This window comes from Vulpes vulpes, chromosome 11 (assembly GCF_048418805.1).
Source record: "Vulpes vulpes isolate BD-2025 chromosome 11, VulVul3, whole genome shotgun sequence".
In the NCBI taxonomy this organism is placed as follows: domain Eukaryota; kingdom Metazoa; phylum Chordata; class Mammalia; order Carnivora; family Canidae; genus Vulpes; species Vulpes vulpes.
Genome location: NC_132790.1, coordinates 42,880,678 through 43,023,904, shown reverse-complemented (window position 1 = coordinate 43,023,904; position 143,227 = coordinate 42,880,678). Strand labels below are relative to the sequence as shown.

Here is a 143,227-nt window from a genome sequence, read left to right as displayed (position 1 = left end):
TTTTGGATATTAACCCCTTATTGTCTCTATCATTTGCAAATATCTTTAGCAGGCTGCATTTGTTTTGTTGATCATTTCCTTTGCTTTGCAGCTTTTTATTTTGATGAAGCCCCAATAGTTTATTTTTGCTTTTGTTTCCATTGCCTGAAGAGACATATCCAGAAATGTTGCTAAGGCTGACATCCAAGAGATTATGGCCTATGTTTTCAGTTTTATGGTTTCAGGTCTCACATTTATATCTTTAATCCATTTGAGTTCATTTTGTGTATCCTTTAAGAAAGACAATTTATTGAAAAGACCGTCTTTTCCCCATATACTCTTGCTGCCTTTGTCATAGGTTAATTGATCATGCAAGTGTGAGTTTATTTCTGGGCTCTACCCTGTTTCATATATGCTACTTTTTTACCTCAAACTTCTCTCTCATCCATCATTTCAAGCCAAATATAGTCTGTTCTAGAACAAATGTTTTATAATCAGTAAATAGGGAAACAAATACAGTATATAATATGGAAGTTTTCCTGGTTCCTAATCAAGGGTGCCAGAATATCGAGAGAAAAACTCATTGGCCTTTTGAATTCAACTTTTAGGCAAGTGAAAATGAGTGCCGGTATTTGGGGCTCCTGTACCAGTAATCTAGTACTCCTCTTTTGGATATTCAGATTGGTCTCAATTTTTCACGTCTACAAAGTAAGATCCTCAACAGTCCTTACACAGCAATCTTTGTGAATCTGTGCTTTGTCAAGTATGCCCACGGGATGAATTTCCAGAAGTAGACTTGTAGCTAGGAAACCACAAACTTTAGAACAAACACCAAGCTCTGGTCAGTGACAAAGTCTGAGCAGCACTCGTGTCATGGTGCTTGCTATTTTGGACACAGGGTTTTTCAGGGGTGAACTATTACATCTGTTCCCATCCCGACATGAGAGTCAAAGAGCCTTTGGCCCCAAGTACATAAGGCAGCTAGGAACTAGAGTAGGGAGTGCAAGAGAACAAAGGTGTAGAAATAGATCAGCCACAGAGCATGGCTTTCAAAATGAGCTGGAGAAAATGAAAATCTTCATGGCCACAGATGAGCTGTCTTTATAATCTGTAAATCTGAACAATGCAGGACATTCTAAAAAGCTTTCTCCTACTGATAAACAAAAATAAAGCTGGCGTCTTAACCACTTACTGAAATCTAAAAGGCTTGACTTTTAGAAAACAGTCACTTGACGTTTCCGATCTGTACAGCACTTTAGAATTTCACCCCCATTACCATAAACAGACTGAGACCTCTGAACCACCAGAGCTGAGCATGGGCCTCCTTGTTGTCATTGTACACAGAGGGTAACAGGTTCAGAGAGGATAGCCTTGCCGAACAGATACAGCTAAGCAGAGGGAGAGCCAACATCTGAACACAGCTCTCGCCAGCCTGTGAACACTGGGTGAGGGCCTAATTAGTTTTCTCCAATTGGCCTCCCAGGTTTTGCAGCACATCTTTCCAACACCAGGTCATTTGGGGTTGCAACATTAGACAGGAAAATGCAAATCAATACAAGGCACAGGAGCTGTTGGCACAGTGGCTGAGCTGCCATTTCCTATCCCTCTGCCACCTTTACCTGTTTCCATACTAGGTGATGGCTTATTCACTACCCAGTGATTCAAAGTAATGGGGATAGGAAGACCTGAAGATCATGTCAGTCTTAAGCTGTCCCCACTTTCCCCAGCTGAAGCTTATGCGAACAGGTGGTTAGATCTGTGCGTGTGCTCTCTGCTCCAGTGCTGTCCTGTTGTACTGGCCATGACAAGAGACATGACAAAGCATTCAGAAAGTTCTCTATTTGAGAGCCATCTTATGTCTATTATAATAAAAGGAGGCAGATTTTATTTTTTATCTCTCTAAAATTTAATTTTTCTAATTCATTTTTATTATGTTTACTGAAGTATCAATCTACAGTGGATAGAAATTAAAAACACAAAGCAGTCCTCTGGCAAAAGTCCCAAGATTCATTGTTATTAGAGTGTGAGCCTTCAAATATCACGTAAGGCTCCTCGTGGGAGTAGAGCTGTACAGATGAGCTTAGGATAATTAGCTAAGGCAACTTGTGTGGGCCACCATGAAAAGATTTATAATTTAGAGTCATACCAATTTTTGAAAAATTTCCATGGATAGAAAGATGCAGTATCTTGATCAGAGGGAGATAAAAAAGCAAGAACACAAAGATGTTACAGTATTTTGTGGCTTACAAGCTCCATTTTTCTTTTAAAAGAAAAGGTGAGAAATACAGAAACCTTTTAAAGTTACCTCATAGTCATCTTATAAATGATTAAAAGGGTATCCTTTAAAAAACTGAAAGCCTTCCTCATAAGGAAAACACTACTTATGTATTATTTACAGTGGTTCCAAAAGACCTATATAAGGGAAGTTCCTCGGACACACTTTAGGACTGGGGACTATTTCCAGGAAATTCAAACATGTTATTTGCAAAATATCCTCAATCCACCAATCCGTTTCCCCTTGGAGAAGAAACACAGATAAAAGAAAAGAAAGATAATGGAATAAGTAAGACAGGACGAGACTCTCACTGGAAGAAGAATCCAGGGTTCCTGGCTGGAGGCTCCAAGAATTGCAGGGGTAGGTGGGGCAAAGTGTGAGCACATCCAGTCATCATGGGCGGAGATCATTCAAGTGAGGGAATACACTAAAAAGGGACCCAAGGGAACCCTAAAGATTCGTTTTGCCCTCTATACCTTCTGCTGGCACCTTCTAGGAAGCTCTCAAGTACCTCCTGAGAGCACACGTTAAGCAACTGGAGGAAGAGGTACCTGATTTGCTAAGACCAGTGCAAGCTCTCTGGTAGAGAGGGGAGGATGGGCCCGCCTGCAGGCATGTGGTCTGTTACCTTCTGCGGAACTGGTTGGCTGCTTACAGTGAGTGCAGGCCTGCAGGATTGCTGAGTCACAAGAGTACTTAAATATTCTTACGCAATCTTTTTAACAAATAGTGAAATGAGACAAGTTGATTAAAGACCATTCATTTAGGTTGCTAAGAGTTCAGAGAGTATCTGGAATTTTTAACCATACACTTTATTTGATGTCAACATCAAAGGAATATTTAAAAAGTTGAATTCAAACCCATAAATTAGTAACATTTCAAGTTAATTGCATAAAAAAAGTTGCTTTGTGTCTTCCCACACCATATATATCTGTACATAAGCCTCTGCATTTCAAAGCACTTGTCACTTATAAAGTGAAAGGTTTCAAAATGCCAGGTAAACATTTGCTCATTATTTTTTTTAAAAACAATACTCCTTTGGAAAATTTCTCCTTGTGCTTAAAGTTCATCTTTGCAAGTCCATTTCCGGAAAATTCTCTGGAAAAAAATAATCTAGAAACTGTTTTGGAAACAAAAATCATAGCAGGCAAGGGCTAAGTGCAGACATAAGCAGCTCCATTTTATAAACAAAGTTTCGACCTTCCATTTTATTCCACTGAACTTCTTTGAATGGTCCACGAAGATGATTCCATTTGCTATCTTGTAAAACATCACTTTTGGGAAGATCTTTACACTGGTTACGGGGAAACTGAACCATGATCTTGCTGCCACTTTCAGGGCCGTTACGAACTGTGGAACAAAACAAAAATAACACAATTTCCAAACTAGAAAACAAAGGTCCCACAATTTTCTACCAACTTGAAATCTCATTTAAAAGTGCTTGTCACCCAGCCCCCCCAAAACCCCAAAAGACTTTTTATAATAGACTAGGTTGGTATAAATATTCATGAATTACTGTTTGTACCATAAAAATACAGCAAGATGAATTCTGGCTTAGGAAAGTCAAATGTCCTATGTGTTTTCAGAAAACCAATTGATTTCTTTCTAAAACATCTGATACACACTCAATATATAAGGAAACCCAAATATTCAGAATCAGTACTAGGAGAGATGAAGGCAAGATTATTCTGAATTAAGAACCTCAGGTTTTGGGCAGCCCAGGTGGCTCAGCAGTTTGGCACCACCTCCAGCTCACGGCGTGATCCTGAAGACCCAGGATCAAGTTGCATGTTGGGCTCCCCATAGGGAGCCTACTTCTCCTCTGCCTGTGTCTCTGACTCTCTCTTTCTGTGTCTCTCATGAATAAATAAATAAATAAAATCTAAAAAATAATAAAAAAAGAACTTCAGGTTTTAACGAGGCTTCATAACTCAGAAAGAAGAAATGGGTATTTTGAAACTCTTATGGATAAGGACCTAGCAATGATCAAGCCTGCATATTCACAAGCTGTGATTCTGTAGGGGAAAATTTTCAAATTACTCTTTCAAGTATTTACAGAGCAGGTATTTGAAAAGACCACACTAAACCTGCAAATACTCCACACATAATTTTCTACTAGATAATGTGTCTGTTTACTCAAGTGCCCTACTCATTGTGGGTGCTTAAAAATCATCTCTCCTCTCTATTCCATCCCTTTACATCAGATGGATCTTTAGGATCAGATGTGACTCTTGCCTATTTGCAGCTGTACATTTTTCCCAAAGCATTTATCCATCAAAGATTTTGAACTGCAGGAGTAACAATGCTGATGGCAGTTTTCAGAGCTCTTGGGAGAATGTGTCACCAAGCAAAACATTTTTTATCATCACCAGAAAGAGAAGTAATAATCTGTTGCCTGAATAAGGACTGTGATCAAATAAATGCTCAAACTCCTATATGAACTCGCTGCAGAGAGAAATTACTCTGAAGTACACGTCTAACTAGTACAGGTGACGACTAAGGCCAGACTCCCAAAGGTCTCCTCCCATTCAAAGCAGCAGCCAGTACCTGAAATAGCATAGTCGCCACTCGGGGAAGCCACCGTGATGGCAGACGCATTGCCGATGCTCTCTATGGGCCCAAGTCCCACATGGTTACTGAAGCTGAGCACCTGCCAGCCCATAACCTTGGCGAGCTGCTGAACTGCATGCACCTGATGCTGTGACATCTGTGAATGAAAAAGGAAACTTTATGCACAACTACCATGGAGACTGACTTTGCAGCAACTTGATGGCAGGCCTGGAAACTCTTGTTGGGGTGCTCACTGCCTAGTACAGGAATCTTCCTCCGTGACTACTGTGGGGAGGATCCCGCCTTCCACTGTGGAGACTAGAAGAGCCTGATACTCATTCTCCAGGCCCATCGGCAGCGTGACCGCAGGAACAGGATCTAGAGTTGGCTGACTGGTGACTCCTACCTGGATCACAGCATGTGGAGCAGCATCAAAAGTAGCAGGGTGTGATTATCTTGCAGTTTCCCCTTCAAATCTACTCGCCACCCTTCTCTGCCCAGGGAGGATCACCCATATGGTTACATTAGTGGGCTTTGGGTGGGGTTCAGATAATGGGAGTAAGGTCGAGGCATTTATTCCCCTGCTGCCCCTCCCCTGTGAGGTTGTATCCTGTGACAGAAGGTTTGGTTTTCTCAAAGTGGCGTGTTCCACATGACTCTCCTTCAGGGTACCCATAAGCCCTCCTCTTATCTCTTTGGCTTAGGACTGCTGACCACTGAGTCCCCCAGGCCTGGTTACCTGGTTATGACTAGCATTAGGTTACCAAGCTTTCCCTGGTGTTCACCTACACCCACACTTTTGTAAATCCTTAGTGAAATGACTGAGCGTGCCCCCTAGCTCCTGTTACAATCCTGAATGATACACTGGGGCAATGTGGAGTGCAGTCTGCCCCCAGTGATGAAGGCAGTAGGGTCAGGATGGCAATAGTGGCGTTGTCCTGGCTGTGGTTCTCACCAGGAGGCTTCCTTTGATCGCTGCCCACTTGCGAGCCTTCCCATTGATTCTACCCTTCCAATATATTTCCAATATATTTTCATGCTTAGGGTGACCAAAGTCCTTTTAGGTGTAACCAACCAAGAGCTGCCAAACCTCACAAATGCATTTTATTTACGTGACGCCAAAGAAGCAAATCAGTATAAAAGATTACTGCTTTTAGGATGGAGGGCATCAGTATTTTTTTTTTTAATTTTATGTGAAATATACAGGTATATGTTGTGAAAGGTGTATTATTAGCATTTCTGAACTTACCCCCTTTCTCCCACAACTCAGTTTTTCATTAGATCATCACAACTCCATGAAGAATGTAGGAAAAATACTCTTCTTCATTTTTTAGATCAGGAAAGAAAGGTCCAAAAGTTTGTCTGCTGTTGCAAAGCAAATTTGTGGTGGAGCTGGGACTAGAACCCAGTACCTTCCATGCTGCCCCTGAATACTGAAGAACTCTTTCGTAGGGCTTAAGTAAAATAGTACACTTATCATGGAGAATGGTCATTATATTTTTGTATCTGATCTCCACTTCTCTGGTTTTCTGGGGTTAATACTTCTTCACTTTTATGTGGTCCCAAAGGGGTTGTACACTTTGGCTAACATGAGAGGAAGTTTGTAATCTCAGAGCTGGTCCTTCATCTTAAACTAACTGGAAATAAATCTAGGATAGTTTATCAACATTTTTCAATTAACCCAGAGGCTGTAAAATGTAGATATTAGATAAATGGCAGAAAAAAACTGGCTTTCTTTTTATAAATTTAATATACTTGAACTCTGTTCTTTAAACAGTGATGAACAGCAGGGACTCAGGACTTGCCATCCATAACTCTTACCTGGGACAGAAGGAAATCCTGGAGCTCCTGCTCCTGATGAGACAATGCAATCACTCTTCCATCTCTGTGTACCACTCGGATCTGCTCAATTCCGACATTTAACTGCAGCTGAATGGACCTTTATAGACACACATACTAAAAATCAGAAATGTTCAAAATTACCTTATACTGAGCCACAAACATTAAACCTTAACATCAAAGACACAGAAAATACTAATTTTGAGAACCTGTGCAAACACCTGAGGGGGAAAGGAGTCTTCTTAGGGTCAACATACCCCTCAGAATCCCACAGCCTCCCCTGGGCCACTGAGCTCTGGTCTGCTTAGAAAGATGTAGGAGAAGCACAGCCTGCCAGCCAACCATCGTCCACTGCTCCTCTTCTCTGGCAGTCCTTCCACCTTTGTTGCAGTGAGAGGAGATCTATGCTGGGCACATATGGGGCCCACCCTGACTTAGAAACCTCATTCCCTGTAGGAGCCACATGTTCTCATAACAACTCCAAAGGCACAGTTTCCTGGGGCTCCACAAAAAATACTGCCCAGTTTCAGAAGTCACCTCATCTGGGGAAATCGAAAAGCATCTCTGTCAGGCATTTTTAATCTCTTCCAGTCCAGATCTATTTTACCAGTTTGGGATCATTTTTGTGAAAAGTAATGTTGCCTAGTAACCTAGATGGCATCCTTTCTTCTCAGGTTACTAGGGGACAACAGCTAGAGAATTAACCAAGGAGCAAATTCTCATACAGAAAGGGAAAAGCAAAAAAAAAAAAAAAAAAAAAAGGAAAAGCCTTTTGTTAATTCTATGGCCTCTCTTGATATAATCAGCAAACAAGTCAGAAGAGGTACTATATTAACTTGGCTTACATCAAACAAAGAAACCCATAAAATAACATGACAATGACATTCTTCCAAACCAATCACAAATTTTTAGCATTAGTATATGACATGTACAAGAAATGTGAAATTCCTAGATGAACAATGCTTATTTTTCCACATTTGAGAGTACCTGTTTTTTAGACTTTACAGTGAACATTTAGGGATAAAACACTTTGGCAATTATCCCTATAAAATTATAATTTTGACACAGTAAAAGTTTATACATTTCTTTCAAAGAAAACCACAGAATTCAGAAGCTTCAAAAGACAAAACTCATAAACTTAACCAAATTTTAAAAATTCTGATTACTATTGGTAGGAGCATAGTTGTGGCAGCCACTCTGAAAAGCAATTTGGTAACATTAATAAAAATTTTAAAGGTCCTTATCTTTTGACCCAGCAATTACACTTGTAGGACTTCACCCTACAGATATACCTAAACATGCAAAAGTTGTTGTGCTGTTATCCAACTAAAATTTTCAGAAGCAAAAGGCTGATTAGAAGTCATGGTCAGGGATCCCTGGGTTGCTCAGTGGTTTAGCGCCTGCCTTTGGCCCAGGGCATGATCCTGGAGACCCGGGATCAAGTCCCATGTCAGGCTCCCTGCAGAGGCTTCTCCCTCTGCCTGTGTCTCTGGCTCTCTCTCGCACGCGCTCTCTCTCTCCCTCTCTGTGTGTGTCTCATGAGTAAATAAAATATTAAAAAAAACCTCATGGTACATATAATGAAAAACAATAAAGCTTAAAGAATGAAGTAAATCTGATATAGTGATAAGGAGTATTTAGTAGTATTCACCAATACTACTAAAACACCCCCACACACAAATTGGAAATGACTGTTGATAGGTATAGGGTTTCTTTTTGGGACAATGGAAATGTTCTGGAATTAGATAGTGATGACAGTTATATAACATAAGGAATATACTCAAAACCATTGAACTGTAAAATGTTTTTTATTTTTTTTAAGTAGGCTCCACACCTAACATGGGGCTTGAATTCATGCCCCTGAGATTTAGAGTTTAAGAGTCATATACTCGGGCAGCCCCGGTGGCACAGCGGTTTAGTGCCGCTTGCAGCCCAGGGTATGATCCTGGAGACCGAGGATTAAGTCCCACATCAGGCTCCTTGCATGGAGCCTGCTTCTCCCTCTGCCTGTGTCTCTGCCTCTCTCTCTCTCTCTCTGTGTGTGTGTGTTTCTCATGAATAAATAAATCTTTAAAAAAAAAAAAAAGTCATATGCTCTACTGACTACATCAGCCAGGCACCCCTCAACTACATACTTTAAAATATTGAATTTTTGGTTATGTGAATTATGTCTCAATATTTTATTTTATTTTTTAATTTATTTTTTACATCTTTTAAATTTAAATTCAATTTGCCAACACATAGTATACCACCCAGTGCTCATCCCATCAAGTTATATCTCAATGTTTTAAAGCACACAATATTGTAGGAAAAAAGCAGGATATATATGCTTGTAAATGTAGACTTTCCTGGAAGAAGGCATAGAAAAATATTTTAAGTGCTTGCTTCTGGGGGTGCCTGGGTGGCTCAAGTCCATTAAGTGCCTGACTTTGGATCAGGTCATGATCTCAGAGCCCTGCATCAGGCTCCTCACTCAGTGGGTTAGTCTTCTCCCTCTCCTCTGCCCCTTCTGTGCCCCACCCCCACCCCATGGCTCATGTTCTCTCAAATTAAAAAAAGAAAAAAAGAAATGTGATTACTCCTGAGAAGTTCCAAGAGAATTACTTTCAACTTTAAGGAGAGTAAGTTGACCCCAGCTATAAAAGATGAAGAAAGGGGCGTTCTAGGACTTTCTTTCCCTCCTGATGCTGTCAAGACCACATTATCACTAACTCTTCTTCACAGAAGTTTAGAACCACTGGGTCCTATAGCCATAATCTCACATTTGTTTGGTCTTAGTCCTAAATGTAAATAACTCAAAACTGATGATTCTTTCCTTTTCCACTCCTTTGTGCTCACTCTCTTAACATTTTATTATGGAAATTTTAAAACACAAAGTATATAGTACTATACGACTCTATATAAACAGTAGTATACACGAAAGTTAATATAATGAAAGCCAATGGCCCCATCACCCAGCTGTAACGGTTAAAATGCATGCCAAACTTGTTTTATTTTACTCAACAGCTACTCTCCCACCATGCCCCAAATCACCCCAATTATTTCTTTAGGTATAGGGGAAGAAAACCATAATCCACCTTTACCCACCATCTTTTCCAGACTTATTTCCATTGTGTATTCTTTGTCCCATCTTTTAAATCATGCTCATTGACTATTTTTCATTTTTAAAAAACAGTGAATTAAAGCCTTGATATTAGAACAATTTGGGATGCCTGAGTGGCTCAGTGGTTGAGCGTCTGCCTTTGGCCCAGGGCATGATCCTGGAGTCCGGGGATTGAGTCCCACATCAGGCTCCCCGCAGGGAGCCTGCTTCTCCCTCTGCCTATGTTTGTGCCTCTCTCTGTGTCTCTCATGAATAAAAAAATAAAATCTTAAAAAAAAAAAAAAAAAAAAAAAAGAGCGATTTAAGGGTATTATACCCCCCTACACCTAAGGGTAGTAGTGATTTTGTTTCTGGTGTGTTTTGCTCACTAGAGAGACCACTGCAGCTAGTTAGTCTGCCTAAAATAAACACTGAAGTTTGAAAAATAACAGGTACTCATGGACCTTGATAAATGTTTGCTAGTGGTTCTCTCAGACTGACCTGGGGAAGGACACTAAAACTGTATCATGCCAATTGTCAAATTTCCAAGAGGCTCAGATGGAGGCAAAAAAATGCCATTCATGGCTACTTCCTAATTTTACTAACTTTGTTTACCACGCCCCGCCCCCCGTTTTATTGAGATGTAACTGATATATATCATTGATTAGCTTAAGGTACATGAATATCATAATGATTTATATATATTGTGATTTATCATATATATTGTGAAATGACCATCACAGTATGTTCAGTTGACCCCTATCACCTCACACGCTTCCCCATTTTTCTTTTCTTCTTGTGATAAGAACTTTTAAGACCTACTCTTTTGGTACTTTCAAATATACAACATAGTATTCTTAACTATAGTCACTGTGTTGTACACTGCATCCCAGAACTTGTATGTTATAACTAGAAGTTTGTACTTTTTGAACACCTTTACCCATTCTGTCTCTGACCCTCACCCCACCTCCACCACCTCTGGCAACCAACAATTCGTTCTCTGTATATCAGCTTGTGATTTGTGAATGTAAATCAAACAGAATGCTTCTCTGTGAATGGTGGGGTCAAAAGTCATTTCACCTCCCTCTCCATCCCATTTTAAGGGCATAATCACGAACTAGGTATAGCCTCACACCATGAAAAATCTACAAAACTGAGGCTGTTTTAGGCCAATATATGGAATATAGGCTGTAATCTAAACAGCCCTATTCACTTCACAAATACCCCAGACTCACCACCACAGCCTCTAGGCAACATCTAAAGCAGATCACTCTGAGGTGTGGCAGCTTCCCCTTCAATGACCAGGTAAAAAAAAAAAAAAAATTTTTACCACAACTCAAACGAGTGACATTTACCTAACAGAGATTATTCTAGACATTCTGATCTCTTATTCTTATACTCTACAGTTAATACAATTTACCGAAATGTTATGCCACCATAGCACATAAAATCCAAAAATCTCAATGAAATCACTCAGCAATCAACATATAAAAAGCAACTAAACATTTTAAATAACTTATTTTTGATACTTACTTGCATATCTGTTCATAACCTTGTGATGTGATTAAAACCTTCACACTAGACTCATAAACATCGTTAATATTCGACCAGTGTGCCTGTATCTGAGGGTCCTCAATGCGACTTGCTAAGCTGTCAATGGTCGCAGCAGTCCTTTTTTAAAGAAGAGAGGTTGACATTTTTAAAAAGTCACCATATAAAATATTCATAAACCACTTATCAGTGTTATAGTTATGTGAAAATGAGAGGACTACTTTTCAAAAGTACTACATTTGAAAAGCAAAGAGTTTTTCCTTAAAGAAAAAAAAAAAGAAAAGTCAAAGGAGGTCAGAGGCGATGAAAGCCTCCTTGGGGCGCCCACCACAAGGATGCTCAGGGCCACACTACAATATGTGCTCACCTTCCTATGAACTCCAGTTTGTTTTCTTTCAGGAAACCTTATCAGAAGGGCACGCTTAGGGGACAAATCTCAGCTCTGAAAAGAATGCAAGTCACTCCCAGATGGCAGTGCTTGGTCCCTAGTAACATGCGACATGCCCACAGCTGAGGGCCATTACAGTCGCAGAATGACAAACCCTTTTCCTGAGAAGCCAGAGTTTCTGCACAACAAAAACCTTATACTCCAAGAAAGATAAATATGCTATGTACACATGACAGGTTATGATTCCAGTCCTTTTTATGCACCAAAGACTGGAATCAGTGCTTTGATGAGTCCTATCTTTTCATCTCATTAATGACCCTGTCGAGTACATACCACCTTCATCCCTATTTTTCAGCCTAGCAATGCTTAGTAATTTCCTTAAGGTCATACAGCTGGGAGCTGGGCACAAAACTGGCAGTCTAACTCCACAGCCAAAAACCTGGGAGTGTATCCCTAGAGCCAGTAATCCTTCTTTCCTTATCTTATCCACACTAATTAACAGCCACTGCCCAGCACCAAAGCACAAATCATGAAAGTCAACCAACTATTGGAGGTTCTTGGTTTCCAGTTACGTGATTCTAGCACTTGACTGGAAAGAGAAGGAAAAGCAGGAAGAAATGCAAACAGCCACTGAGGACAAGGGGCACTTACATAAACGGGCTTGGGATATGTTCTTTTATGCTTCTGCTCTAATACTGGTTTCTTTCGATCCCTTAACTTTCTCTTCCTTTTCTGTGATTTGTTTCCTTGACTGCTTCAAAAATCCCTACAGTGGGGATGCCTGGGTGGCTCAGTGGTTGAGCGTCTGACTTTGCCTCAGGTCATGATCCTGGGGTCCTGGGATCGAGTCTTACATCAGGCTCCAGCAGGAGCCTGCTTCTCCCTTTGCCTATGTCTCTGCCTCTCTCTCATGAAAAAAAAAAATCTAGAAAAAAAAAAATTCCTACAGCACATAGATATGTATATGAGACTGCTCATCTTAGTATTATGTTTCAACAAACTGGAAATATAAAGTATCTGGCAATTAAGAATTGGTAAAGAAATCAGAGAATATTCACATAATGGGTTATTACATAGCTAGTAAAGTATCTCTGAAAAACATTTTAACAAAAGATGAAAAAGATTTACAAGATTAAATGATAGCAGGCTATAAAATTTTATGATTGCAGATTTTTTTTTTAAAGATACACACTCTAACGCACATATATCAAAACACAGAAGCATGTTAATAGTAGGTCTTACTGTGCATGGTATTTATACGAATTAAGCTGATACACTGGAACATTATCTTTATAATGGGGTGAAAATGGGAACATTTTAAAAGCTTTGCTTCCAAGACTGTAACTAATACTCTGAAATGTGTAATGGTTCTAAAAACAGCTACTTTCATGCCCCTTTTGGTTATAATTAAAATGCACAAATGAAAGTAACAACAGTAACCTATCATATTTTATTGTTTATTGTTTTTTTGTTTTTAAGATTTTATTTATTTATTCATGAGATACAGAAAGAGAGAGAGAGAGGCAGAGACACAGGCGAGAGAGAAGCAGGTTCCATGAAGGGAGCTCGACGTGGGACTTGATCCTGGGTCTCCAGAATCATACCCTGGGCTGAAGGCGCTAAACTGCTGAGCCACCCAGGCCTGCCCTATTTTATTGTTTATAAGGAACATAACATATGTTATTTAACTTGATCCTAAGACCAGTCTCCTGTATTCTTAATTGAAAGAGAAAAAGGTGGAGGGCCACAGACATGAAAACGAAGTTAGTTAGCAAATGACTAAGCCCTGGCTTAGACACATTCTTTACCCCAAAGGCACCACGCTGTCTTCTCTAACATGCCTTCCTAATTCATTTTACTAAAAGCTTCAGAGTTAAGTTGTCACTTGAAGACTATAAACTAATGTGCTATTAAAACCATGACTTGTATTACCAGGGAAAAACTAAAACAAAAAACAAAACAAAACAAAAAACCACAAAAACTATCACCGATAGGAGAGTGAGCCCATACGTGAAAGTCTGAAGTTCTAGCAAAGCACAATTCTGAATGAAGTTACCAACAGCCTTCTTCACCAAGGACCAATAATAAAATCAAGAGCACTTCTAGCTTTTGAAAAAGATACACTGAGGTCCAATCATGCACAGTTCTTTTGTAAATGTGTACAGAAGTGAGATGAGCTTCAGAGCTACACAGACCTGGGCACAGATCCTGATCTTGCTACTCGTTAGCCTGTTTGAGCAAGCTACACATGTCTGTAGACTTCAACCTCTCATCATTGAAAATGGGCTACCACCATCTCTACCAGAGAACAAGAGCTAGATAAGTCAATACACAGGAAAGTGCCTTCCAGAGTACTGAAATGTGGGGCAGCCAAAAAACTGGGAAACTGCAAAAGAAGATTAAAATCAGTTCAGGAGCAAGTATCTGGTGGATGGGTCACTGACAAAGGTGAGCAGTCCTAGGGCATATTCCTAGTCAGGTGTCTTTCAAAACTGTACTCAGGGGACGCCTGGGTGGCTCAGCGGTTGAGTTTCTGCCTTCAGTTCCGGATGTGATCCTGGAGCCCCGGGGATCAAGTCCCACGTCAGGCTCTCTGCATGGAGCCTGCTTCTCCCTCTGCCTATGTCTCTGCCTCTGTCTCTCTCATGAATAAATAAAATCTTTAAAACAACAACAACAACAAAAACACAACAAAACTGTAGCCAGCATTAAAAACCATCTGGAAAAGTCACATGGGCCCTGGAGCTAAGTCTTCCCCAAACCTGACAGACCATCCCCAGCTACAAACGCTCACCTTGCAGCCACCCTCCTTCTCCCAGAAAAAAGTTACTGTGTGCCAAAAAGAGCATGTATGATTTTAACAATAAAGGAAAAAGGACTGCAGTTTCAAAGAAAAACAGTGACTTTGTTCATCCTTACCTGCTCCTCAGGAAAATATGCTTTGCTTGTTTAATTATTTTTTCCAGAAGCCCTTCACTGGATTGTAGTGAATTAATCTCATTTTTATCAAAAGCTTGAGGACCTGAAAGTCTCATTCTCTTGTGACCAAAAGGTGCGCTTGCTGGATGGGGCATCATGATGGAACTCAAGGTCTGTTTATGAAACTGTAACAAGAATAGCCATTTTTTATTAATTTTTAATTGAAGTATAATTGACATATAATTTACATTACTTTAAGGCACATAACATGATTTGATGTTAGTATTTATTGTAAAAGGATTCGTAACAAGTCTAGCTAATATCGGTCACCATAAAGTTACAAATTAAAAAAAAAAACTTTTAAAACAACTAATACTTATATATTAAAGGCAGGGGAGGCTGGAATACACACTTCTATTAAGTTTCTCAGGGGATTCTTTTGAAATTAGCCTAAACTGTGAACCAGCTCTCTGGAAACACAGAACTAGATAACCTGTAAGTAGAATACATCCTGAAATAACACGACTATCCTATTCACAGGCTCTGGCAAGACATCTTCCCCATCACACTATCAGAATCACTCTTCCCTCTGCACCCTGCATGCTTTTTTACACGCCTATATAGAACTTGTGGTATATTTCTACCACTACAAGCTACGCTTGGGGACAGAGACTGATAAATCTGATTATCTGTGTATTCCCCCAGCATTGAGCAAGGATCTCTCACATCACAGACAGTGAATGTCATTACCATGAGACTAATGAGGACTTTGCAGAAAGGATCTGTGCACATTCACTGCACCAAATAGCCTTACCACAATGCAAAAAGAAACATTTCTGTCTTTACCTCTCTAATTAGTAGATGCAAATTATGCTCTAAGACATAAAGATGGTCCTCTGGACTTTGCTTCTCAGTAGCAGATTTTTGGGATTTCTTATCATTTGAGGAATGGCACAAAGAAATCAGTAACTGCAAGCCTATTTATAAAAAGGAGTAAAACAGATGCAAATAACCTAAGACATGGAAAAACACAATTGTCTTCATAAAGTATAATCACAGTCCATTCTCAAAAGATCTATTCTAAACCTGAAGATCAGGCTTCATGATTAACATTTCCAGGCCAAAATGACTATTTGTGAGTAAACTACTATGTATTTTAACACTTCAAATTCTATTGACCTACAATGTGGCTGTTCACCTTCAGCTGTAGTCAAAGACAGGTGAACAGAAGCTGTATATTTAGTTTCTTCTTGCCTTGAAATTTAAAAAAAAACAAAACCCAACTCTGTTTTTGAGAAAAACAAACACAGAGTTGGTATCTGGTCTTACTGACGTTCAGAAGACAGATACTCTCTTCCTTGCTGCCATGAAAACCAGGATGCAATTTTTCACTTCTAAAAACCCATTCTTTTGACAAGACCCAAGAAGGTATGTCTCAGAACTTATATAAAAAACAAATGCACAGCTAACTACTGTTTGTTTTTTTTTTTAAGATTTATTTATTCATGAGACAGGGAGAGAGAGAGAGAGAGAGAGAGAGAGAGAGAGGGAGAGAGGGAGAAGCGGGCTCCATGCAGGGAGCCCAACGTGGGACTCGATCCCGGGTCTCCAGAATCACACCCTGCGCTGAAGGCGGCACTAAACCGCTGAGCCACTGGGGTTGCCCCTAACTACTGCTCTTGAGTAATATAATTAAAGTCCCAATGCCTCCAAAGTTAGGAATTTTATGGGTACTGAATAATCACTGTCTGACTGACATCTCATTTAGACAGTAAGACAGATCCCTGAAAATCTTCTACAAATGTTAGCATAGACACCTGAAACTACTGTTGCTGAATAAGAGCACTGCTAGTACAAATGTTTAATATATACTGTTCAAAATCCAAGAGTCACACCATTTAGGACACAGAATAGAATTAGCAATGTGGTTTGTTCTGCATGCTTTATGAGCTACCATTATGGATAGAATGCCACCTCTTTGCTCTTACTGTTCCCCCTACACAGCCAAATACATAGTTACCCCCTTTCCTGTTCCCCAAACCACAAAGTCCTACTTATAAACTCAAAAGGGCTGGTTGCTCTTACTTGGGAAGGGTTGAGAGATAATCTGGTTTTTCACCACAATGTGAGGGATCTGTGACTTAATTTGAACAGCTTCTCGGGAGAGCTGGGCAAAAATTTCTTTACACAAGAGAACATTTTGTGCTGCTTCTAATTTTGTCTGCCAATGTGGGGAACCTGAAAGAAAGGGAATATTTGGATGTATCAATTGTCTAAATATATTATGCAAGAACTGGCTTAAATCGCAATCTGAATTCGTATAATGAAAAGTTCAGAAAATACTACATTAGAGCATATCCTTTCTAAAATACAAAAATTTTCTTTTTTTTTTACACAGAGAAAATTAGTGAAGATGTTCAATCTTAAAAAAACAAAACAAAAACTGCATGGGTGTCCATTAATGTTAACAGATTATAAATAATAAATTTCCAAATGTTCTTACTCCAAAGTACCTATTTTCCTCTCTACATTTATCATCAGTTTTACTTGGGAGTGTAAACTCAGACAGAACCAGAAGCTATAGGATAGAGCATAACCACAACACCTGGTTTGGATTTGGGAAAAGGTCGTTTGAAGAGGTTGACTGTGCCCAGATCACCTATGTCTGGAGCCTGTTTTTGTATTGAAACCTACGAGACAATAAAAACATGAAAAAGTGTTAGCAAATTAGCTTCTGGGCTAAGTAATAAGAAATTAAGTATTTTAAATATTTGACAAATACCTTGATATAGGCAGACCCTTCTAAATCACTAGGAATTTGAACATCAAGGGGACAGTAATCTTCAGGTATCTTCTTATCCAGATCGATATCTGTATTCTTTATTACTTCAAATGTACCATGATGGGGAAAGAGAGATCCTAATCGGGTATTAAACACAGGAACCAGTTAACACATTATTTTAACATACATTAAGTGTATAATAATATTTCACTGAAAATTTTATCACTGAATCATAAATTAAACCCCACCAAAAATGTGTTTTGGGGGAAAGGGGTGGGGGGAGTAAGCAAAGGGAAGAAAGGAGGCAGAAATAAAGTTTTGTTAACCTCAAAAAAAAAAAAAAAAAGACTAATGGTATCATTATACCATGAACTTATACTATGAACTTCATGGGCCATCAAACTGTTTTATTCTAATGGGATTTGGCTGATAAAACTGATAAAATGGATGTACTTCTAGAAAGTACTTCCTCAGATTTATGCCTTAGCAATTAAACACTTCTGGAGCTAAGCCTCTGTAATAAGGTTGCAAATGAAGTGTTCTGAATCCAGCCAGAAGAACAAAATATCGCCTTTTTTTCAACTAGTTCCTAGATTGTTATGTGATACTTTTCTGTGTAAGAAAGTTGTTCTGGGCTGCTGAATGATGTGAAGAGCAGGTGGTTATATGTACCTGCTGTTTTGTAACATAGGAAGATGTTCAAGATCTTGCAATTAAAACAGAATGTAGGGACGCCTAAGTGGCTCAGCGGTTGAGTGCCTGCCTTCAGCCCAGGGCATGATCTCGGGGTCCTGGGATCAAGTCCCTCATTGGGCTCCCTATGAGGAGCCTGCTTCTTTCTCTGCCTGTGTCTCTGCCTCTCTCTGTGCATCTCTCATGAATAAATACAATTTTTATTTTTTAAAATTTATTTATTGAGACACACACACACAGAGACAGAGAGAGAGAGAGAGAGAGAGAGAGAGAGAGAGAGGAAGGAAGAGACACAGGCAGAGGGAGAAGCAGGCTCCATGCAGGGAACCTGACGCGGGACTCGATCCTGGATCTCCAGGATCACACCCAGGGCCGCAGGCGGAGCCAAACTGCTGCGCCACGGGGGCTGCCCAATATAATCTTTAAAAACAAACAAACAAACAAACAACAGAATGTAATCAAGTCCTTTATAATCATAAGTAATAGTCCCATAAAGGGAAAGTGGGTAAAGTACCTCCATATAACTACTTGTTGAAAAGAACTTAAAATGTCCAGAGCCAGAAAGCACTACTTCTACAGACCACCCATTAAATGTTAAAAAAAGAAAAAAGTTTGCCATCTGAATTCATCTTTGTAGTGGGATATTACCGTCAAAGTTCAGAATTCCTCAATTCACATCAATGTGGAGACGGGGGCTTCAGTATTGATTTAAACCTGCCTGCTATTAACTGTGGGACAATGATGGCTTACTTTGGCAAATGAGTCCTTTTAAAGTATCACTCTACTACTGTTATCACAATGATCACAATCAGGACTCCTTGCCTCATCCTTTGACATTCAAAACTTTTACTCTACTGAGCTGTGAAACTTGTAAACTTTTACAGTGTAGCTCCTCCTGAATATACCTTAGCAGTTTACAAGATATTACCATGATAATCTCCAGAAACCTATTACAGATCAACAACATAGAATTTATACAAAAAGATGCGAATTCAAGATCATCAAATTTTGGCATATGTCAACACAATCTATTCCTGCAGCCTTGGTTGAATGGAAAAAAAAAGGCGGCAGTGTTTTCACAGCCTTCTCTCTTCACCTAGGATGTAAAAACAGCTTAGATGACTTAAGGGAGAAAAAAGAATGAGGGAGAATGAAAATGTTTCTTTTTTTCCTTTTATGCTTAGTTTTTAAGGGTTACAGATAAGCCCCTGATTGAGACTAAATGTCAAGTATGGTTCTGGGTGTGTAAATCTATAAACTCATTCTTTAAACCTTCTGCTAAATGTATCATTATTCACCATGATCAAATGGGATTTATTCTGGGCTGCAGGGGTGGTTCAATATTTGCAAATCAATTGAAATGATACACCACATTAGAAATGCAGAAAAAGGGACGCGCGCGGGTGGCTCAGTGGTTAAGCATCTGCCTTCAGCCCAGGGCATGATCTTGGAGTCCTGGGATCGAGTCCCACGTCAGGCTCCCTGCATGGAGCCTGCTTCTCTCTCTGCCTGTGTCTCTGCCTCTCTTTCTCTGTCTTTTATGAATAAATAAAATCTTTTAAAAAAAATGCAGAAAAAGCATTTGACAGAATGAGGCATTCATTCTTGATAAAAACCCTCAGAAATAGATGGAACATACCTCAGTGTCATAAAAGCCATATACAAAAGACCCACAACTACTATCACCTGCAATAGGGAAAAACTGAGAGATTTTCCACTACCATCAGGAACAAGACAGGGATGTCCACTCTCACCATTACTGCTCTTCAACAAAAGCAAAAATGAACTATTGGAACTTCATCAAGATGAAAAACTCCTGCACCACGAAGGAAACAATCAACAAAACTAGAAGGCAACCCATGTAATATGAGAAGATACTTGCAAATGACATATCTGATAAACAGTTAGTTTCCAAAATTTATAAAGAACTTATCAAACTCAACACACAAAAAATAAATCCCGTTAAGAAATGGGCAAAAGACATGAATAGGCATTTTTCCAAAGAAGACATCCATATGGCGAAGTGACAGGAAAAAATGTTCACCATCACTTATCATCATGGAAATGCAAATCAAAACCATGATGAGATACCACCTCACACCTGTCAGGATGGCTAAAATTAACAACAAAGGGAACAACAGATGTTAGTGAAGATGTGGAGAAAAGAACCCTCTTGCAGTATTGGTGGGAATGAAAACTGGTACAGCTAGTCTGGAAAACAATATGGAGGTTCCTCAAAAAGTTAAAAATAGAGCTACCCTATAATCTAGCAATTGCACTGCTAGGTATTTACCGAAAGGGTACAAAAATACAGATTTGAAAAGGTACATGCACCATGACGTTTATAGCAGCATTATCAAGAATAGCCAAACTACGAAGAGAGCCCAAATGTCTACCAACTAATGAATGCATAAAGAAGATATGGTGCAGGCGTGCGCACGTGGGTGTGTGTGAATAGAATATTATTCAGCCATCAAAAAGAATGAAATCTTGCCATTTGCAACCACTTGTGGAACTAGAGTGCATTACGTTAAGCAAAATAAGCTGGTCAGAGAAAGACAAATACCACAGAATTTCACTCATATGAGGATTTAAGAAACAAAACAGATGAATATACAGGATGATGGAAACAAAGAGAAACAAACCATAACAGATTCTGAATGGAGGATTGATGGACTGATGAGGGAAGCGGGTGGGGGATGGGCTAAATGGTGATAGGGATAAAAGAGGGCATTTGTTGTGATGAGTGCTAGGTGTTGTATGTAAGTGATGAAATCACTGAATTCTACTCCTGAGACCAATATTGCACTGTATGTTAACTAACTAGAATCTAAATAAAAATTTGGGGAAAAAAATCCGTATAAAAATAAACATTCTGCTAATTATACCTAAAGGCACCTATATAAATAGTTTAGGTTCAATTATGTAAATATATTTATTTAAGGCTATAATAAAAGTAATTTTAGCTTACCAAGTTTTGTGCACAGAAATTAAAACTTCAAAATGTAACGTGTAACTAAGAAGCAACACACTACAGAATATATAACATTTCGATCAATCCTATAGTTTTGACAAATTATAGTTTTAAAGCATAGTTTTTTAAAGTGATCTATACCTGCACTTCTGTAGCTCAGATCTCCGAGAATTTTATCCCCCACTTTTCTGAGTTTCCAATGTTGCCGTAATCGCAAAAGCTCAGAGTTGAAGTCTCTTTGCAGCTTATTTTCTTGGTTTTCAGTAACTGATTTGGTCAGTCTTTCTGCCCCTTTTAGCAGGATCTGCGCTGCTCCAGCGAGTGACTTCTTTTTAGAAATCAACTGCAGTGTCTGAGGATTCTGTCAAAAACAAGCGTGTAGTTCTGTAATTTTAAGTGATTTCAACATTCTCTTAAGATACCTACTCAAGAGAAAATTGAGAAATTAAAGAAAAGCAGATTACATTGGTTTTTGAAAAATAACAACCTTAATAACCTATTTCTCTGGTCCACTCAAACTTATGCCAAACCACAAACACCACACTGGACTACAGATCAGAACTTATACCAACTCTGCCCAGCTTAGATGGGATTCTCCTGTCAAATTGTGCGAATGCCCACCCCCATCCACGTGTATACCCTTTTGTGGCACTCAGACTTCTCATGGAAGTCTGTAATCCCTGCTAGAATGTCATCCACATGATGGTAAAACCTACTATGTCTACAGACCCTAGAACAATGCCTGGCACATAATACTTGATTTCTGGAATAAATAAGTGACCCCAATGAGTAGAGTTGTAAAATTATTTTCTATTGTGACAAGCTACTAATGTGCCTTTGGAATAAAGACTAAAGCCACACAGCATTAAATTTTTTTTTTTTCAGCATTAAAATTGATGCACTTCACCGAAGGCTGATTTTTTAAAAACTAATGAAAAATCATACTATATATGTTATACATACATACATAAATATCCATAATCACCACGAATCTGTACTGTGGTAACCAGATACACTTCCAAAAAGCCAAGTTTAATAAAACAAAGTCTTCTGACTGTGTGAGTCAAAATCACCAAGTTTCATAAAATGTCACAGTAATCTTCTGACCATATTAGTCTCCTGAAGACTCCCATGTGGGAAGAGCACAGGAAGGTAATAAAGGCTGTGGGCTAGGAATCAGGTGTTGTTAGAGTTCTCATCTTGGCTCTTTAACCACTGGCTTTACTGCATCTGAACACGTCACACATCTCTCTTGGCCTCAGCTTTCTCTCTGTAAAACAAAGGAACCAGGCTGACTGGTCTCTAGGAAGTCTTTCAGCATAACATTTCTAGATTCTGAAACTATTACCACGAGTCATTATATTCAATTCACTTCACTTACAAATGGGTAAAAACAACCATTACTTCCTCTCCTTGCCACTAACCTGGTCACTGACCTGATGCTTGTTTTAAGCATCAGGATTAAGTGCTGATGTTGGCCTAAGTGGCCTCCCTAGTTTCAGGCTCTTCATTCACCAATTCATCCATTCTCCCTTTTGTCTTCTAATATTCAAAAATCGAACATGGCCTTCATCAAACTTCAACAATTTTACCTACCTTTCAGTAGCTTCCATAATTTGGCCTAGCTTTTCTAACCAGGCCCTAAAAAGAGGTTGAAGGGGAAAACCGAGGCTCTGAGAAAATCACTTGTTAAAGGACCCAGGGCTAGTGAGGGCAGAGACAGGATCTGAACCCAGGTCAGTCTGCCTCCAAAGCGATTTTACCATCACGTTTTTGTGTAATGTGCTACAGATCAGTGATCCAGGCCGTAAAAATCTGTTATGCTCTGAGAAACTTTAGGGGTGCCTTGGGGCTCAGTCGCTTGGGCAGCTGGCTCTTAGTTTCTGCTCAGGTTGTGATCTCAGGGTCACGAGATCGAGGCCCCATGTCAGGCTCTGCACTCAGCAGAGTCTGCTTGTCCCTCTCCCTCTGCTCCTCCCAATGCTCCTGCTCTCTCTCTCTCTCAAATAAATAAATCTCTTTAAAAAAATCTAGAAAACTTTATTACATTATTAATGAAACTTAACTCTTCCAAGGGTCACAAGGCCATTAATAAAATGATAAAGGAGATGCTGTTTTAAACCGGTTTAGTCTTTAAATCTTCATCTGGACTTAATTTTGCATGAAAGGAAAAGGAGACAATAGGCACACATCCTGAGAGGTGGTCCTGGGACTTCATAAAATGGTACCATTATTCAACTGAAGCCCACACATACCTGTTTTGGAGGAAGTGCATCCTGAGAGACGGGATCAAGAGTCATAAATTTTTTATCCCTCACAATACTGAGGACATCGTAGAGAACACACATCTCTGTTAGGGCACTTCTCAAATTGTTCCTCACTGAGTCCCAAGGCCAAAGGGAAGGTTGAAATTTCACCAATCCTAAAAAGAGAAAGAAAAAAAGAAATTCACAGGTATGAGTTACACTGACTAGAAGACAGAAATCTCATTTAAATGATATTAAGTACTGAAAGAAGAAACAATGACTTTATTTCAAATAGTTTCCTGTTTTATCCCATTCCGTCCACCTTTTCTTGAATCTCTCTTAATATTTAAGTTAGCACTCCTACAATGGCAAAATAAACACGGTTAAATCTAACATTCCATTCCAACATTATAGGAAGGTATTTCAGTATTTTTTAAGATTTATGCAAGCCTTTGAAATAACCTTTTTCTTCTAGCTTTTAAAACTTGAATAATAGAACTTCCAAAATACATTAAAGTACAAAAGTAAAAATGACCTATAAATGGCAGTATTCACATATTAAACAATGCTAACATCCCTTCCAACCTTTTAAATCATTTTGTTAAATTTCACCAATACATGCTCACTATAGAGAGTTCAAAGGGAGAGAGGAAAAAAGTAAAAGTTTTCCCTTATTCTCCACCCCTAATTCTCTCCCCTCCTCAGAGGTAATCAATAGTAACAGTTGAGGCATAAATGTCCAAATGTTTTTCAATGCACTTACATATATTTCCTTCCATTTTCTATTACTTGTGTTTTTCTCCAATTATTATGTCCTAGAGATACTTCCACACCAGCACATATAGCTCTATTTCATTCTTTCAACACTGTTTGGTATTCTGGAGCATGGATGTACAGTAAGTTTAACCATTCCAATGTAATGGATACGTATGCTGGTTTCAACCCCAGTAGTGGTAAACAACTAAACACACATCTGTGTGCGTGTACAACTTTTTCTGTAGGTTAAATTCCTAGCTGTGATTTAGTGGGTCAAAGGAGATGCACATTTAACAGTTTTGACACATCGTGAACTGCTAAGCCATCTTCCAAAAGGTTTTTCCAATTCACATTCCCAACACTGGATACTAGGTCTTTTAAGTCGCTGCTAACGTTATGCACGAGAATAGTGTTTTAATGTTTTAATTTGCCTCTCCCTACTAGTAAGATCTGAAGTCTTTTTCTGTGAGCTGTTTATACCTTTGGGCTATTTTTCAGTGAGTTGTCTTTTTCCCCCCCAGTTTGCAGGGAATCTTTGAATGTCAGAGATAACAACCATTGTGTGCCCTATATGCTGCAAAAACTTTCCAGTCTCTCATTTATTTTCTTACTTTGTGGCACCTTTTTCCATTATTACTTTAAAATGTTATGTCACTCATTAATCTCTCTTTGGCTTTATAATTTCTGTGCTCCCTATCTTGCTTAAGGTCTTTTCTGCTCCCAAAGTTCTATAACTTGCTTCCAATTTTTCTTTTATTTTCTTCATTTGTGTTTCAATCCTTGTGGAGGTAATCCGAGTGTGAAGTATGGGACAGTATTTACTTTTTACTTCCAAATGGACCCCCGGCTGTCCTAACACCAGTGGCTCGAAATGCCATCTTTAAATTCCTACTTACAGGCGGTCTGTTGCACATAGCCAAACACAGAATTGTATTTTTTAATCCCTGACCATAACGAGAATCCAAACCCCACTCATACTTTTTCTACTATTCTCTGCTAACCAACCTCCCTTCTGTTTTGTTTTCCCTGTAACCCATTTGCTACGTAGAATCCAGTAATCTTTTTAACAATCATCTGTCTACTTAAAATCCTTCCAAAATGTTCAGTTGTCCTTTAAAAAAATTTTTTTTTAATTTATTTATTCATGCGAGACACAGAGAAGGGGCAGAGACACAGGCAGAGGGAGAAGCAGGTTCCGGGCGAGGAGCCTGATGCGGGACTCGATCCCAGGACCCCAGGACCCCAGGGTCACGCCCTGAGCCGAAGGCAGACGCTCAACCACGAACCACCCAGGTGCCCCTCAGATGTTCTAATAAAAACCAAACGCTAACCTCGACCTACCGGCTCGACCCCGCCTACCTGTTAGCCCTTGCCTCGTATTCCACTCAATACAGACCTCTCTTCTCCGTAGGTGTTGTTAGCATCCTCCAACTGCAGAAGGAAGCAAAGCACCTCGACACTAAGCGGCAGGGCAGCGACAGGAACCGCAGGGCTCTTAACCGAGCGGGCCCCATTACAGACCCGGACACTCCATCAGTGGCGGTGTCTCCAAGGCCTCAACTGCAGAACCGTGCAGGAGTATCAAGAGGCGGGCAGCGCCCCAACTGTCCAGCCGTACAAAGCCCCCGGGGCGGGCACGGGTGTGTCCAGAATTCGCTCACGTCCCGCACCTCCCGGGCGGGCGCCCGGACCCGCCGCCGCCCGCAGCGGCCGCACACTCGGGCCTCACCTTCCTCGTCGTCCTGGTCCGCGCTGGAGCCGCCGCCCGCCCAGTCCTGCGCGTCGCCGTCGGCGCCCGCCGCCTCCTCCTCCTCGGAGCCCGAACCCTGGCTGAAGTCGATCCGCTGGGCCAGGCGCGCCAGGTTCTGCGACATGGACAGCGGCTGCAGGTACGTCTCGGTGCCATCCAGGCCCACCTCCTGGACCTGCTTCTCGCAGGCCGACTCGATGCTGATGCGCACGGCGCGGACCCCAGACATGCTGGCGGCGGCGGAAGCCCGAGGCGCGGAGCAGAGGCGCCTCCGCGGACCCCGGATTCCCACGCCGCGGTGCGGCGGGAGACAAAGCCGAGGGCCTCGCGACTTTCCCAGAAGGCCCCGGAGCTCCCCGCCCTGCAGGGCCGGCGCTCCCGGCTTCCGGAGGAGCGTTTCCGGCTCTCCCCGCGCAGCGGCGGAAAAGACTTCCGGGCCTGCGGGGGGCGTGGCCTGCGGCGGGCGTGGCCTGCGGCGGGGGCGGGAGGAGCGCCTCCGGGACCCACGCTCAGGGCGTGGATTGGCCGGTCCGTACTGTCCGTCTCTCTGTCCAGTGTGCTCGCCGGGTGCAGGGTGCAAAGCCGGGAAGGCCAAAGCCAAGTAGAGAAAAGGCCGCGGATGAGTCCCTCTGGGGATGCTGAGATCGGAGGATGTACCGCTAAAGAAACATGCCTGAAGAGTCATAAAATAAGGACGGAATTCGAGGAAAACAGTAGATCGTGCTTATCACTACTTAAAATTGTAGTGCAGAATTGGTTTATTACGAGTTCCCGCTAGTGGTGAACCGGACAGCGACGATCTCCGGCAAGCATAATAGACACTGGCGGGTAATAGGGGCGTAGTTTGTATTTCATGCCTGAGTAACTGAGAATAAGTCATACTTTAAAAGATTAGGAAGCAGGGAAATAGTTTCAGTCCGAGTCCCTGAAAGGATGTTATTGGTCTTAATTTCACAGAGGAGGATACGTTATTTTATATTACAAAACTCTAATTTAAGGAATTACGTATAGAATTTATCGTTGATGAGAGATAGAAACAAAAAGTTTCACCTTCAGGCTGGGACGCTGACTTAACAGCCTCCATAGCTCTGTGAGCATCAAATAGATGCTGGCTCCTACATTCTGAAAGGGTCCTGTTGACTGCCTTTACGTTTCACTCATAGTTAATATCAAGCTGATTGATAAGCACCAGGGAAATCTGGCAAAAGTAGTTTTACAAGTAGAAACTTGAAGAAGACATTTATGATCTAATATTCCCTGCACACCTCCTCCCCTTGAGCACTAAGCTTAGAACCACCAGCTTCACACAGCATAGGTGCAGGTATTTCTGCCCACAGGCCCTGTCCTCCTGCTATAACAAAAGCACCTTTTTGCACAGAAAATGTCTCAAGTATTTGTTTTTGCTTTTTAGAGAGAGAGAGTGTGTGTGTGCAAGTGAAGGGGGACGGGCAGAGAGAGGGAGAGAATCTTAAGCAGATTCTGTGCTGAGCATGGACTCTCACCAGGGCTAGATCTCAAGCCCCTGAGTCCATGACCTGAGCAAAATCAGGAGTCAGATGCTTAGCCAACTGAGCCACCCAGGCGTGCCTCAAGAATTCTTTCCTGACCATCTGTGGCCTCACACCTATCATGAATCTTTTCAAGTTTTATACTGACCAATGTAATATTTAAGCTTTTAATTACTTTCTTTAGGTATTTAGTAGGAAAAAGGATTGTGCTGGTGTCAGCCTCTACCAAAACAATGTGTGTGTGTGTGTTGGGAATGTGAATTTTCAATAGAGGGACCTATTTTTGGCAAGCCCAACAGCAATTCTTTTGCACAATCATTTTTGAGAACCACTGTATTTTTTTTTCTTTATGATAGTCACACACAGAGAGAGAGAGAGAGAGAGGCAGAGACATAGGCAGAGGGAGAAGCAGGCTCCATGCACCGGGAGCCCGATGTGGGATTCGATCCCGGGTCTCCAGAATTGTGCCCTGGGCCAAAGGCAGGCACCAAACTGCTGCGCCACCCAGGGATCCTGAGAACCACTGTATTCTTTATGCATAAGTTTGTAAAAGATTTTAACACTTTAAAATTTGATTAATCTTTATCATTGGGTCTATTTGAGCTCATCATCATGCTAAGTGTTTTCACTGTATTTCTTAAGGTGCTCATACTTCTGCACTTTGGCCCTGGCATCTGCTATCTCATCTGGGTTAGGGCACACACCCAAGAATCAGAATTTAGGCTGGGCTCAGCTGGTGGATTCTACTTCAAGATCTAAGGCTACAGATCATTCAGATAACTCTGTATCATGTGTTTCTCATTGTTCTTGGGCTAGCAGTCTGGTCAGGGTATGTTCTTATGGGGATGGCAAAAGGTACAAGAGGGAAGCTTTACATGTCTAACATATGCTTGACCATGGCCAAACCTAAAAGTCAAGGATGGGAGAAGGAACACTCTCAACCTTTTCAGTTGCAGGAACTGCAGAATTACAGAGAAAGGGGTGTGGATAAAGGGAGGAACAAAGCCTAGTGCAATAATCCCGTTACATTCCCCTCACACCATAGATAAAAAGTCCAGCTGAGTTAAAGATCTAGATATAAACAGTGAAATATTCTGCAGACCCAGATATATGAGACTAAATCCTGCTTAAAAGTTAAGTGTTCTATGAAAAACATTTGTCAGATTCTGAGGGTTCATGGAGCTCAAATCTTCCTAACGGAAGAAATGAACCCCTCACCATCTTTCAGGGCGGAGGAGACAGAGATCTGCTAGGGGCTCAATTAAAACTCCAAAGAAGACATAGAATAACAGGCTCTAAATAGAGGTGGACTGAGTCTTGAAATGCAACCCTACCCCAACCCAGCTCAATCTCTGATTACATTGAGTTAATCAGTCTCTCATTTTATCTACCTAACAAAAGGTGGAAGCCCCATCAGAAGGTACCTGGAACACACAATATCAAGAATATAATGCTAGTAGTAGTTGTAGATATGTAAAAAGCCAGGCAACTGACTGATAACCAAAACCTAAGACAACAGGAATATATCCATGGATGTTCAAAACATTGGAGATGGCGGGCAAGAACTTTAAAATTACTGATCAATAAAGTTATTAGATGAAAGTGGATGAAAGGATTTCAAGAGAAACTGGAAATGATTTTCTATTCTACTGGTTTGATTGCCCCCACTGTGCCAAAACCACACTCTTACTTTAATAAGTTTATAAATTTTGATATCTATTTATCAAATACTCCTGGCCTCATTGTCTTGATAAATCTTTATCTTGGCCCTTTGCTATCCCATCTATTTTAGAATACATTGCTTCTATGAAAAGCCCTACTGGCATTAGACTGGTGTGGACTTGAATTTATACATTAGACAAGAAATGCTTCTGATGATGGTTATATATAATCTTTTTTTTTTAATAAAGATTTTATTTATTTATTCGTGAGAGACAGAGAGAGAGAGGCAGAGACACAGGCAGAGGGAGAAGCAGGCTCCATGCAGGGAGCCCGACATAGGACTCCATCCTGGGTCTCCAAGATGAGGCCCTGGGCTGAAGGTGGCGCTAAACCGCTGAGCCACCGGGGCTGCCCCTATAATCTTTGTTAAATGAAAATATTGCTATGTACTTTAAAAAAAAATTTTTTTTTGTTTATTCATGAAAGACACACACACACACACACACAGAGGCAGAGACATAGGCAGAGGGAGAAGCAGGCTCCATGCACCGATCCTGATGTGGGACTCCATCCTGCGACTCTAGGATCATGCCCTGAGCCAAAGGCAGATGCTCAACCACTGAGCTATTTACGCAGTTATGCGTCCCTGCTATGTACTTTTGATAACATTGTAATTGATATCTTTTTAAGGTTTACATTTTTAACAATTTATTACTGGTATGAAGAAATGCAACTCATTATTATACATTGATTTAGATTTTGGAATCTTCTTAAATTCAGTTTAGTAATTTCACTATAATTTCTCTTGGGTTTTCAAAGAATCAGTCATGTTTTCTGCCAAAAAATTGTGTTTTTCTTCCTTTTCAGTTATAATTATTTCTTGCTTCCTTTTCCTGGCTAGAACCTCCAATAGTTGATTATTAGGCATACTTGTTATATTTTTTTAAGATTTTATTTTTTCAAGTAATCTGTACACCCAACATGGGGCTCGAACTTACAACTCCAAGATCAAGAGTTACATGCTCTACCAACCAAACCAGCCAGGAGCCCTATCACATTTCTAATTTTAAAGTGAATATGGCATTAACATATGACTGTAAATACCTATAGCATCAACAAACTGCTTCTTAGAGCATGCACTAGGTGTTAGCTGCAGAGTCAGGTGATGGTGATCATATTTTGTTCAAAACAACCTCCTTCTTGTTTCAACAACATACTAAATCTCCTCCTGCCTGTGCACTTTTAAATCTGCCAGGAGAGATGTTTCTCCAAATAACTTCATGGCTCACTTTCATTTCTTTCAGGTCTCTGCTAAAATGTCTCTTTATCAGAGTCTTTTCCTGATCTTCCTAATATAAAAGGTGTAGTAAAGAGTCGGATTCCATTTTTTATGTTTGTGGACATCTTTTAAGCCTCATTCCTCCTTTTTCCCATTCTGTTCCATATTTGATGAGCAAGCTGATAAGCCAGCTGCTCCTTCTCTGACACTTGTGGGAAACTTACACTCCATGTGGAACCATAACCCTAGCCCTAATCCTTCACCACCATAAAAACCTCAAACCAGTCTCCTTTCCCTGTTTTCTCAAGCCATTTTTGGACCTACTTGGGAGCTGTCCTGCTTTCCCCAGAAAGCCTCATTATTTGAGCAGTAATCCCTTTCAGACACCCTGCAGTGTGTGCCTTTATCCATCTTGACATCCAAATTGAGTTTTGGGTGGTAAGTCCATCCTGTTTCATGTGAGATGGAAACAACAAAAGAGTCTCCTCCTTTACAGCCTGTCCTGTGCTTTTTCTTCACAGGACTTTTTTTTTTTTTAAATTTTTTATTTATTTATGATAGTCACACAGAGAGAGAAAGAGAGAGGCAGAGACACAGGCAGAGGGAGAAGCAGGCTCCATGCACCGGGAGCCCGACGTGGGATTCGATCCCGGGTCTCCAGGATCGCGCCCTGGGCCAAAGGCAGGCGCTAAACCACTGCGCCACCCAGGGGTCTCTTTCTTCACAGGACTTAATACGACCTGTCATATTATATATTATATATTTGTTGATTGTTAGTTTTCCCCCCACTATATAAATGTCTGAATGATAGAGCCCGGCATCTGGTTAAGTGTCTGGCATTATCTTCTACACACTCATTCATTCAACAATTATTTGTTGAGTTTCTACTTTGTCCAGGCACTGTTAAAGGCATTAGTACTACACTAGTAAACAAAGCCCTTACCCTTATGGAGCTTACATTCCAGTGGGCAGGGGAGGTGTTCAATACGCTTTTGTTAAACCAGTAATATTTTTTTCAGTCTGGAGGTAAGATATTAAAAAGAAACATCACTGTGCATATAAAATTTTTATTTTCAAATTGAGGCTTATTTAAAAATAACATTTAGGAATTTATATTCATAGGTCTTGTTATAGGTAATATCCAAAGAAGATAATCAAAACACATTTTTTGAAGATTTAGTATATGTTTAAGTATTAAAACTAAATTTTGTTACTAAATCTACACAAGGTTAGCATTAGCAAGATTAAGATTAGACAGTAGATTTCTGGCTAATGATTATTATAGACAAATATTCAGGAAAATTTCAACAATTACCATCAGTAAAAGAACATAACTTTTTACTTTACAAAGGACAATGATTATGTTTAGCAATAACCTCACTTGTAAATTAAAGTATACTCACTTTAGTGCTGTATTTTGATGCTGTTTCTTTTCCCTTTACTTCTGGCAAATAATTGATATGGTACAATGCTTCCAATTGGTAAGCCAAACAAAGGAGGCATCATGGCTAACTTCCTAGTTGCCAATGTTTGTGAAAGGCAAACTGCAAACTTCTGAGTATGATTCAACCCCACCAAAAGGGGTAAAGTTGCTTCCTTTGCCCACCTTATTCCATGAAAAAGAGTATACTCTGATTTCTGAAATGGATTTTTTTAAGTTCAGTACTAAGATTCAACAACTATCAACATTTGCAACACTGATTTTTCTAATACTCAGAAACATCCACTTGGGAGTTTGAGACTAATTTGAAAAATTTAGTAATGTAAGTGATTACCAATAGATGGTAGGAATAATCACAATTCCTGACTATGTTTTTATTTAAGGTATAAACATAAAACTGATTTTGCTGTTATTAAAGAATAAAAACGAAGAACATTTTCATTATGTATCTTTGTTCCCAATAACTTCTAGGATATATCCATGAAATAATACAGAGTATAAATGTCAACATACCTTCCAGTTAAAGGCCAGAAAAATGGAATTTCAGTAGTGAGATAATTTCTATTGAGTTTTATATTAGCATCAATTGGTGAGTAATAAGTTAACCTTAGTGAATTATTTCTCTTTCATTTGATTTAATCTCGCCCAAATAAATGAGTCTCTTTTGGTTGATCAATGCGATACAGAAACTCTGCAGGCAAGAAGTATCCAAGATATTCCACTGTGTCTGGGGTTGTATCTTGATGGTAGTGTCCACCTTCCCCATGATGACTAAAACAGTGAGTGTGCTCCAAACGCAAATCAAACCCCTAGGACAACAGACAAGCTATTGGTCAGTTTTCAAATTATTTTGGATAGGATACATTTAAGGGGGAGGGAGACCTTTTTATTAATATTACCATGGTTTATATTTTATTTTTAAGTAAATAATATATTCACTTAATTCAAAATTCAAAGGGTGGAAAGGGATATTAACACCTTAAAATGTGTCTATCCATCTCCTGCCTTTACTACTTACTCCCTTTCCTTGCAGGCAACCAATGTAAACAGTTTCTTATATCCTTCCAGAAATATTTACTCTTATCATTTTTACTCAAATGGTAGCACCTTGTAGGTACTGTGCAAATATTGTTTTTTTTTTCATTTAACGATATAGCTTGAGATCAGATTATAAAAGAGCTTCCTTTTTCTTTTATACCTGCATGGCATTCTATTTTATGTACACACCACTTCCCAACTGACGTTTAGGTTATTTCCAATTCTATCACATTAATGTTATCATGACTAACGTTTTAACTAATAATTTTACATATTTATGCATATATTTAAGAACAAAGTCCTAGACATATCTGTAATTGCTAGATAAAAAAATATGACTAGTCATTATTCTGGTAGATACTTTCTATGAATTAGTCTATATCATATCTTTTTCTAGTATGTAGTATTAAAATATAATGAATAGTATAATAAGCAACAAATAGGATAGAAGACATGAATCCTGGTCCTGATTCTACTGTTTAATAACATGACTTTGGGTGTTAGTTAAAATACATGTACTTTCATTTGCTCAAAGGTAGAATCAACCCTGCCCTAACTCATAGGGTCGTTAGCCACCTGCTGTCTTATCTTTCAAGATAATCCTAGAGAATGCCCTAGTTCTTAAATAAGAACACAAAAAGTACCTTATTAAAAGAATATCCTAAAAATTAAGCATTATCACTCTATTATACTGCAATATAAAAGATGGACATAAACTTACCGGGTCTTTGGAGACAAAAACTGGCAGACAAACCAAAGGAGCTCTCATCTCATAAAAGTGCAACCATTTATTCACCTCTTCATCAGAGTTCAATGGGCAGGAAGAAAATTCTGCAGGCTACAATAAAAGATCATTTGAAATATATAGAATATTATGGAGAGTTAAAATTTTAAATTATATATAACTTCATGAAGTTAAAAATTTAAGCCTTCCCATAGATTTGGTTATTTTTAGAATCAAAACAAGTTATCCTAGTTTTCAAAATGATCACCAACTAAGTGTATAAGCTAAAATGTATGAATGAATAAATGAAGGAATGGGTATATTACTATCTTTTAATTTTTCATAGCTTCTTAGTTTTATTGGAAATACATCCTCATCCTAATTTTAAATCTCATTACTACTACTGGTAGATGGGTAGGGGGAGGGAGAAGCAAGGCATTTGAAATTGGCAGAAGCATCAAAAAGAATAAAATAGTAAGGAATAAACTTAATCAAGGAGGCAAAAACTACAAAACATTACTGAAAGAAATTTAAAGACTCCAATAGGAGCACCTGGGTGGCTTAGTCCATTGGGCAACCAACTGGATTTCGGCTCAGGTCATGATCTCAGGGTCTGGAATTCAAACCCACGTGCAGCTCCCCATCAACACCCCTCCTTGATCTTCCCCCATGGAGCCCCACAAGGAGGGCTGCGCGGAGTGCCACAAGGAGCCCTGAGGAACAGCAAGGAGTCTGCTTCTCCCTCTCTCCCTTTGCCCCCGGCCCCCGCTCATGTGCATGCACACACATGTGCACTCTCCAAAATTAATCTTAAAAAAAAGATTAAAAAATAAAAATTCCAATAAATGGAAAATATCCTGTTTATGGGTTGAACGTGATATTGTTAAGATGTTAATACTACCAAAAGTGATGTAAAGATTCAACACTATCCCTATCAAAATCTCAATAAAGTTTTTTACAGAAGTAGAAGAATCCATTGTAAAATTCATATGGAATCACACAGGACCCCAAAGAGCCAAACCAATTTTTGGGGAAAAAAGGAAGTTCAAAGTCTAATACTCCCTGATATCAAACTGATTACAAGAAATCAAAACAGTGACACTAGCATAAAGACAGACATAAAGATCAGTGGAATAGAATAGAGATCCCATAAATAAACCCTTGCATAGACAGTCAAATAATTTTCAATAAGGGTATCAAGCCCATTCAGTGGAAAAAGGATAGTCTTTTCAAAATGGTGCTGATGTATAAAAGAATGAAACTGGACCCTTAATTTATATATAATATATATATACAATATATATATATATATATATATATATATATATATATATACACATACACAAAAAGTAACTTAAAATGAATCAGACCTAAGTCTTAAGAACATACACACACACCTTGCGTGTGATTTAATATATATATAATTGTGTGTGCATGTCATTCAGGCTTGAAAGGGAAGGAAATCCCACAGTTTGTGACAACATGGACGAACTTGGAGGACTTTATGCTAAGGTGAAATAAACCAAACATAGATAAATACTGCATTACATCATTTATTGTAATCTAAAGAGGCCAACTTAGAGAAACAGAGATTAGAATGGTTGCCAGGGGCTGAGATTGGGGAAGATGAGGTGTTGGTCAAAGGGTACAAAAACTTTTCAGTTATAAGGTCGATACGTTTCAGAGATATAATGTACATTATGGTAACTACAGGCATACCTTGGAGATACTTTAGGTTCAGTTCCAGACCATTGCAATAAAGTGAATATTGTAATAGAGCAAGTCAAACAATTTTTTTGGTTTCCTAGTGCATGTAAAAGTGATGTTTATATTATACTGTAGACTTTTAAGTGTGCAGTAGCATTATGTCTAAAAAAAGTACACAACTTATTTAAAAACTCTTTATTGCTAAGGAATGCTAACAATCATCTGAACTTTCAGTGAATCATAAACTTTTTGCTGGTGGAGGGTCTTACCTCAGTGTCGATGGCTGCTGGGTGCTCAGGGTGGTGGTTGCTGAAAATTGGGATGGCTCTGGTAATGTCTAAAAATAAGGCACAGTGAAGTCGGCCATACCAATTGACTCTTCCTTTCATGAATGATTTCTCTGTTGCATGCAATGCTGTTTGATAGCATTTTACCCATAGTAGAACTTAAAAAATTGGATTCAATCCTCTCAAACCCTTATAGTTGCTTTAGCAACTACATTTATATAATATTCTAAATCCCTTGTTGTCATTTCAATAATCTCCACAGCATCTTCACTAGGAGCAGATTTCATCTTAAGAAACCACTTTCTTTGCTCATCCATAAGAAACAACTCCTCATCCATTAAAGTTTTATCATGAGATGGCAGCAATCCAGTCCCATCTTCAAGCTCCACTTCTAATTCTAGTTCTCTCACTGTTTCCACCATATCTGAAATGACTTCCTCCACTCAAGTCTTGAACCCCTTAAAGTTATCCATGAGAGTTAACTTCCAAACTTCTACTTGTTATTTTGACTTCTCATGAATCACAAATGTTCTTAACAGCATCTAGAATGGTGAATCCTTTTCCAGAATGTTTTCAATTGACTTCGCCCTGAGCTGCCATATAGCCAGCTATAACCTTATGAAATATATTTCTTAAATAATAAGACTTCAAAGTTGAAATTACTCCTTGAGCCATGGGCTGCAGAATGCATGCTGTGTTAGTGGGCATGAAAACATTCATCTCATTGTACATCTCCATCAGAGCTCCTGGGTGACCAGGTGCATTGTCAATGCGCATGAAAGGAATATTTTTTTCTGAGCAGTAGGTCTCAAGAGTGTGCCAAAAATATTCAGTAAACCATGTTGTAAACAGATGTGCTACCATCCAGGCTTTGTTGGTCCATTGATAGAACACAAGGAGCGTAGAATTAGCATAATTTTTAAGGGCCCTAAGATTTTCAGCATGGTAAATGAGTACTGGCTTCAACTGAAAGATACCAGCTGCATTAACCCCTAACAAGAAAGTCACCCTGTCCTTTGAAGTTTTGAAGGTAGGCACTAACTTCTCCTCTTTACCTGTGAAAGTCCTACATGATATCTTTTTCTAATAGCAGGCTCTTTTGTCTACATTGAAAATCTGTTGTTTAGTGTAGCCACCTTCATTAATTATCTTAGCTCGACCTCTGGATCACTTGTCACAGCTTCCACATCAGCACGCTCTGCTTCCTCTTGCAATTGTATGTTAGGGAGATAGCTTTTTCCTTCAAACCCATGAACTTTTCTTCTGCAGCTTCCTCACCTCTTACAGCCTTCATAGAATTGCTCTGGATTAGGCTTTGGCTTAAGGGAATGTTGTGGCTAATTTGATCTTCTATTCAGGCCACTAAAACTTTACCCAAATCATCAATAAGGCTGTTTTTGCTTTCTTATAATTTGGGTATTCACTGGACTAACATGTCTAATTTTCCTTTAAGAACTTTTTCCTTTGTCTTTATAACTTCACTATTTGGACAGGAAGTCTAACTTTTGGCCTTACTTGACTTTTGACATGCCTTCCTCACTAAACTTAATAATTTCTAGGTTTTAATTTAAAGTGAGAGAAGTGTGACTCTTCCTCTCCCTTGAACATTTAGAGGCCATTGTAGCATTATTAACTGGCCTAATTTCAATATTGTTGTGTCTTAGGGAACAGAGAGGCCCAAGGAGAGGGAGAGAGATAGGGGAATGGCCAGTTGGTGGAACTGTCAAAACATACCAACATTTACTCATTAAATTATTCATCTGATATGGACACAGTTTATGGTGCCCCAAAACAATTATGATAGTTACATCAAAGATCACTGATCACAGACCACTATAACAAGTATAATAATGGAAAAGTTTGAAATATTGCAAGAATTACCAAAATGTAATACAGAGACAGGAAGTGAGCAAAAGTTGTTGGAAAATTGGTGGCAAAAGGCTTATATGATGCAGTGTTGCCACAAACCTTCAATTTATTAAAAAATGCAGTATTTGTGGAATGCTATAATGTGAAATACAATAAAACAAGATATGCCCATGGTTAGTAATGAAATATTATGTACTTGCATTTTTAAAAAAATCTTATAATTATTTGGTATTTACAAATAGATTTATCTATAATTCTGTTTTTAATAATTTGGAAAATTAAGTATTTTCACAATGTTGTGTTTTTCTTTGCAAAATTAGCTGGCTTGCCATTTAGAATTATCAGGATGCGGCATCAGGGTGGCTCAGTCAGTTAAGCATCTGACCTGATCTCAGGTCATAGGACTGAGCCCCATGTTGGGCTCCACACTCAGGACACAGTCTGCTAGGGATTCTCTCTCTTGTTCTCCCTCTGCCCCTCCCCCTGCTCATGAACACACACTGTCTCTCACTTTCTCTCTCTAAAATAAATAAATAAAATCTTTTAAAAAATACAATAAAAAATCAAATTATCAGGATAAAAAACATTAAAATCATTTTTTGATGATTTTATTGATAAAATGAAAAGGAAACTGAGTTGTAATTACTTTTATACTATTCATTTATTCACCTCCAAAAAATGATTTTAAAACCTGAATGCCCTAGAGGTCTTGCTTCATATAGTATTCCATCCTTGATGTTTTATAAACTTGTATAATCAGCCTGTAAGATTATAATTTTCATAATGAGTCCTTTCCCCAAAACCATCGTGTTTTTTTGTTTGTTTGTTTTGTTTTTTGAGTGCAAGGTGAGAAAGAGAGGGAGGAGAGGAGGAGAGGAGGAGAGGGGGAGAAGGGGAGAGGGAGAGAGGGGGGGAGAGAGAGAGAATCCCAAACAGGCTCCACCCAGCACAGAGCCTGATGCTGGGCTTGATCTCACAACCCTCAGATCACAACCTGAGCCGATAACAAGAGTCGGACATCCAAATGACTGAGCCACCAGGCACCCCACCACAACCATCTTAATAGCAAAGTCTATGTATGGAGTTTGGGATTCTGGCAATAAAAATGATAATCCATTTCTAAGGCTTATATTCAAGTCTATCTAGATCTTAAAAACACAGTGAAAAGAAACTTCTAATATATTAACATGAAAAAGGACCCTAGTTAGACATTATCTCACAATATGATTTACAGTATCATTTGTTATTTAAGTTTTAAAGTAATATAATCATAAGAAAAGTATTCAGGGTGTCTTTAAGGGTAGAATTCTCCATTCTACTAAATTCTATCATAAATCCTAAGATCTGGGATCCCTGGGTGGCGCAGTGGTTTGGCGCCTGCCTTTGGCCCAGGGCGCGATCCTGGAGACTCAGGATCGAATCCCACGTCGGGCTCCCGCTGCATGGAGCCTGCCTCCCTCTGCCTGTGTCTCTGCCTCTCTCTCGTTCTCTCTCTGTGTGACTATCATAAATAAATAAAAATTAAAAAAAAATAAATTCTAAGATCTTAAGTATGTGCACATACATACCCACATACGCATGCAAGGATAGACACGAAGGCCCTTACCATTATGTGAGTCTTTGCTTTTCCCTTCTCAATTACGAAAGTCCCTCCCATCCCTACAGGTTTATCTCCATAATGTTTTTCAAGAGTCTGTCTCATACAAGTCACGAAGTTAAGTTTTCCAGTTCTTCTTTTGGCTTTCACCTCAATGACCTAGAGAGGATATAAATATGCATACCATTGTTCTACGCTGCAAAATATTATGTGGATAACTATCAAAGTGAAGCATATAATCAAGACCTGAGCTGAGATCAAGAATCAGATGTTTAACCAACTGAACTACCCAGGTACCCCTTAAACGTATCTTTTTAATTCACTACCTCATTTCTCAAAGTAGCTAAAGTAGCTACTCTATTTAAAAATCTGAGTTCTCACAATTGCTAACACTGTTATCATCTTTTGGTGTTCTAACAGGAAGTAAATATGAAGTTTCCTAAGCTCCTTGCTATATTTTGCTACCACCATTTCAGTCTAGATCAACCAACATCCGATCCATCAGGAATGAGCAAACTACCTATAGACTAACTAGGGACTGGCATTATCTATTTACTTCAACTGCACAGCTCATATGTTTGACTCACTCCCCCATGAATATTGTTACCTTTTATTCCTCAGAAAAAAAGGTATTGCTTACTAAGTATTCCTAACCTCAGTTTTAAATAAGACTTCCACCTTGCCTGTAGTACTATAGTAATCTTTCATAACTGGGTTAAAGAAATTTGACTTAGCTAGTTTTGAATTAAGAAAACCATATTTGTGACAATAAAAATTCAACTTTTTTTTTTTAGCTGAGAACTTTTGAAGAATACTGTGTTTTGTGAACAACAACAAAAAAAGTCACCTTTCCAGGTTGGCCCTCACTGGCAAAAAGATTAGCCAGTAATGCACACCCAAAATCATGGTATTTCTCACTGTATTTCTCTAGCAGGCACCCTCCATCCACAGGGTTAATACGGGCAAAGTAACTTCCATTCATTGCAGGTTTATGTTCACTTCCTATTTGAATAACTGGCATAAACTGAAAAGTAAAATAAGAAAGTAAATTGGTCAACCCTGGCATCAATATGCAAAGAGAGTATCTTGAGTAACATAACAAAGGACCTTATCCTTGACTTTAGATATTTTATATCAGAATCTAGTAAGAAAACATGAAGTATGAAATATTTAATTTTAGATTCAAGATGTTAAAGATTTATAAACAACAAAAAAACCGAAAAAACATCTTATAAAATGTTCACAGTATTTCTTACAGTTTCTAGAACATTGTAAATTGTGCTTTAAAATGTCTGTCTTTAAAAAAAATAAAATAAAAAATAAAATGTCTGTCTTTAGATTTTAAACTTTTTTTTCTATATTGAACACTAAGTAAATTATATTCATCTTTCTACAAAAGAACTTGTATGATTATTGACTAATGGTTACATCAGAAGAGGTGAGGGGATGGGCAGAATGAAGAGGTCCTTCATTCTTCTATTTAAGAGATGTGAAGAAACTTTTTTTTTTTAATGTTGTAAACATACTAACATACAGAGTAATAGATAGTACCTTTTGTAAATAATCATCATACCACTGGGTTAGGGCCTTACTACTTAGTCTGAAAGAGGGAACTGATGAGATCATTAATTATTCCATTCATCTCATCAAAAGCTCCTCTTGTATCAAAAGGAAAGAACTATAGTGAAGCTAGGAATTCTCTGATGTGTAAGGATTAAAATCTTTCACAATCCAGGGTTCTCAGCAGACTATATTAGGTCTCATTTAACACTGAGTGCATACCCTAAGAAAATGTGAAATTAGAGGTTAGTGCTCCATTACTGTTGGAGCACATGCTATAGTCAAAATCTGTATCACACAGTATTGAATCTGTAAAGAAAGATGACATCGACCATTTATAATACATCCAGAAAGCAGACTTTCTGATAGGGCAATAAAAGAAAAAAGATAAACCAAATGTCAAATCAATAAAATAAAATAATTATATGAATGCGGACCTCAGCGTTGAACCCAAGAGTCTGAAATGGGCCTGCTCCTGCTCCAAGAATAAAAGCTCCAGGAAGCTTGATTTCTTTTGCAATCTTATTTAGATCATAAACCTACATAAAAAGAAAAAACATATTATTTAAATAACTTAAACAAATCTCTTGGTTTATTATTTTTGAATGAGTCCACTAACCCTTCCTTGACACACTGGTCAATGGATCTTATAATAATATAAAGAGGAATCAACCCAACTTCTTATAATCTTCATGTGAATGTGAGGAGTTAAAGTACACTTACTTTTTCTTTATTTACAAGAGGCAATAAGTAAGGCACACCTCCTACTTCTGCAATTCTAGTTTTCCCACAGATGCCTAAAAAAAAAGAAGTCATCTTAAAAATAGGCAAACATCTAACTTAAGTATAAAAAATGTCAAGAGACACTAATTTAATTTATTAAGAGTATGTAACTTCTCCATTCCCTCGGTTTTACAAATAGCAGGGATTAGAAGATGAAAGTAGTTATGATCCCTATCCTATTCTAATTACTTGTGTTTCCAATATTGTCATAACCAAGCCTGGCTTGATATAGTTGGTAGCATAAAGGCAATAGAAAGTTGATAATAGAGCAAGGCTAGAATTGAAGCCAAAGTTTGGATAGGATGAAATTTCCAGAATTAGTCTATAATGACCTATTTCTTTAAAAATCTGTGCTTTTAGGGGTGCCTGGGTGGCTCAGTGGTTAAGCATCTGCCTTTGGCTCAGGTCGTGATCCCGGGGTCCTGGGATCGAGTCCTGCATTGGGTTCCCTGCAGGGAGCAATATATAGATGGAAATGTCCTGTGGACAGCTGGGATTACTGATCTGTAACTAAGAAAATGAGAGACCTAGGTGAGATGTGCAGATTTCAAATTCTTGTAGCCAAATAGCAATTTAAAACCAGCGGACTATACGAAAAAATGCAGAGATTGTAGAGTAAGAAGAGGCTGAGCAAAGATTCTAGAAAATGTCAGGATTTCAGAGCCTGCCAGAAAGAAAAGGGATCTAGGAAAAATGAACATAGAAGTAGGAAAGATACCCAGGAAGTACAGGCAAAAGAACCAAGGAGAGAGAATGTCAGGCAGCAACAGCCAGATACTATGTAATATGTTAGAGATCAGATAATACTAGTAAATAAACCAAAATTGTTGGTGACTTCAATAATACCAGTTCATTTAAAAGCTATCTAACAACATTTAAACATTTATAAGACATCATTCATATATAAACATACATATATAGCTTCCTTAGTGTTGCAATTTAAAGGCTTACAAATTATTTATTAGAAAACTCTTTGGATGACAAGAATTAAGATTAACCCTTTTTTGCCTTCTACTGTGTTTTCTGATTTCTTAATTTTATTTTAACTAATTTATTAGTTATTTAGTGAGGAGAATAGGTTACTTTTATAATTGGTTTTCAGAAAGAGATCAGGACCAAAAACAGTAAACTGCAAAAATCGTTTACCTTTTACAGGAAAGGTAAATGGCTCCTTAGTCAGATCAGGGCAATCAACCACAGAGACCTGGACATCAGCAAAGTTACCCTTTAGCCCCTCCTGCAGAACTGACAAAGACAAGGAAAAAGGTTATTAAACATTAGGTGAGGGACACCTGAGTGGCTCAGCGGTTGGGCATCTGCCTTGGGCTCAGGCCATGCCCTGGAGTTCCAGGATCAAGTTCCACATTGGGCTCCCTGCAGGAGACATGCTGCCCATGTCTCTGCTTTCTCTGTGTCTCTCATGAATAAATAAAATCTAAAAAAAAAAAAAAAAAATTAGGTGAAAATTTGCCACCATATATCAAATCTTCCCTCAACATTTTGGGTATCATGCTCCCAATCTAAACTTGTATTTATAAATGTTGGGGTGGGGGTGATGTGCACCTAGCTAGCTCAGTTGGTAGAGCAAGAGACTCCTTATCTTGGTTCAAGCCCCAAGTTGAATGTAGAGCTTACTTTAAAACAAACAAACAACAAAAAAGAGGGCAGCCCCTGTGGCCCAGCGGTTTAGCGCCACCTTCAGCCTGGGGTGTAATCCTGGAGACCTGGGATCGAGCCCCAGATCAGGGTCCCTGCATGGTGCCTTCTTCTCCTTCTGCCTGTGTCTCTGCCTCTCTCTCTCTCATGAATAAATATAATAAAATCTTTAAAAAAAAAGAGAGAGAGAGGGGGAAATGGTCTTCTTAATGAACATAATTCAACATTAGACACACAATCACGTGTTATATCAAATACCTCCATACAATGCCTCCATAAAAATCTCTGTAAATCTGTAGAGATTTAAACCACTGAAGATAAACACTAAAGTGGGTATTACCTCCCTTTTGGGGAGAGAATTCCAAAGACCTACAGAAATGTATATATTTAAACTGGGTGGCTCAGTGGCTGCCTTTGGCTCAGGGCATGATCCTTGGGATCTGGGCTCCCAGGAGAGAGCCTGCTTCTCCCTCTGCCTATGTCTCTGCTTCTCTCTCTCTGTGTCTCTCATGAATAAATAAATAAATAAATCTTTTTAAAAAATAAACTGTTAGAAAGTAAGCAATTACATGGAACAACTTCACTGAAACTTGAAGACGAAATATTGAGCAAAAGGAGTAAGACACAAAAGAATATATATGACTTCACTTATATGTGCTTCAAAATCAGGCAACTAATCTAAGGTGATAAAAGTCAGAACAGTGTTACCTCTTGGGGTAGAGATATTGACTGGAAAAGTAAATACAGGAGTCTTCTGGGATGCTGGAAATATTTTATATCTCAATCTGGATGGCAGTGACATGGGTATGAACATGTTAAAATTCATCAAGCTGTACACTTAAGATCAGTTTGTGTTATTGGAGCTATAACTCAATTAAAAAAAAGCAGAAAAAGCAAACATATTTCAAAGTTATAAATCTAGGAGCAATGAACTTCTTTCTTTTTTGGATGGAGAGAGGAGGAGGAGGAAAGAGAATCTTAAGCAGGCTCCAACCCAGTGCAGAGGCCAACATAGGACTCTCATGACCCTGAGATCATGATCTGAACAGAAACCAAGAATTAGATGCTTAACTGAGCCACCCAGAAGCCCCTAAGAGCAATGTATTTCTTTTTTTTTTTAAAGATTTAATTAATTCATTCATTCATTCATAGAGACACACAGAGAGAGAGAGAGAGGCAGAGACACAGGCAGAGGGAGAAGCAGGCTCCATGCAGGGAGCCCGACATGGGATTTGATCCCGGGGTCTCCAGGATCACAACCCGGGCTGCAGGCGGCGCCAAACCGCTGCGCCACCGGGGCTGCCCAGAGCAATGTATTTCTAAGGGTGATAAGTTTCCACAAAAATTTCTCTGAGAGTAGTTAGCCATTAGTTTAGGTTTTATAGAATCAGATTCCAAAACATGAAGCCATCCTAAATCTAGCCATGTAGACATCCCATTCAAGATATAAAACATTATCTACAGGAAAACAGAAACCAAGTTGCCTGGAAAATTCTCCTCCCTAAACTGATGACTGTAAACTTATGAATATATAAAGATTTCAGCATGTAGAAATACAGTAAAATCTATTTTTTTTTATCAGTTACAAAGAGACCAAATTCTAGCTATAGTATTTTCTGTAAAACTGAAAATAAATTTTAAGCCAAGAAACTCAGATTCCATTTCTACTGTTCTGAATATGTCCTGTACATATAGAAGGAACATAAAACATAAACACGCAAGAGAAGATAGATGTAGAAAGGCCCTCAAAGAAATGATTCCTAGCTGTCCTGTATTATCAGGGAAAACAGAAAGACAAAAAAGAGATACAGGCAAAGAATACTAGTAATACAGATTGTTGAGCTGCCATCCAAATTAAAGAAAAAATAGGAAGGTCAGAAGAAGAGAGCCACAACCAAGCAAAACCTGAGTACACTTCTTGACCTATCAGACATACAGATGAACTGTCAGGATGGGTGCACTTTGCAAAGGGTGGGTTTTATAGTTACCGTCAGAATAGAACCAAAAGGTTGTCAAACAAATGTTAGCTTTTTGACGAGCTACATAGTTTTGGGTTAGTACTAACCCAAACTATCCTGGTTTCATTTCATATTCCTATTTTTATTTACTTTTTCTTATCTATCACCCCTCTAATTAATTTTGTGAAGCTGCCTTAAGTTCTTGTTTGAACAAGGGGAAATGCATAAAAATATACACAGAGAAATCTAAGCAAGTTCACTGGCAGTCTATCATATCAGGAGAAGGGGAAAAAGTAGTAAGGTTAGGAAAACGATTAATATGCCACAGTAGATTATATATTTAAAGAATACTGTGACTGGTAAGAAGTTAAAATTGTGTGACTTTTTGGGCATCACATATACTTAACTCTTGGATTACTATATTCATTTTCATTCTGTAAAGTTGGTATCTTAACAAGAATCTTCAAATGGTGAGTTTAGTTTTTTTAGGGGGGGATAATTTTGGACTCTCAACAAAAATAGTACAAAGAGGGGCACGTGTGTGGCTCTGACAGTTGGGCATCTGATCTTGGTTTTGGCTCAGGTCAGGATCTCATGGGTCATGGGATGGTGCCTGAGGCTCAGCGCCACTTAGGGCAGAGTCAGCTTGGGATTCTTTCCCTCTTCCAGGTGGAGACCTGCTCATATTCTCTTTTTCTCTCTCTCTGAAATAAATGAATAAACTTTTTTTTTTTTAAAGGACAAAGAGGAAAAGGAAAATGAGTTCTTAAAAAAAAGATTTTATTTTTTTTGAGTGAGAGAGAATGAGCTAGAGAGAGAAAAAGCAGGGGCAGAGGGAGAGGGAGAAGCAGACTCCCCACTGAGCAGGGAGCCCAAAGCAGGGCTCTATCCTGGGATCCTGACCTGAACCAAAGGCAGACGCTTAACCGACTAAGCCACCCAAGTGCCTCAGGAAAGTGAGCTCTGCATTGAAAATACTATTGCACAAATCATATCTTAGAATGTTTATATTTTTAAATTTTTTCCTTAGAACAATCTCAAAATACTTAAAGTTAGTATTGCATTTACCTACGACAAGCTCCTCAAGACTTGGCACATGAAAAGAATACTCAACACAAGCCATTTCTTTCTTCTTTAGGTGCAAGACTATACACATAAGGCTATGGCAGGTCAGTGATCACAAGAGTTGGTCGTGCACCATGCATGAACAGTTGTGTCTCTGGAAAGGAACACTGAGAGTTTAGTTATATAAAAAGGGCAAAAGGGCATTTACTTTTCTTTCCTCATAGAAAGGCAACCAGTGTTTCCTGTATTTAATATTCCAAGTGAGAAATGCCCAAGTAACCTTTTTTAATACTGATATTTTAAAGTCAACACTTCAAACAGACAAAAGGAAATGTCAAGCCAAGAAGGCACAATTCATTTTCTTTGGTGGTATATGTGGATTGAACATGCAGTTGTCTGATGATTGGTCTAAGGAATGTAGGTCCTGAAGCAGAAGATAGTTTTAAGGGTTTATAAGTAACTGTTTAAATGGTTGTTGATAGTAGTATAGGACACTCAAATAATTCGCTCATAGATAATTTGTGTTTTCTCTTCTATATATGACATTTGGGCTAACACTTAAACAAGTTTCTTAGACTATATATTTTACAAAAGAAAATTTAAATGACTAAGAGAAATGCACACTTCTACAAATGAATAGCTATTGAAATTCAAATTATTACTTTTATTTACAAATAAATAAATATACTTTCTTGCTAAGCAGCTTTCATGTTCAATTATTCTGATAACCTAACCAATTATAGTTTCAAAAATATAGGCTAAGCATATTTTACAATAAGTAGACATATATATACAGAGATTAGTACCTTACCTTAAGTGTTCAGGTGAGAGGATATGCAAGCAGAGAGAAGTAAATAAAATGAAGGAAAAAAAAAAAACAAAACTCAGGGGGATCCCTGGGTGGCTCAGCGGTTTAGGGCCTGCCTTTGGCCCATGGCAGGATCCTGAAGTCCAGGGATCTAGCCCGGCGTTGGGCTCCCTGCATGGAGCCTGATTCTCCCTCTGCCTGTGTCTCTGCCTCTCTATGTCTATCGTGAATTAAAAAAAAAAAAAAAAATCTTAAAAAAAAAAAACCTCACACAAAAATAATGTGAGATGGGCAGGGAATCCCACTCTCAATAAACTGCAACAAAAACTGCAGGTAAAACTTTTTTAAGAGTGTTTCTAAGAGCATTATTCTGATTCTCATTAACATTGTTAATGGAATACCTTATTAATTATTAATCTAGGGACACCTGGGTGGCTCAGAGGTTGAGCATGCATACCTTTGACTCCGGGCATGATCCTGCAGTCTGGGATCATCAGGCTCTTGCAGAGAGCCTGCTTCTCCCTCTGCCTATGTCTCTGCCCTCCCCCCCGCTTTCTGTCTCTCATGAATAAATAAATAAATTTATAAAAAAACGAACACGGGGTAGTGGAAGGGTAGGGGGGCGGGGGATGGGGTGACGGTGACGGGCACTGAGGGGGCACTTGACAGGATGAGCACTGGGTGTTATACTATATGTTGGCAAATCGAACTCTAATAAAAAATACACAAAAATAAATAAATAAATATTTTAACCCAAAAAAGTTAATTATTAATTTCAATAGTCTCTGATACAAGCTTACTTACCAACTGAAAGGTGGTCTTTCAATATCACTTAGAAAGTCCCCCCACCCCCGGCTTTTTTTAATTTTCCAAAGATTCACAGGTTTCTTAGAAACTGGTTTTCTGGTTTTGATGATAATTTTAAACACATCCTCCACAAACATACTACCTATACATTTAGGACTTAACATTTACGTAAGAACTTCACCAAATACCAACTTTTAATTACATGATATGTACAATCTAGTCTCCCAAATAAAATATCTACTGTTGATAATGGGTCCCAAGTCTTACATAATCATATTTCAATGATCTCAAGTATATCTTTCAGTTAAATAATCTATAACTGTTCAGGAATGAAACATTTTAATTTTTTTGAAATTAGTTTCAGATGGACAGAAAATACATATAAATATTCCTACATATTCTTCACCTAGATTTTCCAAATGTTAACATATTTTCTTTATAAAAAGGTACTAATTAAGAACATGTCAACATCTGCTCAATACTATATATATATATATATATATAATACATATATATAAAATAAGGAAAATAAAAGCACTCTAGGTATTTCTGTTTCTAGTAGAAATAATAAAGACAAGTTTAAGTTAAATACAATTCTTTGCCATTTTTAAAGGTTAGATTTGTTTGTTTGGTTTTTCCCCCACGAAAATAGAAACAAAGTCCAAACCTGGGAGGCTACATTTGGAGAACTGGTTTGGAAATGTAGACCTTCAGGCAAGCCAACATCCCAGAAGGCAGTGTGGTAATGTGTGTATAAATGTGTTTATGTAGGAGGGAGGGAAGGAGGTTGGAGTTGGAGTGATGAGAGAAGGGAGTTAGAAAGGTTCTACTATATGGGGCACCTGGGTGGTTCAGTTGGTTAAGCGTCTGTCTTCCACTCAGGTCATGATCCCAGGGTCCTGGGATCAAGCTTAGCATTGGGCTCCCTGCTTGGTGAGGAGCCTGCTTCTCCCTCTGCCTTTGCTCAAGCTCACTTTCTCAAGTAAGTAATAAATATATAAGGAAAACCTTAAAAAAAAAGTTCTAATATAAACTCAAAAGTGGCTCTAGGAGGACAGCTTTGGGCTGTAAGGAGGCACAGGATATTCACCCTGCAGCTTCAGTTACTGGGAGTCAGTGGCCCAGAAGATGGGTCTGGAGAATGGAAGAATATAAATGGGAGGCAGATGGATAAGTGGAGCTGAATAGACAATGCCTAATGGGTAGACCAACTGTAGCAACAAAGCTGGTAACTACTGACAGCACGCTATATAACCCATACTATGTTAGGCATTTTACATTCTCCCAGAACCTCTCACACTGAATAGATATTATACTTCTTTTACAAAAGAGAAATAGGCCAGAGAGAATATACTATTTACTTGAGATCCTTTAGCTGTTAAAGTGGCAGGAATAATTCAAAACCAAATGTAGCCCACTCTAAATCCAGAACTCCTCACATTATACATTATTATCTGTGGGTTAGCCTGTGATAAAATGACACATTTCAACTCCTAGAAGACAGAATTTGTACAGTACCATCTTAGAGCTCTCAGAGTTATCATCTATTCACTTTGTTTCTTTCACCTAGGCTGTGATCTCTTTGAAGACTGTGGTTCTGTCTTCCAAGTGCCTTCCTAGTGGGCACCAGTGCAGCCTTAATTACTTATCGAAAATTTACAATTTATCAGACTCATAAGTCTCTGGGATAGGACTGGCTTCAGGGGTATGCAAGTAGCATAATGACCTAGGGCCATGTGCTCAGAATGCCATTTGGTTTAATGCTGTTGTCACCACGCTGAAATTCTTAACTTTATATATGAATTAAAAAAAAAAGACTTTATTAATTTGACAGAGAGAACAAGCAGGTAGAGGCAGAGGGAGAAGCAGGCCCCCCATGGAGCAGGGAGCGGCTTGATCCGAAGACTCTGACCATGATCTGAGCAGAAGGCAGAGACTTAACAGTCTGAGCCACTCAGGCATTCCTATATTGAACTTTTAGGACCAAATAGGATAAGGGAGGATGTGCAGGATCAGAGGCCAGGGGGGCAAAGTGCATGTCCACTACTATCCCTTGCTACCTCATTCACATAAAGCATTTGTGAAACCCCGTAAGCACAGGAATCTGGTGGACCCACCATCTGTGGGAGTTCTGTGAGACTCAAAGTCCAGAGATTCCATAGTGTTGGTTGAACGTGAATACATCAAGAAGAAAAAAAAAAAGCAGAGATGAGTTGGTTTTGTGCAGTTTCTATTGTCCTAGTAGGAACAAAATACATGGGGCAGCCCCGGTGGCGCAGCCTGCAGCCCAGGGTGTGATCCTGGAGACGGAGGATCGAGTCCCACATCGGGCTCCTTGCATGGAGCCTGCTTCTCCCTCTGCCTGTGTCTCTGCCTCTCTCTGTGTGTCTCTATGAATAAATAAATAAAAGCTTAAAAAAATAGCAAATTTCTATTAATAATAGCATAATAATAAATTAATAGTGCGATTGGTTGAAACACCATGACAAGTCAAAGGAGATCCTACAGAAGAAAGGAGGAAGCTTTATTTTAGGACCTTTAGGGATTGGGACCTATTTTAGGACCTGGATTTTCATTTCGTACTGAGGCTCAGAAATAACAGAGCCAGGCGGGCTCCCACATAGGGCAGGAGTCAGACATGCGCTCCCGGTCCAGGCGCTTCCAAGCGTTTCACACACTGTGCAGATGCCTAGAGGACTCGACCTTTATGCCTGGAATGTTTTCAATATTTAGAGGGACACTGAGCGAAGAGACCAGATCACTTTGAAGGTTCGTTCAATCCTGGGAGGGAGACCAGCCACGCAGGACGGGGCAGCTTTCCAGGCCTGCCACTGACCCGAGGCCTGAGAGCGGACACAGCGAACCAGCTCGTTCCTTTTTAAGTCCTGAAGGGTAAACACCCCACCCAAACTAACCTCGTTTAAACCGTTTCAACGCCCGGCAGCCATTCAGGGGACTACGGAGTCACAAACTCAGAGGAAAAAAAGCCCACCGCCCGCCGGGGCCTCGCGACAGGCTCGCCCGGCCCTGGAGGCGGGCCGCCGCGTGGGGGGAGCGCGCGAGCGAGCGAGCACGGCGCGCCGGGGGCGGGGGGCGAGCGGCGAGCCACGGAGAGACGCCGGCGTCCAGTCAGCGCACACTAGAGGGAGGGCGACGCAGCCACCGCGAGACCCGGCCGGCGCCGCACTCCCCGCCGCGCACGCCGCGCCCGAAGGCTCCGAAAACCCGCCGGCTCGGCCGACGACAGACCCGGCAGCAGCTCAGTCGCTGTCTCCTCGCAGCTCTCACCCACCCAGCTGACTCGGCCCCGCGCGTGTTCCGGTCCCTGCGGAGACGGGCGTGGCCACGCCCCCGAACCCTTGGACCAGCGGAGCGGGCCCCCTCCTCCGGACGGCGCTCAGGCACCGCCCCCCGCCACTCGCCCCGCCCCCGCAACGCCGAAATGGCGCCCCGGGCCTCGTCTCCTCCCATTTTTCACGATCCTCGCGGCGTCCGATTGTTCTCGCGAGATTTCGGGCCCACTATTAGCTGGGTCTCGGGGAAGGCCTTCCTTTCCTTCCGCGTGGTTGCTGAGGTAGGCGGTCGTGGCGTGTTTGGGTGCTCGGGACGGGGGTTGCTGAATGCGGGCCTCCGAGGCCGGGGTTGCGAGGCGCGACTACGCAGCAGGGGCCGTGCTGCGCCGGCATTGAGGCGCACGCCGTTGGCCGGGGTGGGTGGGGAGGAAGACCCGACCGTCGGGCCTGGTGAGCTAGGCAGGGTCCCTGCGCGGCTCCGGGGGCTGGAGCCGCCGAGGGCAGGCCCGCCGGTGGGGGCCCGCCCCTGCACCGTGATGGGCGCGCTGCCTAGGGTCGGGATGCAGGCGGTAAGGACTACGGACAGGTACACGTGGCCTCCTGCCGGATCGTGGAATAGGAAGGCGCGTCTCCTGGGGAATGTTTTGTGAACGGTTTCCGGGAAAACGGTTTTTGAGTAAACTGTTGTGATAATGCGATGTGTCTTGAAGATCTGTAATGGGAAGACAGATCTAACCTCCAGTATACCATCAGTGCCATTGCCCCCAGTATTTGTTAAATTTCGTGTTTGAGCATTTATCTCATTAATTCTTAGATCTTTGCATTTTAAAAAACTACCAACCAATCCTAAGATTACTGTGAGTCCGTCGGACAGTTTGCGAATCTCCAAGATTTGCGATGACTTTCATGTTTTTCCGTATTTGAGATATTTTGCCATTTTATCCTAGGGTTTCTTTCTTCATCACTCAGTTGTCCTTCTCAAGCATACTAAAGACTAAACACAAAAACGGAAGAACGCCGGCATCCTCTAGAAGGGAGATGCGGTAGTGAAACAAGACTTCTTTCTTTCGGGGTTTTTTTTGCCCATTACTCTTAAAGATCTCCCAAGGAGATTTTGAAAAGGGAAACATAGGGCACCGTTGTGTGGTCTGTGAGCCTTACACTGAAAAGTTTGAGAATTCAGGACTTAAAAAGTAATATGCCAAGGAAGAGGTTGCACAGTGACATTGATGAATCGTGCATAGGGTGAATGAGAAGAGGCTACAAATGGATATCCAGGATTTTGGATTGAGGTGGTAAATCGTGATTATTTTTCCTGGTATGCTGAGGCAACACTGCCTTCTGGCTTTGAGTTATTCCAAGGAGTTTACGTCTGCTGCAGCCTTTGGCCATTAATTGTACGTGAATACTTGTACATACGTGGTTAGTAAAATTACATTTTGTTTTATGAGATGTTTAATACTCTTTTATGGAAATGACAGTATCGTTCTGGAATCTTAATCCACCGGATAGATTTAGAAGACAACTGAAAGATGGAAGCAATTCAATTTCCAGATTTTAGAATTTGATTGGAAAATGATAATTCCTGTGTAAAAATGTTAAGGGCTTTGTATATAATTTTGCCTTAATTTACATAAAATGGCATAATACGACTACATTAAATTTTGTATTACTGGGATACTAGCTGATTCTGTTGGCATTTGTTCAAAGACTACATTTACTGAATTTTCAGAACTCTGAAGCAAACAAGTGGTGAATACAATTTGGAAAGGACTTGGGGGAGAATAAGTAACGAATTTTCTTAACCTGTAATGGCATCTAATTCAGCTGTAGAAATTGACAATGAAAGGTAAGTGCCTTTTTTTTTTTTTTTAAATTCACCACCACCACTAGATTTTTTACTGCAAAACTGACTAAATTTGACGATAACCTTTGTATTACTGGGTAAGCAGTAAAGATGTTTTTCAAGAATTAGGAAAGAAAAGGAAGGTCTTCAGTTTTACACAGGTCTTCAGTTTATTTATATAGTTAACAGTAGGACACGTTCTTAACCCAGGGAAACAGAAGAATATTCTCTGGGCTAATTTGATATCCCTTTCTGACTAAATCACTCCTAATCTTCAAACAGGAAAATGGACATCAGTGGGGAATATTGCTTAAAAATCAACTTGTGATAATGCATATTATAATAGTGGTAGCAGGTAATATATACATGATGGAAATAGCTAGTTACTGGGAAATCAAATCAGCGTTCCTCCTGTTTTCAAGTCAGTATCTATTTGCTAGGCTACTCTTGCATTATATCAAGCAAGCTCTAGCAGTAAACAAGACTGTCTTTGGAAATTAAAGTTAACATTATGTCTCTTGGAAAATCATTTTTTGGTAAGTGCTATGGCATATGGCACATGGTGTTACTATTTTAAGTAGCCAGAACTAAGGAATTGGCTTAGTTAGTACTGAGCCCATCTTTTTAAAAATTATTCTGAACAGGTTTTCCTGCTTTTGGTCTGTGGGAGAAAACTATATTATGGTAATAAGCATTTGGTAATATAAAAGGGTGCAATTAATTTTCCCCCTTTTTTTCCTAGTGATAATTCTTCTGGTAGCAGCTTATTTAAGACTCAGTTTGTCCCGTACTCACCAAAACAGGGGCAAAAAAACCCTATTAGAAAGTTTGTTCGTTCTTCTGGAGGTGTTGAAGCAAGGGATTCATCTAGTGACTCCTCTTTTGAACCAAGACCACTGACTTTAAAAGCTATTTTTGAAAGATTCAAAAAAAAGAAACGTAAAAAGAGGAAATATAAGCCAAAAGAAAGACCAAGGGGAAGACCAGAAGGAAGAAAAACCACTAGACGCTCCCAAATAAATAAGAAACAAGTTAAAGACAAAGGATCTGGGTTCCCATTTTTAGAATCTGAGAATGTAAAAAAGCCATTACCATGGAGAAAGATTTTAAGCTTTGAGGTGAGTCAGTATTTTATATGTAGATACACATAGCTAAAATGTCTAATCTGACTTGTTGGCCACTTTTAGAGTTTAGATATGCCAAAAATTGAATCTGACTTTGATAATATTCTTCTGTAGTGACTTAACTGCCGCTTCAAGACCAACCCATCCTTTAGCGCAGACTTCACCTGGGTTTCTGGGTGGATTCTTAGCTGGTATATTCAGTGAATATACCCATATATGAGGTGCCTCAAGGCTGTTTATATAAAATCCCTTGGTCTCATCAGGTCATTATAAACATCCCTCAAACTCAAGTGATTCCAGGTGTTCTGTAGTAACCTAAGTCAAACCCACCCATATCTTCCATGTGCATTGGCTTTAGTAGAGGTCATCTTATACTGAATATTCGATTTTTGACAGAATTGCCTGATAACTTAGCAGTAAATTGAAGTACTTGAGTTAAATGCTTGCATAGTTTATAATATTTGCTCTAGAATTGGTGATTTCAAAGAATACTCTCTAGCCTTTTATGTTTTAAGATGATTATATGAACATTAAAGATTTGTTTGCGTTGAAAATGTTTTTAGAAATTCCCAAACCAGATTTGTGCTTAGTTTTTCTTGGTATACCAATTTAGATAAATTTGGTAATGTGCTGGGTAGATAGTGGATTCCTTTTACAACGAGCATCTGGTATATGTGACCAACATATGGAAGAGTGAGTAAATTAAGATCACTTACAGAGTTTGGTAATCTTGAGTCATGAGAGAAAATTTTATATTTTGTAAGACTATTAAAACTGTTTGATATTCAGCAAGCGGTGGCAAGAGGATTTTTCAACTACCTTGAAAAATTGAAGTATGAATACTATCTCAAGGAATCCTTGAAACAAATGAATGTTGGTGAAGATTTAGAAAGGGAAGATTTTGACAGTCGTAGATACAAATACTTGGATGATGATGGATCTCTCTCTCCTATTGAAGAGTCAGAGTAAGTTTAATCATGTGACATATTTTGTTGGTCTAGATTTTATTGAATTAAATCTGTTTTTAAATTTGAATGTTGGCGCACCTGGGTGACTCTGGTTGAGCATCTGCCTTTGGCTCAGATTCTGATCCTGGGGTCTGGGGATTGAGCCCCGCATTCGGTTCCTGTGGGGAGCCTGCTTTTCCCTCGGCCTATGTCTGTGCCTGTCTCTCTGTGTCATGAATAAATAAAATCTTTAAAAAAAATAAATTTGAATGCTAATTGTTCCATACTGTTAGGGATTTGTCTGTACTTGAATCGTGATGTGAGCACATACAGTAAGCCATGTGGGTTGTAGTTGAGCTTGGTGCTTGAGCCATCCATTTTGGGATGTTATATACATGACAACATAATTATTCTCCTTACTAGTATTGCTGCTTCAGTTGTATATTAGGACTGTATACTACTAATTGGGTTCTAGAAGATTTTGTCAGATGAATGAAGATATATTTTAATGTTACAGAACAGTGGAAGAGGCTGCAACAACTCTTGAAAATGATGATGGGTGTGATATCAAATTGGTGGTAAGTGACATTTTTGTCCCATTTCATTTTTGGAGGATAGCAGTTCAATGGGAATAATCTAATCCATTATTGTCTGAATTTAGTTCTTGAAAGGCGCCATGGATTTGTTGCAGGGAATGTAAAAATAAAAATGGTTATTTGGATACTTGGTGAGAACACAGGCTTTTCAGTAGTGTTAATGATAATGAGTTAATAGGTTAAGTTTTGCTGTTAGGATGTCTAATTAGGATTTTCTAATGAAAAAATAAGCTGAATTTAGGTTTTTAACATCAGGTCTTAGTCACCAAGTGATTTAAGTCACCTAGAGTTGTTAATGTGTAACTACTAAAGCAGTAAAATTTAGTAATTCATACTGATATTTTTTATGCAGGACAATAATGAATTCATAGTAAGTTCTGAAATACCAAAGAAAATGAATCTGTATTTAGGACAAGAGGAATATACTGAAGAAGCTGCTTCGTCTAAAAAGAGAGCATCAAAATCCAAAAACATGGGACAGAGGATAGAATGGTCTGAAAAGGAAGAGATAGGAATATGAATATTAAGGTAAATGGGAAACAATTTTTCATAGAAAGTAAAGGTGATAGATGCAAATTACCTGTGTTGGTGTAGTGATAGAACCTGGTTGAGGAGAAAAAAATCTCTGAACAAGTTTATGAAACTCCTACTAAAGAATTATTAGAAAAAATATTTTAAAACAGTGAAATTATACACGTAGAAAAAATTGAGACTTGCATAGCACCAAATAGTAAGTAGAAGATCTTACTGTTTTGCCTATATTTGTTTATTTCAGAGTTTGCAAAAATCCAGACTTTAAGATATGGAAGTTTTTTCCTTTGTGGTTCTGTAGTAGCTACTTACTACTTTATTTATTTATTTATTTTTTTTACTTTTTTTTTTTTTTTTTTACTTGCTACTTTAATACTTGGTCTTTATCTCCATACAGACTCATTCCTTGTAAGCATTTTAAAAATTCTTACCTTGTAATTTTACAGTGACTTCTTTCAATCTGTTGTAAATGGAAGGATATTTAAGCATTCAAATTAAAGAAATTAGAGACTGTAATCCTGAAAACCTTTATTGTAATCACTAATGATAGACAAACAACCACAACCATCGATTCCTCCGAGTACTTAAAGCCTTTTATCTCTCTCTTTTTTTTTTTTTTAAAGGTTTTACTTATTAGAGTAAGAGCATGAACGTGGGGAGAAGCAGATTCCTTACTGAGCAGGGAATCTGACACAGGGTCCAATCCCAGGACTCCCAGGATCATGACCTGAGCCAGGCAGGCACGACTGAGACCATTTTGATCACAGTTATTCAGACAACAGAGACCTTTAGAGTCGAATGTATAGTACTGTAATAAGCACTTATAAGAACTAGACTATCTCAACTACTACTTTAATATCACTACTGTATATTGCTAATTAAATTATGCCACTAAATGTCTAGGTATTTTAGGATCGCACTTGTACATGTTTTTGTTTAGCTGTGAACAAAGGCTTAGACTAAGTGCAAAAAATAAATCCTCTTTTGCAACCCAGAACTCATGGCTCCGTATGAGTTTTGATACAGATAAGAAGGAACAAGATCCCTAAAGCAGATTAAAGTGATGGTGGGGGTATTGATAAACTGAAGGTAGTTCCTAGGCTGTAGAACTACTAATGGCATAGATATAAGGGAGATGTCAGCTATGTTGAATTGGTATCCTAATTTTAACATTGACATGAAACAAAGATGCCTTCTTTTTTTAGGCTTTTCACTTGAAAACAGTGTCTGGACTTAAAGGTATGTCTTATGCTTTAGGTGAGCTTTTGTATCGCATTTGTTTAAATGTACTTTGTCAGACAACTTAAAACCTCCACGGTTGTTTTTTTTTTTTTTTTTTAAGATTTTATTTATTCATGAGAGACACAGGCAGAGGGAGAAGCAGGCTCCATGCAGGGAGCCTGATGTGGGATTCGATCCCCGGACTCCAGGATCACGCTCTGGGCTTAAAGCAGGTGCTAAACCGCTGAGCTACCCAGGGATCCCCCTTCCACAGGTTTCATTCCTGAAAGAGACACTTTCCCAGTTTTAAATTTGTTTATAACATGATTTCAGAAAAATGAATTTTAGGGTTCACACATTTTACAGTGATAAGTGCAAGCTTCAGTTTACTTGCAGGAAAAGGTGTCTACGAACTAAGTTTATAGAAATCAGAATACTGGATACCTGTTTTATGCATTTACTTTATTTTAAAACTAATGCATCAAAAAAAAATAAAACTAATGCATCATCTAAAATGAAGTTTAGGATTTAATAGTGTGATGTTAGAAATGATAGAGGACACAAGATTTCCTAAATCTGAATGATGCAAAGGTTAATTAGAAAGCACTCAATTTATCTTCCAATAACTTCCTAAATGGGAAAAACATAAATACAGCCACATTAATATTTTCCTGTATTTTTAGTAAGTGATATCAAATAACTATAGCTCTCAGATGAGGCAGAAGATTAAATTGGTAGAATCTGGAATGTTCTAGACAAAACATGGTGATAGTAGAATTTGCAAAATCAAGACTTTAAGATGTGGAAATATTTTTCCTTTGCTGGTTCTCTATAGTAACTATTTGGTACTTCACCTTTAGTACTTGGTTTTCATCTCAGTACAGACTCAGACTCCTTTCTGTAAACATTTAAAAAATCCTTATGTAATTAGTTTATGGAATGATTTCTTTAAATTTGTCGTCAGTGGATGGTGTTTGGCTTTTTGCACAATTTCGAACTCAGCAGATCAGTTATTTTTGTAGTAGAATCTTTAAAAAATGTGAAGGGTTTGAGGTCTATCCCGATGGGGCTTTTTCTGTAGACCTACATCGTTGGAAACGCCTCATAGAGTATATGTGTGGTTTCCTTTATTCACAGAACTATATGTTAGATCTGTGGGAAAGAACTACAAGACATCTATCTGTTAAAACTCTGTGAAAGAACTAATCACATCTTTTAAATCTTAGGTATTGGCGTATCCCAACAATCTGTACAGTTCTAGGGTGTGATAGTTTAGGTAAGTTTTCATTGGGGACAGTGTAATCTTTGGGGTACCATTACAGTTCACATGATGAATTTAACTGTTCAACTGCTGAATGATACAGACGTGAACTAAAACTTAATTCTGACAGAGCTGATTATAGCTAAAAAAAATAATTTGGATACTAACATTTTTAGATTTTAATCAAACTTAAATTGTCTTTAATCTTTTATTTGGTATTTTATCTGTAGGGGTGAATACGATTTGAACTCATTCATGTTTAGAGGTAGGTGGAACGTATAATTTCTGTTGAAATTTTTTTTTCTGTTGAAGTTTATTAAGGATCCAAAAGTTCTGAAAAAAATAAGTTGTGAGTACAGCATAGTCTGGTGTTACGCAGGAGTTAACTGATATGCAACAGAAGTATCTAGATCTTATACAGAATTGGACAAACTGAAGAGACTGCTTATGTATAGGGAATAATATGAAAATGCCCCTCTCTTTGAATCTCTATTAAACAAGTTTTGTGGTTCATACTAATAATGAATATCTGGATACGTTGCAAATAGGGATATATTGGATTTTCTTATTTTGCCTAATAGCAATCTGAGCAACTGTGATCCTGATTTCTAATGCATGGCTTCTTCTAGTGATTTGACTTAATAGTTCTGTATGTACATTATATAAAGATAGGAAAGATAACAGGAACAAATTAAGATGCACATAAGATGGAATGATAATTAGGAATAAAGGTCAAAATACTTTATAAGAACTAGTTACTTGAAGTTTCTCAAGTAGTAGCATTGCGGTCTTGAGGTAGAGGAGTTAACAGTCTAGTCAGGATTGCACTGCATGGTATCTGCACTTAGCAGCTCAGGTCCTGCTGGGTGTTCAAAAGACAGTGCAATAGAAATTCAGTATCTGGCATCGTTGGTTTTCTTGGCTTCGTGCATGTTAAACCTGGTATTTTTATTGAAACAGTATTCCTATAATTTTTCATTACATTCAGTTTTGAGGTACTCTTCAAGAGGAACTAATGCTTCTCTTTTTCTAGGATGTTTGAGAACCAGGAAGATCATTTATCTGTTTAGACCCTAAATGGGTAAGGTGTTCTATCTCTTGCTTCTAGTGGCTGCTTTCTTTTGGTTGGGAAAACAGCAGGACTTCTATAAAGATGTAGAAGCCTTTGTATAGATTATAAGCTTGAGAATTTTTATAAAGCCTCATTCTAGATGGAACTGGGTACTGTCCTTCATGGTGTCCAGAAATTGTTAATGTGGCTACATTGAGACACAGGTTATGCTTCCATCACAGCAAGTTTATTGCTGTGGTGACAATGAGGCCTGTAACATTCTGTTAGGCTCATGGGGCAGAGTAGAAGTGAGACCTTTCAGTATTTTAGGTCATTTGCCAAAATAGCAATCTGTACGTCTGCAATTTTCTAGGGCTCTAAAGAAGTTGGACCTCAAAGATTACAGGTGAGATTTCCCTTCAAAAGCCCTTTGTTATAGGAGTTGGAATCCATTTATTTACTTAATTTTGCAGCAGCTAATTCTAGTGGTTCATTATCTCACCACTTTAAAAAAAAAAAAACCAGATGTTATTAAAAGGACACAGTGAGTGTTTATATGGTTACCAGTGATTTGTGATGTTATGATGACAGGCAAAATGTTCAACTGCTCTGAATGGGCTGAATGAAAGTAGCCTTTCTGAACATCCATCTAAATGTAAAAGTTAACTGAACCATGAATACCTACTTTTGGTGTTATTACAGGGTGTTTTGTGTCAGGGTATGAATGCAGATGTAGATATATATAGTCTTAATTTGTTCCAATATTTAAATGAACTGAATTAAAAACAATTATTCCAACTGTAATTCTTAGTGTGGAATTTTCAGCACATAACTAGTACAGAACTGAGTTTTGGGATACTTTGGAACCTGTATGTAATTAACTGCATTTTGAAAAATTTAAACTTTAAAATCTTCCATAGTGGGGAGTTTTTGAAGTATGTCCATATTCAAGTGGAGATCCAAGAAGACCTCTGGCAAGTTTATTCTGTATTTTAACCATATAATGGTCATTACCAAGGCTTTGAGAATGCAGTTTCTCATTTGCTGTGGACATGACCATAAAAAAATTTTCCCATTAGGTTTCCTTCTTTTGCTAGTTTGCTAGCATTCAGCCTATTGGGAACATTTTTATCAGCCCCATTCTGTTTCCACTGCCTAGATCAGCACTGTCCAGTATAAATTAACACAGGCCATAATGTGATTTGGTAGTAGCTATATTTCAAATTCTCATCTGACTACATGGCTAGTTTATCGAACAGTGCATGCCTAAATCTCTACTCTTGCAGATGTCTTTTGCTTAATCCTTCTGTTGTTAACAATCATGCATGTTCCTGTTACATAGGACAGTGACGGCTGTGGATTGAACAAAAGTTTGTTTGAAAAGGTATGTGCACATTTGAAAAAATAACTTGTAGTAGGTCATTTCAAAGAGGGCTTGTGGGACTAAAACCAAGAGCTCTTAACGCTGTGACCAAATATTGGAGTTCTCCATAGGATGTAATAGTTACTCAATAGTGCTATGTTTTTTCCTGAGGAGATACAGGATTTAGTTGCTTCTATGACTAGTCAAGTGGAATTAAGAAATGACTCCCTTAACCAGTGTCTACTTTCGTCCTCAGTGCTATTTTGAAGATCATCACTCTGGCTTTGGTGGAACTATGGTGATTGGCGGCCGAAGGAATCACATGTCAAATATCTTAAATAAAAATTGTATTAACCTTGTCAAATATCTTAAATAAAAATTTATTAATTTTAAATAATTTTGCCTATACCATACATAATTTTAAAAAAACTTTACACCTTTAGTAGAACTTTACACCTTTAGTAGAAAGTCAGCATGTATTTTTGGCTCGAAGTCTCTCTAGTGTTTTCTGTAGAGGAACAAAAATAAAATGCAGTTAACAGCTGCAGTATACCCTAGATGTGGAAAAATACCTGTAGAGGACCTAGCTCACCTTATGAAATTCTTTTGCCCTTGCTCTGTTTTGGGCATATGCATCTTGCTTTGCTTTCTCTTCCCTTTGCTGTTTGACTTCAGCTAACTGACTGTATAATCTGTAAAAAGTTCACACAATTTAGGACACACACCTTAGGAATGTAAATTACTATTCATACACACATACACACACACCTCTACCTTAGGGCTCTTTGATGCATGAGGGCTTGTGCATTCTTTCTGTCTTCAGGAAGTGACACTCTAACCTTCATCTTATTCACACCCTTCAGGCGACTCACAGCTGAGCCTGAGCAGAGAACAAGGGACTTGGCAAACATTGCAATGCTACATTCTCTTGTGAGAACTGATGCAGGTGGTGTGAAACATACCTATAGGTTTCTCCTTAACTGTTTTGATTTGAGACTTTTCAGAAACACGAAATTTATTCTTTATTTCTTTCTGTCTCTGGGAGGATCTCTCCATAAATAGTTTTTTCCTCTTTAAAAATGCTTCTTGTAAGCTCCCAGGAAGAGCTGTGATGTTTGGAGGGGTTTCTGTTTTAAAAAAAAGATTTGGGCAACATGGACACTGGAGCTGAATAGGGAACTCCTGCTGGCCCCTCTGTTAACACTAAGCATCTCAAACTCCCAAAGGCATACCTGCACACAGGATTACTGGCTCTTCCACGTGGTGTTCTGATAAGTCTGGGTAATCTGAGGTTGCTGTACTCACCTAATTGCAAAAAAAATGGTAGATGAATTTAGCACTGTTCACCTCATTGAACAGAATCACAAGCATATGTTCTAGACCTTTAATAGTTTCGAACCCCTGGTTCCCTTTGGTAGACAAAGATGAGGTCTTAGGGGGAGGCAGAAAGAGGAATGCCTACTCTTAATCCCATGTCCAACAGACTTTAGCTCCTGTTCTGCTGCCTTCACTGCTTTGTGTGGTTTCTTACATCTAAACTGCAGAACTGAGTTTTCTGGCAAAGTTTTTAATAAATGGCTTTATTATTAAGATGCTTTACCTGAGCAGCCTACTCTAGCCAAAAGCTATTCTGCTCTACTTACTGATCGTGGAAATAAGTACTAGGTGTGAATTCTCTTCTTTCTAATCCAGCATCAAGTCCTGCCACAGGGACTTCTCTGTAAGAGGGAAAATTAATAGACAAATAGTTGGGTGATGACTTGAACTTTTTTAGTTTCCAGCTGCAGGTCTGTAATCAGTGGATTCATCTATTACAACCCAGAATCCTTACTAATTAGAATTCAATTTCCTGGAGAATTCCTTTCAAGGACTACCTTCTAAGAAATGAGATGAGCCTGCCAGGAATGGTTTGCTTACAGTGGGAAAAGTATAAGGAACCTGCATCTAACAGAACTTAAAAACTATTTTAGTGTTAGAAAGCTTTATAACTTGAAATAACATCCTCAATTTTTCAGGTAATAGCACTCCTTCCGTATCTCCCTCTGGTCCTTAACCTATCTTCCAGAGCTCTGCTGCCTTAGAACATTTTTGGAACAAATTCATCTTTTATTGAATCCATTCAGGAGTCCCTACACTTCCAAGTTCTAATAAGATGAGGTCTATAGCATCATAAGATAAATGTCTTTAGGACTATTATTAAGTGGCACAGAACAGTGCTATTGGGCAGTTTAAGAGCCTGTCCCTTTTTCTGTTCACTTTGTAGTTGATTGCATTTGCACCTAATTAGGGAAAGATACTGTCTGCAAGCAAGAATGTAAAAAACGCCATGTGGAAAAAACTTGTTTCCTTATTCTCAGCTATAGGTTGCTGTATAAATAAGGTGTGTTCATATTAAAGGGAGCTATAAAATTTACCTGAGAATTGCTTTTTGCCTCATTTCCTTCCTTTTCTTCAAGAGTTAAGTTTGCAAAATCCATTTCCGCAATACTGATATCACTGGTGCTTACTAATGTAAGCTCTGGTTCTTCCATTATACCATGGCCAGACTCTGTCTCCTGTGCAATAAAATTCAAAAGGAAACCGTATCCAAAAACAGCCTTAAGACATTAGAAATGTAAAAATACAGGTTACAGAGGAAGGTCTCTGTGAAGACCAAGGTGGTGCCTCCCCCACTCCCCTTTAATTAAGACTTTGGGGATAGGTGCAATGATTAATTGTATGAATAACTATTATAAGCCCAAATGCTTACTGTAGGGCTATGCAGATACTACAAATGCAGATTGGTGGGGCTCTGCAGAACCTGTGAGGGTAACCTATCTAATGAGAGCAGTAGCTGGTGGGCTGCAGCCACACAGAGGCCACTGCTGCAAACTACATTTTTAGAGGGAATTTAATTACTAAACAAAAACTGCAAAAAGGCCACCTCTGTGGCCTAGAGGTCACTCTTGTTGGTCTCAATATAATTTCTATCCTCTGTTTATCTGTGGAAGGGCAAACAATACTAGAAGGTAAAAAGCATATTCAGGCGACTAGTTGAAACCAAGCACGGTAATCCAATGCAGTACAAAGAGGCTGAAGCACAGGCCAAGCTGCTTGAAGATGGATGTGTCAACTGGGAGCAGACCTTTTGTTGGAGATTCCCAATGATTACAAGAGTGTCTCAGGAGTGTTAACAAGTTGCTTTATTGCTTCCCTTGAATTTTGTTTCAAAGGTCTTTCTTGGAAATGAATTTATTTACATACAACAGATTTCACTTACCCATACTGGAATAGAGCTCTGTAGTGATCCAGAACTTAAAGCAAGCTCTGATTGTGCTACTTGAGAAAGATTTTTGATTTTTGGAGTTTCTGCCTCAGTTGAGTTCTCAAAATATTTTTCATTCTGAATAGAATATGGTGCCTGGACTGAAGTTCCCATCTCCACTGTTCTGTAGGGAGAATCAATTTCTTCCACATGTGATTTTATATTTAAAACCTTACGGGTTTCATTTTTGCTCCCACTGAATCCCTGACTTTCTAACATTGTATCAATCCCTCTTTCTGATAGTTCTTCAAAACCCAGTCTTTCTTTTCTGCCTTCTGGTTGGGTTTTTATTGAGCACTCACTAGAGGTAGACCCACATGGAGTGCTATGCTGTTGACTTAAGGGAAGAAATACATTAACTTCATCAGAGGAACTGAAGACTGAATTCTGCACATTTCCTACAGAAGGCTGGAAATGAACACTTTTTTTCTTATTTTGCATTATTTCAGAGTAGTGATTTTCCATGCCTTGGGAAGAATCTCTTGCTTCAATGCTAAAAATAACTGGTAGATCAGCATGCTGACTCCCCTCCTGTGAAGAAAATTCTGGCAGAAGCTGTTGAAAAGATTGTTCAGATCCTGCAAGAAATAATCATAATTACAGGATGTGAAATCTGGATACAGATAAAATCTCTGATAGTTGACTAAATTGCAAGTAATGAAATAAGATTACTTCCTACAATTTGAGGAGTGAAAGCTGATGTATGTATACATGAATAAAAAACTAATAGGATGGGCACAGTGATTTTCAAATAACTACCGCTTCCACCATGTATCTTCTCCTAGTCTAATAAAGAAAATATGGTTATTAGATATGATGAGGATTCTTCCCTAAGAACTTTGATTTTAATAGACTTAAACTAAAATGTACATGTTTCGAAAAATTATGTACATATATGTGTGTATATATAAAATTTGTACAAGAAGTTTTAGAAGGATACTTAAAACTTAACCATAAGGGTTGAGGTAAGGAAGTTGAGTAACAAGAGGCAGCACTTTTGCTTTTTATTTTATCAAGTTCAGAACTGTAAGATGCAAACAGCATTATTATTTCTGTTATTGAGATGAATACACAGAGAAACAGAAGTTATAACACTGGAGATGGGTGAGGACAGGAGCAGAGACACACCAGGAGCTGCTAGGCACAATTTCCAAGGAAAATAGATTATAAACTTAATCATACCCTCAGTATTTTCTGCAGCAAAAATCTGAGCTGCAGCATGAGCCAAGTGAGGATCAGGCTGCTGGTTCAAGCTTATATTAGAAGAATTTAGGCTGGTTCTCCTCAGTGCTGTGAAGGAAACAGTACTTTTGGATGATAGAACAGCACGGTGGCTTTCACATGAAGAATCTGAGTTCTGATGGAAAAACAATAGAGAATATGGATTATGTATTATCAATTGAGTCAATAATCCTGTTCCTATGATACCTTAATAACCATATAACTTTCACAATAATTTGCTATTTAAACCCAATTCTTCCATTTCAGTTAATATGAAAGAGACTTAAAAAAATTATTTAGGGGTGTGGGTGGCTCATTTGGTTAAGTGTCTACCTTCAGCTCAGGTCATGATCCTGGGGTCCTGGGATCAAGGCATCAGACTCATTGCTCAGCAAGGAATGCCTTTCACTCTGCCCCTTCCCTTGGGCTCCTGCTCTCTCTCAAATAAATCTTTAAAAATATATAGATATAGATAGATAGATTTTATTATTTAGAAAACAAACTGCAAATTAATCAGATAGTTTAGAATATGAGGAGATCATTTTTGAAAAGTGGGAACTATTATGTATGACAGCCTGAGATGTTAGGCTATGGAAGCAGAAAGACCCAGGTTTGAATATCAGCTGCCTGACACAGGAAGAGGCTTTAAATTTCATAAAATTAATAATAATAAAAATGTTCTCAAGCCTTTTATGGATTATACTCCTTGTATACGGAGATACAATGAGCCTGTAAGCCGCTAGAGATATGGCTTACAGGATAAAATTCTAGTACAGCTGGTTTTCAATCTTGGTTCCACATTAGAATTGCTTGGGGAGCTTAAAAAAAATTCCTGATAACCTAGGCACTCCTAGAGACTTTGATTTTTTTTTTTTTTTTTAAGATTTTATTTATTTATTCGTTAGAGACAGAGAGAGAGAGAGAGGCAGAGACACAGGCAGAGGGAGAAGCAAGCTCCATGCAGGGAGCCCAACGTGGGACTCGATCTTGGGTCTCCAGCATCACACCCTGGGCTGAAGGCGGTGCTAAACCTTCTCGGACTGCCCAAGACTCTGATTTAACTGGCCTGGGTACAGCCTGGGCACAGCCTGGACATTTGGAGTTTTAAAAGCTTTCCACATGATTCTAATCAGCAGTGAAGGTTAAGAACCATTGTTCTGTTCTAACAGAAGGAAAGATAAAGTATTTTTGGAAATTCACAGCAGTGAAGCATCTACGTTAATATACCTGGTAAAAGTCTCTGCTGTCTTGAGAAATCCCAGAGTATGATGATGATATGTCAAAATCTGGATGTGGTTCTAAGGGTTTAAATAGCTGACGATGCAAATTTGGAAAAGTGTGTTCCAATTCTGGAAAGTCAAGGTCAACTGTTGTAATTTTGAGAAAAAGAAAAAATTTAATTTTAGGTAACTGCAATTTAACAAAATTACTTCTATATTTTCACTGCCAGCAGATCCTTTCAATTAAGTCCTATCATTACACCCCACATACAAAAAATGAGGCTGCTCTCAGTGACCAAAACCTTTGACAAAGTTTCCATTTTTACTAGCTCCAAAGTCTTATGAGATTAATTAGAAGAAGCCATATGATCACTGCTTTGCTATAAGCTTTGTTATTCTTACTTATTTCATTTTAGGATCAATGATTTCAGAGGAGAAAAAAAGAAGAAAAGTCCACTGTATAGGACGTTATAATGGGCCAGGAATTGTGCTTCATGTGTATTATCTCATTTAATCTCCAACATCCCCCTTTTAACAGAAGATGGAGTAAGTAACCTGCCCATGGTCTCACAGCTAATCAATGATCAAACTAGGGCCTCAAGGTCTGACCTGTGAACTCTTATTCACTATTGGCAATACTGCCTTAGTTGTCAGAGTTAAGTTTGCACTGGTAGAGGAAGATTTTCTCATCTCTTCTACAGGTTCTTCAGTCTAATTGGTTCCAGATCCCCTCTCTCACAAATGCCCTCAACTGTCTTCCACTTTCTATGTCATAATTGCTGCAACAGTCCATAAAAACACGAAGCTCAAACACTCTTTAGAACTAAAAGGATGGAAAGTTATACAAAAGTACTGTTCAAAATAATTTTAGCCCACAGGTCTGTTTTTTCAGTCATCAAAGTTGCTTCATTTATGTGCTTGTCCATCATCTGCTGCATGTGTGTCTTACCAGATATAAATTTTTCCAATGCAGGCAGCACAGGTTGATGAACTTCTCCAGAGTCCTGCCGTTGATAAATAACTTGTGATGAGGGAACTACAGAACTTAAAATATTGGTTTCCTTTTCTTTACCAGTGGCAGATTCTTGTTCCCTGTGGTCCACATGCTCTGAAAATGACCCTGAAAATTCAGTTTAATGAAAATACTTAATGGCTGGGCACAAGGTTCCTTAGAGACACAATGGCAGAGAGGCAGAGCCAAGATACACTGACGAGGGATCAGAGGAACTAAGAAATCTGCTCAGAAAGATTCCCACTGAATGGGAAAAGGTGACAATAGCAGATAATTTTCAAAATGTTGCTGGAGATCCACAGAGCATCCCTGTGGGTCTACAGGCCTGTGACGTCCAGTCATGTTTACGGAGTATCATATTGTCCACTATTCTCTCAGGCATGAACAGTTTATTTCTGAGATTTAAAGAAACAACTTTTCAGCATACTGTGACAAGCTCTCAGTGTTTGCTCACCACTGTATTGACCTCAGCTGATGCTGGCCTTTCAATTTATTTACAAGCATGCTGATGTTATTACCTGGATCTGTAAGGCTCAGATCTGTGTTCTCATAACTTAAAAAGCTTCCAGTAGAAATAGTTATTGACAATAATGGCTCATGATAAATCTCTTCTGTTTCAGCCTAAAAATGAAGAGGAACGTTACACCACAATGTAGAAATAGCTAGAAAAAACCCAAATCAGCGACGTTAGTAATGATTAACTCTGAGCTCAGATCAAGTGTAGAAACCTTCATAGTTGTAAAGATCAGTAGTAAAACCTTTTCATCATTGCTCAGAAATCTATACACAGATTCCCTCCCCACCCCCCAATCTCATTCATCAAGTCCTCAGTTATACACGGTCACCTTTAAACACACACACACACACACACACACGTACGTATACACATACACACCTCCGGACATAAGCCCTTATTGTTCTAAATTACTTTTGCTTCTCAGAACTAGAGAGATCATGCATCAGGTAGACTGGAAGGTCTTCTGATGCTCAGATTTGGCTATTTTCATCACTGATCCACTTCAATAAGAGCAGATCTCAGAGAACACAGACTTCAATATTTCACAACTTCTATAAACTAAAACATGAAACCAAACAGCTCTAACCATGGAGTACGCATTAAGACACTACTAACATTATCTGGCTTCACAGCTGGACTCAGATATGTATGTTCTTCCTCCACAGCATAACTTAATACAGCATGATTCTCAGCCACAGTCTCCTTGACCTTGACTGAAATTGGAGGGAGGAGGGAAGAGTTTAGATTATTACAAGTCAAATTCCTAGCACCAGAGGGTATCATTTCTATTTTCTTTCATATTTTGCTTTGTAGAATTGCATTATCCTAGACCAAAAAAGAAACAAAAACATTCATTTTATTATTCATTAAAATGTCCTAGTCAGCACAATATGCTTTTTCCTGGAAAAACTGTACTTATTACTCTACAAATAGAAAATTACCAGTATGATGGGAAATGCTTTTGCTATTAAGTGAAGCAAGAATATTCTATTAATACAATATGATCTCAAAGTTGAGAAAAATGCATATAAAAAAAGACCAAAAACCACAACAATAAAAAAATTATTTTGTCTCACTTAATACTAATTCAGGTATCTGAGTTAATTTTTCCCTTACTCCAAGAGCCAACATTTATGAGAAAGAAAGCTGGTCAAAGTGTATAGTTATCTGTGGCTCTGAGACAGAATAAAATTAAAACTGCCACCAAACATATAAACTAAAAACACATGTCTCATTATCACCATGACTTTATTAAGAGATATCACACACATTAGAAGTATGTTTTTTAAATGTTTTTGTAAGAAATGTTTTTTTCAAAGATAACCCAGGACACACACATCATGTACCTGTATTTATAAAATAATATCAATATTATGGATAATGAGGCAGAAATAAAAGTAATACTGAATATTATAATAAGTACAACTTGTTTTTAAACACTTTTTTTTTTTTACTATCTTCTTTTCATTAAAAATATATTATTCTGACCTGATATAACCAATAAACTGTTACTTGGTTTCTTCTATACATGCTAAAATTTTCAGTAAAGAAACTAAGATAAGGTGCAATTTTACAGTAGTTATTTTTTCTTAGGTAGTTCATTCCAAAAGCTAGTTGGGAGATAAGAAGCTAATCTGGGGTTTATCAATGCATAATCATAACTATACTGTTATCTGTAACAGATACCCTCCCAGGGGGAGGATTTGGGTAGAGTAAGAGGTGAAAAATAAAAATGAGAAAGGAGTAAGGTCAGAGTTATTTAAAACGTTGCAGAATTCAGTGGAGAGGTTGCTGAAGGAGAAACAAGTATCACCAGTATGAGATTACTGAAAAGGGGAAGCAGTGTCATGAAAGCAAAGCCTTGAACAGCCATCTTCCTATGATATTGAAGAATTTCCTGCTTTCCTTCAGAAGCAAAGCACCATTTCCTGCCTTCCTACAAAAGTAAAGGGTACAGAGCTTGAATTTAGTGATATAATCTTTATAAAGCTACTAAGAAATCAAGGTGAGGTAATGAGGACCTGAATAAAGAGGAAGGAAGGGAACAGAGAAGTAATAAAGCTGATACCCTCCTTTTAAATACAGAGATAATATGAATGTAGAGATGATTATAAGAAAGAGAAAAGCAGCCTGAGAGCTAGGAGCTGACCTGTCCTTGGTGTTCTCCCATTAAACATGAAAATTTCACAGAATACCAATACCTAAAAGGTTATTTTGTGACCATGATGGATCAAGATGGAAATCAGGCTACCAGTACTCATGTCTGATTGTAGACAAAACGATGAGTATTATCACAAAAATGACCAAGCATCTCCTTATCCTGGCCTGAACTGAGACAGAAAGTTTAATTTTTATATTTTTTTAATATGTCAAATATAATTAAGGATAATAATTTTCAAAAAAGATTATTTATTTGAGAGAAAGAGAAAGTGAGAGAGAATTCCAAGCAGGGAGTCCAATGCAGGGCTTGATCCCATGACCCCAAAATCATGACCTGAGCCCAAACCAAGAGTTGAATGCTTTATTTTTTATTTTATATTATTTTTTTTAAAAGATTTTATTTATTTATTCATGAGACACACACACACACACACACACACACACACACACACACAGAGGTTGAGAGAGAGAGGCAGAGATACAGGCAGAGGGAGAAGCAGGCTCCATGTAGGGAGCCTGACCTCGGACTCGATCCTGGGACTCCAGGATCACGCCCTGGGCTAAAGGCAGTGCTAAACCACTGAGCCACCTGGGCTGCCCCAAGAGTTGAATGCTTAACTGACTGTACCACCCAGGCACCCAAAGAATGATAATTTATAATAAAAGCAGTATGTACTCATTAGGATTTCAGAAAGCACCAAAAGGTAGAAAGAAGGAAAATTCCTTCTTTTCCTACCATTCATAACCAACCACTTATTGCACTTTGGTGTTTTTCTTGCCTTTTTTGGTAAGAGTAATGGCTGCTTCTTTACCAGTTATAGCTTTCATAAAGTTCACTCCGTTATTCCTATCTCCTGGATAATTCCAGTAATGGAACTGCCCCTGTTCCATTACTCATAAGCAATGCCCCACCTCCTTGAAGCCTCCCCCAAATCACCTAATACAAGCCCAAATCTTCTAATACCTGTACCAAGACACTTCAGAGCTCCCTGTCCCAAGCATTCTACCTCACTGCAACAAGTCAGAACACTCAGCTTTGTTCAACTATAGGTATGTTCCTATCCCCTTTGGCTAGTAGACAATGACAGGTAGAGTAAAAAGGAAATAAAGGTATTCATTGGCTAAATCTAAAAGAAAGTTAACAGTTTTATTTTAAAATGTTGGCTCTCTCATCTCTCATTCTATTGAACTATAGTGACAGCTAAAATAAAAAACTCTGGTTAGAAAAGATAACTACTTAAGATACCTTGGAACTAATGCGGCAGTATGAACTAGAACTACGCTTTGTAGGGTAAGCAATATTACACATATAAAACAGTTTTACACATGCAGAAATTCAAAGAGATTAAAAAATTAATACTGGTTGTGCTTGGGAGGCAGGATTAAGTGATTTAACATATTTTCCCTTATAACTCTTTTCCAAATATTTTAAACACAAAGCATGCCATTTAGAATGCCACAGAATATTTTAAAGATAATATTTAGTAGTATTAAATATGGACTGTTACAAATAGATTAAATATAAAATTTGTAGAGGTTGCCAACTAAAAACCTCATACCCTCCTATACTTCCTACTAGCATTTATTTAGTAAAATAATTTAAAACCAAATTACTAGTCTCTAAATAAATTACTAGTCTTCACTTACCTCATTCTACTATTTGTGTAAAGAAATACATGCTTTTTGGAAAAACAAACAAAACAAAACTCCAAAACAAAAAAACCTATAATACATGAACATATGAACGAGAAAGTGAAATCCAGACTCCAACAAAGGTACTGTACCTTTGGTGATTATCATTCCAGACAATTCTCAATGCATAAAGACAGTTTTACCCCCTTCATTTAAAAACAACAAAGGACTACACAGTATAGATATACTATAATGATTCTATTACCAACCATCACTAGAGTTATTCACCATTTCTTATTACAAATTACACTATAATAAATATCTTTTGTCTACATCTCCTTGCACACAGCAGTTCTACTTCCTATTTCTCTCACCTGCTTCATTGGGGTCATCACCACAGATGTTCTCCTGGGCAATTGGGTAAAGACAACCAAATGCAGCACAGTCCAGTGGGCTGTCAAAGAAACTTTGTTCTCGGCTTATTGAGACCCTGAGGGGGTCCCTGTCTTGATAAAAATCTGCTTTACCTGGGAGGAAGAAAAGATGGACTCATTAGATTTTCACTTATGTTTCTAGAGTTAGTTCAAATGAAAATAGCAATTTAGATCACAGGTAAAAATCTATGTAGCAAGAAAAATAATAACCACTTATCTTTCACTCAGGCCTTTAAATTATTTCATTTTGATTTTACTAACTTTTTAATGATAGTCCCACTTCCAACACCAAATAATACTTCAGTATTGACCAAGCACAGGAAAAAAATGCCTGGAGAATTCACTAACCATTAATAGTACTGTAAGGTATAATGTGTTCACACAATAAAGTAAAAAATAGCCAGAGCTAATCTGTGGTATAAGAAATCAAGGTAGAGGTTTATCCTGAGAGAATGGAGAGACAGGAATTAGGAGGACATGTCTGTGGAGTTCTCTAAGGTTTTAGTTCTTGACCCGAGTGGTGGCAACATGGGGATGGCTATTATAGTGGTAATCACTGAAATAGAACACTTAGGATTTGTGCACCTCTCTGAATGGTATACTTTGATACAAAAACAATAACAAGTAAGGAAACAGGAGAGTAGAAGATACCCCAGAAGCTAATCTACTGTGCAGAAAAACTTGGCAATTCAAATACCAGGTATTACATAAGGAAAGTGCGCAACAGGGAATTGAAAACAGGGAGAATGTTTAGAAATATGTACGTGGAACACATCCATCCCATCTCCAAAGGTCCCTGTCCCTCAACATCATCCCTACAGGATACTAAAGGTTTATTTATTCTCTGGAGAAATGGAACCTAATACACTCTGAAAATAGGGGGCTTGGAACTGAAAGGAAGCAAGGGTGGGAGGAAGTGAAAATGCCATAAGGAAATCAGGGGTTCTCAAGTCTGCACCTCAACATAGCAACAGCCAGACTTGGATCAAGCTTGGGAGGATCTTTTCTTAAAGAAACTAAACTGTGAACTGACTCAAGGAAAAGAATCCCAGATACGAAATGGAGGATACCCAATGAGAAACCCCCTTTCCTAATGAAATTCAGCAGGAAACAGGCCCTGCCCTTTACAGAATTTCTAATTCACCTTTAGCATCCCACTCAAATATGCAAGACATTAGAGAAATGCTCCTTAAAAATGGGAAACAAAAAAGGAACAAAAGAATTCAGACAAATGGAGAAATAAAGGAACCCAAACAATATATATATATATTCAGGGTAGGTAATATGTTGTATCTGTGAGACAACAGCAGGATGCTATGAAAAAGAAAAAGAAAAAAAAAAAAATCCCAAAACAGGAAAAGAGTAAGCTTTTAGAAAACACAATTTGATAGTCAAATTGAAAATGCATAAGTTAGAAAAAAATTGAGGAAATTCTTCCAGAATAAAAACCAAAAACAAAAGAAACTAGAGAAGAAAATGGGAGGATCAATATAGATCCGTGTCTTTTTTTTTTTTTTTTTAAGATTTTATTTATTTGAGAGAGAGGAGAGAAAATGAGCGGGGGGAGGGGCAGAGGGAGAACAAGAAGCAGACTCCCCACTGAGCAGGGAGCCCAACAGGGAGCTCCAACCCAGCACCCTGGGATCATGACCTGAGCTGAAGGCAGATGCTTTAACTGACTGGGCCACCAGGCTCCACCCAGCCACAGATCAGTGCCTTTCAACATGGCTGCCTAAGAAGTCTGTAGCCATTATTTTTGGTCTAAATGCCTCCTACCTCTATGAAATTTTAATAACCACAGATATACTGTTTATCTTTTTATGTATACCTGTGCTTTAATATAATAAAGACTTTTTCACCTCCCCAAGAACTGACATAGGTCCCCCAATTTTAACGGGAAGATGTTTCAGAGAAACTGGTGTGATCTCACCTTCTATTAGAGGTATGTGATAGAAGTATTAGTGTGAGAAAACATCCAACAGAAACTTTAAGCTAATAAAAAAAGGAGAGAATTTACTATAGAAAAGAAGTTTTATAAAACAGAAAGAATATTATAGTACACTAATTTTTTTTAGCAGTGAAAAATAATTACACATTAGCACGAGGGTAATTTAACTTGATTTTTTAAAACTCATTGCCAAGCACTACGGTAAATATAAGAAACACATAAAAGACTGAAAAGTGGCTGGTAAGGTTCAGGGGTAATGGGTGGGGAGGGGCAGGAATAACCTTTTAGCACTGTTTGTCTTTTAAAACTACTTGCCTGTAATATTTTGACTAAAAGTTTTACCCAACGTGTGATAAGGGCTAGGATAAAAGCTCCAAAGGCTCATGAGAGGGACACTTGATCATTCAGGCCATGTTCACCAGAAAAGGGACACTGAACCTCGCTCTTAAGATCATGAAAGGCCTGGAAGGTGAAGCTGGAGACTGAGACTTAATGCAGACTTATTCCTCGAATCAAAGAGAAGACCAATGAAGAGTCTCAAACAGGGAGATGCAAAGGAGATTAGGGAGATTACTCTGAATGTACCATGGAGAAATTAGAGTACAGCTAGACTAGAAGCAGGAAGACTTGGGAAGCTATAGTAGCCACTCGAGAGAGAAATGATAGCCTGCATTAATGAGTAGGAGTGGCAACAAGCAGATGCCAGAACTGAACAAGGAGAACTTAGAATTGGTGATTTTTATGGGGTGTCAGAGAGAGAAAGACAAGGGGAATGTCAAGATTTACATGTAATTGCTTGTCCCTGAAAAAAGGCTCAAGGATAAAGTGGTGGTGGTGAGCGAATATATAGCTTTTCCTTTTAGACAAGATGACATTTTTGCAATCTCAAACATGATTCGATAAATCATAGGAATCAATGCTGAGAATTTCCCAACGCATATTCTAAAGCAGGGAAAGGACTAATTCCCATACAGCTGTGGTTTGCCAAAAAATGCAAAATAGGAGAAAAGCTATCAAAGCTGAGTAATAAATAAAATTATTATAAACTCCATAAGATAAGAAAGGGGACTGATTCTTAAGAGTTACTCTGAATCTACCTTTCTTAATTTTTTCAGTCAGAAACAAAGGCACAATATTTTATGGCGAAAGACCAAAGCAGCTGTTAATAATACACTTCTAGATACCTTTCTAGTGACAAAACTAATTCTCCCCCTTAAAAACATTTGCTTTGGGGCAGCCCAGGTGGCTCAATGGTTTAGTGCCGCCTTCAGCCCAGGGCCTGATCCTGGAGACCTGGGATCAAGTCCCATGTCGGGCTCCTGCATGGATCCTGCTTCTCCCCCTGCCTGTGTCTCTGCCTATCTCTCTCTCTCTCTCTGTATCTCTCATGAATAAATACATAAAATCTTAAAAAAAATTGCTTTGATAAATTTGATGATTTACTTGAGTCTGAAACCTAAAAATAATTATGAAATTCAAATGGAGATATTTACTAAAGATCGCAGGGAAGAATTTTCCTAGATAAGTACATTCAGGGAGAAGTACAGAGAAGAAATATTCCTGCTTATAGCTATCCTTAAAGCATAATCATCCTATAAAAGATACAAGAGCAGTGAAGGTATTCAAGTTGAAAAGCAGGAAAGAAAATACAAAGTTCCTCCTAAAGAAACAGGTTTATTTGTAAATATTTTATTTATTAGAGAGAGAGAGAGTGTGTGTGTGTGTGTATGTGAACATGGTTGGGGAGGGCAGACAGGCAGCCTACAGAGAGTGTAGGAGAAGCAGGCTCCTTGCTGAGCAGAGAGCCTGCATGGGGCTGGATCCTGGGACTCCAGGCAGATGCTTAACCTACTGAGCCACCCAGGTGCCCCAAGAAACAGGTTTAGGAAGCAGATATGAAAGGAAGTAGAGGGAAGCAAAAGTGTCAGAAGCAGAGGATACTGAAGAACTTTTGTCTACAGGAAACAGGTTTTTACTATTTATGAGAAACTAGTTACCTAATGTCACATTTAAGTCCAAAGTTTAAATACTATTCATGTAAACCATTTTTTTCTTTCCTGAATACTCACAGCCTGTTTCTTCAGGACAAAAAATTTAACATCGTGAAAAAAATGTAGAAAAGTTACAAACTATTAAAAAATCCTATTTTATCAAACCATATATTACCTAGTACAGAAGTTCTGCCACTTGCTGGTGATTCTACCTCTGGTATAGCACTAAGTTCATGTTGGTTCAAGTCCAATCCACATTTAACTTTTGCTACAGGGGGCTTTGAGGATCTCCTGCCCAGTTCTTTGTCCAGAAGCTCGCCTATCAAGTCAGTGACAAAGTTAGGCATAGTACAAATCTGTTAACATACTACAAACTTTCCTCAGGCAGCAAGTTGTGGGAGGCGAAAGCAAAAAATAATCAGGATAGTTACAATAGTATGCAATTATCTTACCACTCTGCTTGGCACCACTCTCTCCTGAAAGCAGCTGATTATCACCAGAGTTGCTCCTACTTGCAGGACTAATGCTTCCCTGATCACCTTCTGCTAAGTCTTGGAGTTGAGGAAGCCACTCTCTGAGCTTCTGAGTTTCTATGTCATTTTCGACTGTGGGCTTACTTATCTGAAAAAGTGGACAATTAAGGGTGGGGATGGCATAGGACAAGGATCATGTGAAGAATTCATTAGATGTGTATTGCTCTTCTTAAATTAGAACCTCAACCAAATAAACAGTTCCATCAATCACACTATTACAACTTAGAGATTAAAAAATGAGAAATGCTTCTAATACTGAAAGTGATACTTCCATTGAAAAGTATAACCTTTCACAGGAATTAAACTTGAAAACTTAGCCTCCACTGTATCTTTTGGTAAGACATTACACTTGGGTACACCCCCTGTTTCCCCCGGCTTTTCTTTCCCCATTACTTTTCCATAAAAAGACCAGGAAATCCCTAGAACTTAAGTTCTCTGAGTTCAACTCAAGCTTCTCTTGAAAGCCAAAGGATTTACAGAATTTTATTTAGACTAAATCTGAGATTTAGGAAGTGGGCCTTTTAAAATAAAATGGACACATTCATATTCAGGAGAATATATGCCTCTCCCCTACAATGAAACCATGAATGTCAATGTGACTGAGCCAGAGTCTTCTTATCAATTCAGTAACAAACAGCAGGTCTAACTGCCCATCAATCTAAAATCATGCCAGTTGTTCAGAAAAGGTGGGTGATACTGTTACTTAAGGAAAAAGATGGGACTAATTTTGATTCAAATACAAACGTCAAGCAAGTGGTAACAGAAAGCACAAGATGTGCTATTTGCATAAAAGAAATTCTGCTAACTAGTCATTTGCAATTTCATTTTACGGTATGGTAAGCTCACAACCCCTTATAATAAAACTTCAAATGATAATCTATGTGGGTTTTTTTTTTTTTAAGATTTTATTTATTTATGAGAGAGAGAGAGAGAGAGAGAGAGAGAGAGGGAAGGAGGGAGAGAGAGAGTATGCACAAGCAGGCTACCCTGCTGAGCAGAGAGTCGATTTTGGGGCTCGACCCCAGGTCCCTGGGATCATGACTTGAGCCGAAGGAAGACACTTCATGGACTGAGCCACCCAGGTGCCTTGACAATCTACGTTTTCGATGGTGTTTGCATTTGGCTATGTCAAACTACTGCTCAAAATCAGTTGAGCTTCAAGCAAGTATTAACCTTATAAACACAAGGTAAGGCAGACCAATTTTTATATTTTAATTTCCATTATTTAAGGTAGAAAATTAAAGCAGTTAAGGTCAAACCACTTAGTCTCAATATTAAAAAAACATCTAGTTTGTCTGAGTCATGTTACCTCCATTATTTAATTCTTAGGTATTTAAATTTAACACATACCTGACTGGATTTAAAGAACTCTTTCAAAGTCTCTTGATGTTTCTGTATCTGCTGCTGTAGTGCTGCTTGTCTCTGTACAAGCAATTCTTCTTGGGCTTTCTGGCTATACTGCAGAACTTTCTTCTGTAGATCCAACTGCTTCTGAAGTTCTATATTATCTTGCTGAGTTAAGACAGGTTGTGAAAGACACAGGAGTCTATCTTGAAATTTGGGGATCCCAGAATTGCTTGAGGGAGCTGCATGTTCACTCTTAGATGAATACAATTCACAATTGTTTTTAGATTTAACTTCAGCAAAAGGCAGTGGAATAAATGAATGGTCTCTTTCCATGGGTAAGAACAAAGAGGGAATAGCATGCTCAGAAGATTCACTTTCAGTCAACTGTGTTTGTCTGTCTGACAGCAGTTCTTCCCCACTCTTCTCATTAGACTGTATCACTTCCCTCTGCAAATCCAATTGTGCTGTCAAAATATCTTGCTGAGGCAGAACAGTCTGTGATAAACTCGATAGTCTATTCTGGGATATTGGGGTCTCAGGATGACTCGAGGGAACAGTATTGTTACTTCTGGCTGCAAGAGGCTTTTGGATTCTTTCAGAGTCAGCAACAGGCAGTGCTACCTGGGATAATGATGAAGAGCCAGTCGGCTCAGATGATACCCTTTTCTCCAATTGACTTAGTCTTTGCATAATTAATTCTTCTTGGACTTCCTGTCTAGATCGAATAGTTTTCCTCTGTATCTCTAACTGCTGCTGAAGTACCTTCAAATCATCATGGTGAGGTTGGATAAAATGCTCAGAAGGTAACTCTTCCTCAAATTTATATTGGCTGGGCAAAACCAATTCTTTTTGGGTATTCTTGCCACACGGAAGGGCATTTTCTTTTGGATCCAAGTGTTCTTGTTGGAGTGCAATCAGGTAATCTCTTTGAGGTAAAACAGGCTGTGATAAACCTCTATCAGGTAATCTTGGTATCTCAGAATGTCTTGAGGAAGCTGTATTATCACTCTTAGTTGAACAAGGTTCTTGGATTCTTCCAGATTCACTAAGACGTAATGAAGCAAATGAATGCTGTACAACTGAGGGTAGGAAGGAAGAGGTGCCAACCTGCTCAGGAGATATTCCTTCCTTCCATTTGTGCAAAAGTAATTCCTCCTGAGCTTCTTGTCTAGATTGAATGATAGCTTCTCTCTGTGTAGCTAATCTTTCTCCAAGTGCCTTCAAATTGTCTTGTTGAGGCTGGATAAGTTGGGATAACCTCAAAAGCCTATCCTGCAACTGTGGGATCTGAAGATGGCTTTTACTATCACTCTCTGTTGAAAGAGGTTCCTGTGTTGTACCAGGTTCAGCAGAAGGGAACGAAGTAAATGAAGGCTGTCCTAACTGGGGTCCGAATGAGGAGTCAGTTTGTTCCGAAGATATATATCCTTGGGTGTTCTGGCTAACATGAAGGGCCGCCTTCACTCCGTCTGGCCATTCTTGGTGTCCCTCCAAGCTATCTTGTAGAGGTCGAGTATGTGGTGAAAATCCCAGAAGTCTTTCCTGAAATCTCAGGATCTTTAAATGGCTTAAGGGAACTGTACCATCACTGTTGACTGACATAAATTCCTGGCATCTTTCAGACTCAGCTACCTGGGACAGGGATAAAGAGGTGTCAGTCTGTTCAGGAGAAATTATTTTTTCTAATTCATGTTGTTGTTTGTGTACAAATTCCTGAGTTTCTTGTTCACCAAGCATTACCCTCTGCGTGTGTGACTGTTCTTGAAGTGTCAAATTTTCTTGCTGTGGCAGGTTATGCTGTGGAAAACTATGAGAAACATTCTGAAATGCCGGGGTTACTGGATGACTGGAGGGAGTAACACTCTCCTTTTCAGATAAATAAAAGTTCTGAATTCTTCTAGGCTCAGTTTTAGCAGGAGTTTGTGAAGCAACTAAACGCTGAGCAACCACTGGTGAAAATAACGAACTCCTCTGTCCAAACTTACCATTTCCCAAATCCCTTTGTCTATGCAAAAGCAATTCTGTCTTGGGTTCATGCCTAGCCTGAAGAGCATCCCTCTGTGTAGTCAGCTGTTCTTGGAGCAACTTCAAACTATCATGCAAAGGTAGGAAGTGCTGTAGGAAACTCAAAGACCCGTCCTGAGATTTTTGGTTTTCAGACTGGCTTGAGAGAAGTCCCTTCTCACTCTCGGATGAATACTGCTCCTGGATCTTTCCAGAATGAGTGCCAGCAGAATGTAGTGAAGTAAATAGGTGCTGAGCTACCTGAGAAGGGAGAGAAGGGGGTTCAGTCTGTCCAGACCCTATTCTTCTACCCAGTTCACTCTGTTTATGTACATGTAGTACTTCCTGGGCTTCTCGCCTAGCCTGAAGGCTATCCCTCTGAGTATTTAACTGTCCTTGGAGAAATGTAAAATTATCTTGCTGTGATAAGACCGGCTGTGAAAAACTCAAAAGCCTATCTGGAAGTTGTGGGACCCCAAGATGGCCTGCGGGAACTGCAGTATCACCCCTGGTTGGAGAAGATGCCTGGATTCTCCCTGATTCAGCTCTGGCAGAAGGCAGTGTAGCAAATGAATCCAGAGATCTTACTGGAAGGGATATAGAGAGGCCAGTCTGTCCTTCCAGTTCTTTCTGTTTGTACAAAAGCAATTGTTCCTGGGCTTCCAGTCTTGACTGAAGAACTTCCTTTTGTAGGTCTAACTGTTCTTGGAGAGCCTTCAAATTACCCTGCTGGGCTATAATATTCTCTGAAGATGGCAGGGACTTATCCTGCATTTGGCTGAATACAGAATGACTTACAGAAACGGTACTTTGCTTAGGCTGTTCCTGTGATTCCAAAGACTGCTTGGCTAAAACATCTGAAGTGATTAATGTGTCTGCTGTTGTTTCTGCCTGTCTTTGTGGAAAGAGACTCTGTCTTGGAACCTGAAAATAATCTGGTTCTAATTCGGAGATCTGTGAGGATGGTATAGGTTGATATTTATTAGGACTCAACTTGGGTCTCTGATCTTGATCCCAATGCTCTGATGTAACAGTGGGTCTTTCAGGTTTCCGTGGTAATACTGATATAAGAGAATCAGTTATTGATGAAGTAGCTAACACGGATGGGTACTTTCCTTTTAACATTGTCTGATATTCGAGTAATCGTTTCCTGGCTGTTTCAACAGATTGTCTATGAAACCTACCAAAAACAAACATAAAAAAAACTATTATTCTTTCTTGATGGAAAAAATGCCCTATATTCTCAAGTGTCTATGCATCAAAATTAACAAACAGCAATTTAGGACTGGCCATTATCATGATGCAAAAGGAACAACATTCATAGTGATTTCTGGAAGATGCAGTCACACTCTGTATCACATATAAATTATATCCTAGCAATTACCTGTTTTGTTGTAAAAGCTGATGTTGATAGTTACGAATCATCTGCCTATGATTCTCTTCATCAGAATTTATAGCGCATGGTCCTGGAGCAATACCAACCTAAAAGACAAAGCTACTAATTAAAAGGCAAATCCAGAAACAAGTACTAAAGTATTTTGTGCAAACTGAAGTTCTATAATTATAAACTTTTGTATAGCTTTATTTTTTTTACAAGAAAGACTGGTACTTCCATTATTCAGAAATGAAGTGATCAGGCAGCCCCGGTGGCTCAGCGGTTTAGTGCCGCCTTCAGCCCGGGGCGTGATCCTGGAGATCTGGGATTGAGTCCCACGTAAGGTCCCTGCATGGAACCTGCTTCTCCCTCTGCCTGTGTCTCTGCCTCTCTCTTCTTCTGTGTCTCTCATGAATAAATAAATAAATAATCTTAAAAAAAAAAAAAAGAAAAAAAGAAAAAGAAATGAAGTGATCTACCATTCTCCTTTAGTGCCAGGTCAAAGAGCTCAACATACACATGACATATAAATCACAGTCACATACACTGGCACCCTCCAGAAACTGAAAGATGAAAGCCATTAGATTTGTATAAGCTTATATATACATATAAGGTATATACATATACCTATATCTATCTATACAGATACACAGTGTTACAGTGTATCTATACAGATACACACATACAGAAAAAAATTACCAAAGAAAAATTAGAAATACATTTTACTTTCCTGAATGCTATGACTGCTCATATTTTCGTATCCCCCGACAATCTATGTAGGGATGAGATTTTTCCGTATCCTACCCCAGTCTGTTGCATTCTCCTTTTTTCTTCTTCCAGCTGAGCCCTGAAGCAATCAGTTTCTAATCGTAACTTCTGTTGTTCAATCTGTTCAAGTAACTCCAACTGCTTTTGCTTCTGCTCTTCTATTTCCATTATCTAAGTAAAAAAAAGTACTACCACTCTATTATCAGTAAAATACAAAGAAAAGTTTTTATGTATAACATTGAAAAGAAACAGATCTCCTCACCAAGAATGCCAGTTATCCGAGAAGGAGGTAGTAATGTTTTATGTTATTGCCACTACCAGAGGGAGGAAGAGGGTGAGATGGGAAAAGGGAAAGGAGAAAAAGGGGCAGAAGGGGAAGGAGAAAACAAACACTGCTTCTTGTGAGAGCACAGTGAAACCTTGCTCAGCACTGAAGACCCCCACCTCCAGAGAAGCAGCAGATGATGCTCAGCCAAGTCCTATGCTCTCATCTTTAATTTTACAGAGTTCTCAGTAAGAAAAATTGACTGAATAAATTTACTCTCAAGGCCTTACAAATATTTTGACTTCTTAGGAATACCCATCAAGGGGTGCAGTTATCTAGAGGCCAAATAATACATGAGCGACATTCTGCATCTTCTGTCAGGTGTGAAACTGACGGGAAGACAATGGCACAGGGATGACACATAAACTCTAGTATTACACACACACACACATACACAGATCCAACCAAGTATTAGAACATGTCAGAAAAGCTCCAAGTTTCGTGAGGACAGGATCGAGTCTGACTGGTTATGTGCTAAATCCAGCACCTAGTACAATCCCTAGAACATACATAACAACACATAAATATTTACTGAGTAAGTAGACCAAAGAATGTATAGAAGTTTTATTAAGAGGAACACTTCTACAAGAGATAATGAAGAACGATCTTGTTTTTAAAATAAAAAAATGTCTCAATCTGGTATTTTACCTATTTCTAATCAAGCAAGAGTGGCTACAGCTGAGTTCTTGTCTGCAACTTCCTTACTTTGCCTTACTCCTAGGAGTCACTGAACTTAGACCATTTACAGCTCTGTATTATCTCTAGAACTACACTGTTAATAGTCACTAGCTGCATGTGACTATTAAAATTCAAATGAATTAAAATTAAATAAAACTGAAAACTGAGTCACTCAGTTGCACTAGTCATATTTCAAGTATTCAATAGCCCATGCAGCTAGCAGGTACCATACTGGACATAAATATGGAACATTCCGTAACCAGTGAAAGCTCTATTGGATAATACTACTTTAGAATACGGATTAGAAAACAACTTATCTGAGAAGAAATACTGGTCTATTGAATTCTTACTCCCGAGCTGTTTTTTCATAAAAACTAGGACTATAAATCGACTGGCTTAGTAGCAATTAACCTCTTTCAAGGTAATCTGTGTTAAAAAAAAAAAAAAAAGCCTGGTATTAAAGCAGACCATAATTACAGTTAAGGAGGCTGAATCAACAATTTTTCTTCTGAAATACTATTAAAAAAAAATAAAAAGCTTTTGAGGTTATAAAGTCTAGCTGATTTCACCAAATATTTATTGAGCCCTTAGTATGTATAAAGCATTGCACCAGAACCTACGTAAACAGAATTTTCGAAAAGACCGTCTGTCTTTAACAAATGTATTAAATACAAAACAAAATGCAGTAAGGATCAAATGAATAGTGTAAGCAAAGATGAAGTATTCTCTATCAGCTGAATGCGTAAGACAAGACAGAATAAGTAGTACCAAAAGTAGCCAGACAGTAAGACAAATTTCATTGATCAAACAAAATTATAGAACCTAGTAGAAAGAAATCTCTAAAAATAAGAATTTCAGATTACCTGTTTCTGCCTTGCTGCCATTCTAATCCTGACTGCTTCTTCTTGAGGATGAAGTAGAATTGAACTCTGAGCTACAGCTGGGATAGGCTGAACTTCCTTTATTTCTAAGAGAATTCCCAAATCAAAAATTAAATAATTTAGAATTCTGACACTGCCATAATTCTCTTTACTCATTTATCACAAATGTAATTTTATTAGGAAAAAAATGTTAAGGTAAGCAAGCTTAATTTAAAAATGTGATAAAAAAGAAATACCTTGTTCCCTTTCAGAGTCTGTATCCAATGAAAGTGGTTTCTCTTCACTAGTAAGTGGTCCAGAATCAACTGTTAAAGTATCACTTTCAGCAACTGTAATGGATACATTATTATAAACATATTATCACTGTAACCTTAAATCTGAACAAAGCAACAAAAACCTGCATTCAGATTAACAATTCAATTTTGGTCCATCTGTCATATTTAGTTAAGATCCAGTCATGTAGTTAAGATCCAGTCATGTTCCAGATGACCACATACTTATCCATTAAACTTAAGCCTAATTTAAGAAGACAGATGGGAGACTAAAATTGTGAACCAAAAGGAAAAAAATGAAGAATTGATTAAAAAGGTTTACTGATAGTTTCAAACACAAGGGAAAAGCACAGAGGAATAGAAAGAACAATGTACCTAAGTTCAAAAAGAGAAGCTTAAGGACTGGCAATGCATCCCTACCATTTTAGGATATAAGGATTTTTCTTATTTCTGAGATCAGAGAAGGAAGTTAAAACAGTTTCTTGGATCGTATCAGGGTAGTCAGGAACTCTGCATCAAGCATTCACTCACTCACTCACTTATTCTACTTATGTGGTACACACTGGGGATACACTGGCAAATTTTAAAAAGCCCTAAAAGGATGTTTTACAGGGCAAGTGGGATGACAGAAACATTAAATAATCATCTTAAGAAAAAATTACAAAACAAGAAACTGCTAAGTGCTATATAAAAGAAATAAAGGATTACACAGTAGAGTATCACAGGAGAATCTGAATTAGACTAAGGGCTCAGGTGAGATTTGTTTCAGGAAATGACATTTAGGCAGACATCTGAAAGGCAAGGAGGAATCAGCCAGGTAAAGAATGTGGGGATGCACAGGAATGAGTATGAGGTGTGGCCAGAGAAGGGAGAGAATGAATGAAGCAAGATGAAGCTGGAGAAAGCCTATTCATACAGACTTAAAAAAAAAAAAAAAAAAAAAGACTTGGTTATGGATTGACAATGAAAGAGCCTTGTTTTACTGAATTCTGAAACCATATTCTCTCCTACTTTGTTGGCCACTCCTTTTATACTGCCTTTGCTGTCTGCTCCTTCTTTAGTCATCTTCTATACTGGAGTCTTTCAAATGGTCTCATAAGCCCTCTCTCACCAAATTCTTCCCCCTAAGAGTTCTTCTATGCTCATGGCTTTAAATATCATATTTACATCTGAGTTCCTAACTTACCTCTCTTGTTTTAAGCTACTCAATCCAACAAATACTAACTGAGCATCTGTTATGTATAAAGCACTGGTCCAGGCCCTAGGGATACAGCAATGAACAAAGTCTAATTCCTAACTTCAATGGCAGTTATACTGGAATTAGAGGATATACAGTGTCGAGTGTCAAGACAAGAAGCAAATAAGCCAAGAAAGTAAATTTACGGTCCAGGAGATGCTGGTAAGAGCTATGGAAGGAGTGGACGTTAAGAGCAATGGAGAAAAATAAGGGTAAAAGGGATGGGGAGTGAGGGGTATGGGAGAAGGGGAGTGCAGAAACTTGCCATTTTATACAGAGTGAATAGAGAAGGCTTTGCTTAGAAAGCTAGGTGTCAGCAAGTATCTGAAGGAAGTGGGAGTACTGCATAGAAATATGCAAGAGCATTCCAGCCAGAAAGACCAGCAATTTGTAAAATCATGTAAGTCACGTTTACTATGTTTGAGGAATACCCAGGAAGCCAGCGCCTATGGAGAGTGGTTTGGGAGGAAGGTGTGGTTGAAAATGAAGTCAGAGAGGCAACCGGATGGTTCAGTCAGTTAAATGGCTGCCTTTGACTCAGGTCATGACCTCAAGGTCCTGAGATCAAGCTCTGCTAGCCCTGCATTGGGACTCCCTGCTCAGTGGGGAGCCTGCTGTTCCCTCTCCCTCGGCTTGTGTCCTCTCACTTATATATGCTTTCTCTCAAATAAATAAAATCTTAAAAAAAAAAAAATCAAAATGAAGTTAGGGAAACGGAAGTTGAAAGAAATGGTGGGAGGCAGTGTGTGTGGGCACAGATTATATAAGGCTTTGATGCCCCATAAGCACTTTGGTTTTAACCAAATGAATTGGGTAGTTGTCAGAGGGCTTCCCCCAGAGGAATGACATGAGGTTATTTGTGCTTTAATAGGATGACTCTGGGATTAGACTGCAGCAAGGAGGTGCAAAATCTGAAGATAGGGGCAGCCCTGGTTGGCTCAGCAGTTTAGCGCCACCTTCGGCCCAGGTTGTGATCCTGGGGAGCCAGGATCGAGTCCCATGTCAGGCTCCCTCCATGGAGCCTGCTACTCCCTCTGCCTATGCCTCTCTCTCTCTCTGTGTGTGTGTGTCTCTCTCATGAATAAATAAATAAAATCTTAAAAAAAAAATCTGAAGACAGACCAGTCAGGAGGTTACTGCAAGGGTCTACACTGGACAAGAAACGTAGCTTAAGCTAGGATGGTAGGTGTTGAGAATTAGTTGGAATGTGGACAGGTTTTAAGGGTGAGGCCAACATGATTTGTGATGATTTGGATGTAGGATATAAAAAAGGGGAACTAAAATGACAAGCTTTTTGACTTGAGCAAGAGAACGTTATTGCCACTTGCTGAAATGTGGAAGGATGTGGGAAAAGTGGGGGAGGGGAGGGATATTAAGAGTCCACTTTTGGAAAAGTTTAAGATGTAACTACAAGGGAAGGTGTCAAATAGAAATCTAAATGAGTGGAGTTCAAATAGGTCAAGACTATAAACACCTGAGGTCATCAAAATAAAGATGGTAATGTAAAGTCATGACATGAGCATTTAACTAGGGAGAGTAAAAAGATCTGAGAAATAAGCTCAGGGTACAATGACTAGTGGTTGTAGAGATGACAATAGCAGCAAAGGAAATCATGAAGGAGGAGCCATTAAGTCAGGAAAACTGAGGGTGGTGTCAAGAGGTTAAGTGAAGAAATTAGTTCCAGAAGGTTTCCTGTTGTACTTAGGATAGAGTCCAGAAACTGGACACAGACTGTAAGTCACTTCTTTCAGAAGCCTGGTAGCAAAATACTTCCATACAAGTCCAATCACATTTAAAAAAAAAATACAGAGAACAAAACTCTAAAAAGAAAAATCAAAGAGGAATTATGTCATCACAACTCATTTGTTAGTCTGTACCTCCAGATAATGTTCTGCCTTGACCTTTATAACTTCCGGAAATTTCTTTAACAGCTTTTTTGTCTACCCAAAAAACCTTCTTTAAGAGTAACAAAGAAACCAAATATCTGGTGGTATTGTGAAAGAAACAAATAATACAATGTATTCAAAAGCTGTTAACATGTTCCTATTCTTTGATTCCGTAATTCTTTTAAAAGTTGTTCTTAAGGAAATAAAGATGTAGGTTTACTGCTAAATGGATGCTCACTATAGCACAAAAAATAAACAAAAGCTGGTTAATTTTGGTTCCTCAGTTACATTGGACTTTATATAGCTGACCCTTGGAAAATGTCAGTTAGAAGCCAAACCCCCCACTTACGACTTCTAACTCCCCAGACACTTAACTACTAATAGCCTATGGTGGGATGCCTGGGTGGCTCAGCGGTTGAGCGTCTGTCTTTGGTTCAGGGCGTGATCCGGCGTTCTGGGATCGAGTCCCGCATCGGGCTCCATGTGAGGAGCCTGCTTCTCCCTCTGCCTGTGTCTCTGCCTCTGTTTCTCATGAGTAAATAAATAAAAATCTTTAAAAAACAAAAACAAAAACTAATAGCCTATGGCTGGCTAGGAGCCTTACCAATGACAATGTCAGTTGATTAATACATATTTCGTATCTTATATGTATTACATATGATACTCTTAAAATACCTTACTTTTTAATTTTTTCTGTAATTCTAGGCTATGCAGTTTCTGTTTTTTTTTTTCAAATTGTCACAAGCTCCAAATATCTTCTATTTATGCAGAAAATCCTGCCTATAATTGGACCTATGTAGTTCAAACTCATTTTGTTCAAGGGTCAATCATATATACATAATACTGCTATGTTAAAGTGTCTGGAAGAAGGTTAATCAAGGGTTTTAACATTTACTGCCTTTGAAGTAACAGCACTATGAGCTTTAAGCATTTTCTTCCTTTTGACCACCATTCTTTGATTTTTCAGGAATGAACGTATTTTTTAACAACTCAAAAAGGGTCTGTGTGTTATGAGACTCTTGGAGAGAACCACCTTGTTCCTGCACAGAGGATAATGTTCTCTCTTCGCCAAAAGTTGCTCCTGATTCGACTGTTGGTGCTTTACTCTCTGTTTCACTAACAGTTGTAATCACTTCACTTTCATCCTCAGACATGGATTTAATAGTCCAGAGAGATTTTTGGCTTCGGATCTTATTTAGTAATTTTTTAAAAAGAATTTTTGAAGGGACTTGGTGGGTCTTTACTGCCAAGGGAACTAAAAGAAAAGAAAAAAACCTTATTTAGGACTTGTTGTATACTAAGCAAATTATTCTATTATACTTAGTAACCACCACAAACACTAGTTAAGATAAAAGCACTTTATATCTCTCTATTTTTCACTTATAATTTAACAGCACATACAATTATATTTGACCCCAACTGCAATTTTACAACTAGGAATAATTTTCAATTTAAATTTAAATAAAGGAACCAAAATTCAACTATTTCTCAAAAATACGCAACACCAATTTCAAGCTTAAAAATTTATCACAGAGAATGTTTATTCTGCTTGCTAATGATGACAGAATGCATATCACATAATTAACTGATGCAAGATTAGCATTCAAATATGTTCTGTTGGTCCTTGGGTGGCTCAGCAGTTTAGTGCCTGCCTTCAGCCCAGGGCGTGATCATGGAGTCCTGGGATCGAGTCCCACATCGGGCTCCCTGCATGGAGCCTGCTTCTCCCTTTGCCTGTGTCTCTGCCTCTCTGTGTCGCTCATGAATAAATAAATAAAATCTTAAACAAACAAACAAACAAAATATGTTCTGTAAGGTTTTATACTCTATCCTAGAGAGGGGTCCCAAATATGGCTCTGCACTTCTTAGTAGGCTACAGAGGAAAACATTACTAGTTATAACTTTAAAGCCAGTCAGGTACTCCCAAATTATTCTATCTGGAAAAAATTTCTCCCACCTATCTTCATAAAGAGATACCTTCAGTTAAAAAAAAATCTTTTAAGTTATTTCCCAACACCAAAATTCAGCATAGTACAAACAACTCTCTAAGAGGACAAAAACTGTGTTGAAAATACATAGTTCTCTGGTTTAATCAAGGAATAAAATTTAAGAAATCCACTTAAGTCAAAAACTGGTAAATTCTAGTTTTGCCTGACATACTTCTTAAAAAATACTTTCTAATTTTAACTTCAAACAATAAAATACACAAAATCTAAGTGTACAGCTTGAAAAATTTTACATATACCTATATAACACCATCCAGATCATTATGTAGAACATTACCAGCACCTACTAGGTTCCCTCAGGCCCCTTCCTACTCAATACACCCCTAAAGATAACCACTGTTCTAATCTCAAAACCAGTTTAGTTTTGTCTATTTACTTTTTTTTAAACTTCATATAAATATGGGATTATACTTAGGTATTCTTTTCTGCCTGGCTTCTTTCAATCATCATTAGTCTGTGACTCACTCATATTTAAGAAATTTGTTGCCAATATTTTAAAAAAAGGATTTTTAAAAATCAATGGGATTCTTAGATTCTTTTGAAAAATCAAGAGAGCTGGCAAGATCAAGCGAACAATTCCAAATGGGATCAGCAGGAGCCAAAAAGTAACTGTTCCTTTGGATAAGGCAAGAATTGCAATTCTGACAAACTAGAGATTTGAATAATATTCCCAATTAAAAAACTAAAAAAGGTGGGTGAAACAGTAAAAGTATCTTTGGTGATTTGATTAAAGTCTAAAGATAATGCTGAGCCTTCACAGGAATTCAGAATTGAGCATCTAACTCAGCCTAAAAACCTTCAATTATATGTTCATGTGAACAAAATGACTTTTCTGGAACAACTGGGTGGCTTAGCGGTTAAGCGCCTGCCTTCAGCTCAGGGCGTGATCCTGGAGGCCCGGGATCGAGGCCCACATCGAGCTCTCTGCATGGAGCCTGCTTCTCCCTCTGCCTGTGTCTCTGCCTCTCTGCCTCTCATGAATAAATAAAATCTTAACAAAAAAACCAACCAAAATCAAAAAAACCAAATGACTTTCCTCCTATGTATATGAAAAGGATTTTAATGATGGAAATCTAAAAACATGGCTTTTTTTCTTCCGTCACTCCCCCTAGTATTAGTCATTTGTTTGGATTAAATTAGATCAGATTTTCCTATTGGCAAATCACTAGCATTTTTCTATGAAATATGGTAATATTCAGCTCAGGAGGAGTTTTTACCGTCTTCTTCACTAGAACATATTGTTTCGGCTTCTGTCACCGGAATGCTTTCAGTTTCCCCTAACTTTTCTTGTTCCATTGAAAGGTCCAGTTCTTCATCTTGGATCTGATCAGTCACAGTGGGCAAAGGTTCTGGTTCAAGACGCAAAATCAGGTTTCCTTTCACTTTTCAATAAAGAAACAGAGAGATAGGTTTCCATTCTGAAATGACTAAAAAGAACTTCAGCAAAGTATTTTAAAGGCCATTACAATTTCTAACTCTAAAATATTAGGACCACTTTCAACCTGGGAACTTATCCCAACATAAAAACGGCTTCATCAATACAAATGTATTTTCCCACAAAAACACTTAAAAGCATTGTTGAAAGTTTATTAAAAGTGTCTTACTCCTGTCTGCATTGTACATGTCTTCAAAGGCAAATTCCAGCTCTCTCTGCCAATCCTCTTTCATCTCACTGCGTTTGTACGGAAGTTCAACTAGTTGTGGTGGCATCTGTGCTACATTCTGCCTCCGATGAGCTAGGTCCTCTTGTTGTAGCCGTTGGAGTTCTTTCATTAGTTTCTCCTGAGTCTTCAAGAAGAGAGGGACTTAGTCAACAACAGTTCAGTCACAGACTGCAGACAGTAACATTTACAGTAAGGGAGAAGTGGGGAAATCATGAGAAACAGGGACTAGAGTTCCCTCCCAGCCCCTCCCCCGTATTCTGCCATAAAGACATTAATTATATGTTCAAAAAAAAAAAAAAATGAATTGAAAGCCAGATGCCATGTGAGATGCTAAGAACACGGTCTCACTCCTAGCCTAGAGATCAACAAACAGGTAATTAGTAAAATACTAATTACAAAAGTATTAGTATTACAAAAGGATAGTACTGTTTAAACCACAAAGCTTCAAAATTGTCTGCTGCTTACAAATCTCCCTTCTCAGGATGGTTGTGAAGTGACAGTCTATATAAGCTGCTGGGGATCCTGCAATGTTCTCTGTTCCAGTTCTCTCTGCAGCCACCAGTATGTAACAGTCCCAGGTAAGCACCAAGACCCAGAGTGACTGTGGCTTAACAGATATTTCTTGTTACTTCACACTCTTATGAATTCCCCATGATGAAAAGGGATCTGTATGTACCTCTTTAAGCTTAAAAAGTCTGGTTAATATGGAAGTTTAATAAGTACAGTGTTTTAGTGAGGTTATCTAATTAAATTCTGGTGGTGCAGGATAGTGAAGGAAGATAAGAGAATACCTCTCCTCTCCTGAATTGAGGATGAGATAGACGGGGGTGAAGAGGATGGAGTTCAAGTAAGAAACAATAACTGGAGCAAGAGGCATGGAGATGAAGGCATGGGGCATTGAGAAGAGTACACTGCTCTAGGATATAGGTAGAAAGGGTGCGGAGGATGATCAAAAAGAAAAGATATTACTGGAGAAGCAGGTAGAGGCCAAATACTAGTTACAACAGACACCAGCAGGAAATAAGATCCCAAGGCACAATGGGGTCTGCAGCAAAAAGGCTCCACAGGGAAAAGGAAATCCCCTACCAGTGGTGAGACTGCAGGTTTTGATTACCATTCTCATGTAAGAGACACTAAGTCTACAAAAAGGGCAGAAAGCCTGTGTAATAGTGTTTGCCAAGTGATAATACACACAACATTACTTAGTCTTCTGTTAAGTTTTACAAAGTCATTTCTTTTATAATAAGATTCAAATGATTTCACTGAATTTACTTCAAAGTTATTTGAATAAATATACTATTTCTGGCTCACTGAAAGTATGACATATTATTCTACTTAAATTATTTTTTAATAACAACTACTATCACCATTGACATTTGCTGTTAGTTTATGTAATTCCAAGCACAATTCTAAGGGCTTTACTAAATTCATTTGTCCTCAAAAACAGACTATAAAACAGAATTCAGAGATGTTAGGTAAATTGCCTGAGATCAATCAGTTAAGCAGTGAGGAAGGGAGAAAATACCAGGCAGCCTGTGGAGTCTACCTTCTTAACCACTACACACTACTGATTTATGGAAGAATGTGTTCAATTTATGATTGCTTTGCACATTTTTTTCCTATCAATTTAAGTCTTAGGTAAGAATTACTGGTAATAATTCAGACAATCAGCTATTTTAGTCATAATTTACTCCCAGTTTATAAAATCTAAAACTTTAAGGGAGGTCATGTATAAATTAGTTAAAACTATACCAAGGAACTTTAAGGCTTTTAAATTCCCACAGAAATACTTAAAAGCTCACTCTTCACATGAGTGTTTGAAACATTCACATGTATTAGTAAAATACAGAAGAAATCATTTGACTTCAAAAATGAATCATTTTTATGTTATCTTTCAGGATAAACATGAGAGAAATGAAGCTAAAAGTATAAAGCCAGTTTTCATCATACATATTGTATAGCTCTGGGACAGTTTTTCAAAGCTTCCTGAGAGCTAGGATCATGACTCTACCTTTGAATCAAGACTCTGCAAAGCCAACAAATGCTCTGCTTAGTAAATATTTAATAAACAGAATCCTAAAATTTGCAGAGCACAAATGCAATTCATTTTTTTTAAAGATTTTATTTATTTATTCATAGAAACAGATAGAGAATGAGAGGCAGAGACACAGGCAGAAGGAGAAGCAGGCTCCATGCAGAGAGCCTAACGTGGGACTTGATCCAGGGTCTCCAGGATCACACCCTGGGCTGCAGGCGGCGCTAAACCGCTGCACCATCGGGGCTGCCCAGAAATGCAATTCATTAAAAGAGAAAAGTAATTTCTTTTCAGGTCATTTCTGGCTGATTAAGATATCTAACTTTTAACAAATTCATCACTATAAAAACTTTTAGAACAGTAACAGACAGTGTGAGAACTGATTCACTCAGTCTGAATTTGAAACTGGAAGTAAAAGTTAGGAAACTTGAAATGGCATAAGTCAAAGATTGTTATTTTCACATTCTTTGTAACCTCTGTACTTTGAAACTAGTTACTCATCAGTAAGTTGTGAAGTCTATCACTCCATCTACCAATAGTGGTCCCAGCCAGAATTCTTACTTGAGCCAAATGTATCTTCTTCATTGCTTGGAAACCCCGTGTGTGTGCCTTTTCATGCTGTTCCATTCTCTCCTGCGCCACTTGTTTTTGCCATTCTTCTCTTCTTTTAGCTTCTTCTTCAGCAGCCAAATGAGGATCTGGCTAGCAGTCAATTAATAACACTTTAGACAGTCTTAGAAATTGTGAAACAATGTGGTTAACTAAGAAACGACTTTAAAATCATGCTTTCCTACTTCTATAAAATTAAATAAGAAGAGTTGTATTTGTAAATGCCCACAATTACCAAATGCAGATATTATGAAAAATATCAAACTGTTAGTGGAAGTTTGAGAAGTTGGTTCATTTTATACCAGATTATTCATACCCAGTCACATTTCTCCATCGTTTTAAGAAACCTCAGTAAAACAACAGTGCTGTAAGCACAAAGCTCGTAGTTTAAGAAACCACAGACATCAAAGGTCATTCAGGGAAGCAGTGAGATTTGTCTTTGGTTTTCAGTCAACATCTGCTGCTTTTTGACTTCAAATTCAGGAAGGCCAAATCACCAACTACTTTAATATAATTTATGACTTCTAAAACTTGTGCATAATCAACAATTATGTGGCTGTACGGTCAGCTGTCATTTCACCAAGCTAATAATAGCAAGTAAGCGGGAGAAGGGCACATAACCTAGATTTCCTATTATGCCTGAATGTTCACTTTCAAATGTGAGTAAGCATTCCAAATGTAACTTTAAGTAAACCTCTTCTTATGTACTTTATATGCTGAAATTCTTAGGTGAAATAATGATGACTATGAAAGCTATCATAGTTGACCCTGAATATGGGTTTAAACTGTGAATCCACTTACACATTTTTTTTCTCCAATAAATATATTGGGAAATATCTGGAGATTTGCAACAATCTGAAAAAACTCACAGATGAATCATGTAGCCTGGAAATATTGAAAAAAATTGGGGTGCCTGGGTGACTCAGTTGGTTAAGTGTTTGACTTCAGCTCAGGTCATGATTCCAAGGTCCTGTGATTGAGCCCCACATCAGGCTCCCTGCTCAGTGGAGATCCTGCTTCTTCCCCTGCCCCTCCCCCTGCTTGTGCTCTCTCTCTCAAATGAATAAATGAAGTCTTTAAAACTATATTGAAAAAAATTAAGAAAAGTTGGATATGTCACGAATGCATAAAATATATGTAAGTTATTAACGTATTTTATCATTTATTGCCATAAACACATAGAAATTATAAAGTTAAAATTGATCAAAACTTACACAAGCACAAAGATTCAAAGTCATAACTCCATAAAATTTACTATAGTACCTACTGTATTACTGTTAAAATCTTTTAGCCATGTCTTATTGCTATTGCAGTGAGCACAAGTATTTCATCAGCCTAGTGTCACAATTCATCTCTCCATAAATTGCGTATAGTGGTAAAAACGGTGTCTTGTGGTTCTTGTGTATTTTTCATTGTGTTAGTGCAATACTCTGAATGACATCATGGGACCCATACAAAGTACCACTAGCAATGCTGGAAGTGCTTCCAAGAAGTAGAAATAAGTCATTACATTACAAGAAAAAGTTGCATTGCTTGTTATATACTATGGATTGTGGTTTGCAACTGTGATTGCCTGCCATTTCAAGATACATGAATCCAGTGTTAAGGAAATTGTAAAAAAAAAAAAAAAAAAAAAAAGACATTTATAGCTGTAGCTACAACAAAAGGAATGAAAACTTTGCACTTTTTACAAAGTAAGTTTTTATCTCATACTGAAAACCCAGCTTTTCTGTCGGTGCACAATTGCTACAAGACAGACACGTATAAACTCTAATATGATTCAAGAAAAAGGAAGCCTTAAAGCAAAAGGAAGGTGAAAGATTTAAAGCTGGAAATTTTTAAAAAAGTATAAGATGGTTTGACAATTTTAAGAGATTTAGCTTAAAAAACATCAAGATAACAGGAGCTACAGCTTCTGCTGACCAAAAAGCAGCAGTTTCTGAGGTGTAATTAAGAAAATCAATGAAAGGAAAGGATAGATAGCAGCCTGAATAGGTTTCTACTGCAGAGGAAAATACTCTATAGGGTCGGGGTGCGGGTAGCCACAAAAGGCATTTATTAGTAAGGAAAAGAGACGAGCACCAGGGGTTTAAGGCAGAGGGATAGGTTAACTCTGTTTTGTGCACATGCACACAGATTTATGATCAAGACTGACCTTATCTATAAAGCTGTAACCCTCGAGCCCTCAGAAGGGAAACGATAAACCTCAGCTGCCAGTCCTTTGGTTGTACAAGAAGGCCTGGACAACTAGAACCCTTTTTCTAGATTGGTTCTATAGGTGCTTTGTCCCTCATGTCACGTAGTACCTTATGGCCCTTGATCTGGAGGCTAAATTAGAGACATTGTGTTTGGCAGCAAGTAGACCACTTCAACACCTTCAATATTATATCCCTTTTGAGCCAAGATTTATGCAAATCTACGTAACACCAGGCAGAACAACAAAAGCTAGATTAAATCAATACTATGGTCTCCAAAATATTTATAAATGAAATAACTCTTAGGAACAATATTTCATTTCATTTATGCCATGAAATTTTTAAGAAAAAAATTGTTTAGAAATTCATCACATCATTTTAGGGTGAAGTAATAGCAGAATGTCAACTCTGCTTAACCAAAATTTTAAAGAAGAGAAAAACTTCAAAATATAATTCACAATAAACATATTCATTTCAAACATAATGATGTATATTAAGGATATGAAGAAGATAAAGGGTTAGAATGACTGCCTAAACTTGAAAACAAGATTTTACAAGAATTTTTTAGGAAGACAACCCTTCATAGATTTGTGTTTAATGACACTGAAAATTCAGATAAAAATCTAGTTGAAATAAATGTTATATTTTTAGTAGTTGAACTCAAAAGGTATATGAAATTTGCAAAAACTGTGAATCAATCCCAAGCAAAAATTCTTTTTAGAAAACATGTTTCTAAAAAACTTTTCCATGAATTATACTCTGCAGTTCATAAAGCAGTAAGTGATATTATTAAATATGCTATTTCTGCATCCTGTACATCAGACATTTGGACAGAAATCTTTTTACGTATGACAGCAGAGTAAACTGATGAACTGTTTCTGCTTTACTTGTCTACAGTAAAGTTTCTGCTTTACTTGTCTACTTCAGTGGGTCTCAGAGCAAACAATACAGTGCATCTGATTGGAAAAATATATCTAGGATAAAAAATCCATTTTTAAAAGATTTTTATTTTTTATTTATTCATGATAGAGAGAGAGAGGCAGAGACACAGGCAGAGAGAGAAGCAGGCTCCATGCTGGGAGCCCGATGTGGGACTCGATCCTGGGACTCCAGGATCACGCCTTGGGCCAAAGGCAGGTACCAAACCGCTGAGCCACCCAGGGATCCCCCAAAAATCCATTTTTAACAAGTTCTATGCAACTGTCATTGACAAAGGAACAAACACAAAGAAGGCCATGAGTAATCTAGAAATTGCAAGCATAGTCTATTAGTTGTGTTTAGAAAGTAAACATAACTAAACATAATTCAGAGAATAAGTGGCTCTTAGTGGGGATACAGCAGGCTGACTGATTATCCTTCAGCCAAAGACAAATTTTATGAGATTTTAGAACTACTTTATCAAGATATTCAAGCAAAACACGACAGTACTTGTACACGTTAAAAAGGCTGACCTAAACGTGAAGACAGTTCATTTGCAGAAAGCTGCTAAAGAAATCACCAACCATGTATGCAAGTGTGCAAGTATTTTTTATATAATACCTGCTGTAAAGATCCTATCATTCTACACAGAAAAGAAGCTAAATTATTGTGCACGTGATATAAGCCTAGATGCAGATTAAAATTCAGAGGTAATTTTGTTATCTGGAAAACCAAACACATTGCTCCACTGTCACATTTTAAACCTGAGGCTTAAAAGGGGTAGATTTTTCTTAAGTAATGGTATAAAGAAAATACCAAAATGCTTTAGTTTGTGGGACTGTTTTTATAAAACTGCATTCTGACAACTGATCTAATCTTCAATTCAGAGACAGAAGAGGAGAGAGGTCTTTCAATTACTATCAAAGAGAAAAGTTTAATATCTTACTATAGGACCATGAGTGGTACCCTATACTATGGCTAGGTAAAAACAAGTTTTTGTTCACCAATGTTACTTGAGAGAGAACATCTATTTGGTAGTGCAAACTGTAGTGTAGTAACCACAAAAGCAAGTTAGCCACAGACTGAAGTTATTATTTCTATGTTATAATAATAAATTGTAATAATAATTTACAATTTTAAACAAATCAAGATTTATTCTTATTTCTTAGAAGTTAATTCTACGGTTAAGAATACTCATCTTAGGTCTTGACTGAAGAGTGATTTTAACAACTGCCATTAAGCAGTTAACAAAAATGTGTATTTGCTGCATTCTAAACTCCACAGGAAAACTATATTGTTTGTTTTTCTAGTAGTCAAATATACCCAATATGAAAAGAAATTAAAATCCAATTACAAAGAAATAGCAACTTCAATAACAAAGATCATTTATCACTCTTGAGACTGGCAGTAACTTCTAAACCATAATAATCCATACAAGGGAATGGATAAGGGTATGATAAGATCGCCATTCTCATATGTTGCTGATACTTTTTATTTTTTTGGAGAATTTTTATTTTATTTTTTTATAAATTTATTTTTCATTGGTGTTCAATCTGCCAACATATAGAATAACACCCAGTGCTCATCCCGTCAAGTGCCCCCCTCAGTGCCTGTCACCCAGTCACCTCAACCCCCGCCCACCTCCCCTTCCACCACCCCTAGTTTGTTCCCCAGAGTTAGGAGTCTCTCATGTTCTGTCTCCCTTTCTGAGATTTCCTACTAATTTTTTCTTCTTTCCCCTTTATTCCCTTTCACTATTTTTTATATTCCCCAAATGAATGAGACCATATAATGTTTGTCCTTCTCCGATTGACTTATTTCACTCAGCATAATACCCTCCAGTTCCATCCACGTTGAAGCAAATGGTGGGTATTTGTCATTTCTAATGGCTGAGTAATATTCCGTTGTATACATAAACCACATCTTCTTTATCCATTCATCTTTCGATGGACACCAAGGTTCCTTCCACAGTTTCCAATACTTTTTTTTTTTTAATTTTTTTTAGTTTTTTAATTTATTTATGATAGTCACGGAGAGAGAGAGAGAGAGAGAGAGAGAGGCAGAGACATAGGCAGAGGGAGAAGCAGGCTCCATGCATCGACGTGGGATTCGATCCCGGGTCTCCAGGATCGCGCCCTGGGCCAAAGGCAGGCGCCAAACCGCTGTGCCACCCAAGGATCCCTCCAATACTTTTTAAAGGCAATTTAACAATCCATATCAAGTATCTGTATCGAATGTTACAGAGTCTGGAACCAGTACTTTCTCTTCTAGAAGTCCACTCTAAACATACCTCAGAGTTGCAGACAAAAATGCACAAGATTATCATGTTTGCATTATTTACAGAAGAAAAAAGAAATGAACAAGATAACAATGGTTAAATCTATGATGAAATATTAAGTGCCTATAAAAATTATGCTTTGAAAATTATGCATATATTTTTACATATAAAGAGTATAGTGAATTCATTAATGGATTAATCACATTACTTTTTGGTGATGGAACTTTAGTTGTTTTTCCTATAGTTTATGTGTATAGCTCCAAATTTTTCACAAAGAACACGTATAGATATAACTGACCTCAATGAACAGAGAAATAAAGTGAGGATTGTGGACAACAGTAAGTCAATCACCTGCTTTGTGTCCATCTCTCTATTCACAAAAGTGCAAAGATGATGATAGGTGGAACTACCAGTTTTCACATTAGATGTTGTCTTTAGATCAATGTTCTGAAAAAGGAATATAGACAATGGATTATTAGGTTAACAGTATTTTCAATTAAAGCTTGACCCAATAAAAAAAGGAATTTTGTTTAATCAATTATCCTTATTCATTTTTCTCTACAGCATCACATGTTATATTTCCATTACTCTGGAATACAGGTTTAAAAGCTAGAGTATACAAGAATACTAACTCCGTGATGCTGTACAGTTTATTACATCGTTCTATACTGAGAGAGAGTAAGACAAAAACAAGCAGACACAATGGGTGAAGCCCGACGGGATTCTGGTTTAAAAAAGAAAGAAGTTGTAAAATAAAACAGTTTAGGGACAACTGGGGAATCTTGATTATGGACTGTATATAAAGAAACCAATGTTAATTTCCTTAGTGTGGTACTGTGGTTGCATAAGAGAAAATCCTTATAAGGAGCATAATGAAGCACTCAGGATGAAATGTCATCTCTACAATTTACATTCAAATATATACAGTCATATAACTATTTGAAATCTATACACATGTAGAGATGTAAGCAGCTCATTGTACTTTCCTTTTAACTTCTCTGTATTTTAAAATTCTTCACAATAAAAAACCTACAACTACACATTTGCACATAATTCATATTTGCCAAATCACTTACACAGATAATACTCTGCTTTATGTAAATACTTGGACTTGACTTGTTAGGAACATTAGGAATTACAATAAAGGTCACCAAAAAGCATCATGGATAAACTACTGCTTGCTTTTTAACACCATAGTGAGGGATTGACTGAAATCCGACTCTCCCATTTGAATCTTGTTGGATCAAATGTGGCGTGGCAGATGGCTCCACATAAAAGTGGGAAGGCTGATAAAATCAAAGGCAATATCTGGTACTTATGTTGATCTTACATACATAAAATATACTTGTATATATAATGAAATTAGATATCCCCTGTTTATGGGTTTTTTTTCCACTTCTACTTTTTAGATTAAAACAATTATGTAATTGTGATAATCACCCAAACAGCCATTTCAATAACTACAACAAGCTACTGTAAAACAAAAGAACACCTTTTAAAAATAATTTCCACTTTACTTAATGTTTTTTCAAAAATAAGCCCCAGGTCACAAAAGCACACAAATTACTCACATAGAGAAATAGATTTCTCATCCACTTTATGTATAACCTTGTATAAATTTATCTGAACCTAACTTCTTTACCTACAAAATAGTAACAATTTACAACACTCAAATCTTGAAAGTGGAAAAAGTTGATAGGGCAAATAAACTAGATTTTTTTCCCCCAAGAGATAAAGATAAAAAAGGCCATTTCTAATTTTTTAAAAATAAAAAACATAGTTTTTGAACCTAAAAAACACTAAGACAATTGGTGAAAACTGAATATAGACTATTAGACATCAGGAATATTAGTGCTGGGCTTTAAAGAAAAAGTACTTATACATCAGAAATACATATTAAAGAATGGGCAAAATAATATCTAGCATTATTTTTTAAATATTTGACATATTCATGTGTTACCTATAAACTTAAAAATTAAGTTTAAACAAATGATATTTTGACCTGCACTCTGAATTCTAATAGTAAAGAGGAATTATTACAATCTAGTTCTTCTCAACACTCAAAGCAATTCACCTCAAAAAGACTTGGAGGTGGTGGTGGCAGACTTGTAACTTTGGCAGATCTCTTTTTTTCCACAATCAGTGCTTCCTTTCGAGCTGCTATATGCCTTGAAAAACAAGAGATGTCCTAAATTAGTCCCTCAAGTAATATTATAGCACAACCCTCAGGGTCTGAAATACAGAAGCCACAGGATCTAAGAAATGATCCAGTTTGATCCCACAAGCTCAAAATGCTGTTTAATAACAGTCTACATACACTGAACACAAAAGAAAATGTTTACCAAGTAAAAGAAGTATATCTTTAAAGACATAAAGCCCTACAGTGAAATTGACCCAACACTAACATTTCTTTATTTAGATTAGTACAGGTAAAAAACTAGAAATGTTGATAAAGATGGGCCACTGTATAGAATGAGCACTGCTGACTAGTAACAGGCTCCATCATCTTTACAACATGCAAAAATGATTTGCCAAGAGCGAAAACCTCTTTTCATGTTCTTAATTGCACTGATTATTCTTTCTTTTTTTCCACACCTGAGGCAGACAGATTTGGGGGGGACGTGCATTTTGAACTAGCCATATATTTCTACAGAAACTAAGTAATTGCTGAAGTCATAGGAGAAGAGAAAGTTTATGTGTTACTTTGTGCACCTAGGTAAACCACACCTCTACCACATTATTACTAAACCAAGTTTAACAAACCAATGGATATACCATATGACTTATATTTAAACCTGCTTAAACAGAATCCAATGTACTCTCTACTTCTAGCCATATCAAATTTCAGTGGAAAATGGTAAAAATCATTATGACTTTACCAGGTTTTTTGTTTCATTAGTTCTTCTTTTTTATTTTTCTGTAATTTCAGAGCCTCTTTGTGCCTCATTTCTGCTTTTCTTTTTCTTTCTGCTGCCCGTCGGGCCAGAGCATTCAAATCAGGTTCCTAAAAATACATATTATTTAAAATGTTATATTAAACAAGATTAAAATGCCTGACATAGAAATAATAAAATGTGCCTCTCCAGTCAAGGCATAATCATGAAGATACTCAAATGACAGGTTTGGGAAATGCTGCATTAAAGCATAAAGTTAATAGTGGCATAAAAAATCAAATGTCACAACCTAAGGCTATTACTAAAAATACAGATTAAACCCAGGAATCAAGGAACATATTTCATTGTCACATACTTTAAAAATATTTATTTTCCTCACTAATTGTTGATATCAAAGACCTGCCTTCTCTGGAACCAGGTTATTTGTTTTGTGCGACTATCCCTGGGTCCACAATCTAGTCTTTTCCAAACATAATTCACAATAAACAACACATGGTCAGTGAACAGTCTTATAGTTCTATTTTGTCTCTCTGAAAGTCATCAAAGAATTTTTACTATTTGTGAACAAAGTCCAAATATATACACATTCAACTATACATGTTTTAGAGTTATGAGAAATTATATAATAAAATGGGAAAACTGAATTCACCCCAATGGATCTGTCCCAAATGCTTGAAACAAACAACTTCTAATTCAGAAAATTATTTTATTTATCCAGATAGTGATTCACCCCAATGGACCTGTCCAAAATGCTTGAAACAATCAACTTTAAAAAAAAATACTTTATTCATTCATGAGAAACACAGAGAGAAAGAGGCAGAGACATAGGCAGAGGGAGGAGCAGGCTTCATGCAGGAAGCCTGACATGGGACTCGATACTAGGTCTCCAGGATCACGCCCTGCGCTGAAGGCAGTGCTAAACCGCCAAGCCACCCAGGTTGCCCAAAACAATCAACTTCTGATTCAGAAGGTTATTTTATTTACCCAGATAGTTAAGGACTGGAAGAGAATAACTGCAGTTTAAACACCATATGAACACAGATTTTACCTAACATGACTCTTACTAGGAAATACATCTAGCAGCACTATTGAATTATATTAATATCCAAAAAGTTGAGGCAGGTCTGCCGGACAGTCCTGACTTGGAGCATCCCTGAACTCCAGCCTGTTCCAGTTTAGTCATCTTGCCAATATGGCCCCAGCAGAGACATCTGAGACCTCTGGTCCATGCCCAAGCCCACTCTGGTTGTCCCAACAGAGTGATCCCTTAGTATAGCACACCAGGGTCCTGTCCCACAACTGTACCAGCCCCTACTGGCTAGCCAAAGCTACCAGGCACACTCAGTCTACAATAGGAACATTCCTACATCAGGCCACTCCCTCAAGACCAGGAGAGGGAGCTGTTCCATTTAATTCTCAGAAATAAACATAGAAAGTCAGACAAAATGGGGAGACAGAGGAATATGTTCCAAATGAAAGAACAAGGCAAAACTGCAGTAAAGGAACTAAACAAAATGGAATTAGGCAATATATCTGGTAAAGAGTTGTAAGTAATGATGAGAAAGATGCTCACCAAATTTAAGAGTGGATGAATTCAGTTAGAACTAAGACAAAGAGAGAGAAAATATAAAAAAGAACCAGAGTTGAAGAATACAATAACTGAAATGAAAAATACACTAGAGGGAGTCAATAGTAAGTGGAAGGATACAGAAGAATGAATTACTGAGCTGGAAAACAGGGTGGTGGAAAGCACCCAAACAGCAAAAATAAAATATAACGATAATAATTTTATTTTATTTTTTATTTTTTTAAAGATTTTTATTTATTATTTACTCATAGACATAGAGAGAGAGAGAGAGAGAGGCAGAGACACAGGCAGATGGAGAAGCAGGCTCCATGCTGGGAGCCTGACATGGGACTCGATCCCGGGACTCCAGGATCGCTCCCTGGGCCAAAGGCAGGTGCCAAACTGCGGAGCCACCCAGGGATCCCCCAATAATAATTTTAAAAACGAATAGGTTAAGGGACCTAAGACACTACCAAGTTTAATAGCATTTGTGTTATAGGGATCCCAGAGAAGAATAAAGGCGCAGAAAATGTGAAGAAACAACAGCTGAAAACTTTCCTAACCTGGGGAAGTAAACAGACTTCCCGGTCCAGGAAGGACAGGGAGGATCTAACACCATGAAACCAAGGAGGCCCACCCCAAGACACAGAATTAGAATGTGTCTAAGCCAGGGTAACAATATCTATTATCAAACAAAACAGACCTTAAAACAGACTATACCAAGAGACAAAGGCACTACATGATAGAAAGGGATCAATCTGACAAGAGGCTATAACAATGGTAAATATCTAGGCACCTAACATAGGAACACCTAAATATATAAAGCAAATATTAACAGACATATGGGGAGAAAGTGACACTAATACAATAACAGTAGGGGACTCTAACAGCCACTTACATCCACAGATCATCCAGATAGATGGACTCAAAATATACAGTGATTACATTCCATCAAAAAAACCAAACCAAAACAAAACAAAAAAACAGAAAACAAAAGCAGAATACATACTTTTCAAGTACACATGGAACATCCCCCAGGATAGATTACATGTTAGGCCACAAAACAGTTTCAATAAACACAGTAAGTCAAATCATATCAAGAGCTTTTCTGACCACAACAGTATGAAACTAGAAATCAATTACAAGAGAAAAACTGACAAAAAACAAACACATGGAAAAACAACATGCTATCAACAACAAATAGGTAACAAAGAAATCAAAGAAGAAATAAAAAAAAAATACTAGAAACAAATGAAAATGGAAACAATGGTTCAAATTCTTTGGGATGCAGCAAAAGCAGTTCTAAAAGGAAAGTTTATAGCAATATAGGCCTCTATCAAGAAACAAGAAAAATTTCATATAAATAACCAATTTTACACCTAAAGAACTAAAAAACCAAAAGCAGCAAAGCCCAAAGTTAGTAAAAGAAAGGAAATAAAGATCAGAGTGGAAATAAATGAAATAGAGATTAAAAAAAAAAAACAACAGTATCAGTGAACCAGGCAGGTTCTTTGAAAAACAGTTTGGTAGACTCATCAAGAAAAAAGAAAGATCATTCAAATAAAATTTGAAAGAGAAGTTACACCACAGAAAAACAAAGGATTAGAAGAGATTGCTATGAAAAATGATACACCAACAAACTGGGCAACCTAGAAAAAATGGATAAATTCCCAGAAACAATCAATCATCCAAGACTGAATCAGGAAGAAATAGAAAATATGAACAGATTGATTACTCATAATAAAATTGAATCAATAATCAAAAAACTCCCAACAAATAGAGCTCCAGGACCAGATGGCTTCCAGTGAATTCTACCAAACATTAAAAAAAAAAAAGTTAATACTGACCCTTTCTTAAGCTATCTCATACAATAGAAGAGGGAGGAATGTTCTAAATTCATTCTACAAGGCCAGAATAACCCTGATACCACAACCATAGAGAAATTGCAGAAAAAGAAAATCAAAGGCCAATATCCCTGATGAACATAGATGCAAAAATCCTCAACAAAATAGTGAGCAAACTGAATTCAACAATATATTAAAAGGATCACTTACCACAATCAACTACAATTTAGTCTACCAATGCAAGGATGGTTCAGAAACCACAACTCAATTAATGAGATACACATTAACAAAACGAAGGGCAAAAACCATATGATCGATTTCAACAGATGAAGGAAAAGCATTTGACTCATCAGCAACCATTCATGATAAAAACCCTCAACAAAATGAGTGCAGAGGGAACATATCTCAAAAAAAATAGACATTTATGAGAAACCCACAGTTAACATCATACTCAATGGTGAAAAGTTGAAAGCTCTTCCCCTGAGATCAGAAACAAGACAAGGACGTCTCCTCTATTATTCAACATAGTACTGGAATTCCTAGCAACAAATCACACAAGAAATAAAAGGCATCCAAACTGGAAAGGAAGAGATAAAACTGTTACTATTTGCAGACGACATGGCTTTACATACAGAAAACCCTGAAGACTCAACCAAAAAGCTATTACAATAAATTCAGTAAAGTTGCAGACACAAAGTTAATATGCAGAAGAAATCTGTAGCACTTCTATACATTAATAACAAAGCAGAAAGAGAAATTAAGAAACAATCCCATTTACAATTACACCACAAGGAATAAAAATACTCAGGAATAAATTTACCCAAGGCGAAAAGACCTGTACTCTGAAAATTATAAAACACTGATGAAAGAAATTGAAGATGATACAAATAAATGGAAAGATAATCAAATGTTCATGGATTGGAAGAATATTGTTAAAATGTCCATACTATCTAAAGCAACCTACAGGGCAGCCCCGGTGGCACAGCAGTTTAGCGCCGCCGGCAGCTCGGGGTGTGATCCTGGAGACCCGGGATCAAGTCCCGCGTCGGGTTCCCTGCATGGAGCCTGCTTCCCTCTCTGCCTGTGTCTCTGCCTCTCTTTCGCTCTCTCTGAATAAGTAAATAAATAAATCTTAAAAAAAAATAAAAATAAAAAATAAAGCAACCTACAGAGTCAATACAATGCCTATCAAAATATCAGTAGTATTTTCCACAGAACTAGAACAAATAATCCTAAAATCTGCATGGAACCACAAAGACCCCAAATAGCCAAAACAATCTTAAGAAAGAACAAAAAAAAATTGGAGGCATTACACATTTCAAACTGTACTAAAAAACTACAGTAATCAAAACAGTATGGTACCAGCACAAAACAGATAGATCAATGGAACAGAATAGAGCCCAGAAATAAACTGCGACATTTATATGGTCAATTAATCTGCGACAAAGGAGGAAGAATATTCAATGGAGAAAAGACAGGCTCTTCAATAAATAGTGTCAGAAAAATTGGACAGCTATATGCAAAAGAATAAAACTGGACCACTTTCTTATACCATACACAAAATTAAACCAAGATGAATTAAAGACCTAAATGTAAGCCCTGAAACCATTAAACTTGTAAAAGAAAACATAAGTAGTAATTTCTTGGGAATCAGCGTTGGCATTGTTTTTCTGGATTTGTCTCCTTAGGCAAGAGAAACAAAGCAAAAATAAGACAACTGGGATTACATCAAACTAAAAAGTTTTGTCGGGATCCCTGGGTGGCGCGGCGGTTTGGCGCCTGCCTTTGGCCCAGGGCGCGATCCTGGAGACCCGGGATCGAGTCCCACGTCGGGCTCCCCGTGCATGGAGCCTGCTTCTCCCTCTGCCTGTGTCTCTGCCTCTCTCTCTCTCTGTGACTATCATAAAAAAATAAATAAATTAAAAAAAAAAAAAAAAAGTTTTGTCATAGCAAAGGAAACCAACAATAAGATGAAAAGGCAACCTACTGAATGGGAGAAAATATCTGCAAATGATCCATCAGATAAAGCATTATTATCCAAAATATATAAGTAACTCATACAACTCAAAACAACAAAAATCAAATAATCCAATTTAAAAATAGGCAGAGGACCTGAATAGACAGTTTTTCAAGAAGACATAGCTGGCCAACAGACGCATGAAAAGATGCTCAACATCACTAATTAGAGGAACGCAAAACAGAACCACAATGAGCTACCATCTCACACAGTCATAATGGCTAGTATCAAAAAGAAATGAGGTTATAGGAAAAAGGGAATCCTAATGCACTGTTGATGGAAATGTAAACTGGTATAGCCACTGTGGAAAACAGTACAGAGGTTCTTGAAAAAATTCAAAATAAAAATACCAAGCAATCCAGTAATTCAACTGCTGGATATTGACTCAAAGAAAATGAAAACTCCAATTCAAAAAGATATAAGCAACCCCATGTTTACTGCATCATTATTTACAATAGCCATGTATGGAAGCAGCCCAAGTATTCACTGACAGATACATGGGTAAAGATATGGTGTATATACACAATGGAGTATCACTCAATCAATAATAATAATAATAATAATAACGATAATATCCTGCCATCTGTAGCAGTATGGATGGAACTTATGCGTAATGTGCTAAAATAATTCAAAGACTTGTATGTGTAATCTAAAAAGCAAAACAAATGAACATTCAAAAAATAGAAATCATCTAGTAAACCACCTAATAAACAGAATAAATTGGTGGTTGCCAACGTGAGTTGGTGTGAGACAAGGGAAAAAGGTGAAGGGGATTAAGAGATACAAACTTCTCATAAAATAAATAAGTCGTGGGAATGAAAAGTATAGCATAGGGAATATAGTCAATATTATTATAGTAACTTTGTATGCTGACAGTGGGTAACTACACCTATCAGGTTGAGCACTGCATAATGTAAGTAATTGTTAAATCACTATGCTGTATACCTGAAACTAATATTATGTATGTCAACTATACTTTAATTAAAAAAAAAATAACTGTAGAAAACAAAAAGAAGTTCATGCTGGCCAAAACAAGTTCTATACATGCATGTATACTAAATATACATTTAATAAATGTAATTTACTTTTTACCAATGCCACTACCAGACAGGTAGTCAAATAAGCATTCACTTACATTTTCTTTGGCCTGTTGGTGTCCTTCACCCATAGTTCTTAAACTTGCCAAATATAGTCTTTCCAAGTTCTTTATTTTCTGAGTTTGTGATTCTTTCCATTCTGTCCTTAGTTCCTCTGCCAAACGAGTTAATTGCTGACTTCTCCTCTGTTTTATATCCTCTCTTATCTGTAAAGCAATATCTCTTTCTTGTTCTCGAACCTAAGGAATGCATATTTAACAAATTATATGAAAAGAAGCTTACTTCAAGTTTTTTGAAAAGCTTTTGTAAACAGAAACTTAAGTGAATTCTCCTCAGGTAGATCAATTCTCCTGAATATTCAGGTATTAGATGAGGCCTACATAGTAAAAAAGTCAAAACCTCAAGACTACTTCTAAAGTTCTTTAACTTATTAGCTATTATCTTCTCCTCCCCAACCCAAGCATTAACAGGACTACCATTATCATTTTAATAACCTATGACGTTAAAATATTAAGGAGATCAATAAAATTTATAGCCCAGTTGTGTATAGATAGCATTAGATGAGAAGTTCATATATGTGGTACATCATCCCCAATTCTAGACAGAATGGCACCTAAAACACACTGCACAAGGGCTTAATTATCTTACTCTGAAAAGACTTCTAGAAAATAACCTATAACTGCTAAATAAATTTGTTTCAGCAGCTAATTCCAGTAAGTTTTCTTCAAAGCCATTTTAATCTTTTTTTTTTTTTTTTTAACGATTCCATCCATTCATTCATGACAGATACACAGAGAGAGGCAGAGACACAGGCAGAGGGAGAAGCAGGCTCCATGCAGGGTGCCCGATGCGGGATTCAATCCCGGATCTCCAGGACCATGCCCCAGGCCAAAGGCGGCGCTAAACCGCTGAGCCACCGGGGCTGCCCCATTTGAATCTTTCTAATCTAATCTTCATCAGTTATACAGCATAGTTTGAAAAATGTTTAAAAAACCATTTTCCAAAAAAAAAAAAAACCATTTTCCAATAATTATACAGTCAACTAATCCCTATTCTCAAATTCTTCTTCATCTATTTACCATTTCAGCCTATTTTCAGCTTATTTTTCAAATTTTCCTAAACTAGTTAATAGACAAGAACCAGGATTCTTATAGAGCCAGAAAAGGGTTTTAAACTTCTATTGTAAAAAACTCTAATAATTTGGGGAAGACAAAAAATATGAAACCTTGTTCCAGATTACCTGCAACAATCTTAGTTTTCGTCGTCTTTCATAATCTTCCTTTAAAATGTAAGCTTCCTCATTAGGACTCAATCTCAGCTTGCCAGCGTTCACTACCTTTCTTTTCATACCTGGATACTTTAAATACAAAGGTTCTGAATTTAAAAAGAGAAAGACAAGAAAAATGTCTATTAAAACTGGCAGCAAAGATTAGAGCAATTTTTAAAATACATTTAACATGGCATTTAAAAGGCTATATATGCACAAATAATGTGGGTAAACTGAATCCAACTTACATTTACAAATAGCAATTAAATTCAACACTTAAGTCAGTGATTCTTGAATGGAGAGAAGGGGTTAAGTAGAGGGTGAATCAGAAGTCGCCCGCCCCATGAGAGCAGCGTTGCTTACCTAGGGTATTTGGAACCTGGCTTATTTCTGATTGGGATTTCCAGAACTTACCCAGCGTAAATGTAAAAAGGTACAAAGACATCAGCTTAGGTCATGATCTCAGGGTCCTGGGATGGAGCCCCACATCAGGTTCGTGCTCAGTGGAGAGTCTGCTTCTCCCTCTCCTCCTGTCCTCCCTTCTGCTCACGCTCTCTCAAATAAATTTTTTTTTAAAGTGTTAGCAGAGAATAAATGTTTACAACTTTACACTTTAGAACTCTGATAACTTGTTCATAACCAGCAGGGCTGCTGTCATTGCAAAAGCCTCCTGGAACCTAGTTTCAATTCCCAGTCTGTTGTGTAAAACTTGGTCACCAAGTGTCACTGTATAATATGGAATCACACCAACTCCTCAACAATTCTTTAATAATTACAATGGTGTGATTTTTTTTTAAGTCAATGACTTTAAAAAATTTCTCTGAGAACAATTCTGTTGTTTGTATGAGTCAGGTGTTTAGGTTCTCAGATTTATGCTTTTAATGCCATTGACATTCTGGTGTTCTCTCTCCTCCCTAGGCTGTAACATGGATCCATCTTTCTGAAGTTAGTTTAAACCCCACTTCTTCATGAAACTGTCCTCTACTAATCTTTGTTTACGTTCCACCACCTCATTCCTCACTTGCCCACTTATAATGTGTTAACCTTTACACTCAAAGAGGGACGAATCTAATGTCTTGTTATTACCTTCCTCTAGTTTTTCATCAATTACAGCATGCCTTTTCTAGCTAGATTCCTAATAACTGAAGGACAGAGGTTATAGTTTTACTTTAAACTCAAATTAATTTAACAAATGACAACTATTGGGCAGTATAGTTGTCCACATACTATGGATGGATACTGTTTTGGGCTAGGAGCATTTAAAGTAATCTAATGGGGACTACAGGTCTCTGATGCCAAACAGAAATGCAATTGCTTGCATTTGAAAATATTTTCCAGTAGGTAAAGTAACAGTAGGTCAAGTGCTGACTGTTTTCCTCATTTTATAAATGAAGAATCAAAGGCCTTTTGGGTTATAGGTCTTTGGATCTACTAGTAGATCCAAAGGAAGAATCTGGTTTCCTTGTTCCATATGGCTCCTAACTTTCTGATATGCTAAAACATGTGGTATGAGGAAATTTTTGTTTAAATTGCTATTTTTTGCTAGTCAGGACTGATGAATAAGGAAGGACTGAACAAAGGAGAAAAAATGAGCAGTAAATGAGAATAAATTCAGTCTTCACAGTTTTTCTGACGGTCTCTGAAAATTCATATTCAGACTATCAAAACTAATTCCTGATAAATCTCATAGACCAAATGTCATGGGGGAAAAAAGGAAAAATAAGAACATACTGTAAAATTCCATTTATATGAAGTTCAAAAACAAGCAAGATTACTCCATGATGACAGACATTAAAACAGGGCTCACTTTTCTGTAGGTTAATGACTAGGAGGCAGCACAAAGGAGCCTGCAGGGATGCTAGAGATGGCCTGTATTTTGATCTGTGTAATGATTACACAGGTATATACATATGTAAATATTCTTCAAATGATAGACTTAGATTTGTGAACTTTTTTAAAGATTTTATTTATTTGAGAGAGAAAGAGAGAGAGAGCACAAGTAGGGGGAGCAGCAGAGGGAGAAGCAGGCTCCTCATTGATCAGGGAGTCTGATGTGGGGCTTGATCCCAGGACCATGACCTGAGCCAAAGGCAGATGCTGAACCGACGGAGCCACCCAGGCACCCCTAGAGTTGTGTATTTTATTTATTTAAGATTTTATTTATTTATTCATGACAGAGAGAGAGAGAGGCAGAGACACAGGCAGAGGGAGAAGCAGGCTCCATGCAGGGAGCCCGACATGGGACTCAATCCTGGGTCTCCAGGATCACACACCCCCGGCCAAAGGAGGCGCTAAAGGAGGTGCTAAACCGCTGAGCCACCCAGGCTGCCAGAGAGTTGTGTATTTTAAAGTTACAGTCAATAAAAAAGGGGAAAAAATTTCATATTGTTTTGAGTATCTATCATCTCATTAGCTTGAGGATGATACAAAACCACACATTTGTTACTTTTACCTCCTGAGATGTGGTAGAGTAACTTTTCTCTTGCATATAACTTTCTTAATTGTTAAACTTGTTTGGAAATAATTTCAGACTTAGAATTCCCACATACTCTCCCTAGCTTCTCTAGACGACAATCACAGCACAATGATCAAAACCAAGAAATGGACACGAGCTCAATAGTTTAATCTACAGACCTTATTCAGATTTTAAGTATCCCACTAACAGCCATTTTCTGAACTAAGATCCATCCAAGGACAATCCATTGCTTTCCACTGCTGTATTACTCTGGGTCTTCCAAGAAGCAGAAGACAAGATAGGATGAAGCCTACAAAAATTTTATTAAGAGAAATGTCTGTGTGAGGGAAAATGGGAGGGAATAAACGCTGGAAGCTTTTCAGATTTCCATACAAATCTGACACTGAATGAATGGAGGGAAGGTTGGGTAGATGACTGCCATGCAGTCTAAAGAAGATTCGGTAAGATGGCGGAGTTCTTAAAGGAAAGTCCCTTGCTTCTCAGGAAGAGGTCCGCCTCAGTGCCCATGCCATTCTCAGTCATTGGCCAGAAACAGCCTTTGGGAAGCATCCATGCAAATGGATTTCAGAATATACAGAAGCTGAGGTCTGTGAATTACATTCTCATGGTTGTTGAAATTGTCACCTCTCCTCGGACAGTCCTTCAGCCTGTGCCTTTCTTTTCAATCTCTTGACTTTTAAAAACTACTGGCCAGTTATTTTGTAGAATGTCCCTCCACTGGGATTTGCTTAATCTTTTCATATGGTTAGACTAAGATTACACACTTTTGGCAAAAACACCACAGAAGTGAAGATGTGATGATGCACCCTTTCTCAGCACATTAAATTATGTTAAGGTGTCTTACTACACTGGTGATGTTTATTTTGAACCCTGGTGAAGTGGTGTCCACAGGTCTCTCCACTTTTATAAGTACCCAGAGAGACAGTTGAGGCTATATATAAATATCATGTTTCTGATTATACCTTTGCTCCTTCCTATCCACTGATGGTTGTCTGAAGCATTAACTACAGCATTTACCAAAAAGCATTTTCTATTTCCATTATCCCTTTTACATTTATCAACTGGAATCCTACTGTTAGGGAAGCATTTCCCTGGCTCCTCTCTTATTTGTTAAATCATTTATTCATATCAGTATGGATTTTAAGTTCTGTGTATTAATATTATCCAATAACAGATAATACTAACTTATCTTTCAAGATTTTTTGTCCTGAGGATTAAATGGCACTTGGCATTTCGTAACCACAAAATACTAAGAAGATTTGTGTTCAAGACTCATCATGACCATTGACAAGCACGGACACTGGAGAAGTCTCAAATTACTATGGCCTCATTTTCTTAAACTATATAATGGGAATCATAACACCTTCCCCAACAGGTTGTCCTGGTGATCACGTGGCTTAATGTGAAACTGCCAAATACTTTCTAAGTATTAAGGACTCAGAGTGTACCCCGATGTTTTAAAAGCTCAGTTTGCGGCAGGGCTAACTACCAGACAAATTAAAGGTGAGAGACAGCAAAAAAAGAGCACGCTCTCTGCAAGAAACAATTCCAGGCAGTGCTCTCCAAGGGCTCCCAGCTTTCAGGCCACGTCTGCGGGGGACCCGGGGGAAGGGCAGGCAGGAAGCATCGAGAAGCGCCTGCGGCCGAAGCTCCCTCCGAGGCCCGCCGGGCCGCCCCGGGTCCGGAAGCGCGAGGAGCTCGCGCGACGCCTCCCCGGGAGGGCGCGGACGGCCACATGCGCCTACGGCCCCGGAGCAGCCCCTCGCAGCAAGCGGCCGGTGTGCGTCCGCGCTCGCCTCCCCTCCCCGCACGCTTCACCGACCGCAGCCCGGCCGCGGCCAGTCGGGGCCTCAGAACCGCGGGCCTCTCGGCACCCCTGCTTGAGGAGCACAGCCCCGGCTCCCGGCTCCGGGGACCTGTGCACGCCCCGGCGCTGGCAGCCGGCGTCCGCCACTCACCCGAGTACCAAGGGCCGGGAGTCAGGAACCGCAGCTCACACGGAGAAGGCCCCTGCGCCCGCGGCCCTGCAGCTCCCCAACCGCCGTCTGCGCGCCTGCAGGGCAGCCATCGCCGAGCCCCCGTCACTTCCGTCATTCAAACGGCCCGCCAATGGCGGGGCCGAGCCGCGGGAATCGGCCTGGTCCCGCCTCCCGCGAGGGCCGCCGGGAAGGCCGCGCCGGGGAGCCCGCGCATGCGCCAGCCCCTACGTGCGGGCCCATTATTTCTCGCAGCTCGCGGGGCTGGGCTCTCGGGTGTGCAGCCGTGCGGCCTGCTGTGCCTCCGCTGTGCTCCCTTACGGATCGGGAGGCGAGGTCCAGAAAGGGGGGATATTGGCCCAGAGCGTTGGGGATGCCTTTGATTTTAAGCCCTATTAGGAAGATGCCTCGGCATGTGTATCCCTTTGTGCACTGGCTCTACAATTCGTTCGGTGCTGTTATCCTGTACTTAGCGTCCCATGGCCCTCAGGAAGGGTCCAGCTCGCACAACGGTGAATCAGATCGTGGCACTCTGTGCCTCCGGAGAGCCGGTACATCTAGAACATGTCGCAGGTTTACCTACTACAAATAACCTGGCATCAGAAGGGGATGAGTGCAAGTTCATATTTACTGAACAATTATCATGTGCCACGTACAGTGTGGGAAGTGCAGGGGAGACGAGGGTACATGGATTATGGCCCCTATCGTAGATTTTGTAGCCTGGAGGTAAAACATAAAAAGAATCAAAGAATTAGAATATGGGGAGTAGGGAAGACAGAAGTTGCTGACATGATCAGATTTGGCTTCGTGGTGGAGAAGAGGCCAGAGGGAGTGAAGGCTGAACACTCAAGGCAGGGAAACCAATTAGGAACTACTACAGGAAGTTGAAGATGATCGCAACGAGAAATGGGGACAAGTGGGTGTATTTAAGAGGCGAAGAAGGCCAAACATCAGAAATTGGTGGTTACCTGGTTATGGAAAGCAAAGGAGAGGGAGAGATCAACCATGATGCCTAAGTTTTATATTTGGCTGCTGAGTGGATGGGGGTAACATCCTGCTAGAACTCAGGAAGAGGAGCAGGTTCAAGGGGGGGAAGTAATGAGTCAAGCTTTGAATATTTGGAATTTGAGCTATTTATGGAACATCTAGATAAAGGAATTGTAGAATATTTAGGAGGCAAAATTAGTAGAACTGGCTAAAGATTGCATGTGAGGTTGAAGGAAAAGTTGAGAGTGAAGGTAACCTCATAGGCCACCAACAATGTTAATGGTGGTGCCATCAACCAAGGGAGAAATCAGAAGTCAGTGAAGTGGGCAAGGTGATGAGCTCAGCTCTGGACGTGTTGAATTTTTCTTGCATTGTGTGATTGCAATAAGTGGATGACTACAGTGGTAGACAGCCCACAGAATCGTGCTAGGATTTATTTTTTTTTTAATTTTTATTTATTTATGATAGTCAAAGAGAGAGAGAGAGAGAGGCAGAGACACAGGCAGAGGGAGAAGCAGGCTCCATGCACCGGGAGCCCGATGTGGGATTCGATCCGGGGTCTCCAGGATCGCGCCCTGGGCCAAAGGCAGGCGCCAAACCGCTGCGCCACCCAGGGATCCCCTTGTGCTAGGATTTAGACTTGGGTTTCATTTCCTTATAATTGACAACCAAAGCTATCATAGATAAGATCATTTAGCAAGGATTTGCAGAGTGAGAAGAGCAATGACTAAGGACCAAACTCTAAGGAACATCAAAACTTAAAGGAAATAGGAGAAAGGAACTGTCCAACCAAGTACATGAAGAGATAATGTGATTCCCCACCCCCACCCCCAGCTTTGCAAGCAAGGAAGCTAAGTTAAGGGAATTTCAGGGACTTGGCCAAAAGCGCATGTAAGTGAAGGCTGGAACTAGGACTAGAATTCATGTCCTTATCCTAAATACTAGAATTTTTCCTCCCTCCCCCCTTCCCATTTCCTGTCACGTTTATCTTGATGAATTGCATTCATTCATTCATATACTCAGTCTTCAACATCCTCAACATAGACTCAGAGATACCCTCTTAAACCCAACAAAAGATGTGCCCATTATTTCATGCTGTGGGCTAGGTTTAGTGCCCACCATGTTTTTCAAAAGCACCTTGCACATTTTCCATCATGGCATTTAGCAGTTCTTATTGCAATGAACTATAATTTATGAAGCTTGCTATTGATTAGACTCTGAGTTCCTCAAGAACTAGTAGTACATTTTGTTCAGTTGCTGACCACATAAATCTTAAATGTTTGCTGAGTGGATGATATGCTCCACTTCCCCAACTTGCACCCTGGACAGAAATTTTACAACTGGAGATTTTGAATTAAGGCTTGTTCTGTTTTTAATAGAAGGCAGTTAGGAATCAAAGCAAGCCCAGTGGGCTTAGAGTCAGAGCATCTGGTTTAGCATTACAACTCTGAGCCTTTCTAACTGTAGGACACTAAGCCAATGAGCCCTAGTTTCTGTTTTGGTTCTCTATTGTTGCCAACCAAATGACCCTAGAATGTCCACAATGGCTCACTCTTTGTGGCTGGCAGTTGACTCTGGCTATCAGTTCAAAGCTTAGCTGGAACTGTTGAGTAGAATGCTTTCATCTGGCCTTTCCTTGTGGGTTGACTTCTCAGTAGTTGAGTTTAAGAGGGAGTACTCTAAGTGTGAGCATTCCCAGAGAAAGAAAGTGGAAGGTGGAGGGCCTTTTAAAGACAAAACTAATAAGCAGTTATAGTAAGACCAGCCACATTTTATTAAATATCATAGGGCAAGCCCAGATTCAGGTGAGGGGAAATGAAGCCCATCTCTCAATGGAGAGGGTAACAAAAAAACTTGTGGCCATCTTTAATTAATCACCCTTATTTTAGTAATACTTGATGTGCCCTCTTCACAGGTGGTTAAATTGTGAGAGCACTTTGTAAACTCCAAAGAGGTATAGCCATGTTATGTAATATAGTAGCTATTTTATATTTTCTCTCTAGCAACTTTCTCTCCGGGTATAGTCCCAGCCCTCCAGGCCACAGGGGTAGTCAAGTGGCCCAGACTGGGCAAATTACAGTCGTCTCTCTCCCTTGCCACTGGAATTGACCCAGAGATGAGTAAATGACCTAAATTGGGCCAATCAGAATCTTTTGCAGTAGTTTTTCGTACTGTGGCCATCAGGGATGAATTTGTTCCTCTCTGGGCGTATCTTAGAGTATGAAACTGAAGCTTCCCCAATGAAGTTCCCAACATGTGGTCCCCCACAAGGCAGTCTGAAAGAATAAGACTGACATTCATCACAAACACAGAGAATCCTGTGTTCGAGTCCCTGATCCAGCCCATTCTCCAGCTTACTCATAGAAGCCATTAAATTCCCCCTTTTATTTAAACTGCTTTGAATAGGAGTTTCTTTTTCTTTTTCTTTTTCTTTCTCACATTGAAAGAGGCTGTAGGTCTATATTTAAGTTCTCATAGGCAAACAACATCTGGGAATCTTGGGAAATAGTATAAAAGAATAGTTGGCCTCGAGTCCAACAGCCTGGATCTAAATTCCTGGTTTGAAAACTCTGACCTTGGGGATCCCTAGGTGGCTCAGCGGTTTAGGGCCTGCCTTTGGCCCAGGGCGCAATCCTGGAGTCCCGGGATCGAGTCCCACATTGGGCTCTGGGCATGGAGCCTGCTTCTCCCTCCTCCTGTGTCTCTGCCCCTCTCTCTCTCTCTCTCTCTCTCTCTCTCTCTCTATCATGAATAAATATATAAATAAATCTTTTAAAAAAATAAAAATAAAAAATAAATAAAAACTCTGACCTTGAGCTGGTTCTTGAACTTTCCCAAAAGCCAATTTCCTCACCTTTAAAAAGGTGGTAGTAATAGCACTCAAAAAGCTGTTATAAGGTTTAACACTCTTAAGACATGGTGGCACAAAGCATGTGATAAATGGTTTTTTGGCTTTTATTTTAATACATTTATTTCAGACCACAGGAGACAAAAACGAAAACAGAAGCAAAAGCAAAAAGCCCTTTTAAATATGTCCATTGGTGTTTTGAGTTTAATTTTTTAATTAGATCGTTTTGTATTTTATAGGCATAGGTAGAGGTATGTGTATTTACCTTCTTGAGTGTTGTTCTACCACTAGGAATGAATGTTAATATGCTGTGATCAAGAGGAAGAGTTGCCCAAGGCAGTAATGACCTCGTGTGACTGGTTGCTGTGTAATGCTGCCCCTCCTCAAAATGCTGGAGTCTTTTAAGATTCGAGCCATTTAATACATATCTCAGATGGTAAGAGTTCCACTGTTCTGAATTCACGTGAATCTTTGTCCACATCCAGTATGAGTGACTGGCATTACAGTGGTGGTGGGTGGGGGAAGGAAGGGACTCCCTCAATAACTCTTGCGTATGAAATCCAGAAGAAAGGGAATCATAGAAGCTGCTTTTAGGGAAACAGTCTTGAGTGATGGAAGGTAGACAGGGCCACAGTGACCCCCTGGCTGAACACAGACAGGTCTATCAGGTGACCCACCTCAAAATATTCATAGGCCCTAACCAACCGGGCACAGGTATCAAAAAAGGGGTAATTCCATATATTGCCATAACTCCTCATCTTCCCCCTTTAAAAACAGCCCTCACTCATTGCCTCTCCTCCGCTGTCCTACCCACCTGCTCTCTTGTGGTATACTCAATAAACTTCTTTTTAAATCTTTTTTAATTTTTATTACTTTTTAAAGATTTTATTTATTTATTCATGAGAGAGAGAGAGGCAGAGACACAGGCAGAGGGAGAAGCAGGCTCCATGCTGGGAGCCTGATGTGGGACTTGATCCTGGGACTCTGACTTCCCTGAGCCGAAGGCAGATGCTTAACCACTGAGCTACTAGGCGTCCCTATTCAATAAACTTCTGTCTCCTCTGTTCTGCCTCTGGTGAATTCTTTCACCTTCTGTGCTGAGGGCTTCCACCTGATTGTCACCCCACATTTGGGGGGCTCCTTCTGATAGACATCTCAATTAAACACCACAGGAATCTCAGCAAGAACAGAAATAATCAACCCTCTGACCATCTGCCAATTGCCCTCTCTCTCTCTGGCATAAACACCACTAGAGTTTAATAAGTAATAATATCTCAATGGGATAATTTAAAGATGCTACCAGCAGTGATATTAAGAGTGCCCAGCAGGAAAGAAAAGAAGGGCTGGGAAAGGCTTTTAAGAGCTATAAATATTTTTTTAAGGTGTGTGGATACTTCTGGGGTGATGAGGAGTTGGCCATTTATTTAAGAAGAGTGAGAAATGAGAGGAGAGTTTGGGAAATTGGTTGGTTTTGTTTCATATTCTAAGTCCTTTTTTTAGCACATTGCTAATATAATATTTCTTAATATACTAATGTTTATTAATCCATTAGCATTAGACTGTAGCTACATACTTTAAAAGAGGAGGAAGTTTAAATAAAAAGTTGGGGTAAGGAGGAGGAGATTATTTACGACCTAGAAAAGTAAACAGCAGTTGAGGACTGGTGGGAAGAGTTTTGCAGATGGAAGAAGATGTGGGTTTGAACTGCTTGACAAGCAGTTAATCTCGCTGAGGCTCCAGTCTTTATAAAACAGAGAAATACCCAGCATTTATTGGGCACATTATGTGCCAGGAATCTTACAGAGCAGTTGTAAAGATCACATTTTAAAAAGTTAAGATTTGGAGCACTTGGGTGGCTTAGTGGTTGAGCGTCTGCCTTCGGCTCAGGTTGTGATCCTCGGGTCCTGGGATCGAGTTCCCCATTGGGCTCCCCACAGGGAACCTGCTTCTTCCTCTGCCTATGTCTCTGCCTCTTTCTCTGTGTCTCTCATGAATAAATAAATAAAATCTTTAAAAAAAAAAGTTAAGTTGTCAGGATCCTACATAGAAGCATATCAGTAACAACAAAAAGTCATACTACAGGGGCACGTAGGTGGCCCAGTTGGTTAAGCATCTGCCGTTGGCTCAAGTCATGATACCTGGGTTCTGGGATTGAGCCCCGTGTCAGGCTCCCTGCTTGCTGGGGAATGTGCTTCTCCCTTTCCCTCTGACCAGTAGTGGCAGGTGAGGCTTACAACCTGGGATTTTTCTATTTCAATTCCACCTGGGGAGGAAAGTGGTAGAAATTATTATGTCTGCCACTAGAGGGCGGATTTGTCAAATTTTGAAATGTTTCCAGGCAATGGAGAAGCTGTAGGAATTTTTTTCTTGCTTTCACAAATCCCCCTAGCTTAGGCAAGAAAAGAGACCAGGGTCACCAGAAATAGGAAGAAACAAAGGCAGCGCCAGTGGTATTGATACGAGTGGGTCCCCCTCATCATCTTCTTCTTAAAGCGTGTATGGCACAGTGGGCCTTCCCTAGGGAAGCAAAGAAGTAGCACACCCGGAAATAAGAGCCTAGTATACTATCCATATGTCCAGATGCCCATACGCAGGCACTGTACTAGGCATTTTACCTATATTATCTTTTTTTTTCTTTTTTTAAATTTATTTATTTTTATTTATGATAGTCACAGAGAGAGAGAGAGAGAGAGAGAGAGAGAGAGAGACAGGCAGAGGGAGAAGCAGGCTCCATGCATCGGGAGCCTGATGTGGGATTCGATCCTGGGTCTCCAGGATCGCGCCCTGGACCAAAGGCAGGTGCCAAATCGCTGCGCCACCCAGGGATCCCTTACCTATATTATCTTCTTTGGTCCTCACAACAGCTTTCTGAGGCCAAATTTTTAAAACATTATCTTACAAGTGAAGAAACAGGCTTATTAAGGTTAAAAATATTGCTCAAAACTAAGTAGCTAATAAATGACAGGCTTGGGATTTGAACAGATGTTTGTGGGGGAGGGGTTAAATGGGAAAAGGGAAAGTCTTGATATTCAGTCTATGAATTTGAGCAGTAATCACCATTCAAAGCCTCTAAGAGGGCTTCAGGGCAGGGCATTTTTTTGTCTTATGGTAGCAGCTGTAAATGGGGAAAATACCATTTAGCAAATTATATATTTTTTTAAAAAAATGATCAATACAGAATATCTAAAGAATAAAGCAAAAACAACTTTGAAATCTTATCATCCACATAAAGCACTTTTAGTCATTTTTAGTTAGGATGGTGGTATGTTGGTTTTCTCTTTTTTAAAAAAAGATTTTATTTATTTGCGAAAGAGGGAGATTGAGGGAGAGAGAGCATGAGTGCAGGGGGGCAGGGGGGAAGTGGGAGAAGCAGACACCCCACTGAGCAGGGAGCTAGACATCAGCTCATGATCCCAGGACCCCCGGGGATCATGACCTGAGTCGAAGGCAGACTCAACCACCTGAGACAGGCACCCCACGCTGTTTTTTTTTTTTTTTAAAGATTTTATTTATTTATTCATGAGAGACACAGAGAGAGAGAGAGAGAGGCAGAGACACAGGCAGAAGGAGAAGCAGGGAGATCAACGTGGGACTCATCCAGGTCTCCAGTATCACGCCCTGGGCTGAAGGTGGCGCTAAACCGCTGAGCCATCCGGGCTGCCCGTATATTTTTTCTTTTTTAATTGTGGGTATGTTATCATGTAGAGAAATACAGGATCTTTACTATCAATATTAATGATTGTGTTTTATTCTATTGTATTTAGATCCCTTAAGTCACTTATCCAATTCCTTTTTTAAAATTTAATTTAATTAATTTTTTTTTAAAGATTTTATTTATTTATTCATGAGAGACACAGAGAGAGAGAGACATAGACGCAGGCAGAGGGAGAAGCAGGCTCCATGCAGGGAGCCTGGTGTGGGACTTGATCCTGAGACTTCAGGATCATGCCCTGGGCCGAAGGCAAGATGCTCGACCGTTGAGCCCCCCAGGCATCCCCACTTATCTAATTCCTATTGATAAGCTTTTCATTAATTGTCAATTTTTGGTTACCATTATAAACAGTTCTGTAACTTCTATCCAAAGGAATACTCACTTTTGTTAATTGGATCTTATCTTCTATCTTATCTCCCTAAATTCCTTTGTCGATTCTTCCTCTCAGCCATATAATTTCTTTAGCAACCAGATATCAGATAATCACTCTCTTTTAAAAAATATCTTCCCTGAGGTCACTCCACCTCTGGGCTGCAGCTCGTTTTCTTTCCTTACCTAGACACCTAGAATTTTTTTTTTTCATATCAACATTATTCTTTTTTTAAAAAAAAAATAAATTTATTTTTTATTGGTGTTCAATTTGCCAACATACAGAATAACACCCAGTGCTCATCCCGTCAAGTGCCCCCCTCAGTGCCCGTCACCTAGTCGCCCCCACCCCTCACCCTCCTCCCCTTCCACCACCCCTAGTTCATTTCCCAGAGTTAGGAGTCTTTATGTTCTGTCTCCCTTTCTGATATTTCCCACACATTTCTTCTCCCTTCCCTTATGTTCCCTTTCACTATTATTTATATTCCCCAAATGAATGAGAACATACACTGTTTGTCCTTCTCCGATTGATTGACTTACTTCACTCAGCATAATACCCTCCAGTTCCATCCACGTTGAAGCAAATGGTGGGTATTTGTCGTTTCTAATGGCTGAGTAATATTCCATTGTATACATAGACCACATCTTCTTTATCCATTCATCTTTCAATGGACACCGAGGCTCCTTCCACAGTTTGGCTATTGTGGACATTGCTGCTATAAACATTGGGGTGCAGGTGTCCCGGCGTTTCACTGCATCTGCATCTTTGGGGTAAATCCCCAGCAGTGCAATTGCTGGGTCGAAGGGCAGGTCTATTTTGAACTCTTTGAGGAACCTCCACACAGTTTTCCAGAGTGGCTGCACCAGTTCACATTCCCACCAACAGTGTAAGAGGGTTCCCTTTTCTCCGCATCCTCTCCAACATTTGAGACTAGACCACTCCCTTGCACCATACACAAAGATAAACTCAAAATGGATGAAAGATCTAAATGTGAGACAAGATTCCATCAAAATCCTAGAGGAGAACACAGGCAACACACTTTTTGAACTCAGCCACAGTAACTTCTTGCAAGATACATCCACAAAGGCAAAAGAAACAAAAGCAAAAAATGAACTATTGGGACTTCATCAAGATAAGAAGCTTTTGCACAGCAAAGGATACAGTCAACAAAACTAAAAGACAACCTACAGAATGGGAGAAGATATTTGCAAATGACGTATCAGATAAAGGGCCAGTTTCCAAGATCTATAAAGAACTTATTCAACTCAACAGCAAAGAAACAAACAATCCAATCATGAAATGGGCAAAAGACATGAAGAGAAATCTCACAGAGGAAGACATAGACATGGCCAACATGCACATGAGAAAATGCTCTGCATCACTGGCCATCAGGGAAATACAAATCAAAACCACAATGAGATACCACCTCACACCAGTGAGAATGGGGAAAATTAACAAGGCAGGAAGACACCTAGAATTCTTGAGAGAGCTGTTTATACTTGCCAGCCTCACTTTCTATTCCCTCTATTTTCTCCTGAATCCTCTCCAATCAGATTTTCCTCCATAAAATGTTCTTGTCAAGGTCATCACCAGTTGGTGAGGCAGTGGTTGGTCCTCTATCTTTATCTTTCTTGCAACATGTGACATACTGACCGTTCCTTTCTTTCTCAGAATTCTTCACTGGCCTTCTAGTAAACCACTTTCTTGGGTTTTCTCCTATTTCACTGGTCACTGACCTTAATTGGCCACTGTCACCTTTGCCTGTTTCCCCTTGCCCTCTTGACCTCCAAATTTTGGAGCAACCCAGCGTTCACATCTCAGACCTCTTATCTGTCTATATTCATTCCTCAGGTGATCTCTTCTGGTCTCAGGACCAAATACTGTCTGTATGCTTAGACCTCTCTCTGAATTCCAGATTTCTAGTCCAACTGCCTACCTGATGTCTAATAGACATCTCAAACTTGATGAATTGAAAGTCCTTCATTTCTCTGACTTAATTTCATCCAATCTCTCCTTCTACAGGTTTTCCATCCCAATAAATATTATACTTTTGAGCCAAAAACCTGAGACATGCTCGACTCCTTTATTTCCCTTACATCTCATATCTGTTAGGAAAGCCTCATGGCCCTACCTCCAAAATATCTAAAATTCAACCACCTTCAACCACCTCCACCGTCCCCTCCATCATCATATTTCAGCTGGATTATTATAATTACAACCTAAGTCTTCGAGCTTATGCCCTTGCTCACTTCCACCCAGCAGCTGGAGAGAATCTTTGCAAGCTTATATCATTGACCCATCACTGCTCTGCTCAAATTCTAATTCTGATTCTGCCTGTTTCATCGATAGTAAAACCCCAATGGCCTTACCATGGCTGACAAGGCCCTGAGTGGTCTCAGAGCTCTGTCCTATCAGTTTTTAGGTCTTTACTCCTCCCCCACTCTGCTCCAGTCTCACTGGCCTCCTCACTGTCCTGCCTTTGCTCTTACTGTTTGCTCTGTCTGGAATCATCTTTTGCAGATATCTCTACTGCAAAAGATGATTCTCTACTTCCTTCAAGTCTTTGTTCAGTGTCTCCATGTCAGAGAGACCTTTATAATCACCCTGTGAGGAGCAGTACATTCCATTGACTATTGCCCTTATTATTATTATTTTTTTTTTGGTCATGCTTTACTTTTCTTTACCATTATCACCACCATCACCACCACCACCACCACCACCACACGCACACACACACACACACACAACAAAACACACATAATTTATTTATTTGTCATTTGTCTCCCATAAGTATAATGTATGCTCCTTGAAGGCAGGCATTTTGCCTGTTTTTTTTTTTTTTGCTATACTCCTAATTCCTAACCTAATGCCTGACACATATAAGGGCTCAATACATATCTGTTGAACAGATGAATAAATATTCATCTTCTGGTGGAATAATCTCCATAGGGTAGATTTCTGGGAGTGAGATTACTGACTCAAAGCGTATGAATATTAAAGACACATTTGACACATTCGACCAATTTATATTCCCATCAACAGAGGACCTGACAGTGCCATTGACTCAATGACCATTAAAAAGGGATTTGTCAATACTTTTAATCTTTTATAATCTCATAGGGAAAATTTTTTTTTCTGGTTTTTTTTTTTTTAATTTTTTTATTTATTTATTTATGATAGGCACACAGTGAGAGAGAGAGAGAGGCAGAGACATAGTCAGAGGGAGAAGCAGGCTCCATGCACCGGGAGCCTGACGTGGGATTCGATCCCGGGTCTCCAGGATCGCGCCCCGGGCCAAAGGCAGGCGCTAAACCGCTGCGCCACCCAGGGATCCCAGGGAAAATATTTTCTTTTCACTTGTATTTTGGGATTATTTGCATCTTTTAGGCATAGATTTATTGACTATATATACATGCATTGTTTGTCTGAAATCATAGATTGTTCTTTTTCTACATTTCTATTATGAGTATTTTCCTTACTGATTTGTTTTTGTGTGTGTGTGTGTTAAATCTCTTTGGAATTACCAACATTTTTTCCAGGTTTTTGTTTGTCTTTCATCTTTATTTTAGATGTTTTTGACAAAAAGAAGTTAACAATATATTATGCAGTCAAATTTATTCATTTTCCCTGGTGGTTTTTTATTTCTCCAATAAGAATAAAGTTATGTGATGAATATTTGAATATTGAACCTGCTCAGGCTTTCTTGTCGATGTTTACTAAGGACATTCTTTTCTTGTAGATAAATTTCTTGCCAAAGTATTATGAATCCAGGTAGAAGGAGGTGGTATAGCACTACCTGGCCCATTAAACATACAGTTCCAGGTCTGGGGAGTAGGAATTCTGTACCAAGGCAAAGTGCCATGAAACCAATTCCCTGGGGAGTTCATGGAAGTGTGAGCTGACACAGCTGTTCAATATCTATGCATAAAGCCTCTGCCAGAGAGAACTTTGTGCAGCTCCCGGAAGCTGTGCACTCATTGTTTTGCTCCAAGGAGAGACATGCAAATGAACATTAAGTACACAGTTCTGGAGAATGGGAATGATTTACCTTGACAGGTTTCCCAGATTTCAGGAGCATCAGCTGATGTATATCTCACTACATAGTGGTGCTATACTTATGCACTGGACAGGTGTCTTCCCATCCACCCTCACCCCATGTGCATTAGGCACTAAAGAGGTCACCAGGAGCCAGAACAACATTTTCTAGTCCCAATATAAATTATGAGTTAACTCAAACTAATGTGAGTGGAGATAGAGCTTCCCATCCATTGTACCATGGATGTGTTACTGTGTACAGAGATATTTCTTCCTCCCTGGTCCTCGGGGCTGCCAATATGGGGCCTAGGTGGCCTGAATTCCCAAACCTTACTCCCTGTAGGTCCTGTCCATGTGCTGGCCTCATGGACATCCTCTGGGCACTTGTTCCAAATGCAGCAATTTGAGCCTCACCTCAGAATCTGCATTTTCACAAGCTGCCCTGATGATTGCCCATTGCTCAAGATAATTGATCTGGGCTTGAACAATCCCATCCTTGAATAATCTCATGCAATGTATAACTACTATCATTATCTGCTCCTCCATCATGAAAACATTTGGAGAGCACTGACTATTATAATCAGAGCTGGAGAGAATTTCAGCTAATGGTGCTGTTGCTGCTGTTGCTTTCTGGAAAAGTATGGACAATACTTAGCACTTGATTTTGTTGGCTCTGTCCTCATCTCTCATTGTTCACATATAATATAAGGCTTGTTCCTTTCCAACGAGACTATAGGACTACTTCATCTTATAACATCCCTCCAATATTTTAGTCCCATAAAGCAGGGTTATTGCAAACTTTGCACTGAAATCACTGGGTGGGTGGAGATGTCTTGTTACAATGCAGATTCTTATTCAGTAGCTCAGAGATTCTGCACTTTGAGCAAGCTTCCAGGTGATGCTGATACTGCTGGTCCATGAACCACACTTTGAGTAGCAAGGTTATAGAATATTCATTTGACCCCCATATCAAGCTTATGAGGTAGATGGGCCAGATGTGATCCTCATTGTTAAGGTATTTGAGAAGCATGGAGCTGAAGTACCATGTCTAGGATCCCATAGCTATTAAGTGATGGAGTTGGATCCCCGGTGATGTTTGCTTTTGTGACTTTTCCTTTACACATTAAGGAGCTGGCCCTATAACCAATTGCTAGAGCAGTCTAGGGGCTATGACTAATATTTTCTCTTTTCTTTATTAATGGCCATGACAGGCACTATACTTTAGACTGGTATCATAGTGTCTTAGCCTCTTTGGGCTGTTATAACAAAATACCATAGACAGAGTGGCCTATACACAACAGAAACTTATTTCTCACAGTTCTAGAGGCTGGGAAGTCCAGACAAAGGTACCAGCAGTTTTGGTGACTGGTAAGGGCCTTCTTCCTGGTTCATAGATAGTTGCCTTCTTGCTGTATCCCCACATGGTGGAAGGGGCCTAGGAGCTCTCTGGGATCTTTTTTTGTAAGAGGCACTAATCCCATTGATGGGGGCTCCACCCTTATGACCTAATCACCTTCCAAAGGCCAAATTCCAAATACAATCCCCTTGGGAATTAGAATTTTAATGTATAAATTTTGGGGAAGACACATTCAATATATAGCTATCATGAATAAGAGTTTTGTCCTAGATGGCATTTTGACATTGTCTCAGTGGACACAACATAAATTTCACCAAAGATACTTATAACTTAAAAAAAATTGTTTTTTAAAGAGAGTACAAGCACTCATGAGCTGGGGGGAAGGGTAAAGGGAGAGAAAGAATCCTGAGCAGGCTCTGCACTCAGCACAGAGCTCTATGTAGGACTTAATCTCATGACCCTGAGATCATGACCCAAGCCAAAATAAAAAATCAAGAGTCAGGCACTCAACCAACTGAGCCACCCTGGCACCCCAAAGATACTTATAACTTCAGATCCATTGCTTCTCAATCCTGGCTTACTTGCCATACTTTAAAAACATAGATTTGTAGGCTTCACCATAAAGATAGTGAATCTAAGTCTTTGGAGGTGGGAGCCCAGGCATCTGCATTTTCAAAATCACCACAGGTAATTATAATGGCTGATCAAGATTTAAAAAATAAAAACAAAAACAAAAACAAACCCATTGTTTTAAGGCACCTGAGTCTCTCAGTTGGTTAAGTAACTGCCTTTGGCTCAGGTCATGATACCAGGGTACTGGGATCAAGCCCTGTGTCGGGCTCCCTGCTCAGCAGCAAGTTTGCCTCTCCCTCTCCTCCCTGCTTGTGCTGTTTCTATCTCTGTCTCTGTCCCTCTCTCAAATAAATAAATAAATGAATCTTAAAAACCATTGCTTTATCTTTTCATCCTTTCCCAGTAAATTCTTGTACAGTTGCCCCTGCCTCTCTTATCCACAGGGGATATGTTTCAAGTCCCCTAGCAGGTACCTAAAGCCACAGATAGTACTGAACCCTGTATATGCTATGTTTTTTCCTATACATACATACCTCTGAGAAAGTTTAATATATAAATTGGGCACAGAAAGAGGTTAATGACAGTAAGTAATCGAAACAAAATGATTATACTATGCTGTAATAAAAGATGTGGTCTCTCTCTCAATGTATCGTGCTATATAGTACTCAACCTTCTCATGATGATGTTCAGTGATAACAAGCCTATAGGGCGAGATGAAGTGAAGTGAATGGCAAGGCACTGGTATGTAGTGTTAGACCAATGTTGACTTCCTGAGGATAGGTCAGAAAGGAGGGTCACTTTCACCCTGGAAGGTGAAACAATGAATGGGGGGATGACTGTCATGGAATAGTTAACGCTTAGTTGGGATTTACTCTGTCTGGCCATTACTCAAAGTGTGAATGGGGGACCAGCCATTCTGGCTTTGCCAGGGAGCTTGCTAGAAAAAGTCAGAATCTTAGGCTCCAACCCACATTCACTGAATCAGAATTTGCATTTTAAAAAGATCCTGGGTGATTCCTAGGCACGTGGAGCTGGGGAAGTCCTGCTTTGCATGCACAATCTCCTTGTATTTTATCTTACAACACAGTGTGGAGTTGTTTTTCCAACGTATGGGCATTGGGGTCTAAGGAGGGTAAGGAGCTTGCCTAAAGTCACATAGCTAGTATGAATTCAAACTAGGTCCCATCTGACTCCAGAACCTGGGCTCTTAACAGATACACTAGTGAGTTTCACAGTTTTATGCTCCAAAGATTTTCCTAGGACACTTATTAAAAATATTGATCCCTATACTTCCTTCTCAGAGATTCTGATCCAGCTCATCTAGGGTAGGGCCCAAACATCAGCATTTAAATCCACCCAGCCTAGGACTTCGAGGCACCTGGTTACAGAGAACACAATTTGCAAAGCACTGACTTTACTTTCTGAATGTGCTTTTGGGGTGAGAACTACCTTGTATTCCCAAAGCACTTCAAAATCAGGGCTTGGCTGATGATAATAAACATATTTCCCACCTAGATGGACCCAGATCCCCTGGAAGCCTCTGGAACCCATGCCAAGCTTTGGGAGAGAGCGTGGAGGAGTCCCACTGCAGCCGAACAGAGGTACCAAGGCAGGGGTTTGCTTGGATACCAGACAGAATCCCAGGGAAGATCTGGGACCTATTTAAGAACAAAACCAAAAGCTTGTGATTTTTCACAATCTACAAAATTGAATGCAGGCAGGGACGTTGGTTACCTTTTTAAATTTTTATTATGGTTTCATGTATAATTTAGATCCCTGGATGACGGTAACTCCTGCTAATAAATTGTGTACACTCTGAACACAATAAAAATCAGCCAGCACAGCAGAATCAGTCTGCTCAACTGCCGAACCCTTGGGGCATGGTTAAAGAACGACGGACAAGAACTAGCCACAAAGGTGCAGAAGCTCTCTCCCCTCCAATTTTAACAGAATATAGTTTCTAACATACATTTTTTTGGACACAACACTCTTCTTCCAAAGAGCTCAGAGTGTAACACACATTCACATTCCCTTCCTTTGATGATTGGCTCAAAAGTGAGCACAGGCATTGACATGAACAGAACTAAGGGGTAGAACTGGCTGGGTCTTGGGAAAGCTGGCTGGTTTAAAGTTCACAAACATGCAGGCTTGGAGGTCAGAAGCCATTAGGGTCCATCAGGGAACTGTGAACTATTAATTTTGTGTTTTGCTTGGATCAGAGCTGTCCTTTCCTTCTCTCCTCTTTAGTTCTCCAGACACTGATCACCCTGGGGAAACTGAGGCAGCATGGTACACCAGTAAATGGTTCTAGAACACTTCCCATGCCTACAGCCCTAGAGGATCTTTTTTAGAACCCTGAATGCCTTTTTAAAAAAGGTAACTTATATTAGACAGAAGCTTTCTAACTCACTTTAAAGGACTTTTGATAGAGATGGTACAGTTAGACAAGGCTTGCCAATAATGACTGGTCTGTGATAAATAATGATTTACGATGAACAACAGTTAGGATTGTTAAATTACCTTTGTCTTCCCATTATCTGAAGCAATATAAAGCTAAACTCCACTATGAAGAGGAAAAAGGCAAATAATTGGCCCAAGAAGGCGATCAAATCAAGCAAAGGAACACAGGATCCAATTCTCCTTTTAGACATTGAGAAAAAATGTGGAGTGAATTCAGTTCAGCAGTCTCCATGTACTTTTATTTAGTGTTCACCTCACTAGTGTGGGACTTTTCCCTCCTGGGAGGCACCCAGCACCCTCTTGCACCCCACTACTTAGGTTTACCTCTCAAGGCAGGGTGTCAGAATTCAAAATTCTCTCTACTATCGAAATTACCATTCAATTCCCTTGGTTGAGAAACTTAAGAGCATTAGCTGAGGAATCCATGGATAAACTAATTCAAACTAAAGTACAAGAGACTAGTGAATATATTAACCCTTTCTAGGAAAATTTGCATTTCAAACTTCCCAAATACAATGCTTCCAGCTACACAAACACTGCCATAGTAGTGGAATATGAGGCAATGTGGCTCGCCAGCAAGGGTGCCTTTTTGGTAGGGGGACTTTTCTAGATTATTCTCAGTCCCTTCTAAACACCTAGTGTTTATTATGCCCTCTAGTATTTGTTAACACCTAGCTTGAAAGCCAATTCCAGCAGCCCAGAAGCCAATGGCTTCTGCATAACACAGGGCCATTTGCAGCAAGATATTGTGAATTCCAAGTGTCTGTGCCTGTATGGCCAAGAAAAAACTAGTAATTATAATGCCCCGCATATTATCAGGCTCCATGATGATGAAATCATGAACTCCCAAGCACTTTCTCATGGATTAACATAGCTAATACTCAAAAAGTCTATGATGGACAGGGCAGGTTTGTTATCTCCCATTTTAAGGATGTGGAAACAGATGTGGAGACATTGAGTGACTTATCTGAGGTCACACAGCTGGTTCACCTTCCCATACCTTTCCCAGTGCTTTTTTTTTTTCTGAGTACTGCTCCTCCTTCGGCCTCTAGCTCTGCCTGGACTGTGGGTGCTCGGAGTTTGGGGCAGGCAGGGCAAAAAATGGCTAGATGGTGGGGATGATGTCACCAGTCAAAGCCCCATCTGACCCCAGCTAGGACCAGGCCAGCATTTTGCTGCAGGGCATCCCCTGAGCCGGCCTGTGTGAGGGGGGCGGGACTGTTTTCCACAATAGTATTCTGCACCTGCGTGCACATTGATTTCTTTCTCAAAGGTTCCATCTGCCTTCCATCTAATTATATTACTAATCTTCAACCCAGTCCTTTGAGGACTTTTATCCTTGTTCTATAGAGGTGCAGGTTTCCAGGGTGACCAGAAATCCATAGATTGAAGCCTTTCTCCGGCTTTCTTGTGAAGGTCCTTATCAGTGAAAACTTATTTTTTGTTATCTTTACTTTCTGGATGCTGTGTCTCCCATAACTTTTCTTTTTTACTTCTACTTGCAGTTTATCTGTGAAGAACAATCCCTGAGAAGAAGCTGCTTTGTGCAAAAGAGGATGCAAAATAAATTACAGGCACCACGTCCTCGATGACAGTTCAAACAAACAACAGGACCAATGTCACCACATGCAAGTGCTCTGCTGTTGGAATCAGCAGCTCTGGGATAGTCTCGGTTTGTCAATCAGTAACTATGTGGTCCTGACTAAGGCCTGTAATTAATTGCTCCCATCTGAGTCTCAGTTATTTCATCTGTGAGTTGGTGAAATAACTGCCACATTCGTTTGTGAGGATTTAATGAGACAATTTTGCCAGGCAGGGCTTCTCAGACTTCATGTCATAGGAATCACCTGTGGGAAATGTAGGTTGAAATGTAGATTCTAAGTCTGAGGTTTTGGGCCTGAGTATCTGATTTCTGCCAAATTCCCAAGTGATGGGAATTGAGTACCACTGTCTAAAGAAATTTTGGAACAGCACGCGGTGACAACTCCTCGATTCATCTTTCTTGATATTGAAGACCCTCCAAAAAGTTCTGTTTAGATGGGACATGTATTGTTTTTTTCCTTTACAGAAGTAATGGGTGGTATTTGTGGACACAAGGCTGACTCACATCTCTTTTCTTGGCTGACAGTCAGACTGATTTGCAGTGCCACGGGCTAAAGATTTGAAAATATCCCAGCATCCTACTGCACAGGCAGCTAAATTAAACTCAATACCCAGGACCTGCGTGATTAGAATAGTGAACTGTTCCAATCCACCTCGAAGATCTGTTGGTGGGGGAGTATAGAAGGAGCTGGAGGAAGCCAAATTTGGGAAGCAGAAACTGTATGGCAAAAAAGAAAAATCCCACCAACTGTTTATATATCAGATAAATTGTTGTTTGGGATGGTGAGGAATTTGCTGCTTTTTGCCTTGAAGTATGATGGATTTTTGACCCAATGAAAAACTTTCTCTTTTCTCATTTGCAGAAAGTGGGCAAAGTCTTGTTACAGTCATTACCATGTCCCTCTGTATTCCTGTATCCAAACTCTTCATCCCTCCCCAGGGACTGGACCACCTTGGGAAAGGTTGTAGACCAACCATACTGCTAACCCAAGACTTTGTTGTCTTCAGAATGATGAATTAAAATTACACAGTGCTTTCTGATTTCAAAAGCACTTTCACCTATGTTATCTTTTTTGATTTGTATGACTACCCTTTAAGCGAAATAGTATTATCTCCATTTTCAGTTTGGAGAATTTATATGACGTGTCATACTGAAAGTGGAAGAGCTGGAAGGCAAAACCATCTTCTGACCACTTATTTATTGGTCTTTCCACAAAAATATATCTGTCCTTGTTCTAGAATAAGACCAGTGCCCTGCTGGTCACTTACTGCCCTATACCCCAGTGAGATTGGTATCACTACATCATTTTCCAGGCACTAAATAAAATATACCAACATTAAGTGATTTATTTGAAATCATGCCACTTGTAAGTATCATGGCTGGGATTTGAACCTCCACCTGCCACTGCCAAAGCCCTAATGTGTTCCATCCTTCTAGTAGTTCTAAACCCTGGCCAAGAGTCTGATTGCCTGGGCTGGAGTAAGGGCAAGATATGACAGTGGTATGTTTCAGAAGCATCCCAGATAATCCTAATCTGTAGCAAAGTTTGAGAGTCACTGCCCCTTATGACTGTAACTTTCCAGAATGCTTACAATATGGTAATTGAACTTGAAAGTTCTTGGGGAAGGCATGTAGACACATATGTGTCCATACATTGACATACACCTCTTCCCACTCCTCCACCTAAATTACAAGGGATGAAGACTTCCATTCCACAGTGAACACTTTTTGGAATAGGAAATCCAGTCACTTGAACTCAGGAGTCATGCCTTATCTGAGAACTTGTGCCTGAGGGCCTATTTAAATGTGACTGGGCAGAGGGAGGGAATGTGGGAGGGCTAGGAAGTTGAGTCCGAGAGGAGACACAAAGACAAACTTGGACATCTTTGCAGTTTTACCTGAAGTCAGTGTGCCCCAGGAAGCAGCCAAGTCTTGGCAAGCAGCAGTGATCACTTAGACTAGAATCAGACCTTAATCAACCCAGCTTGCTGTAGCTCCTAAACATTTAGAGGTTTTAAATGCAGTACTTTTGGGACCTCTTCAAGATAGTTCAAGGTAGACAATGTTTGTTGATTTCCTCTGTGTCATTAGTTCATTCAATAACTAGGAAGAGGCAGAGGCTCACTCTGATGTGGCGACTCCTTGGTTGATGTCTTAAAGCCACAGAGACCTTCTTCTGGATCCCAAATCTTAAGGGGATTGGTTGGGTAATTTCACCTAAACAGGAATAACACATCATAGCACATTGCCCCCTTTTGCCATTATTATAATATAACTCACCTAACTGGAGCAAAAATGTTGGATCTTGACATTCCACCCAACAAGGCATAAACTAGGACTTCATCAGGCCAAAGAGAGGGTCAAGTGGGAAGTGTTTGAAGTCTGGGTATTAGCTAGGGTATTAGGTGGGAGGTGAGCCAAAAACCTACAAGAGTGGGATATCAGTGGGCAGAGACCATCAGAAATCAGACGTTCCCAAAGTCCAGGCATGGGCCAAGGAATGAATGGGTAACTCTGGTTAGAAATGGGCTACAAGTAAAAAGGCTGGGGAACCACAGGAGACCAAGGGGCTCCCAGCTGCTAGGGTCAGAGACAGGCTAGAGTTCTCAGAGGTGAGGAATCTTTGCAGCTGTCTTGGCAGAAGGGATGTCAGCATTTGGGTGGGCGACTGCCCAGAGATAGGATCTCAGAGGTGAGAAGGGAATGCACTGCTTAGGACAGAAGAAAGTGCATGCTAAAGATGGTTAGGAAGCTGTTTCTACTTATTGAAGCAGAATGAATTCTTCCATCTACATTAACCTTACTGCTGCATTTATATTTGTGTGTGTGTGTGTGTGTGTGTGTGCGTGTGTATTCTTTTAAATGTATATGTATTTTAGCGTGCTACCTCCCCAGCAGGTGTTGAAGCTTCCAGGGCAAGGGACTACAAGCTTGCTCACATAGATTTGGCACTCAGTAGGTGTTCGCTTTACCTGATTTCTAATCCAGTATTCTTGACTGTCCTTCCCTGGAGGTTTCCACATGGATGCTCAAACCCATAGGAATGACATTGCTAAAAATTATTCGGGTTCTTTTGTTCACCATGGTCTCTGACACAAGGGTCACACTGGCATGCAAATCCATGGCATAATGTTAGAGACCTTGTGTATATGTTCTGCCCAAATATCCTAACAAAATAGTATTGAGAACTGGTACAAGCTTGGCCATGTGCTTATGGTGCTAACCTGAGTTAATGTACTCAAATATGTTACCATCAGCCCAGCTGATTAAGCAAAACCATCCCAAGGATACAGCCCTTTTCATCTCAGTGATTGTAAATGGCTCTCTGATAGCTCCTGGTATTCTGCTTCTAGGTTTCTTATTTGGATCCCCACCCCCACCCCTGCCAACCCCAGCCTGACAGTCTTCTAATGAGGTATGGCATTTCTTTTTTCTGATTCCCACACACTGGTAGAGCGAAAGCAATGCTGTTGGCTGCTCTGTCTTACAAGTTTTGTGAAAAAAAAAGGAAAAAAGAGAGGAAGAATTGAAGAAAGAAAAGAGAAGGAAGTGCATAGAGAGAGAAGAAAGAAAAAAAGAAATATGGAAAGAAGGATGAAGGAAAGTAAGAAGGACAAATAATGTGAATCTTCTGGACAATTTGCATTTTGCCTTGTTCAGAAAGGTGTTTGAATCCTTCAGAGTTTCTCTTTCAAGCCAGTTCCCTGTCAGAACTTGAATCAGGAGCGTCTGAGTGGCTCCGTAGGCTAAGCATCTTCCTTAGGCTCAGGTTATGATCCTGGGGTCCTGGGATCCAGCCCCGTGTCAGGCTCTCTGCTCAGTGGGGGGCCTGCTTCTTCCTCTCCCTCTGTCTACTGCTCCCCTTGCCTGTGTACTCCCTTTCTGTCAAATAAATTCTTTTGAAAAATAAAAGAACTTCAAACACCTTCTCTGCCTACATACAAGCTATAGGAAACTTAAATGATACACAGATACCTCTCTTGAGGTTTCTGTTTAAGTTCTCTGTGGTGTGTATGTTCCTCAGTAGGGCTATGGAGACCACTTCAGAGTTTGAAACCAAAGATGAACTCTGTAATTTTTTTCTCAGACATAGCCCCTGCACATGGTTTTGCTTTACTGTGTGATGGCTTAGTTGGACAGCTAAGAGGACAGTAATTCAGTTATTCATTTTCAGTTCATTGATTCAGGGGGCAAAGGGAAGAAGATGATTAACTTTTTTGATGTCTTTTGTTTTTTAAGATTTTATTTATTTAACAAAGGAAGAGAGCACAAGCGGGGGGGGGGGGGGGGGGGTGGTGGCGGTGGGGGAGGGAGAAGCAGGCTCCCTCGTGAGCAGGAAGCCCGACCTGGGGCTTGATCCCAGAACCCTGAGATCGTGACCCAGGCTAAAGGCAGACACTTAAACAACTGAGCCACCCAGACACCCCAACTTCATTATGTCTTGATTGCTTTGTACATTTTGAAGACAGAAAAAAAAAAAATCCTTTCCTCCTCCTACATAGCTTCCCAGATGCCAGTTCTTTTCTTTCCTCTCCTCAGCTTTTGCTGATCAGCCTTTGTTTCCAATTTGCTGCCCTCTTCTATTCTGGACTGTGCCTACTCTTAACCACATATGAGAAGGGCTTCTTTTTGAGGAAGAAGAGAAGCAAAATTTCCAACAGTGGAATCTGCAGTTGTCAGGACTTTAGCATGTGTGTTTTTGTGTGTGTATGGTGGAAGGGAGGAATGTTGGGGGAAGATGTGATGATAGACAATGAGGAAGAGGCAGTGTTTGGATATTCCCAGTGATTATTTTTCCCTGATTATTTTAATTCTGCTTCCCTCCATCCAGAGTGGCCCTCCAACCTTCCCTACCTGCTCTTCCATGCTCCCGTCCCTCCCTCAAGGATAAAGATGAGCTTGGCAGAGGATACAAATGCCATGTTATCTGGAAAACTCTTCAGTGAATGTGGAGACAACAGGAGGTGGTGTAGTAAGCAACCCAGAGAGGAAAAGAAGGTGCATTTTTTTTTTTTAGGATTTTTATTATTTATTCATGAGAGACACAGAGAGAGGCAGAGACACAGGCAGAGGGAGAAGCAGGCTCCATGCAGGGAGCCCAATGCAGGACTTGATACTAGGACCCCGGGATCACATCCTGAGCCAAAGGCAGACACATAACCACTGAGCCACCCAGACATCCCAAGGGTGCATTATAATGGAATTAGATGTGTAGGCTTTAGACACTCCTGTATTGAACCCCAGTATTGCACATGGTAGCCAGGTAGTCACTTAGCTTTGCTCATTTCAGCTTTCACATCTATAAACAAGAATAAATTAGATTATTTAGAGCATTTAGAATGCTATACATTTAGTAAAATCTCAATAAATGTCAATATTATTAGCATGAAATACCTGGAGTGCAAGAGCTTTGAAGGAGCAGTTTTTATTTAAAGATACACAAGCAATGACTTAGCAGCAACATGAAGAACACTAGTCTCAATGCCCCCCAGTCTTGGGCCAATTATGAACACAAATGTGGGGCATGGGCAAATGCACTACCTCCATGCTAGAGGACTTCAGGGCGGTCTAGGGAGAGGCAGGTGAACAATTAGTTGTTAAGGTTTCCCTTTTTAAAAAAATCATGCCAGCAGAGTGGGGGTGGGGGGTGGGGTGGGGTGGGGTGGGTGGAGGGGGCACTTAGGTGGTTCAGTGGGTTAAGCGTCTGCCTTCAGCTCAGGTCATGATCCTGAGGTCCTGGTCCTGGAATTGAGAGCCCTGTGTGGGCTCCCTGCTCAGAGGGGAGTCTGCTTCCCCCTCTCCCGCTGCCCCTCTCCTCTATGCTGCTCTCTCTCTCTCTCTCTCTCGATCTCTCTCAAATAAATAAATAAAATCTTTTAAAAAATCGTGCTTCATATCTTAGCTTCACTGGGTGGCCCTCAAAGTCCTTTAAAATCTATTTAGAAGAAAAAACCCCACATGACATAAAATCTAAACTATATAAGAGGATTTAAGGACAGTGAGAAACCAGTCCTCCCCAATACCTCCCCTGCCCACTGTTTCCCAATTCCTTTCCCCAGAGACAACCACTACAACCACTTTCTTATATATTCACATGCATTCTAAATGTTCTAGTCTGTGAGACCCCTTTTCAGAATATCCCATTCTCCTTTAAGCCTGCGTGAAAAACAAACTCACATCTTCTCTTTTATACCTTTTTTTTTTTTTTTTTGAGAACTTCCCTAGTGTCATAGCTGGTCCATTATGACCCAGCCTGCTGCTCACAAATACAGTGCACTGTGCTTTAGGGAGTGTCCAACATGAGAACGTACAGTTGGGAGGAAGGTACTGGAGCTGCAAGCAGGGCCTGGGCTGCAGAGTGCGCCAGAATGGCCTGCCCATCTGCTCTCCCATGGGGGACATTTGCTTCCAGCTCTCTGATCTCTTCCCTCCCTACGGCCCAGACCTCAGCGAATAAGGTCATGCTAAGTTCTGCCAATACTGTGTGGTGAGCAGAAGAGAGGGAGAAGAGCATGCACGCTCAGGAGCGGATGGGCAGAGAAATGCAGGGGTGTTTCCTTCTGTTTAAGAGCCTGGAAAAGAGCTCTGTAGGGCCAGGAGAAGGAAAGGCTCAACTGGAAAGTGAAAGGGAATGAAGAGCAGAGTGTCGCTCACGTTGGTGAGAGCAAAGCTTAAAACATAAACGCTTTTGCTTCTGTTGCTCCAAAACTACCTAATCTGATATTCTTGCCAAAGACAACTTCACTTTTTCTGCCACTTCACATGACACTATCCTCATTCAATGATATGACATTTCCCCACTATTGATGTAGTAGAGAAGCCCTCACAGGGCTGCTCAGCCCATTTTTACAGCATGGTCTGATTTCACTGATAGTATAAGGTCGACTCATGACAGACAAGTTGGAGAGCCCCAGAACAGATAAATGAATAGTCTGCTAAGCCATCCATTTAAAATGACAATAATAAAAATGTTAATAAACATCAATATTTGCACCATGGTTTGTGATTGCTTTTAACAAGCAATTCTGCTGTGATCTTTGAATGATTTCCCTTAGTAGATGACTTCCCTGTTGTCAAATTAGATCTTGACTCAATATGATTATACTTCCCCACCATGTGTGTGCTGAAGTTAAAAAGCCTTTTGGCTTATTTCCACAACTGAACTCAAGAGTCAGACTCCTTATGGATTTTTATAAGCGGTTTTCACCTCTGCATGATTTGGGGTGGAGGTTGTTGCTGATTTAAATTAAAGCCCACTTAGAGGAATGACTAATTCAGGCCCTCCAAAAACCCATTTCCGGGCCAGAATTATCTGGGTGGGATCTCTGGACAACTACTGAGTAAATTACCTAGTTTACTTTCAATTTTATTTTCTGCTTCTTAGACATTGACTTAGTAGGCCACAAAAAGTTCTTAAAAACATATTGGGTTGGGTAATCAAAAGGTTTTATTTGTTCTTTGATACCCAGTTTTCTCATCTATAAAATGGGAGTGATAATAACCCTTACTTCTCAGAATTATATATAAGATCTACATACGTGTGTGTGTGTGTGTGTGTATACACATACACATATCTTATTTACATAAGGTATTATATACTAATTGCCTAGCATCATAGTACCTGGTATATTAACCATCATTGTAATTACAATGCAGTGGTTCCCCTGTAAGATTTTCCCAAAGTTCCTCAGTCAGATGCATGAAAACAGTAGGTTCAGTTTGGTGTTTACCTATTTTGAGATAACATAGTTTAACAGGTACCGGTACATCATGCAGGCAGCAATTAATCAGATCACGTGTGCCACCAAATGATCTGCCTCCATGGGGTTCTTTTCTGTTGTTCTTTTTTGCTTATCTACTTTCACTGATGTCGATCTTTTACATTAGGGGCTTAGATGGGGGAGTGGGATGTTCTGTTTATTAAAAGGTTAACTTAAAATTAGTTATGAAGCCTCTTTTGTCCACATTTATTGAAAATTATTTCCAACTGGATAAATTCATTTTCCCACCCTCAAACAGTTCTATGGACATAGAAATTTATCTTTCCTGGTGGTAGAGCTCTTTGTGTGCCTGGGTCATCACTCTGAATGCTGGTTTTTATCATATGGGTCTGAGAATATAAAAGCTGAAGAATATAAAAGTTCAGTAGCGCTGTTGGCAACCTTTGACTTGTGCCAGAGTTGACACCAAGACTAAATTTTCACTGGGTTTACTAGAACTATTTCTTATCCCATTTTGTAGTGTAGACGCTCAAAAAACATTTGTTAAATAAGCAGTAATTGTATGTTTTTTCCCCAACATACTTGGCCTCTCTTACCACCTCTCTTTCCTATATTTTCCTAAAAGTGTTTAAGACAGGTTATAAGGACTTCTAAAATATAAAGAGACATTACTCTGTAAGAGATGTTACTCAAGGATAAACCAGTCTGAAGCACCTCTTCCCTTCTCTCTGCTGTGTGGTCAACTGTGGTGGGGCCCGGTTCTGCAGCCACTGCTGATTAAATCAGGCAGCAGGGTGGGCAAAGTGTTGGCTGCACAGAGCTAATTGAATTCTCTCTTCCAGGAGAGAGATGATTCTCAATGTTAGTAGGATATATCCTTGTAGAAACGTCCCTTCTTAGTTTGTTACCTTGGGTGGATTCTGCTCTTCACAACAAAATAATCCCTGATAAAATCTGAACATCAGATTTCGTTATAAGCTTTCTATAGGATGTTCAAAGTCCAGAAATGCAGAGTAAGCTGATTTTCCTATAGTATATCAGCTACATTTTCAAATAACATGTTCAACCTCTGTGGGTACCTTTGTGAATGAAATACTTCTAAATTTTAAACAGTGGGTCCAATTCTAAACTTGAAAAAAATACAATAAATATAGAACAGAGTGGCAAAATAAGTCTCAAAACACCAGGAAAATAGTGTATTCATTATAATTTTCTTCAGATTAACAATCTGATATGCTATGGTGCATTTAATTTGAACACAAAGCCGTATTAGTCAATTTATTGTCTAAAAATGTAACTAACATAGTGTTTAAAAATAAGTTTATCTTATAATTTTAGATATTTCAGACACCCTTTGGCACCCAATGCAAACATGAAAACTTCCTTGTTACACGTTAACAAGAATGTCATGGGATAAAGCAGAATATTACCACTCAAGTAGTTATAGTCTACAAAAGAAATTTATTCTGAACATCTTCGTAAAATCTCAGTTTAACACAGTGAACAACATCTTCAACTACATCCTTACAGTAGCGCTACCACAAATTTTCCTTGTTTCTGGTAATATCTTCTAATACAGGCAGATGGTGATATCTCCAAGTGTAATTCAGGAAAAATGCTTAAGGGTACAAGGGGTAGTGGGTACCAATCTCCTTTTATTGGCCTTGCTTCAGGACAGCTTGCCTATTCCTTATTCAGTTCATCTCAAGAAATATTTATTGAGCACCTACTATGTATACTATGCTAATTGTTAGAGATGCATATGTAAATAAGGTAGAATCCCTGCCTTCATAGAGTTTACAGTCTGCCAGGGATTAGAGACAACCAAGAGAATGCAATGGTGACAGATAAAAAGCGCCTACTAGGTGCTAGGCCTTCACATCCATTGTCTCTGTTAAGTAGATTTTTAAAAATATTTTATTTATTTATTTATTTATTTATTTATTTATTTATTTATTGAGAGAGAGAGAGAGAGCAGAGTGAGAGAGCACAAGCAGGGAGGAGAGGCAGGGAAGGAGGGAGAAGCGGACTTCCTGCTGAGCAGAGAGCCTGATGTGGGGCTGAGATCATGACCTGAGCTCAAGGGAGATGCTTAACCATTTGAGCCTCCCAGGTGCCCCAGATCTTTTTTTTGAAGTTTGTTTAAGTAATCTCTACACCTATTGTAGGGCTCCAACTCATGTCCCCAAGATCAAGAGTTACATGCTCTTCCTTCTGAGCCAGCCAGGTGCCCCAAGTACATCTTATTATGCCCATTTTAGGATACTGGTGTTCAGAGAAGTTAGGTCAGGCAGGTATGGAATTTGAATTCAAGTTTGCCTGGTTTGATAAACTAGAATCCTGTGCCATCCACTATGGCAGCCATTAGTCACGTGTAGTCATTTAAATGTAAAGCAATATACACTAAAAAAAAAAAAAAATCTAAAATTTTGTTGTTTTGTTACACTAGGCACATTTCATTTCACACTGACAGCCACATGTGGTTGGTGGCTAATGTATTGGACAGTGTAGACTTAGGATCTTTCAATTATCACTGAAAGTTCTATTGGCCAGCACTGGTCTAGACAAAGTGAGGGATTGACTCCATGTCAACTTCAATATCCTGAGCCCAGAAGAGATTTCCAAAACCTAGGAATCACTATAATCAGCATTGTTCCTTTTCCCTGAACCATCAGAAGAGAAGCTTCTGGATGAGGACCTATCCTGGCACACTCTTCAAATGTTGCTTACCTTGCATGTAGACATTTGGAGGTGAGTTGGAGATTTTTTTCACCACAGGAATTGCGGAGAATTAAATGAGACAATAAATCACATTCCTCAGTGTGAAGCCTGGCATATAGTAGAAGCTCAAGAAATGCCAATATGATATTAAAGAGTGTGGAATGTGGAGTCACAGGGCTGGTTTGAGGTCCAATTACCACTTTCTAGCCATATGGCCTGGACAAATCAATTTCTCCAAATCCCACTCCCCTTAATTTTAATTGGAGGTAATATCTGACCTTCCTATCTCAGAGGATTGTAATGAAGACCTTGAGCTAATAGATACAAAAGCACTCTCTTAAGTAAAGCCTTTGTAAAGTGAGGTCTTATTTCTGTCCTCCTTTGTGCCCTGAAAAAATCGATTAAAATAATACATTCCTGATCTTAACTTGTTTACCAGGGACTTACCTCTTTTTTACTGAAAATAGAGGACCAAAAAAATATAAT

General features: G+C 39.0%; 4 protein-coding genes and 10 non-coding genes across 55 annotated transcripts; 9 read left to right on the top strand and 5 right to left on the bottom strand.

The window, feature by feature from the left end:
* Window positions 1-3,045: 3,045 nt before the first annotated feature.
* MED17 (mediator complex subunit 17) lies at window positions 3,046-26,220 on the bottom strand. Its single transcript, XM_025993235.2, has 12 exons — window positions 25,764-26,220; window positions 23,288-23,454; window positions 21,174-21,393; window positions 17,366-17,502; window positions 17,189-17,273; window positions 16,669-16,821; window positions 15,430-15,560; window positions 14,584-14,768; window positions 11,259-11,396; window positions 6,626-6,743; window positions 4,802-4,961; window positions 3,046-3,604 (listed from the first exon to the last, which is right to left on the bottom strand). The coding sequence occupies exons 1-12, from the start codon at window positions 26,011-26,013 to the stop codon at window positions 3,393-3,395; spliced, it is 1,956 nt and encodes a 651-aa protein (XP_025849020.1). The 5' UTR covers window positions 26,014-26,220; the 3' UTR covers window positions 3,046-3,392.
* A 5,064-nt stretch (window positions 26,221-31,284) lies between these two features.
* On the bottom strand, window positions 31,285-50,842 carry C11H11orf54 (chromosome 11 C11orf54 homolog). 6 transcript variants are annotated; one of them, XR_003234168.2, is made up of 10 exons: window positions 50,449-50,842; window positions 45,922-46,072; window positions 42,386-42,484; window positions 41,180-41,253; window positions 40,894-40,995; window positions 39,744-39,920; window positions 38,906-39,055; window positions 35,413-35,480; window positions 33,434-33,550; window positions 31,285-32,483 (listed from the first exon to the last, which is right to left on the bottom strand). XR_003234168.2 is itself a non-coding variant. In XM_072726177.1 (10 exons), the coding sequence occupies exons 3-10, from the start codon at window positions 46,007-46,009 to the stop codon at window positions 32,310-32,312; spliced, it is 981 nt and encodes a 326-aa protein (XP_072582278.1). In that variant the 5' UTR covers window positions 46,010-46,072; window positions 46,730-46,946; window positions 50,449-50,621; the 3' UTR covers window positions 31,285-32,309. The 6 variants fall into 6 exon arrangements, 4 of the variants coding, with proteins under 4 accessions (XP_072582278.1, XP_025849005.1, XP_025849006.1 ...); XR_011995171.1 differs by lacking the exon at window positions 50,449-50,842 and adding an exon at window positions 46,730-47,090; XM_072726177.1 differs by lacking the exon at window positions 35,413-35,480 and adding an exon at window positions 46,730-46,946 and having other exon boundaries at window positions 50,449-50,621.
* A 47-nt stretch (window positions 50,843-50,889) lies between these two features.
* TAF1D (TATA-box binding protein associated factor, RNA polymerase I subunit D) lies at window positions 50,890-95,207 on the top strand. Of its 28 annotated transcripts, none has more exons than XR_011995188.1 (14): window positions 50,890-51,107; window positions 52,559-52,675; window positions 53,415-53,790; window positions 54,586-54,761; window positions 55,261-55,321; window positions 55,692-55,867; window positions 57,076-57,109; window positions 58,318-58,367; window positions 58,583-58,617; window positions 59,386-59,433; window positions 59,777-59,809; window positions 60,324-60,377; window positions 60,746-60,787; window positions 91,663-95,207. XR_011995188.1 is itself a non-coding variant. In XM_072726184.1 (8 exons), the coding sequence occupies exons 2-7, from the start codon at window positions 52,638-52,640 to the stop codon at window positions 60,751-60,753; spliced, it is 693 nt and encodes a 230-aa protein (XP_072582285.1). In that variant the 5' UTR covers window positions 50,890-51,107; window positions 52,559-52,637; the 3' UTR covers window positions 60,754-60,787; window positions 66,928-68,888. The 28 variants fall into 28 exon arrangements, 6 of the variants coding, with proteins under 6 accessions (XP_072582285.1, XP_072582284.1, XP_072582282.1 ...); XR_011995182.1 differs by lacking the exon at window positions 91,663-95,207 and adding an exon at window positions 66,928-69,545; XR_011995187.1 differs by lacking the exon at window positions 91,663-95,207 and adding an exon at window positions 64,520-64,887.
* On the top strand, window positions 56,786-56,911 carry LOC112915915 (small nucleolar RNA SNORA40). The gene has a single exon (XR_003234202.2). It is a non-coding gene; the product is annotated as a small nucleolar RNA SNORA40 (small nucleolar RNA).
* On the top strand, window positions 58,139-58,269 carry LOC112915912 (small nucleolar RNA SNORA18). The gene has a single exon (XR_003234199.1). It is a non-coding gene; the product is annotated as a small nucleolar RNA SNORA18 (small nucleolar RNA).
* LOC112915920 (small nucleolar RNA SNORD5) lies at window positions 58,413-58,484 on the top strand. The gene has a single exon (XR_003234206.1). It is a non-coding gene; the product is annotated as a small nucleolar RNA SNORD5 (small nucleolar RNA).
* LOC112915908 (small nucleolar RNA SNORA8) lies at window positions 59,176-59,314 on the top strand. The gene has a single exon (XR_003234195.1). It is a non-coding gene; the product is annotated as a small nucleolar RNA SNORA8 (small nucleolar RNA).
* On the top strand, window positions 59,551-59,685 carry LOC112915910 (small nucleolar RNA SNORA1). The gene has a single exon (XR_003234197.1). It is a non-coding gene; the product is annotated as a small nucleolar RNA SNORA1 (small nucleolar RNA).
* LOC112915907 (small nucleolar RNA Z40) lies at window positions 59,978-60,050 on the top strand. The gene has a single exon (XR_003234194.1). It is a non-coding gene; the product is annotated as a small nucleolar RNA Z40 (small nucleolar RNA).
* On the top strand, window positions 60,408-60,531 carry LOC112915911 (small nucleolar RNA SNORA32). The gene has a single exon (XR_003234198.1). It is a non-coding gene; the product is annotated as a small nucleolar RNA SNORA32 (small nucleolar RNA).
* LOC112915909 (small nucleolar RNA SNORA25) lies at window positions 60,820-60,948 on the top strand. Its single transcript, XR_003234196.1, has one exon. It is a non-coding gene; the product is annotated as a small nucleolar RNA SNORA25 (small nucleolar RNA).
* Window positions 61,131-114,530, bottom strand: CEP295 (centrosomal protein 295). 10 transcript variants are annotated; one of them, XM_025993213.2, is made up of 30 exons: window positions 114,337-114,530; window positions 109,876-110,009; window positions 108,674-108,874; window positions 102,096-102,220; window positions 101,291-101,384; window positions 99,568-99,663; window positions 93,778-93,918; window positions 91,122-91,305; window positions 90,735-90,899; window positions 88,545-88,766; window positions 84,353-84,445; window positions 84,099-84,202; window positions 82,269-82,403; window positions 81,474-81,571; window positions 78,089-81,269; window positions 76,658-76,826; window positions 76,381-76,524; window positions 72,207-72,359; window positions 68,656-68,753; window positions 68,042-68,144; window positions 67,461-67,631; window positions 66,519-66,658; window positions 65,253-65,427; window positions 64,026-64,648; window positions 63,181-63,321; window positions 61,999-62,071; window positions 61,729-61,893; window positions 61,541-61,646; window positions 61,359-61,458; window positions 61,131-61,274 (listed from the first exon to the last, which is right to left on the bottom strand). In XM_025993213.2, the coding sequence occupies exons 1-30, from the start codon at window positions 114,470-114,472 to the stop codon at window positions 61,236-61,238; spliced, it is 7,509 nt and encodes a 2,502-aa protein (XP_025848998.2). In that variant the 5' UTR covers window positions 114,473-114,530; the 3' UTR covers window positions 61,131-61,235. The 10 variants fall into 10 exon arrangements, 6 of the variants coding, with proteins under 6 accessions (XP_025848998.2, XP_072582276.1, XP_025849000.2 ...); XR_011995166.1 differs by lacking the exon at window positions 61,999-62,071 and having other exon boundaries at window positions 114,337-114,484; XR_011995169.1 differs by lacking the exon at window positions 64,026-64,648 and having other exon boundaries at window positions 114,337-114,484.
* On the bottom strand, window positions 68,228-68,297 carry LOC112915913 (small nucleolar RNA U2-30). The gene has a single exon (XR_003234200.1). It is a non-coding gene; the product is annotated as a small nucleolar RNA U2-30 (small nucleolar RNA).
* LOC112915914 (small nucleolar RNA U2-19) lies at window positions 68,459-68,538 on the bottom strand. The gene has a single exon (XR_003234201.1). It is a non-coding gene; the product is annotated as a small nucleolar RNA U2-19 (small nucleolar RNA).
* Window positions 114,531-143,227: the final 28,697 nt, after the last annotated feature.

What these genes read in the sequence shown, in the direction of transcription:
- MED17 (XM_025993235.2), bottom strand. Translation starts at nt 26,013, where the DNA reads ATGTCTGGGGTCCGCGCCGTGCGCATCAGCATCGAGTCGGCCTGCGAG. An exon ending in GGACCAGGACGACGAGGAAG is followed by an intron (nt 23,455 to 25,763) that starts GTGAGGCCCGAG and finishes TTCTCTTTTTAG; the next exon opens with GATTGGTGAAATTTCAACCT. An exon ending in AGGATTTCCTTCTGTCCCAG is followed by an intron (nt 4,962 to 6,625) that starts GTAAGAGTTATG and finishes TTTCATTCACAG; the next exon opens with ATGTCACAGCATCAGGTGCA.
- C11H11orf54 (XM_072726177.1), bottom strand. Translation starts at nt 46,009, where the DNA reads ATGTGTATAGTCTTGCACCTAAAGAAGAAAGAAATGGCTTGTGTTGAG. An exon ending in ATTTACCTTTCCTGTAAAAG is followed by an intron (nt 41,254 to 42,385) that starts GTAAACGATTTT and finishes CTTTTTTTTTAG; the next exon opens with GCATCTGTGGGAAAACTAGA. An exon ending in AAGCAAAGACTCACATAATG is followed by an intron (nt 33,551 to 38,905) that starts GTAAGGGCCTTC and finishes CTTTTATTGTAG; the next exon opens with CCTGCAGAATTTTCTTCCTG.
- TAF1D (XM_072726181.1), top strand. Translation starts at nt 52,638, where the DNA reads ATGGCATCTAATTCAGCTGTAGAAATTGACAATGAAAG. An exon ending in GTAGAAATTGACAATGAAAG is followed by an intron (nt 52,676 to 53,414) that starts GTAAGTGCCTTT and finishes TTTTTTTCCTAG; the next exon opens with TGATAATTCTTCTGGTAGCA. An exon ending in TCTCCTATTGAAGAGTCAGA is followed by an intron (nt 54,762 to 55,260) that starts GTAAGTTTAATC and finishes TTAATGTTACAG; the next exon opens with AACAGTGGAAGAGGCTGCAA.
- CEP295 (XM_025993213.2), bottom strand. Translation starts at nt 114,472, where the DNA reads ATGACGGAAGTGACGGGGGCTCGGCGATGGCTGCCCTGCAGGCGCGCA. An exon ending in CAGCTTTTACAACAAAACAG is followed by an intron (nt 81,270 to 81,473) that starts GTAATTGCTAGG and finishes TGTTTTTGGTAG; the next exon opens with GTTTCATAGACAATCTGTTG. An exon ending in AGTTCTTTAAATCCAGTCAG is followed by an intron (nt 76,827 to 78,088) that starts GTATGTGTTAAA and finishes CCACTTTTTCAG; the next exon opens with ATAAGTAAGCCCACAGTCGA.